The sequence below is a fragment of the Ursus arctos genome, unplaced genomic scaffold (genome assembly GCF_023065955.2).
Source record: "Ursus arctos isolate Adak ecotype North America unplaced genomic scaffold, UrsArc2.0 scaffold_10, whole genome shotgun sequence".
NCBI lineage: Eukaryota > Metazoa > Chordata > Mammalia > Carnivora > Ursidae > Ursus > Ursus arctos.
In genome coordinates, this window is record NW_026622764.1 from 53476209 (window position 1) to 53590584 (window position 114376).

At 40.9% G+C, this 114376-nt stretch overlaps 1 protein-coding gene across 1 annotated transcript; it reads left to right on the plus strand.

Annotated features, from left to right (window-relative positions):
- The first annotated feature begins 8788 nt into the window (after positions 1-8788).
- Positions 8789-81915, plus strand: COG3 (component of oligomeric golgi complex 3). Its single transcript, XM_026493298.4, has 23 exons — positions 8789-9239; positions 18258-18404; positions 20113-20174; positions 21184-21349; positions 22017-22091; positions 23320-23412; positions 24132-24257; positions 25762-25842; positions 35163-35206; positions 35674-35800; positions 36248-36339; positions 37434-37573; positions 38850-39010; positions 51125-51230; positions 55918-56042; positions 59545-59634; positions 62708-62828; positions 65456-65544; positions 65654-65788; positions 71418-71493; positions 75657-75784; positions 76813-76911; positions 79960-81915. The coding sequence occupies exons 1-23, from the start codon at positions 9066-9068 to the stop codon at positions 79987-79989; spliced, it is 2487 nt and encodes an 828-aa protein (XP_026349083.2). The 5' UTR covers positions 8789-9065; the 3' UTR covers positions 79990-81915.
- Positions 81916-114376: the final 32461 nt, after the last annotated feature.

Below are 114376 nucleotides of genomic sequence, written 5' to 3' on the forward strand. Positions count from 1 at the left end.
GGGATAGAGCACCATGTTGGGATCTCTCCTCAGCTTCACCCTCTCACTCTCCCTCTGTGCGCGCGCACGCTCTCTCTCTCTCAAATAAATAAAATCTTTAAAAAACTAAAAAAGAACAGGGATTGATTTCATATGCACATGGTAGGTATAAGCCAGTTAACAGCAACATATTAGGAATCTAGCCTGACTGAAGGCTTCTTGGTGATTCAAATGGCAGGGGAATGGAGCATGTTGCTGGTATGACGTAAGCACAGGGAACCCCAAAACAGCTGTGTGGCAGCGGTCGACACCGTCTTCATGTTGCCAGTGGCAACTTAGTTTCCCAGCAAGACAATAGCATCCATCTCATTAGTGTTGTTACTTGGACTGTTACTGGTTTTATACTTTTATTGATATGAAACTTGTAAGTCAGGGTGCCTGGGTGGCTCAGTCGTTAAGTGTCTGCCTTCAGCTCAGGTCATGATCCCAGGATCCTGGGATTGAGCCCCGCATCAGGCTCCCTGCTCAGAGGGGAGCCTGCTTCTCCCTCTCCCACTTCCCCTGCTGGTGTTCCCTCTCTCGCTGTGCCTCTCTCTGTCCAATAAATAAATGAAATCTTTTTTTTTTTTTAAAGAAACTTGTCTCTTTTGATGTAAACATACAGAGCTCATGTCATGTTTTCTTCTTCTACATACTTAAGAAACATCATACAAATATTTATGTCAACGTTAGGAATCTAATTTTTTTAAAGGGCTCTGCACATCGCTCACCTTGGAGAAGCTCTGAGGTAGAATGGAGAGCATCATCCACAGAAGTCAGGTTATCTAAGTTCTAGTTGGGCTTTGATGTTAATCACCTGGAGGACTTTGGGCTGCTCTTCTCTCCTCCGTACGCCTCAGTTTGCTCCTCTGTGGAATGGAGGGGTTTGATGATATGATCTTTAGACTCTCTTCCGGCTCTATATTCTATTCTTTAAGAGGTCAAACCCCTCATTCAGGAATGCGGCCAAGTACTGGCTGGTGCTATTTGTACTCTGAGAATGCAGGCTGAAGTCGCTGTGCATTTAGCCAGAAACTGTCAAGACCGCCAGGAGGCTGCTTCTGGCTGCCCCGACCCCCATGGAGGAAAGAAGAGGCCTCCGTGACTGTTGCTGACTCAGGTGCAAGGCACACACCTTGGATCACCCGTGTTTATGACGATGATTACTTGTGGGGAGGGGTGAGTAGTGGTCATCGAAATCAGGGCTTTTCAATCCGGTGAGCTTCCCTGTCTGGAGCCCCACCCCACTTGAGAACCAGGTTGAAAGAGACCCCTTCTTTTGCTGTTGGGACTGCATCAGACCTCTCTGGGGTGTGGCACAGAAAAACGGCTAGAAAGCAGCTGAGGAATTTATCCTTGGAATGTGCTCGGTGCATTTCTGGAAGATGCTCACAGGCAGTGGTAGAGCTGTGACCAAGTCCTGGAGGCTTTGGAAGGTCAGCCTGGGGAATTCCAGAGGGATTAAAATCTAAACAACTTGAAAGTTTCGTCTCCCTCCTCTCCTCCTCCCCACTTTCTTCTTCCTTCTCCTTCCTTCTTCCTTCACCTCTCCCCTCCCTTCTTCAAGAGCTAAACCTTACTGTGCACCTCCCATGTTTGATTCTAAGGCTCGTTTTATCCTCACCACACGCCCTATGCAGCAGGTACTTCTATTATTTTATTTAGTGCACATCTTCCTACCAGGACACTGAGGTGCAGAGTTTCAAGTTGCCCATGTTCATGTGTACAAGAGATCCGGCTACACCCGTTGGTGGCTGGGCTGCGGAGCGCGGGGTGGGCACAGGGGCAAGGACAGGCAAAAGCTGACCAACACCCTGGACCACAGATCCTGGGGTAGGCTGGCAGCTCTGGATGGTAGGGCTCCAGCTACAGCTGTGGAATAAAGAGCCCCTAGGCCTGCGTTCTCCGGCAGGGAGCTGAGCCGTGGCTGCCTGGAATCCGCCAGGAGAGGACAGACCTGTCCCCAAGCAGCCCATTTCTGATGTGCAAGGGCTGTCTCGGCGCTCCTCGCCCAGAGTTGGCGGGGTTGCCCTGGGCGGGAGTCGCATACCCGGTGCGGGGAGAGCGCGGCTCTTCTCGTCGGCTGCCGCGAGTGGAACCGCCCCCGGGCCGGGGCGCGCAAGCACGGGCGCCCGCGGACCAGCAGCCGCCACCTGGGGGCGCCCCTGAGCGCAGCGGCCACCGTCTCTGCCCGGACCACGAACCCCAAGAGCGCGGAATCAGGGCTTAGGAGCGGGCGGGGGAAGGGAAGCCAGGACCCAGCAGCGCAGAAACCGCCGCATCTCTGGCCCCGATGGCCACAGTTGTGCTTCAGCAAGCTCACATCCCAGTAAGGCGGTCAAAATAAATACGTAAAGAGTTTAAAAAATGTTTTTCTCCTCCTTTCCCTGCTTAGGGTTGTTGGTTGTATACAACAAATGCCCGCCACACGTAATGAGATTTGCAGACGAAAATGTAAAAATGCAGGATATAGATGAGGCTGGTTGAGTATCTGCATGTTATGTCATGCTGTAATCATGAAAGTTCTTGAATTCGAAAAAGACCACATATGTTTTTGCTTTTTTTGTTGTTTTGTTTTTATTCACACACAGAAAAGTTCACATATCAGGCTGTTAGTTTCTCACTCCAAACCCTGTCTCCACCCACAGGAATCCTTCACAGATCACTAAGACCTCCCCTCCCCACTACCCCCTGCAAGGAGGGAACCTGCTTTGGTGTGTGTTGGGGGAGGAGGGTGCCCATGTCAGACCTTGGACCCGGACTCATTTATCTTAGGTTTACCATGGGTGCACATTAACAACTTTTACAGATTTTGCACCTATAATAGCCGCTCGGCTCCCTGGCGGTGGAAATGCAAGCTGAGGGAGTACTGTGTACGGAATTAACAGGAGCAAGAGGCCTACTGGAGATGGGTTTCCAGCACTCGGTCAATCCCCTGAAGGCCTAACATGCCTGCAGTTCCTATCTTTCCCCTCCAGCTCCCCAGCTGTCCCTCGGTTCCCAGGCTGCTGTGATGTCTTTGCCAATGTCCTTCATGTCAGAGGGTAGTCGTAAATCTCTTTTCCTCCACCCTTTTCTGAAAGGCTCCTCAAACCACTAAAAAATACATTTTTTAATAGCCAGCAAGTGAACCCTTTCAGTTTCTTTATGATAGTTTTGCGATAATAGTGGCACACATTTTGTAGAACATTAGGGATGAAAACAATCCCCCGGAATGCAAATGAGGTAGCCGAAAAAGCGGCCGCAGCAGAGTAGGAAAACACACGTCGCCTAGCGTGCTTGCGTCAGGCTGGAGCAGCTCAAAGCTGGCCAGCTGCGGGTGACTGCTTGTGCTCTCTGGCCCAGAGCTGCCCTCCTCTCACCGGCTCGGTGACTGCAGGCATGAGGAGTAGTTGTGATTTGGGCCGGTGTGCATAGGAACTTGATGGACTATTGCTATAAACAAGTACGTGTTGTTCTAGGAAATTAAGATATGGCCTCAGAGCTAGTTAGCGGCAGAGCTCAGACTAGAATTCACTTCGTCTCATCCCAGCCTATGTTCATTCTGTAACAACTCTTTTTCAAAAAACAATCTTAAAGGGGCACCTGGGTGGCTAGGTTGGTTAAGCACCTGCCTTTGGCTCAGGTCATGATCTCAGAGTCCTGGGATCAAGCCCCGCACTGCGCTCTCTGCTCAGCGGTGAGTCTGCCTCTCTCTCTCCCTCTGCCTCTGTGATCTCTCTCTCAAATAAATAAAATCTTTAAAAAACAATCTTAAAATAATGAAGCCCTTGTTCTATACCCTTCTATCTGCTCTGCCAATCCAGCTCATAGGGGATGACTACTACTAAGAATTTGCTACATATCTTTTCAGACCTTTTGTGTGTGTGTGTGTGTGTGTGTGTGTGTGATTTTTTTAATTAAATGTGGGATTATATTTATATTGTTCATCTTCTTTCTTTCTTTCTTTCTTAGAGAGGGAGAGAGAGAGTGGGGGGGGAGGGGCAGAGGGAGAGAGAGAGAGAATCTTAAGCAGACTCCATGCCCAGGGTGGAGCCTAACATGGGGCTCCATCTCACAACCTTGAGATCATGGCCTGAGCTGAAATTCAGAGTCAGAAGCTTAATCGACTGAGCCACCCAGGTGTCCCAGCAGCTTGCTTTCTTAATTCAACAATATATGCTGAATCTTCTTCTGTGTCATTACTTACACATCTGCTCCATTCCCCCTTGCCCCAATTTTATTGACGCGTAATGAATACATTGCATGTGCATATGTATAGAATACATGTTTAAACGGTGCAGTTTGACCCATTCTGACATATGTATACAGTTGTGAGACCACGACCACAACAGAGATGAAACATTTAACAATAGATAACAAGATAATGTTTGGTTAAACCAGGACATTTTCATCACTTTCAGAAGCTTCCTCATGCGCCTAGGTAATCCATAGGTTGCATAGAAGCAGAATTGATAAAACATTTCATTCCTTTTAATGGTTACCAAATTTGGACCCGTGTGGTAGATTAAAAAATGCTGTCTGTTCTTTGCTACTCCTTCCATTGAGAAGCGGGAGTCCATTTGCCTCCTAAACTCTGGCCTGCCCATCGAGGCTCTCCTGACACAGTGTGCAGCAGAAGTGACCTGTGACTTCTAAGGTGAGGCCAGAAGTCTCTGGGAACTGTCTCTCTAAGCTTCAAGCTGCTGTAAGAAGTCCAAATACTCTTCATGCTGGAGAGGGCCTGTGGAGAGACACATGAGGATGTAGCGACATGGAGCCAGTCCCCAGCGGTCTAGCCTGTAGCCATTCGAGTCACCCCAGCTATGGCTCCAGACATGGTGAGCAGAGATAGGTCTTTTCTGATGTGCCCTGTAGACATTTCTGATGCATACACTTATGAAAGGTAACAAAATGTTGGGTTTTTTTAGGGCATGATTTTTTTAAAATTTAGTCTGCTAGGTAGCAATAGATAACAGGAACAAAACTACTCCTTTATTGAAAAATATTTAGGTTGTGTCCATTTTTTCTCCACTAGCAACTATCCTCTATATGTACTTTTTTTTTTCATATGTAAGAATTTCTCCAGGATGGATTCTCAGAGATAGAATTGCTAGATCAAAGAGCTATCTTGGGGCACCTGGGTGGCTCAGTCGGTTAAGGTCCAACTCTTGATTTCAGCTCAGGTCATGATCCCATGGGTTGTGGGGTTAGCCCTGCATGGGGCTCCACATTCAGTGGGGAGTCTGCTTGGAGGGTCTCTCCCTCTGCCCCTTCCCCCACTCACAGGCACCTATGCTCACCTGCATGCTCGCTCTCTCTCTCTCAAATAAATAAATAAATTTAAAAAAAAATAAGAGCTCTCTTCTCTCTCTCTCTTTCTATTTCTCCAGCCTCTGTTTTGATAGTGGTTGGCAAATCTCCCTCCAGAAAGAACATATAAAAGTGGCCTTTTCCCTTCACCCTCCCAAATGTCTTTGACAACTTTCTTCACCATCTTGTGTTTCTCTTGCTTATCTCTGAATGAAGGAGAATAACTCCTATGCTGCCTTATCCATAGGATTTCGATCAAGAGATCAAAAGTGAAATCTGAATAACACATAATGTCATCTGTGATATGGGATCTTGATCCTTTGGGTGTAAAACTCGTCTGACCTCATCTTTGTCCTTTTCCCAAGAAAGCCTATGTAATCCTGTCTTCTTCTTTTTTCTTGCACACACACACACACACACACACACACACACACACTATGAATACATATGTGTATCTTATAGGTACATAGGTACAGGTATATGCACTATGAGCATTCACTATATCAATTTGAATGATTTTACAGGAACAATTAGCAATTCTTGAATTAAATACATTGTAAGAATTGTAATAGAAAATTAAAACTGTGATTGTATTTGTCATGGCCTCTTGTGCTTCTGGGAATAAGCTAATCACCAGCTGAAAACAGGAAATGACTTGTAATACAGAGTATAAAAGTGGATTCATTTTAGGAAATTTATACTTTTTGGGGGTGGGGGACTAGACAATATTTGTCCATACAGAAAAGAACACTATCGCTTGAAGCAGAAGAATTCAGAATATTGTATACCACATTTCTAGTATAGTTTGAGTAACCACTGCATTGTTTACATGTGTATATTTCTATGCTAGTGCTCTGCAAAATTAAAACACCCTGTGCAAACTACTGTTACTCTGTTTCCTTGCTCTTGTCTCCCTCCCACCCTTGCAGGGCCAGCTGGTGACTGCTGGGTCTTCCAGTCACTGCTTCCTTAGCTCTCTCAGTTCTTTGATTCAGGAATACACCAGGCATTATTGTGTTGCAAATCTATTTTCCTCTCCCCTCATTTGATCTCACGGCAGCTGATTAAACATTCAGCCTTGCCCCAAATTTTTCCATGCATTACATCCCTTTATGTCGGTTTGAAGCCTAAGAAATTCCGCAGGTGAAATTAGAAACTGGCACCCACACCTGGAGGGTAATGAGAGCCCGAAGAGGGTGGCGGGCCACTCCGGGTCGGTAGGTGGCCGTCTCAATAAGCAAGGGAACTTACATATGAGGCTTGTCTTAGGCAGCTGTGACATGAGTAGATCTCTGCACCAGCCTGCCAGAATCTTAAAAGTTTATGTAGGGGCCTTCACTGGGTTCAGTCATGTATTCAGTCCAGATGGTCTCAAAAACATATTGCTCTCTCAAGGCTGCATCCTTGAAAACAGCCCCCACTGTGGGAGCGGTGGGCAAAAGTTATATTCCAAGGACAGGGAAAGAGGCGAGGAGCCTTTGATGGCCCAAGTCCAGCTCTCAGGTCAACTGGCGGTCATGTCTTCTTGATGACCTCCTCCAACACTTGAGCATCACGAATCACCAGTTACTAAACATATTTTAAGGAATTAAATATAATATTTAGAAGAAAGTAGACTGATCATGGATTTAGGAAAATCTGCAATAGAAACACATTTGGGAGAAAAAAATGCTTATATTTGGATGAATGAATATAAAAGGATGATGTTTGGTGAAGAATTGACATCACAAAACTCAACAGAATTAATTTTATTTCTGAGATTTTCGGAACTAGAGCTCAGTCTGGCAAGAAGAGAAGGTGTGTTTTAGGTACTTTGACAAGTAGATCCACGTGTGTCTATGTGTCCACAAGATGACTTCCTTTAGGAAATGGGGAGTGGTGTGATGGGGAAACAACGCTCTGAAGCTGGGTTGAATGATGAAAAGAAAAAAAAAAACCCACATAATTAGTAATCCCAACAACCTACGTTTATGTAGATAAATGTTTTCTACAACATAAGAGTTTTAACTCTTGACTTTGAGGTAATTTTAGACCTCAGAAAAGTTGCAGAAGTAATACAGATTTCAGGCGTGCCCTTCATACAGCTTCCCCCAATGTTATCCTCTTACAAAACTATGTACAATAGTCAAAGCTGCGAAATTAACATTGGTACAATCTTGTAATCTAAACTGCAGACCTTATTCAAATATCTGTATTTTATTCTAGAGTTTTCCCTTTTTCTGTCCCCGGATCTAATCCTGATTCCTAAACTACATCTAGCTATCGTGCCTCCCTCATCTCCTTATGTAACAATTCCATGGGTTTTCTCGTCCTTTATGATCTTAACACTTTTGAAGAATACCGGTCAGTTGCTTTACAGGGTGTCCCTCAATTTGAGTTTGTCTGATGTTTTCTCATAATTAGAATGTAGTTTTGCATTTTTGGCAGGAATTCCACAGAAGTGATACTGTGTCCTTCTCGAGTTACCATGTCAGGAGTTTCATGATGATGACGTGGACCTCTGTGGCTTGGTTAAGCTGCTACTTGTTAGGTTTCTCCACTGTAAAGTTAATATCCGCCCCCCTCCTTGTTATTAATATATACCTTGGGGGAGATCATTTGATACAATGCGAATTTGTTTCTCCTCAAACTTTCACTCACTAATTTTAGAATCCATTCTTAGATTTTGTCTATTACTGTTTTCCTCGTTCTATATTTATTGATTGGAATTCCTCTGTAGAATTATCCCTTCTCCCCCATTTACTTATTCAATCATTTATTTATATCAGTATGGACTCACAGATATTTATTCTATAAGTTATAGAATATAGAACTTTTATTCTACAAATTATCCAATACAATAATTGTTTTTAATTATTTGTCAAAACTACGACATGATTTAAAAGACAGAATAGTATTTTTTAAAAAAATATTTGAGTATTTGAGAGAGAGAGAGAGTGCATGAGAGCAAGGGGGAGGGGTAGAGGGAGAGGGAGCGAGAGAATCCCAAGCGGACTCCAGGATGTGTGTGCATGACCCCAGCCGAATTCAAGAGTCCGGGGCTTTCTGGGGTTTAACCGACTGAGCCACCTAGGCGCGCCTGACAGAATAGTATTTCAATTATATGTATGTGCCATGAATTAATCCAATTCTTCGATGTTGGACGTTTAGGTTCTTTCAGTTATTTGATACTATGAAGGATTTTTGATACACAGAAATCTTTGAATTTTTATGTATTTTCATAACTTGTTTTCTAACAGCAGAACTATTGGATGTTGGAAAAATTTATACTGGTGGTTGTGATCTCGGCAGTGGAAACTGTCAACATGTCTACACAGAAATCACATGGTCCACGCACTCCACCCAAACTAGTCAGCTGTGAGCTGAGGCAGGAGATCTGGAGCTCAGGGGGACCTCTGCCGGCAGGGTCAGGTAGCTCAATTGTCAATAACCTGAAGAACACGTAACAATAAAGTTGTTGAAGTTGAGAAAGAGACTTCCGGTAGGGGCATTTCTATTTCCTTCGGGGGCCTATATTCTTCGCCCGCTTCTTGTATATCCCAACCGGAAATATTTGTACCCCGTTTAGAGCCACGTCTATCCTGGCCTCGGTCCCGCCCACATACACTGCTGAAGCCTTTCCGGGGTCAGGTTATTCCGCTCCGCCCCGCCGCTGGTGCCTTGCTGGAAGCCCTGGCTCCCCCGGAAGTGGCCCGGGCCTCTCCGTCGGGTTCCCCACCACCCCGCTGCTGCCGAGGCCCACAGGGGCGGCGGCAATGGCAGAAGCTGCGCTCCTGCTGCCGCCTGAGGCGGCGGCAGAGCGGGACGCTCGGGAAAAGCTGGCTCTTTGGGATCGGAGACCCGACACGACGGCGCCGCTGACCGACAGGCAGATGGACTCGGTGCTGGAGCTGAAGGCGGCGGCAGAGAACCTGCCCGTTCCGGCCGAGGTGAGGTGACCTGCTGGAACCGGGCTGGGGCGGCAAGGAGGCGGGGCTGGGATGCTTCTCGGGCGCGCCCGCGGACCCCGGCCTTGCAGACTCCTGCCGGGGCGCTCTCCTCCCTCCTCCCCGGTCACGGTGGCGGCTCGGGTGGTAGAGGCTCCCTCACCTTCCCGGGCTGTCAGGCCTTGCACTGCCGGTGGCCGCCGACTCTACTCTCGCGGGGACGGCTCCGGGGGCGTCCAGTGGCTGGTGTTGGCTGGCACGCAGCCCTCCGCCTGCGGCGTGGGACGGTTGGCTGGGAGCCTTGCTCTGAGCGTCTTGCCCCGGGTGTCCCTGCTATCAGCTGAGGCTTATTCCTGCTGCCCACTATCTCCCAGGAGAGGGCACCGAACCCGAAGAGCTTTGCTTCAGGACAACCTTCTTCCTATTGGTATTCGTTTACCACCTTAATGAATAACCCAGGTTCCTTTTTCCATGGTGGCACTTGGAGAGACAAAACTTGATCCTGAGTGGCGGTTTCATTCATCGCACTTTGAGCAATCAGCTCTCTATCAAGTGCAGGTTATGGGAGATCGATTTATCTGACCTATAACAGAGCCATAAAAGTGAATTTTCTTTGAAAGCTGGGTCAGTACATAATTAGGTAACGCTGGTTTTCGGTGTTAGTGTCGACGTTTTTAATCTTTATTAAAATATTATGTATGTTACCGTTTGTGTGATTCAGTTCAAGCGTTACAATACCAAGAAGTACATCTTATGAATTGTCCTATGTTTGACAAACTTTTTTCTGATTTTGAGGGCCAGGTTTAGGGTTATTATTTTATTAATGATGGTTATTTTTTTATGCTGGAAGCACTCCTTGTACACGATTTGGAATTGTGTCCAAAGGCAGATTGTTTTTAGAGACTTAAAGTTCTTTTTTCTACCCTCAAATTTTAGAGGTTGAGAACTTTGATTTGAAAGTTCACTTTCACTGTTAGGTGCTCTGCCATAAAGTGCAGATGTTCTTTCTTGGGTTTCTCTGTTGACCTGTAGGATGCTACGCTGAAATAAAGAAGGAAACAGGTGGAAATTTCTTTGGCTTGGCTCTCAATGTCTTTTATGCTCTGGATAAATGAAGTTGTTTGCTCTGTAAATGTTCCAGTCTGTTTATAATTGATTTGGTGCCTGTTAGGGAAGCAGGATGCTTGGACATCGAAGCACCTGTGGGAAACAGTCCACAAGAAAAGTAACCCAATTTGTTCTTATTATCTTAGCTTATAAACTATTATTATTCTCAATAAACATGAAAGGGTTTGGAGGAAGTAAATGGAATCTTTCATTTTCACCCCATTTTTCTCCCATATTTATGCAGTATAATGCCCACATTAACCTTATGCAGTCATTTAGCATATATTATGTGCCTTCCCTGGGCTAGGAATTGAGGATAGAAGGATAAGAAAATTAAGATCCCTAGTCTCATGGAGCTGACATAATTGTGATTATGAACTTGTAAAAAAGAACAAGGTAAGTTCAGACAGTGATCCACGATATAAAGAAAATAAAACAAGATAGTGTGACACAAAGGAATGAGGTGTGCTCTGGACAAGGAAGGAAGCTTAAGAAAGTGACAGTCTGAGGTGAGAACTCATGGTGGAAAACAAAATGCCAGCCTTGCAAAGACTAGAGAAATAACCTTCCAGGTGGAGGAAAAAACAGTGGAAAGTCATGGGTGGGAAATGAGCTTGACAAGTTCAGGCGTTCAGTGAGGGTATTCTAGTATAGGCAGCCTAGGTATTGGATTCCTACAAGAATGAAATTACTTTTATTTACCTGTCTGGGATCTTTCAGAGGGATCGTTGTTTTTCAGCTGTCTATAGCCTTCCTTTCCCTTTACCGAAGTATTTATATGACTGGTGGGAACATTGGAAATGAATTCTTTGTTACCACTGTTACCATTGGTGCTGAAAAAGAACGCCTCAATTTTTATTTTGTCTAGTGTATCTGTAAAGGGTTTTCTGTAGTGTTTCACAATTTTCACAAGATTAATTACTTCCTGAACAACTGGAACCGAGCAGGTTAGTTGAATAGCAAAAGGCCAGCTAATGCTTCAGTAAATATTATAAAGCTGTTAACTTCTTTGGAAAATAGTTTTCTGTTTTATGAAGGGGAACTGGTCTTATCTTGAAAGAAGTTATATCTTTGTGTGTGTGTGTGTGTGTGTGTGTGTGTGTGAGATAAAAGAATTTGCAGTAGAATATTAGGTAGACTGGTTTCTTGTAGCCAGGGCAAATTTTTTAGTAGTGAGGGCCTTTTTCTTTCTGCTGAACTTAGTAGTTCTTGATAAATGCTACAATAATTGATCATGAAATTTACCTGAAATGTACTGTGACAGTTGTTTTCCTAAAGGCGGTGTGTTCTTTATATATTTAACTTCTTTGGGCCTGTTTTCTTCTTCATAATAGTACTTACCTGTTTGATGGGGAGTTGTGAAAAGTCAATGGAATCACGTATGTGAAGTGCACATGGCAAGCAGCCTGGTAGTAGTATATGGTTTTTCCCCCCAAATGACTAATAACGTGAGAATAGATTAGAATTTTGTGATCCTGAGCGGGTATAGGTGTCACTCAGACCAAAGGCTAGAAAAAGAAGAGGTTAAATACCTTGAGGAAGGTTCTGGGATTCCATTTATACCTCTTCAATAATTTGCTCCAAAGAGAGAAAGTAACATCAAGTTTCATTTTGGGAATGAATTGCTTAGATTATGAAAGTGATATTCTCTAACCCAGAACTGTGCAAGAAGTAAAGTTTGGGAAAGAAAGGTGTATTTGGTTTTTTTCCTGGACCTGCTTAGCTGGTCAGGTAAGGTTGATAGTTTATTGTAATTATTATTTAAGATGTTAATGTACCATTTGCATAAACTGTATAGTAGCTCTCTAGTCCTGCCAATTAGGAACCTAAATCTGTTCTCTTCTCTCTCTAGTGGTAAATATCTGCTCCATCTGGAACAGTGTGAGTGAGCCAGAGGACTCAGGCGTGAATGAGTGAATGAGAGCTGGTTTATGTATTTATTTTTTTTAAGTAATTTCTACACCCAGTGTGGAACTCGAACTCATGACTCCCAGATCAAGAGTTGCATGCTCTACCAACTGAGCCACCCAGGAGAGCCAGGAGTGAATGAGAGGTCAGAACAGGAAAGTTTGTGACACCACCACACCTCTTCTTGATTTTTCTTTCTATTCCAGGTGCTTTGAGAAAAGAAGATAGCTGAGCAAATGTACCTAATGGGGGCATTTTCTCATACTCTTTTAAAAAGCAACTTGTTTTGTTTCTCTAAAAAATTACTTCTTAAAAATGTTCAGTGTAGCTTCTCTCTTGTTTGGTTTGAGAGGAAATGGTTTTGTATTAGTGAGATCAAGGGAATAGGACAGGAAGACTCCTGCTTCTGATATTTAAAAGTCTTTATGCAGGGCACCTGGGTGGCTCAGTTGGCTAAGCGGCTGCCTTTGGCTCAGGTCATGATCTCAGGGTCCTGGGACCGAGCCCCACATGGGGCTCCCTGCTCAGCGGGGAGCCTGCTTCTCCCTCTCCCTCTCCCTGCCACTCACCCTGTTGTGCTCTCTCTCTCTGTCAAATAAATAAATAAAATCTTTAAAAATAAAATAAAAGTCCTTATGCTTGAAAAGTAGTATTTGTACATAAAGTAATCAAATAGAATGCTTTGTCATATATTCAAATTATCATGTTTACTCACAACATTTAGACTATAGACTATATCTGGAGTATCTACCTTCTCCAGTATCTAGAGTTTTCCTATAGTTTTGTTTTCTAAAGTAAATTAGACGATAGATATTTTTTGGTTCAAGATGACAGACTGAGCACATGTGTATGACACCCTTGGTCCTTTTGACACGATAGTGATATTTGTGTGGCACTCCGAAAAGACAGTATCAGTGAACCTGTAGTTTTGGTAAATTTATGGAAGTTAGGAAGTAAGTACTACCATTTTAAAAATCTTAAGACTTAATTATAGAACAAAGTATAAATATTACTAATTTTGAAGGTCTAAAAAAGAGATGGTTAAATGACAGGATTTGAGATTAAATGTAGAGGAAAATATTAGGGATACTCATTTCTTCATTTTACTTAGTGGGGACCTCAAATTGATGAATTGAGTGAAGACACTGCTATAAATCTGTGTTTTAGAGGGGCGCCTGGGTAGCGCAGTCGTTAAGCGTCTGCCTTCAGCTCAGGGCGTGATCCCAGCGTTCTGGGATCGAGACCCACATCAGGCTCCTCTGCTGGGAGCCTGCTTCTTCCTCTCCCACTCCCCCTGCTTGTGTTCCCTCTCTCGCTGGCTGTCTCCCTCTGTCAAATAAATAAATAAAATCTTTAAAAAAAAATTGGGAGCTTTAAAAAAAATCTGTGTTTTAGAGTTATGGGGTAACCATCAAAAATATCGAAAATGGTTAAATTGGCTAAAAGTGGAGATTGGGGGAAGGATTTTACTTTTCCGTTACAACTCTCTTTAGAATAAAATTATGTTCATGTGTTTTGAATAATTTCTATAAGGGAAGATTAATAAAAATTGCAAATTATCTCTTTCATTCCTTCTTAAGTTCTTCATTCTGCCCTCAAATTCCTTAGAAGAATTTCTCAATTATAAACACTGGTGTTGCCTTAGAGAAGAACAGTTGGAAGGATGGAGGAGGAGGAAGACTTGGTTTTTACTTAAATAATCATTCTGTACTCCTGGACTTCTAAAATAATGGGCCTGTTATAGTTTAATGACAGACAGTTACGAATTTAAAGTGAGAGAGTAAAATCCATACTCTGTTGAGAGACAATTGAAAATGATGCATATTAAATGTAAAAGGCAAAATGTGTATAGCATACTATTAGGTTAAAAAAGTACACTTCCCTTGTATATACATAGGCTATCGAAGGAAGGAGTCATGGGAAACTAGTAACTAATAGCTTCTGAGGGAGGAACTGGATGCTTGGAGAATGGTCCAGGGAAAGGGGGCTTTCACTGAATGTCCGTTAAATTTTGTAACATGTGAATTTATGATATTTTCAAGTAACTGTGTTTAAAAGGACTGCTGAGTATATTATAAATGATTCTGGAAGAAGAGGAATTTTACTTTTTTTTTTTTTTTTAAAGATTTTATTTATTTATTCGACAGAGATAGAGACAGGCAGCGAGAGAGGGAACACAAGCAGGGGGAGTGGGAGAGGAAGAAGCAGGCTCATAGCGGAGGAGCCTGACGTGGGGCCCGATCCCATAACACCGGGATCACGCCCTGAGCCAAAGGCAGACGCCCAACCGCTGTGCCACCCAGGCGCCCCAGGAATTTTACTTTTTATCTGTAATTTGTGATATATTGCCAAGTGGTATCAGAATTATGTGGTTTAAGACCTACCTCATAAATTCTGATAGGAGAGTATGATTATTATGTTTTCATTTTGCAAAACCATGTATGTGGTATCACAACCAGAGTTTTGACATTGATTTACATGACTTTTAAAGATACATTTAAGATCTTTTTTCTCAAGGGGATTGAATTAAGGATAGATATAGGTCTTGGTGGTATCGAAGGACTGAATTTTGCTAGGTCCTCTCTGCGTTTTCAATATTTCAAATGAATGCCGTAGTGTTTACAACATATTTCTTTAGTTAGTCACAGTCTACCTTTAAATATTAAATTACTTCATGTGTGAATAAGAACCTCACATAGTATGCTCCCAGTTCTTCCTTTCTCTTTTTTGTGCTATTGTTGTCATGTATTTTGTTTTTACATATGTTTTAAACCCATGATACATCGATACTGTGTTCGCTTTTGACCTTTATCTTTCTGAGTGATTAAAAAATTTTAAAAATTGTCATATGTACCTTTCTTTTAGCCATGTCTGGAGCTCTTTAGTTTTTTGCTTTGTTTTGTTTTGTTTTTAAGATCGAGGTTCCCATCTGGTATTTATGTTCTATCTGCTTTTGAAGAACTGCCTTTAACATTTCTTGTAGTACAAGTCTGCTAGAAATGCATTCTCTCAGCTTTGTTTGAACAGTTTATATTTCCCTTTCTTTTAAAAAAGCTTTCTAGATAAAGAACTCTGGATTGACAGTTTTTTCCTTTTATCCCTTAAAAGATTTGCAAACTTTCTGAAGAGAAGTCTGCTATAATTCTTATCTTTATTCTTCTGCATGTAAAATCTTTTCTCCTTTGTCTGACAAGATTTTCTTTTTAATTTTGTTTTTCGGAAGTTTGAATATCATGTGTCTAGATGTGCATTTGTGTGTGTGTGTGTGTGTGTGTGTGTGTGTGTGTGTGTGTGTGTATTCCGTTTGGGATTCTCTGAGCTTCTCAGAACTGTAGTTTGGTGACTTTTATTATTTTTGGAAAATTCTCAACTAAAATATTTTTTCTGCCCTATTCTCTCTCCTTTTGGGATCCATATTATACATATAATAGATGATTTGATACCATCCGACTGTTCTTGGAGAGTGTGTTCAGTTTGTATTTTCCCCACTCTGCTTCCCTGTGTGTGTTTGCTGTTGGGTGATTATATTGACTGTCTTCAATCACTGATTCTTTAGCTGTGTTGAGTGCACTGATGAATCCATTGCAGCAGCCCCCTCCCCGGCTTTCTTTTACCTTAGCCGAATATCCCTGTTCTTTCTGGTATATTCTTCAAATCTGAGCCTGATCCACATCTCCCTCCCCTTTTCCCTTTTAGGTATTGTGTAAACATTGATGATAGAATTTTATGTTTGAATTTTTTTTCAATATTTTATTTATTTATTTGTCAGAGGCAGAGCACAAGCAGGGGAGTGACAGGCAGAGCAGGCAGAGGGAGATGAGGCTCCCTACCGAGCAAGGAGCCTGATGTGGAACTCGATCCCAGGACCGTGGGATCAGGACACAAGCTGAAGGCAGACAGCCAACCCATTGAGCCACTCAGGTGTCCCATATGTTTGAATTTTGTCACAGTCTGTTCATAAAGAACTACGTATTATTCCTAATGAGATATAATTTTATAGAAGTAGCTTATGGACTGTTCTGTTCCCAAGAAGCATTCTAGATTCTGATTTATAGATTTACTTACTTTGTTGCTCATAAAAAGAAGTAGTAATAATATGGTAAATAGCAGTAGCTCAGATTTATTGTGTTTACTGTCTGGCAGGCATTATGCTAAGTGCACGTAGTATTGTCTCTGGTGGGTTATCTCCCCCTCTCCAAGGAGCCTGCTTGTTGTTGGTAATTGGGCAGCTTCCACAGAGCAGGAGCCGTGGGACTCTGCACAGCTTCTCTGCCTCCGGACTCAAAACTGGAATTGAAATGAAACAGGCCCTTTTACCTTCAGAACCCTTGGTGGCAGCACACAGTTGCTGGTGATACTTAAGACTCAAGGTAGATTCTCACCGGATTTGAGAAACTTCGTTCTTACTGTGTCCTTTTATACTGAGGTGTTATGTCACCACCATTCAGGAAGAATTTACATGCATAAGTGATGCCCTAATAAGATGTATTTACATATACCTACGACCTCGTGTCTCTTGAGTTAGACCCATCTGTGGCGAGAAGACAGATCAAGGACCTTCCTGAGCAGTTGTTTTGTTTTGTTTTGTTTGTTTTTTATTTTGGGTCTGCAGCTTCCTAGCAGTTTAAGAAGGCTGTTTTCCCACACCTGTGTCCCCCCCCCCACAATGGCTTCATGATACAGATACTGGAATTCTTTTTTTTTTTTTTTAAGATTTTATTTATGCGAGAGCGAGAGCGAGAGCGAGAGAGAGAGCATGAGCTCGCCAGCGCATGATGGGGGAGGGGGAGAGGGAGAAGGAGAAGCAGACTCATCACTGAGCAGGGAGCCCCATGTGGGGCTTGATCCCAGGATCCTGAGATCATGACCTGACCAACCCACGCACCCCAGATACTGTAATTCTTATTTTATAGAAAAGAAATTGAGGATTAGAAGTATTAAGTAATTTGCCCATGGTCACACTGCTTATACGTGAGCAGGAGCAGGGTTCAAAGCAGGCTGCGCTATAAGGTGCTTTACCATACCAGAAGGTATGAACTTGAACTCAGGTATAAAAACGCCTATTTTTAAAGGGTTGTATTTCTAAATTAGTGAGGGCGCATTGTGCATCTAGCTTTTTTTTTTTTTTTTTTTTTTTTAGTTTTGAAGATCAAATACTATCTTCAGATGAAAGTTTATTATCTAAGAAAACAGATGGGGGCAATTTCCTAAGGCCCTGGGTCAAGATTTTATATAGGTGGGCCTTAAATGTTATGTCCTAAGGACTAAAAACTGGAACTGAAATGAAACAGGCCCTTTTTAACTTACCCTACAGCCACACTCCGTTTATTGTAGGTCTAAAAATAGGATGTTTGTGTGACTATAGGTAAATTAACACATGGACTATCTTTAGTAGTAGAGAACTAGAAACTATTGTAGGTCTGATGGCGTCAAAGTGAGGCCTTGTAGGTGGGGCTCTTCTGAAACTGATGGGAAACTCTGAAATTCTTTCTACCCAGTTGTAATTTCAAAATTTGTCACCAAGAAGGTGTGCGTGAAGTGTGCCAGTGGTAGAAATGGCAGAAGGAGATAATTGATAGTTATTGATAATTGATAAGTGTTGATAGTTAATTCTTGGGTGTGATTTATTTTCTATTGGTGCACATTAATCAGGCCAGGCTTTTTTGTTAGATCCTGGGAAAGGCAAGCTACTTTCAACAGCATACAGGTTTTTGCCTGTGGTGCCAGTTCACAAGAAGTTCAAGTAAGAAAATGTGTGTTGATGAGCACAGATTCACAGCCAGTATTAGAAAGGTAACTCAAAAATAATACCAGTATGACATTCGTATTTTGAGACTAACATTTAGTAGAAAGAGCCTAGTTGTATTATTATATGGCATTTATTAACCTCAAATGATTTAATAGAAAACATTCCTTTCTCTTTCAGAACAGTGAGATGGAATAATAGTCTTGATTTTAGAGAATTTTCAAGTTATTTAAATATTTTTATGGCTTTTTTTTTTGAAGCTTCCACTTGAAGATTTGTGTAGTATAACATCCCAGTCGCTGCCCATTGCACAGACTTCAGTAGTACCCGAATCTACAGAAGACATTCTTTCGAAGGGTTTCACTTCCTTAGAAATGGAAGAAGAAAGAATTGAAACTGCACAGCAGGTGAATGGCAGTGTTGTTTCTAAGGATATTTGATTACTCTAAATATCTCAAGACAGGGTAATAAAAATGTCCTAATTAAAAGTTCTGAACATTTGAAACTCTAGTTAACATCAGATCTTTCTAGAACAACTTGATTTTGTGTTAGCTGTGGCTGTTTTGTAAGTGTTTTAAATTAACCTATTACCCAATTATACTTGAAATACAGATAAAGATATGATATTCCAAGTTGGATGTTGGTAGCTAGTCATTAGGGTTTTAATATTTCATGCACTTTTGACTTCCCCCAGTGTATGTTTATGTTAATGTGTCACCCACCCAGCATGCGTGTGTGTGTGTGCGCGCGCACATACTTGCGCACGCGCACACACACATCTCTGCTTGCTGCTATGTAATTTTTTTTAAGAACCTAAGTATTCTCTTCAGATGAATCCTTATAGTTATTTTTCAGTAATTTATATTTGTAATCTTCCCTTGATTTTTATTTATTCCTAATTACAAAACTAAATATATAGCAGCTTCTTCTGCCACTTCCCCCGTCTCTTCTTTCTACCCTGTAAAAATCAAAGCCTAGGCGTTTACCGAGTAAAACAAAAAGCAAGTATGCTGAATTGCATATGTAGTAAGTCAAGAGGCAGTGCTGCAAAGTGAAATAGAGCTCCACATTTTGAGTTAGGCCAGCCTGGATCTGAAAATCACCTCCATTACTTACCACCTTTGTGAGTTTAGGCAAATTACTTACTATCTTAGGCTTTTAGTTTTCTAATTTGTAAAACAAGCATGATTGTATACCCATCTCATGGGATTTTTCTGAAAATTACATAAGATAATGCATATAGTGTAAGGCAGGCACACAGTCAATGTTAGTAAATGATAGCTAAGGTACTTGGCAAGCCTTGTATCTTGGGAGAACGAAGCACACCCTTGACTTCAAATCCCACTTGAGAATTATAGAAGATAGTCTTGTGCTGTGTCAATGAACTTATTTGGACTATTTGAAAAAAAAAAAAGTCATCTCGGCTAAATTTGTATCTTTGTATCTCTCTTTAGGTTTTTTAAAAAACCGGTATATTGTAATATATGCACAATAAAATGTACTCATTTTAAGTATATCGCTTGATGAGTTTTAACAAGTGTAACTACCACCATGATGAAGATATAAAACATTTCCATCGTCCTTTATGCTTCTTTAAGGTCAATCTCCTCCATATCTTTTTAATAATAGAAATTTTTCATGACATTGGTGGCAGGGCCAGAACTCAAACCCAGGTTTAGCTGATACAAAAATCCATGTTCTTAAACTACTCTGTTATATTATTTCAGTTTATATTTTTTCATTCTTATTAGATAACATTAATACTAACGTTTACCCAAAAACCCTAAGTTACCTACTCAAATTGAACAAAGTAGCAAATACACATTAGCCTCTTATGAAGGAATATATGTTTTTTTACATATTGTATCTTTAATACTCCTTGTTTGACTCTGGATATAGCTAGTGTTTTTAATATTGTTTGCTTTTTCTAGCATGTAGATATTGACTGTGGAATTAAATTGTTATCTCCTGGTTAAAAGTAATTATTAATGTCTCTGCCCCAAACAATAAGACTTAGATAGTGTCTACCCTTTTGACTTGCTGTTTATCATGTAAGCACTTTTCATTTTTTCTGTTTTAGTTTTGTTGAGAATATAATACTCTTTATTTTTCCAGTTTTTCTCATGGTTTGCAAAGCTACAAATTCGGATGGATCAGGATGAAGAAACTAAATATAGGTATGTGGTTCTTGAGTTTGTTGGCTGTCCTGATTTTTAAATCACAGTCATCTGCAGCATTTCATAATCTGAACTAAATGAAGGTACAAAGAAAATTCCAATAGCAACATTTTCTTTAAAAAGAGCTAGAGAGTAATTGTGTGATTAAAAAAATAGTTATATCATAATTAATAGGTGAGGAGGTACAGACATTGGTTTTTAGATAACTCTAGAAATGTTTGGGGTCAAGTGGGAATTTTACAGGAACTGTTAAGAGGTATTTGTTGCTTTTCTTTAGAAGTAGAGACCCAAGAGATTTTAGGGATGCCCATCTGGACTGGGTGTAACTATGTTGTTCTGTTTGTGTATATTGATAGCATGGAAGAAATGATGGTGCATAGTTTCTAGCTGATTTGGGGACTGTGGTTTGAATAACTGCATTTATTTAACATTTATTAAGTGACTGCTATTGCTAGGCAATGTGTTAGGCTCTTTGATACATGGTTCCACTTAATCTTTATAGCAGCTATGTGAGGAAAGATACTATTTTTCCCATTTTACAAATGTGCAAACTGAGGCCTGAAAGTTTTAAGTAACTTGCCTAATGCCATAGAGACTTGGGCAGAGCTGGGGCTTGTACTCAGGTCTTCTAATTCCAAGTCCAAAATTCTTTCCATGACTTCACACCATCATGGGATTTTTGGTGTTAAGTGATCTGAGAGATTGACCTTGGCATGGCCCTAGTGTCCTAGTTTTTGAAAGCTGAGCCAGTGATTTGTTGCCTTACATGTGAAAAGCCAGCTTTTGGCTTCAGGGCTGTTTCCTTTTTTTGCTTATAGTTGCAGTGATTTCCCTCTAAATTATTGAAAAAGGTGTTAACATAGTGTTTGAATATGATAAGCTTTAGTGAATGGTCAGACTTCTTTCCTGAAATTCAAGCATTTGGGGAAAAATGAGACTTTGTTGTTTATTGACTCTGCTTATTGGGGGAAAATATTATTGCCAATCCCCTTTTGGTTCTGTTTTCTAGACAGATGAGGGATTACTTGTCTGGGTTTCAGGAGCAGTGTGATGCTATATTGAATGATGTAAACAGTGCTCTTCAGCATCTGGAATCATTGCAGAAACAGTATCTTTTTGTGTCCAATAAGACAGGAACCCTACATGAAGCCTGTGAACAGCTCCTAAAAGAACAGGTAATTTGCAGAATGGGAGAGGGTTAGTGATTATATTTAATATTTTATTTTTAAGTAGATGAATATAATTTAATTGTAATTTCTTTAATGTCTCCAAGTATATATTGAACTCTGCTCTGTATGAGGCCTTGTGCTAAGCATGCAAATTGTTACATTGTCAGGCTGTTTTTTATTTTAAATAAGCTTACATGAGTGAAGGGGCAAGGCAAGCTTTCCTAAGCTTTCCTACGTATTGAACTGTTACATCTCAGCACAATTTAAGAGTGAAGAGAATACATTGGTTTGCTCTGTGCACTCTTTACTATTGACACTTCTCAAACAAGCACAGTGATTGTAGTAATGGTGGGGTTTATGAAAAGGTGAACTGATCTAGATTGCAGTTAAATTTATGATTTAAAGATAGAACATTTAAGTTACTTTGAGTTTTCTCTGTGTATTTTGTGTGTTTTTTTAAAAAGGCAATAATTGTTTTATAAAAGATATGTAAGTTGCTATACTAATCATTGCTTATCAGTTCATAATTGCAGAAATCTTTGAACATTAGTCTGAAATTTTATGTCTCACATAAACCTGTCTGTCTGGTATAAATCTATTCAAAATAATTTTGAGACTGGAGTGTTGATTCTTATGTTCTTACACTGATTCTTTTTCTTTTAAAAAATGCAAGTCGGAACTTGTTGATCTGGCTGAAAACATTCAACAAAAGCTTTCCTATTTTAATGAATTGGAAACTATTAACACAGTAAGCATGGTTTTTTACTTTATGTAAAGTTAATGACCTTATTTAATATTTCTCTTTCTGAATATCTTTAAATTTATAAATTGGCCTGAGTGATATTTGAACTTAATAGTTTGCTTGCTGATAGATATTCCTATTAGTACCCAATGGAGATATCATTACCAGTTCAGATTTTTTCAAATATGATTTAAGTAGTAGTTCTTAAGTTATATTATTGTTATTAAAATCTGTCAGTTACCACTTACAATGGTTACCACTTACAGTGTCTTATTTGTAAGCTGTGAAGATTGAAAGAAGGAATTTTAAATTTTAAATCTTGCTGTGTTTGTGCTATTATTAGTAATCAAAACATTTTTTAAATTAATCTCATGTTTAGTTTGAAGTATAGTCCTTATAATGCATGCTTGTATCCCAAAGTAATAGTCTCAATTAGAACTGCTGTGTAAATTATATTCCTATGTTTTTCTGGCTCATAAATTAATCATAATTACTACATATAAATTATTAAAGTTATTAAATTAATCACAATTATTATGGGTTACTACAGAGATAGAAAACTAGGAGCTAGTTAACAATGGAATACAAGGAAATCGTTCATTGCCAAGTTGTCAAGATAAGAAATAATTGGCTGGTTATTTTTACATTTTAACATACATTACTTATATTCATTAAAGACGTATGTTATATAGTTTTATGTATTCTAATGTGTAATTTTATATATTAAGTACTAAATATTTGTTATATATTACTTGTATTTATACTTATTATTGTATACATTTTTATGTATGTTTACTTATATTTTACTTATATGTTTTACTTTTGTAATATGACTGCTAAACATGGTATGACTCCTAGTTAATCCTTTAACTTTGAGAAAATCAGCAGTGTTTGAAAGTAGGAAATTTGTCTATGTTATAAAGTACTAGAAAATGGGAAATCTAGGTAGTTAATATGTTATTTTAGTACAACATTGTATAATGGGGTAATATAAATATTTGTTAATTTATGAAGAGCCCATTAGGAATAAACCCAATTAAATCTGTATTTTTTTTGTCCTTTCTTTATTATTACACATGGGCTATATTTGAGGATATTTTGGTGATTTTTAAAATGTAAAGATATTAGTATGACTATGTTATAGCCTAATGGGAAATATGCTAATTCTAATACATAATTTTCAACTTTTGCCTGTATATTTTTTGTGAATTAAAATTTTTCTTTTTCCTTGAAGAAATTGAATTCTCCTACGTTGTCTGTTAATAGTGAAGGATTTATACCTATGCTGGCCAAGTTAGATGATTGTATAACATATATCTCATCACATGTAAGTCATGGTATTTCTGTATATTTTTAAGAAATCTTAACATCCCTATTGTATCATTTCTTATGCTATACAGTAATTATTTCTTCTGAAGGGAAAAATGTGTCTGTAATATACTTGAAGAAAGACTGTAGTAAATTCTTAGTTGTTGTCAGTAGTGATGTAAAAAAAAGTACTTTCAGTTGCTGAGACAACCCCTGGAATAGAAAGAGGTCTTCGTTGACACAGTTTTATCCCACCTAAAAGTATGTGTAATTTTTAGGCTGTTGACTTCCTGTTGTTTTAGATACTTCTTTGGAAACAAAAAGTGTTACTTGGGAAGAAATAAAGGAATAGGCCCTTTGATTTAATCACCCTCTTTCTATCCCCCAAGGATTTATAGCTGTACGGGTTTCCCCCACTACCTGAAAGTAGAATGTTCTATGAAACCTTTTGTAAGGCAATAATGGCATGAAGCGAAGAAGCTGTTACCATTTCAGAAAAGTGAAAATCCTTTTTGGATTTCTTTTGGTTAGTGAAAACAGGTACTATTGTAGGTCTTTTGTAAAAACCAAGTGGCATAAAGTGAACTTTTGGTTGGGCAGGTGCGAGGGAGTGACAGCCTGTATTTGTCTTTGCCAAGCTTATGATCTGTATAAGACCATTAAAGGACAGGTTTGTTTTCATAGTTTACTCTGCCTGTGTTTGTTTTCTCTTTGTAAATCTTTCCCTTTCCTTTATAGCCAAATTTTAAAGATTATCCTGTATATTTGCTGAAGTTTAAGCAATGTCTTTCTAAAGCTTTGCACCTTATGAAGACATACACTGTGAACACACTACAAAACCTCACAAATCAGTTATTAAAAAGGGTGAGTTAACTGGTGAAGTGTTTTTTCTTTTCTTTTTCTTTTTTTATTCATTTATCTTCCATAATCTAAGTGTGAGATTAGTAATTAGTAACTATAAAAACTTTTTTTTTACCTTTTGTTAAATAAGAATATGCATCAGCTTTACTTGTAATAGAAAAAAATGGCTGTATTATATCTGTCCATCAGAATCTTATTTTCAGAGAATATTTAATAGTGTGAGAAGTACTCAGTACTATATGGTAAATGATAAGATTTGAACTATTTGTCACTTAAAACATTTTCTTATCTAATTCATGAAAATATTGGAAGGAAATACACCAGAATGATAAAAGTGGTTCTGTTTTAGTGGTGGGATTACATATGATGGATACTTTGAATTTTTTGCTTTATGTATGACGGATAATTTTCTGTGTTTAGCAAATGTATTTTTATTGAGTGCCTTCTGAATGCTTGGCATTGTACTGGGAACCGTACAGTAGTGAGAAGGAGCCAGCAAATCCCCTGTGCTCTTGGAGCTTATATTCAGGAGAAGTAATCAGTGAAGAAGGAAACAAACAAATTGATCAATTACAGGTGGAGTGAGCAAGCTATGTGGAAATTGAGCACAGTGTTATGTTAGATATTAAGAGTAGAGCTAGCTAAGATGGTTATTGAACACATTTCTTTCATAAGAAAATAAAATCATAAAGATCATGCATTTTATTTTTTAAGCTCACTTTCTAAAGAACATGGAATGTCTTCCTGAACTTTCAGTTAAAAGCCACTGATTTTGGGGTTGCAGCTTACTGTTCACATTGCTCTTGGCTGATATGAAGTCCAGACTATAATTTTTCTGTTTTGTAAAATTTTTAATAAGTTTACAAACTTAATACCTAATCAGTACTAGCACCTACTGTGTACTAGTAGCTAGTGCTTTACTGTTGAGCTGCATAAAACCTTTATGAGTATATGTTTTTGGTTTTTTAAAAGATTTTATTTATTTATTTGAAAGAGAGAGCACAAGCAGGGGGAGCGGGAGAGGGAGAAGCGGGCTCCCCCTGAGCAGGGAGCCTGATGCAGGGCCATCCAGGACCCTAGGATTACGACCTGAGCCAAAGGCAGATGCTTAACCAGCTGAGCCACCCAGTCGCCCTTTATGAGTGTATGTTATCACCATTTAACAGATACACTGAATCTCAGAGAGGCCCAGTAATTTGGCCAATATCCTACTATTAGTAAGTGACTGAGTATGAATCTGAATTCAAGTCTGTTTAGTACCAAAGTTCATGTAACATAGTGTAAATTTTAATTATAAAGAGGAAGGAGATGACAGCTCCACGTAAATATTTCTCATTTGTAGCAATAATACTAATATGTAATCTCTCTTTGAGATTTTTCCCGCTAAGCTTTTTGTTGGTATATAGGACAAAGCAGTAGCTGTTTGAAATGGTTGGTGTCACATTTTCTGAATAATTATTTGTTTGCTAACTATCTTCCTATCCTCTCCTCCCCCATGTCTCTTTAGGATCCTTCATCTGTACCTAATGCAGACAATGCCTTCACATTATTTTATGTGAAATTTCGAGCTTCTGCTCCCAAAGTCAGAGTAAGTAGACTGACATAAATAGGATATTACTATGAACTTCATTTAGCCAGCCCTTTTGAAGCTCTACCGTATGTTAGGCCCTTTGCTTATACTAAATGAACACTAATGAAAGGTAGGCACTGTCCTTCCACATAACCTTCGTGATGTCTTGAGAGCACAGCGCAGAAAACACTTGGCTCTTCCTGTGATGCTCAGGGAAGGATTCTAGATGGAAGTGGTATTTGAGCTTAAAATGCTCAGTGGACTGGATGGAATTAATGAGGGTGTTTTATACAGAGAGAACAGGAGGTATAGGGATGGTTGTAGAGACACATATTTTGGGAGAACTTGTAACTTGTTATGATCAAAATACAGGACATTAATAGGGTGCAGTTGGGAAAAAAGACAGGAAAGATGGCAGGGATCCTTTCACAAGGGGTATCACGTGTCGTGCTAATTCAGGAAAAGTGGACAGCTAATGAAGTATTTTATTGTATATATTTATTTATTTTAAGGTTTAGTTAGAGCAAGCAAGTGAGGGGAGGGGTAGAGGGAGGCAGCATCTCTAGCAGATTCCCTGCTGAGTTCAGAGCTTGACATGGGGCTCGAATTAGTGAAGTATTTTAAACAGGAAAATGATTTGGTCACATCTACCAGTTCTTTCGATTAAGGATGCACTATGAAGAATGGATTATAGTGAAAAAGAGATTTGAGACAGGGAGGCCTGATTAACAAGGAAGATTTTGCAGTAGTCCATGGGAAATAGGGGTTGATAAGGTGTTGGTAGTATAGTCTTGAGGTGGGGAACATGTGCCTTCTTTATTCTCCTTAGCACAGTGCCTGGTACATAAAGGAATGCACTAAATATTTATCTTGATTAAGTGATTGGAAATGGAGGGTGCAGAAAGTAGATATAAGTGTTAATATTTGCACATTTAATATATCCAAGATAAAGTTGACTGGAGCTGGTACATGTATCTTTTTTCTACTCATTGTGAAGATACTAGAAAGAGTAGTCTACTTTTGCTGCCTCTGACTCTTGCTATTTCCCTCTTGAGAGTCAGTTGAAGGATTTTTTTTTTAATTTAAATTTTAGTTAACATACAGTGCAGTGTTGGTTTCTGGAGTAGAATTCAGTGATTCATCACTTACGTACAACACAGTGCTCATCACAACAAGTGCCGTCTTTAATACCCATCCCCCATCTAGCTTTTCCCCCATCCACCTCCCTCCATCAACCCTCAGTTTGTTCTTAATCATTGAGTCTCTAATGGTGTGTTTCCCTCTTTCTTTTTTTCTCTTTTTCTGCTTCCCATATGTTCATCTTGTTTTCTTTCTTAAATTCCACATATGAGTGAGATTATAGGTATTTGTTTTTCTGTGACTGACTTATTTCACTTAGCATTATTTCACTCTAGCTCCATCCACGTCATTGCAAATGGCAAGATTTCATTTCTTTTGATGGCTAAGTAGTATTCCATTGTGTGTGTGTGTGTGTGTGTGTGTGTGTGTGTGTGTGTATGTGTGTGTGTATTCATTCATCATTTGGTGGACATTTAGGCTCTCTCCATAGTTTGGCTGTTGTTGATAATGCTGCTACAAACATCACAAAGGTGTGTACCCCTTTGAATCTATATTTTTGTATCCTTTGGGTAAGTACCTAGTAGTGCAATTCCTGGATTGGAGGGTAGTTCTATTTTTAAATTTTTTTTTAAGATGTTATTTATTTATTTGGCAGAGAGAGAGACAGCCAGTGAAGAGGGGACACAAGCAGGGGGAGTGGGAGAGGAAGAAGCAGGCTCATAGCGGAGGAGCCTGATGTGGGGCTCGATCCCATAACGCCGGGATCACGCCCTGAGCCGAAGGCAGAAGCTTAACTACTGAGCTGCCCAGGCACCCCTATTTTTATTTTTTGAGGAACTCCACACTGTTCTCTAGAGTGGCTGCACCAGTTTGCATTCCCACGAACAGTGTAAGAGGGTTCCCCTTTCTCCACATCCTCACCAACACCTGTTGTTTCTTCTGTTGTTAATTTTAGCCATTCTCACAGGTGCGAGGTGGTATCTCATCATGGTTTTGGTTTGTATTTCCCTCATGATGAGCGATGTTGAGCATCTTCTCATGTGTCTATTAGCCATCTGGATGTCTTCTTTGGAAAAGTGTCTGTTCATGTCTTCTGTCCATATCTTAACTGGATTATTATTATTGTTACTATTATTTTGGTTGTTGAGTTGGGTAAGTTCTTTATTGATTTTGGGACTAACCCTTTATCAGATATGTGGTTTGCAAATATCTTCTCCCATTCTGTAGGCTGCATTTTAGTTTTGTTGATTGTTTCCTTTGCTGTACAGAAGCTTTTTATCTTGATGAAGTCCCATTAGTTTATTTTTGCTTTTGTTTCTCTTGCCTCCAGAGACGTTTCTAGTAGGAAGTTTCTATGGCTGAGGTCAGAGAGGTTGTTGCCTGTGTTCTCTAGGATTTTGATGGTTTCCTGTCTCACATTTATGTCTTTCATCCATTTTGAATTTATTTTTGTGTATGGTGTAAGAAAGTGGTCCAGTTTCATTCTTCTGCATGTTGCTCTCCAGTTTTCCCAACACCATTTGTTGGAGAGACGGTCTTCTTTCCATTGGATATTCTTTCCTGCTTTGTTGAAGAGTAGTTGACCATATAGTTACGGAAACCGTTCTGGGTTCTCTATATTCTGTTCCATTGATCTATGTGTCTGTTTTGTGCCAGTTCCATACTGTCTTGATGATTACAGCTTTGTAATGTAGCTGAAATCCGGAATCGTGATGCCTCCAGTTTTGTTTTTCAGAATTGCTTTGGCAATTTGGGGTCTTTTGTGGTTTCATACAAACTTTCAGATTGTTTGTTCTAGCTTTGTGCAAAATGCTGTTGGAATTTTGATAGGGATTGCATTAAATCTATAGATTCCTTTGGGTAGTAACGGCATTTTAACAATGTTTTTTTTTCTAATCCATGAGAATGGAATGCTTTTCCATTTCTTTGTGTCCTCTTCAATTTCTTTTGTGTTGTAGTTTTCAGAGTACAGATCTTTTAACTCTTTAGTTAGGGTTATTCCTAGGTATCTTACTGTTTTTGGTGCAGTTGCAAGTTGGAGTGATTTCTTGATTTCTTTTTCTGCTGTTTCATTATTGGTGTATAGAAATGCAACAGATTTCTGCACATTGATTTTATATCCTGCAACTTTGCTGAATTCATGTGTACCAGCAATTTTTTGGTGGAGTCTTTTGGGTTTTCTACACAGAGTATCATGTTTTCTGTAGATAGTGAAAGTTTGACTTCTTCCTTGCTGATTTGGATGCCTTTTATTTCTTTTTGTTGTCTGATTGCTGAGACTAAGACTTCCAGTACTATGTTAAATGGTAATGGTGAGAGTGGACATCCTTGTCTTGTTCCTTACCGTAGGGGAAAGGCTGTCAGTTTTTCCCCATTGAGGATGATATTAGCTGTGGGTCTTTCATATATGGCCTTTATGATGTGGAGGTATGTTCCATCTATCCCTGCTTTGTTGAAGTTTTTATCAGGAAAGGATGCTGTATTTTGTCAAATGCTTTTTCTGCTTCTGTTGACAGAATCATATGGTTCTTTTTTTTTTTTTTTTTTAAGATTTTATTTATTTATTCAACAGAGATAGAGACAGCCAGCGAGAGAGGGAACACAAGCAGGGGGAGTGGGAGAGGAAGAAGCAGGCTCATAGCGGAGGAGCCTGACGTGGGGCTCGATCCCATAACGCTGGGATCACGCCCTGAGCCGAAGGCAGACGCTTAACCGCTGTGCCACCCAGGCGCCCCAGAATCATATGGTTCTTATCCTTTGTTTCATTTACGTGGTGTATCACATTGGTTCATTTGTGAGTATTGAACCACCCCTGTAGCCCAGGAGTAAATCCCACTTAATTGTGGTGAGTAGTTCTTTTAATGCACTGTTGAATTCGATTTGCTGGTATTTTACCGGAATTTTTTGCATCCATGTTCATCAGGGATATTGGGATCATCAGGGATATTCTCTTTTTTAGTGGCGTGTCTGGTTTTAGAATCACACTAATGCTGGCTTTGTAGAGTAAGTTTGGAAGTTTTCCTTCCATTTCTATTTTTTGGAACAGTTTGAGAAGAATATGTATTAGCTCTTCTTTAATAAAGCCTGATAGAATTCCCTTGGGAAGTCATCTGGACCAGGACTTTTGTTCGTTGGGAGATTTTTGATTACATTCAATTTCTTTGCTGGTTATGGGTCTGTTCTAATTTTCTGTTTCTTCCTGTTTCAGTTTTGGCAAGTTGTAAGTTTCTAGGAATTTGTCCATTTCTTCAGGTTGCCCAGTTTGTTGGCATATAATTTTTCATGGTATTCTCTTAAAATTGTATTTCTGTGGTATTGGTTGTGATTGCTTTCATTCATGATTTTATCTATTTGGGTCCTTTCTCTCTCTCTCTCTGATAAGTCTGACTAGGGATTTATCAATTTTCTTAATTAAGAACCAGCTCTTAGTTTTGTTCATCCATTCTGCTGTTTTCATTTGTTTGTTTCTATGAAATTGTTTATATCTGCTCCAGTCTTATTATTACCCTTCTTCTGCTGGCTTTAGGCTTTATTTACTGCTCCTTTTCTAGCTCCCTTAGGTGTAAGGTTAGGTCGTGTATTTGAAACTTTTCTTGCTTCTTGAGATAGGCCTCTGTTGCAGTATACTTTCTGCTTAGGACTGCCTTTGCTGCATCCCAAAGGTTTTGGACTGTTGTGTTTTAATTTTCATTTGCCTCTGTGTACTTTTTTATTTCTTCTTTAATTTCCCAGGTCATGCATTCATTCTTTAGTAGGATGTTCTTTATCCTCCATGTATTTGAGGTCTTTCCAAATTTTTCCTTGTGGTTGACTTCACGTTTCATAGCGTTGTGGTCTGAAAATATGCATGGTATAATCTCGATCTTTTTGTACTTGTTCAGGGCTGATTTGTGACCCAGTATGTAATTTGTTCTGGAGAATGTTCCATGTGTCCTTGAAAAGAATGTGTGTTCTGCTGCTTTAGGATGAAATGTTCTGAAAATATCTGTTAAGTCCATCTAGTCCAGTATGTCATTTAAAGACCTTGTTGCCTTGTTGATTTTCTGCTTAGATGATCCATTCATTGCTGTAAGTGGGGTGTTAAAGTCCCCTACTATTATTGTATTATTATCAAAGAGTTTCTTTTTATTTATTATTAACTGATTTATATATTTGGGTGCTCCCAAGTTGGGGACATAAATATTTACAATTGTTAGATCTTCTTGATGGGTAGATCTCTTAATTATGATATAATGCCCTTTTTTTTTTTTTAAAGATTTATTTATTTATTTATTTGACAGAGAGAGAGACAGCCAGCGAGAGAGGGAACACAAGCAGGGGGAATGGGAGAGGAAGAAGTAGGCTTCCAGCAGAGGAGCCTGATGTGGGGCTCGATCCCAGAACACCGGGATCACGCCCTGAGCTGAAGGCAGACGCTTAATGACTGAGCCACGCAGGCGGATATAATGCCCTTCTTTATCTCTCGTTATAGTTTTTGTTTTAAAATCTAGTTTGTTGTAAGTATGGCTACTCTGGCTTTCTTTTGATGCCCATTAGAAGGGATAGATGGTTCTCCATCCGCCCACTTTCAAACTGCAGGTGTCGTTAGGTCTAAATGAGTCTCTTGGAGGCAGTAAATAGATAGGTCTTGTTTTTTTACCCATTCTGATACTCTGTGTCTTTTCATTAGAGCATTTAGTCCATTTACATTCAGAGTGATTATTTTTTATTTTTATTTTTAGTTTTGTCTTACTTATATCTGTATTGACTGAATCCCTGGCCGTGAGCCCTATTTCCTATTCTTTCTTTTGGGGTGAATTTCTCCATCTTGTTATTTTGTCCAGAAAAGAAGGGAAAAAAAACCCCCAAAATAAACAAAAAACCCAAAAAACCAAATAAACTAAATCCTGGGTGTATTTTGGTCTGCTTGTTAAAAGAATTTATGTCCCAAAATAAAAAAAAGAAAGAAAGAAAATGGAAAATAAACAAAAAATTAAAAAATTAATAATAAAAAATAAAGAATTGAAAAAATAAGAAAATAAATAAAAAAATAAGAATAAAAAATAAAGAATAAAATTAAAAAAGAAGCTAGATTCTTTTTCCCCAAGAGCTGAAGCTTTGCAGCCCTCTATGATTAGACTTGGTGCAAGTGAGTTGTTTGTGTTTGTCTTCTGGGGGAGGGGCCTGCTGCCCTGATTCTCAGGCCGACTTGTTTCAGTGGAAATGTGCCTCCGGGGTGCAGGAGTTTGGGGCTTGGTGTATGCTGCTCGGACCTCCACTAGGTGGTGCTGTTTTGCTCCCTGAAGGCTTTCATCACTGACCCCCCAGGATGGATATGGTGGTGCCCTGTTCTTAGCTGAAAGTTTGTGCCCCTCCTCTTCAGTGAGCCTTCACAGAAGAGCAATCAGTCACCACTCTTTGTTCTCAGTTCAATCTGAACCCGTTGTTCACTGTGCCTGTGTCTGAATTTTTTTATCTCAGGGGCACGACTGAGTTTCAAAACTCCAAAATTTTAGGAACTCCCCTGGTGCAGACCTGTGCTATTCCTCCCGGGGAGGGTCTTGCCCCAGTTTTGTCATTTGCTGACAGGTCCCAGGAGAGTGGTCACATGACTGCGCAATTTATGTCAAAACAGAGTAGAAAACTGATACCAGGACCTGCTGCTCTCAGCTGGTTTCTACGCTCCTATGCCTGGGAACAGTGGCACCACCCCTTCTTCTTGTGACCCAGGGGATCCTCAGACCAAGATGTCACTCCTGGGCTTCTGCCCACTTTGCCACCTGAGCACCCTGAAGCCAGGCACGTCCCCCATGGTAGAGGACTTCTGAAAGTTTAGATTTCGTGCTCTGCTGCTTCCAATACTCTACAGTAGGCTCGGTAAGCAGGCCTCCCTCCCTGCCTCCTTACCAATAGTTATATCTCCTCCAGGTCAACTCTCTGCACCTGCTACCTTCCAAAGGTTGGTTGCTTTTCTGTTTGTAGATTTGCAGTTTTTGTTCTCTCAGACTTCCAGTTGATTTCTTGGGCTTTCAGAATGACTTGATAACTATCTAGCTGTGTTTGAGGGTCAGGACAAGCATAGGGTCTCCCTACTCCTCTGCCAACCTAACTCCTCCCTCAGTTTTTTGTTTTTTTGAAATAAGAGAAACTTGGTCTTATTCGTAGAAGATATAGGAGAAGAGTGGTTCACTGATGGTATAAGGTTTAGATTGTGCCTGATTGGTTGCTTTTGCTTTGTAGTCAAATACCAGTGGTAAAAATTGGGTTAGAAAAGAAATGGTATAGTTACTTAAGTGTGATATAGCTCAGTGTGGTAGGTGAATATAAAATGATTATATAATTATCAGTGGCTTTCCTACATGCCATTTACCAATGGTAGCCAATTAATATATGTGATGGAGTCCTATTTATATTAGTGACAGATAGCATAAAATACTTAATTAGAAATAACTTTAATGGAAATACAAGGATGAAGAAAATGACAAAACTAGACAGAAAATTATAAGAGATTGAACAAATGATAAGTTTCTCTTGTTCCTGGTCAAGGAGACCTAATTTTTTATTTATTTATTTTTTAAAGGTTTTATTTATTTATTTGTCAGAGAGAGAGAGTGCACAGGCAGGGGGAGCAGCAGGCAGAGGGAGAAACAGGCTCTCTCCTGAGCAAGGAGCCTGATGCAGGGTTTGATCCCAGGACCCTTGGATCGTGACCTGAGCTGAAGGCAAATGCTTAACTGACTGAGCCCATCCAGGCATCCTGAGACTTAATTTTTTAAATGTCAGTTCCCCCTAATATAATTTATTGGTCAAATAGAATCTTAACAAAAATTCCAATGGAATTTCTTTTTTGGATGATGTTAAAATTTGTCTGGTATACTAAATAAGCAATACTGATTTGTACAAGTAAATTTGAAAAATACATTGATACTGATCCAATAATTCTTTGATGGATCATTGGAATGAGAAATTCTAGAACTTAATATGTAAAGAAATCAATCTTCTCAAATCAGAGAGGAAGGGTTAGAGTTTTCTACATAGTATTGGGAAGATTTGCTAAGTATTTGGGGAAATTAAAGTAAGCTCTTCACTTTATAACATTACCAAAATACATTCCAAGTGAACTAAAGAGTTAAATGTAAAAATAAGCAGGAAAAGAAAAAAACCACCTAGCAGAAATTATTGGGAAAAAATTACAGAGAAGATTCAGGATATAAAAATTACATTTTCTGAATTTTAAACAGCCAAAGAAAAGCAGAAAGTAGCATGTTGCAACAGATAAGTGAGAAGGTTAATATTTTTAATATACTTAGAGTGCTTCTAACTCAAGATAAATATCTGATAAATAAATGACCAGATTACGCGAAGCAAATGCAAATGGTTCATTAAATATGAGTGCATCTGTAGCCTCAGTGGAGAATACGTGCAGTTTAAGGTTAGATGGCATTTTTTTTGGCAAGACAATGGCCGATTAAGGTCTAGCAGTCCGTGCTTTTGAGAATTTGATGAGGCAGACCATACTGCTGATAGAGATGTAAATCAATTTTCTTTCTCAAAAAACATTTTAGGAGAATGGAGCAAAAGCCCCTTTAAGTATTTAAAGTGTTGGGGGTCCCCAGCTGGGAAGTAGGTACTGCTGTTATACCTGCTTTATGTGGTAGGAAGTGGAAACTCAGAGAAGTGAGCCTGATCTCCTGGGCTCACACAGCTTCTGGGGAACTGGCACCCAGACCCTCTAGTTTCACTCTAGCCTCAGAGCTCCTAACCTCTGGACTTTTCTCCTCAGGAAACAATCTAGATGTCTAACATAATATTTGACTTATGGTACATTTGCCCAAGGGGATAGTATGTGGCTGTTTAAAATAATGTTTTTAATAATAATAATAATAATAATAATAATAATAATAATAATAATTATTCATTGAGTGTTTACTAGGTGCCAGGTACTACGCTAAGGCTTTCCATAGGTTTTCTTCTGATGTTGAGTAGGATGATGTTTTGAAATGTAATTTTTTGAAAGCAGATTACATGTCGAATGTATAATATAATTCCAGGTTTTTAAAAAAAAAAATATGTAGTAACTATAGTGTGTATATACAAAAACCTGAAAGAATATTCTAAAATATTAGTTGTGGTTATCTTGTGGTATTATAGGTGATTTTTATATTTCAGCTTTTTTGTATTTACAGATTTTCTAACATTAGCATATATTAGTTAAAATCAGAAAGTAATTGAAAGTATAACTGAAACAGATGTATTTTTAATATATTTTTATCTTGCAGACTCTTATTGAGCAAATAGAACAGCGATCTGAAAAAATACCTGAGTGAGTACCTGGAAGTTCTTCAAATTACCATCTTCTTGACGTGCTATTTTTCCAAATCTGTTATGTTTTCTGATATTTTCTGAGCAATTACCTTCCATACTATGCAAGTGTTTCCTTGTAGCACATAACTTATTTTGGGCAAGGGTTGTAGACCTGACTTTGAGTTTGCAAGGCATCTCTTTTGCCCATAGCAGGATTTGCTTTTAATTTCAAAGATGTAAGATCTTTCTCTACTCTTGGGAGATAAATCTTTCTTTAAAAGAATAAAAATTATAACTTTTGAACTACAGTTCATTATGGTTTTTTTTTTCCCCATACATCAATATTTCTAGTATTTAATGTGGGCAAATGAGAGGTGACCTTATCGCTTTAGAGCTTTTGAAATCTCTTCTAGGATTTAAGATCAGGTTTAATTTACGTGTCTGAAATCAGAAGTTTGTACTCCAGTCTCATTTGCTTTTCATCAGATACCAGCAACTGCTAAATGACATCCATCAGTGTTACCTTGACCAGCGGGAGCTCCTTTTGGGCCCTAGCATCACTTGTACTGTAACAGAGTTAACCAGCCAGAATAATAGAGATCATTGTGCCTTGGTAAGCTTCTGCTAGTTTTGATTGATGTTAAACCTTCCTCTGAAATTTTTTGATGTTCTAGAAGCTATACTTGGGTAAATAAGTTTTGGATTCCATATCAACAAGCTTAAAGGATTTTTCTTCATTTATGAGAAATCTAATTTAGTAATTAGAGTTCAGCTTGTCAAAATATTCTCATTTTGATCTATTTTTGAAGAATGAAGTTTCACAAACAAGTATTACTCCTTGAAAGATGAAGTTTCAGTTTGTGGATTTATATTGACGATTTACTTTAGCTTTTGCTGAAGTGCTTTTTTTCTTTTTTTTTTTAGCAATTTTAATTCATGTGCATGATCTATTTTAATATATGTGCATAATCTCAGTGCAGATAATATATTTGCTTTAGTCATAAATGCTGGAATCATTGTGTGTCTTTAACTGTAGGTAATGTGTGTTTATTTCCTGCAGATTCGCAGTGGCTGTGCCTTTATGGTCCATGTATGCCAGGATGAGCACCAGCTTTACAATGAATTTTTCACAAAGCCAACGTCAAAATTAGAGTAGGTGGTATACAAACTCTGACTCTTGTTTTTAAGATTTAATTTGCTAATGACCATCATGGCTTATCATATAGTAAAGGACTATTTTAAAGTCAACTGCAGAGTGTTTTAACTATTGTGAGTATGTGAACAGAATATTCTTGGATGGGACAGTGGTTATTTTAAAATAAATGTGCAATTTAAAGGCCAACATGCTTTTATATTATTTATAATGTATCTATGGAGACAATATGGTATGATAGTAAGAAGCCTATATTGGGAACTAAGTCTTGGCAATCTGTATCCCTTTATCTCCACTGAGTATAATAATTCCTTATAGTTAAAAAATTCTGTGGTTCTGACTATTGAAAGACACTTAAAAATACAGACACTATTTAGTACCTTTTCCTTATTTTTCTCAAAGTGTCTTTCAGCTCCTGTGTTAGTCACTTTTGGTTTCTTCATATTGGTGATTTTGACTCTTACAAAGATTCCAGGATCATGACTTTTGTAATGAGGAAGAGACAAATGTATCTTATAGTTTTCATTAGGTTGATCACTTTTGATGAAATGCTATATATAGAAGAGTACTATTGACAGTATGAAGAATATAGACAACTTAAGTTTTTCCTTTCAAATGTTTAAAATTGTCAGAAATACTTGTATATCCAAGTACGTTGAGTTTTGTTTATCTAAATTCAAGTATTCAAGAATTTTTAATTCATCTGTCCTAGGGAAAATGTTACATTTGATTCATAAATGATGTAGAATATAAAAAGATAATTAAATCGACCGAAATATTTGTTATTGTGTTTAAAAGGACATATATAAAGTATTGCTGAAATAAATAAAGTTGTAGTAAATTGACATTTGGCCAGGGACAGCTACTTTGGAGTGACTGCTGAAGACTGTTTACGGATTTTGAGCTTTTAAAGCAAAGAAAAATCTACAGTATTATTTTCACCTTTTGACTTCTCTTTATATAATGTTCCCATGCACTATTTTCCAGTAGATTTTTATTTTTATTGGCTAGAAGAAATCAGTGATGCCTTTTAAACTATTAGAAAATCCCGAAAAGATTACTACTTACAACCATGTTTTATTCTTCATTTTAGTGAACTTTTGGAGAAACTCTGTGTGTCATTGTATGATGTCTTCAGGCCATTGATCATTCATGTTATTCACTTAGAGACCCTATCGGAACTTTGTGGGATTCTTAAAAATGAGGTGCTTGAAGATCATGTACAGAACAATGGTAAATGATAATTACAAATGATAATTTCAAAAGTCTTTTTAATTATATCTGTGGCTCAATGAATTTGAAAAGCCCCTGTTCTCTACCCTACACACCTATATAAATTTATTATTTTTATAGCCTGGGTTGATGCCTTGTCCCTTTTAAAATCAAGATACACCTTATTTTTTGACTAAAGGTACAAATAAAATGGGGAAAGAATTTTAAAATCTGGGCAAAATTAGTAATAAAATAATTATAGTTAACTTTTCATTTTGGCATCTGAAATCCAGAGAGAACTGTCTGTTTTGGGTTAGACATTTCTTAATACATTCTTACCAAAATACCTAAAGTCATTGACTATATTGCAAACTCTTGATTTAAAAACAGGCATTATTTTAGCGTACATATATAACAATGACTTATCTTTTTTGAATTATAATTCTCTGGAAAACTCTAACCATCTGATACAGTCTTTAATATTTGATTTGATTATCATAGAAAACATGACTTAAGTAACTTAAAAAAAAACCCTTCAAGTAATTATTTTACTGGCAGAAATTACTCTTCTAACTTTGACTTTCCTTAGGAGACGCTATAGGTTTGTTAATGCATCCAGATTTTCTTATTCTGCTGAATTTAGTTCATTCTAAGATTTGTATTTTCTTACATATTAATTAAATTAATTTGTCTGAATTAAATTAGTTTGAAGGTTTATGTTATTATGTAGTGTTTCCAACTCCCCAGCCCTTGAAAAGCTGTTACGGAAATAATGGTTTGCCTTAACACTGATGGCATCCTAGGAATGCAGAAATTCTTATAAACTCATATTTCATCTTAGGTTTTTACTCATTTTTCCTTATGGAAGCCTTAACAAGTCATTTAATATCTGTGGGGGTCAATTTATTTGTAAAACTGGAATGAGAACTCAACTAATAAGCTGCCCTAGCTGTCTCTCAGGATTGGTCTGAAGCTGAATGAGATAATTTTTAAGAAGCACAAAACACTTTAAAATTCAGACTTTATTATTCATGTTAAAATAGAAATAATATCACAGAGTCTCAGAAAGAAGGTATGAGGGCAAATTTATTTCCCAATTTTAAATTTGAGGAAATCGAAAGACATTTATTAAATTTTTCTGAGGTCATTGAATCATACTGAAATAGACTGCAACCACAGTCCCTGAGGCAAAAATACTTCCTACTACTACTACTGGAGACTTGAGTAATATTTTTGCTTGTTTAAAGAAAGTATTTTTCTAAATATAAAGGAATGGATGATTACACTTTTTTATCAGCTGAACAACTGGGAGCATTTGCAGCTGGAGTAAAGCAGATGTTAGAAGATGTACAAGAGCGCCTTGTCTATAGAACCCACATCTACATTCAGACAGACATCACGGGGTACAAACCTGCTCCCGGAGATCTGGCGTATCCTGATAAATTGGTGATGATGGAGGTAGGGTTCCCTTATGTGATCTTGGTCTCTTTCTCAGCCCCATATACCTTTTGGATGTTTGATACTAGTGAAAATAGGATGTTTCTTTTTAATTCTCATTCAAGATGTAAAATTGAGATAAACTTGCCATAAGGTCATAGGAAATAAAATTTTAAAAAATTGAACAAAATGATCTTTTAGGTTTTTCCTTCAAGTTATATTTTATAATTCATTTCCCTCCCCTTTTCTAGGAAATATGTGTTCTCAATTTTTTTTTTAAAGATTTATTTCCTTTAGAGAGAGAATGTGTGCTTGTGCATGAGCATGGGGAGGGGCAGAGGGAGAGGGAGAAATCTCAAGCAGACTCCCTCCTGAGCATGGAGCCTGACATGGGGCTCGATCCCACAACCCTGAGACCACAACCTGAGCTGGAATCCAGAGTCGGACACCTAACTGACTGAGCCACCCAGGTGCCCTGCGTTCTCAATTTTTAAATTGAATTTGTGCTTCCTGTGATTTCTCTTTTTTAAAATAAATGGCATAGAAGAAGGTTGATGACATAGGAGCCACCATAGTTGATTGTCACATAACCATGTGTCATGTTGTCTCATAAAAACCCTGCAGGCCATCTCCTCAAGATTCTACAGTACCGACGTCCAGGTTATGGTTTGAAGAGTTAGATTTACCTCACTGATCATTTATCTCACTGATTCAGTTACATACGAACCTTTCTTTTCTTTGAGTGCTGGATAGAGTTTAAATGATGCTGAGAATAGTAGTGCTAACCCAGAATTAGAACCTAGATCTTTTTTTTCTTTTTAAGTAGGCTCCATGCCCATTGTGGAGCTCAACATGGGGCTTGAATTCATAACCCTGAGATCAAGACCTGAGCTCACATCAAGAGTCAGACTCTTAGCTACCCAGGCACCCCGGAACCTAGAACTTTTTTAATGGAAGTTTCAAATATAAGCAAAAGGTAGAATAGCATAATGAACTCTTACATATCATTACCGCAGTTTCCACATGGCCAATGTTATTTCACTTAGAGCTCCATTACTCCCTTCCACACCATTAGTTATTTTGGAGCAAATTCTAAACATTTCATCAGTAAATACTTCAGTAGGTAGCTCTAAAAGGTAAGACACATTTTATTTTTTGCAGTGAAGTCTTTTTTTCCAGTTTTATTGAGAAGTGATTGACATATATCAGTATGTTTAAGGCATAGAGCATGATGATTTGATTTACATACATTGTAAAATGATTACCACAATAGGTTTAGTTAACATCCATCATCTCGTATAGATAACAATACAAAGAAAAGAAATTTCTTTTTGTGATGAACTCTTAGGATCTACCTCTGAACAACTTTCCTGTCTATATACAGTATTTATTGTTAACTATAGTCTTCATGTATATTACATCCCTAGTATATATCTTGTAACTGAAAGTTCATATTTTTGTGTTTTTTAAAAAATTTTTCTGGATTCACATATAAGTGAGATCATACAGTATTTGTCTTTCTCTGACTTATGTCACTTAGCATAATGTCTTCAGGGTCCATCCATGTTGTTGCAAATGGTAGAATTTCCTTGTTTTTTTTTATGGCCAAATAATATTCCACTGTCTGTATAGACCACAGCTTCTGTATCCATTCATTCATTGGTGGACACTTAGGTTGTTTCTGTGTCTTAGCTATTGTGAGTGATGCTGCAGTGAACGTGGGGGTGCAGATATCCTTTTGAGTTAGTGTTTTCATTACCTTTGGATATATTCCCAGAAGTGGAATTGCTGGATCAGATGGTAGTTCTATTTTTAATTTTTTGAAGATCCTCCATACTGTTTTCCAGGCTACATCAATTTACAGTCCTGCTAATAGAGCACAAAGGTTCCCTTTTCTCCACATCCTTGCCAACACTTATCTTTTTTGTTTTTAAAAGATTTTATTTATTTATTTGTCAGAGAGAGAGAGAGCGCGTGTGCTTGCGCATGAGTGGAGGAGGGGCAGAGGGAGAAGCAGGCTTCTTGCTGCGCAGGGAGGCCAATGTGGGACTCCATCCCAGGACCCTGGGATCATGACCTGAGCTGAAGGCAGACGCATAACTGAGCCACCCAGGCGTCCCAACACTTGTTATCTCTGTCTGTTTGATAATAGCCATTCTAACAGGCATGAGATGGTAGCTTATTGTGGTTTGAATTGGCATTTCCCTGATGATTATTGTTACTGAGCATCTTTTCGTTAACCTGTTGGCCATTTATATATCCTCTTCGGGAAAAAAGGTTGATTCAGGTCCTTCATCCGTTTTTAATTGGGTTATTTGGTTTTTATGCTATTGAGTTGTAATGAGTTCTTTATACATTTTGGTATTAACTCCTTATCAGATATATGGCTTACAAATATTTTTTCCCATTCTGTAAGTCATGTTTTCACTTTGTTGATGGTTTCTTTTGCTGTGCAGAAGCTTTTTAGTTTGATGGTAGTCCTACTTGTTTATTTTGGTGAGGGCACTTTTCATTTGAACACAACCGTGATATAGTTATCACACCTAAAAACATTATTATAGTTCCTTAATATCATCGAATATTCAGTTGAATCTGGAAGTTTTTCAGATTTACTATTGTTAGTGTTTTGTCCCACTTACTTTCTCTCTTTGTGTGTATGTTTTATTGCTGAACTTCTGAAAGTAAATTATAGATATTGTGGTACTTCACTTCTGAATACTTCAATTCTTACTCTCCTAAGAATAAAAACATTCTTCACAGAATCACATGCCATTTTTACATATATAAAAATTAACATTATTTCAACATATTATTTATATGCAGTACATATTCAGATTTCCTCAGTTGTCCTTCAACTATCTTTAAAACAGGAACCAAAAATTTAAAAAGTGGAATCCAGTCAAGTTTACTGTTTCTCCCTACCGGTTTTTTGTTTTTATGACACTGGCTTTTTTTTTTTTAAATTTTATTTTTTTAATAATGATTTTTTATTATATTATGTTAGTCACCATACAGTACATCCCCGGTTTTCGATGTAAGGCTCGATGATTCATTAGTTGTGTATAACACCCAGTGCACCATGCAATATGTGCCCTCCTTACTACCCATCACCGGTCTATCCCATTCCCCCACCCCCCTCCCCTCTGTAGCCCTCAGTTTGTTTCTCATAGTCCATAGTCTCTCATGTTTCATTCCCCCTTCTGATTACCCCCCCTTTCTTTATCCCTTTCTTCCCCTACTGATCATTCTAGTTCTTATGTTCCATAGATGAGAGAAATCATTTGATAGTTGTCTTTCTCTGCTTGACTTATTTCACTAAGCACTATCTCCTCCAGTGCCGTCCATGTTGTAGCAAATGTTGAGAACTCGTTCTTTCTGATAGCTGAGTAATATTCCATTGTATATATGGACCACAACTTCTTAATCCAGTCATCTGTTGCAGGGCATCTCGGCTCCTTCCACGATTTAGCTATTGTGGACATTGCTGCTATGAACATTGGGGTGCATATGGCCCTTCTCTTCACTACGTCTGTATCTTTGGGGTAAACACCCAGTAGTGCAATGGCTGGATCATAGGGTAGCTCAATTTTTAACTTTTTAAGGGACCTCCACACTGTTTTCCAGAGTGGCTGTACCAACTTGCATTCCCACCAACAATGTAGGAGGGATCCCCTTTCTCCACATCCTCTCCAACAATTGTTGTTTCTTGCCTTGTCTATTTTTGCCATTCTAACTGGCGTAGGTGGTATCTCAGTGTGGTTTTGATTTGAATTTCCTTGATGGCTAATGATTTTGAACATTTTTTCATGTGTCTGTTAGCCATTTGTATGTCTTCATTGGAAAAGTGTCTGTTCATATCTTCTGCCCATTTTTTGATTTGTTTATTTGTTTCTTGTGTATTGAGTTTGAGAAGTTCTTTGTAGATCTTGGATACCAGTCCTTTATCTGTAGTGTCATTTGCAAATATCTTCTCCCATTCTGTGGGCTGCCTCTTAGTTTTTCTGACTGTTTCCTTGGCTGTGCAGAAACTTTTAATCTTGATGAAGTCCCATAAATTCATTTTATCTTTTGTTTCTCTTGCCTTTGGGGATGTATCATGAAAAAGGTTGCTTTGGCCGATGTCGTAGAGGTTGCTGCCTATGTTCTCCTCTAGAATTTTGATGGATTCCTGTCTCACATCGAGGTCTTTCATCCATTTGGAGTTTATTTTTGACACTGGCTTTTTTGAAGAGACCAAGGCAGTTTTGTTGTAGAATGTACCACATTCTGGATTTGTCTGATTGTTTTCCTCATATTTAGATTCAGATTAAACTTTTTTTTTTTTTTTTTGGCAAGAGTACTACACAGCTGATGTGTACTTACCTCATCACATCAGAGGCACATAATGTCAGGATGTTCCACAATTGGTTAAGGTAGTAATTGCTAATTTTCTTCATTATAAAAGTACATTCCCCTCTTTGTAATTAGTGAGTAGTGATGAAATGATACTTTGGGATTATGTGAGTTCCCCAGCATCTTTTTACCCAGTGGTTATTGCAACCTTTAATGATCTGTGCCTGAACCAGTTATTATGTTGGGAGTAGCAAATTTCATATCTGCCATTTTCATATCTGCTATTTCTTCTGCATTTATTAGTTGGTGTTCTGCTGTAAAGGATTAATTTCTCTTTCTCCCTCCCTTTTTCCTACCCCCCCAACCCTTGTAGACTAATGGAATTTTTTAAAAAGTAATTATAATCTATTGCCATTATTCTTTTTAAAGCTCAGAATTGCCCCAGATTTGACTTGTGGAAGATAGCTTCTTTGTCCTTTAGATGGCTTCTGTGTCATTTTGACATGTCCCTATAATCTTTGAGGACTTCTTTCTTTTTTCTTAAACAGTTTTATTGAGTTATAGTTTATAAACCCCACAATTCACCCATTTAGAGTTTATAATTTAGTGGTTTTTAATATATTCATGGATAGGTGCAGCCATCACCACAGTCGGTTTTAGACCATTTTCAGTATCTCAGAAAGCAACCCTGTACGTTTAGCTATCACTCTCAGACCCCAGTCTGAGTCAGATATTAATTTCTGTCTATAGATTGCCCTGTTTTAAACATTTCATATGAATAGAATTAAATAGCATGGTCTTTTGTGATGTATTTCACTTAGCATGTTTTCACAGTTCATCCAAGTTATGGCATGTATTAGCACTTCATTCCTTTTTCTGGCTGGATAATATGCCATCGTATGGATATATCACATTTTGTTTATTCTTTTGTCTGATGATGGACTCTTGGGTTGCTTCCACCTGTTGGGTGTTATAAATAATACTGCTACAGACATTCATGTACACATTTTTGTGTAGACGTGTGTTTTCATTTCTCTGTATATGCCTAGGAGTGGAATTGCTGCATTGTATAATAACAGTGTCTTTAATCATTCGAGGAACAGCCAGATTGTTTCCAAAGTGGCTGTACCAGTTTACATTCTCACCAGCAGTGTATGAGGATTCTGATTTCTTCACCTACTTGCCAACTCTTGTTAGTATTTGACTTTTTGATTTCCGGCATCTAGTGAGTATGGAGTGGTATCTCATTGTGGTTTTGATTTGCATATTATCTTGCATCATTTATTATCCCAGCATTCTGTCCAGTTTTCCCAGCATCATTTGTCGAAAGGCTGTTCTTTCCTACTGGATAGTCTGGGCACCCGTGTTGAAGTCAGTTGCTCATAGATTTTTGGGTTTCTTTTTTTCTTTTCCCTCCCTCCCTCCCTCCCTTCCTTATTTTGATTTATTTATTTGTGAGAGAGAGAACATGAGTAGGGGAAGGAGCAGAGGAAGAGAGAACATCCTTAAGCAGACTCCCCACTGAGCACAGAACCTGACTTGGGGCTCAATCCCAGGACCCTGAGATCATGACCTGAGCCGAAATCAAGAGTCAGATGCTCAAGTGACTGAACCAGCCAGGCACCCCTGGGTTTATTTCTGAACTCTCAGTTTTATTACATTGATCTTTATGTCTATTTTTATGTCAATGTCAGACTGATTTGATTATTGTTTTGTAATAAATTTTATAATCAGGAAGTATGAATTCTTATCTTTTCTTCCTTTTTAAGATTGTTCTGACTGTTCTTGGTCCCTTGCAATTCCTATGAATTTTAGAATCAGCTTGTCAGTTTCTACACAGAAGTTATCTGGGATCTGTCAATCAATTTGGGGAGTATTGCCATCTTAACAATGTTAAGTCTTCCAATTCATGAACATGGGATATTTTGAAATTATTTAGATCTTTTTCAGTTTCTTTTAGTGATATTTTGTAGTTTTCAGAGAATAAATTTTATACTTCTTTTGTTAAATTTATTCATAAGTATTTTATTCTTTATGAAGCTAATGTAAATGGAACTATTTTCTTAATTCTTTTTTTTTTGATTGTTCATTGCAAGTGTATAGAAATATATTTGATTTTTATATATTGATCTTATATCATTGTAACCTTGTTGGACAAGCTTATTCTAATAGATTTTAGTGGATTCCTTAGGATTTTCTATATATGTAGGTGTAAATTATGTATGTATGTACATAAGATGATGTTGTCTGCAAATAGAGATAGTTTTACTTCTTGATTTCCAATCTTAATGCCTTTTATATATCTCTCTTGCCTAATTTCCCTAGCTAGAACCTCCAATACAATGTTGAATAGAAATGATGAGATCATATATCCTTGTTTTATTCCTGATATTAAAGGGAAAGCATCTGGCCTTTCCCTTTTAGTATGATGTTAGCTGTGAGTTATTCATATAATGCCCTTTATCAGGTTGAGGAAGTTCCCATCTATTCCTAGTTTGTTAAGTGCTTTTATCTTGAAACAGTGTTGGTTTTTGTTAGATGCTTTTTCTGCATCTATTGGGATGATCTAGTGATTTTATTCTATTGATACGTTACATTAATTTTTGAAATTAAACCAACGTTACATTCCTGAGACAAATCCCATTTGTTGTGGTATATCAATCTTTTTATATGTTTCTGGATTCAGTTTGCTAGTGTTTTGCTGAAGACTTATATCCGTATTCATAAGAGATACTGGTAGGTAGTTCTCTTCTGTCTTGATATCATCTGGTTTTGATATCAGGGTAATACTGGCTTTATGAAGTGAGTTGGGAATTATTCCCTCCTCTTCTGCATTTTGGGAGAGTTTGTGAAGAATAGTAATTAATTCTTTAAATGTTTGATGGAATTGAGTGGCAAAGCTATCAGGGTCATAACATTTCTTTGTGGGTGTTTTTTTTTTATTATTCAATCTTTTCACTTGTTATAGGCCTATTCATATTAGCTCTTTCTTCTTGAGTCAGTTTCATTAGTTTGTATTTTTCTAGGAATTTTTCCATTTCATCTAAGTTACTACCTTTTTGGTGTATTGTTCATTGTTGTTACATTTGTGTTTTATTTCTGTAAGGTTGGTATTACTGTTCCCTTTTTAAATGTGATTCTAGTAATTCGAGTCTTCTGTCTTTTTATCTTCGTCAAACTGGATTTCTTTGCTTTCTTGCACAAGATGATCCACGTACTCTTTGCCCTAGACGCGGAATCACTTGTTTCTCCAAGAAGTTTTGGTTCCCTTAACAGGGAGGAGAGTGGTATTTAGAAACCAACATCTGAGTGTTAGGTGTTTTCATTGCTAGCAGTGGATGTCGTTGCTTCTAACCCCTTTTACAGAGCAGAGGTAGAAAAAAATGTAATTTTAAATATTATGAATTTGTACTGAAACCTCTTACGTAGATCCATTTCTATAGGATTCTTCCTTATTTCCCCCATTCCAAATTTGTATCTTTCTTCTCTCACAAAAGAAACCCTGGCTTCCAGTACCTTCTGTTTATTTACTCATTTGCTCCAAGTTACAACATACTTAAAAATAGTTTCAAAATTAACACCATAACTAATAGCAAACTTACTAAATTCAAGAGTTTTTGTACTTTTTTTTGTTCTTAGATCATATCCTACTAAAATAAACAGTCAGATTATTGTCAAACTTAGACCTTTGATTCTAACTACAGATCTGAAGATTTTAAACTAAGAGCTAATCCCTTTAGACTGGGGATTTTGCCCATGTAAGGTTGACATTTGCATGGCATGGGGGAAGTGTAGAGTTAGAGAGACCTAGGTTCAAATCCTAGCTCTGTCAGTCAGTAGCTGTTACCTAGTTTCTATGAACATGTGTCATTATTTGTAAAGTAAGTGTAACACTACTTACTGGCCATTGGGGGTTGCTGTGAGAGTGGAGATAGTGGCTAGCAAGCGCTTGACTTTCTAGTCATATAGTAAACAGTGACTGTTATTGTTAAGCCCCTGAAATATTTAAAAACAATACTTGACTTTTTAAAACAGTCTTTGATTAATTTAAGTAATGAGTGAAATATATTACCAGTTAAAGATTGTTTTTTAAATTTTAGTTTTTTCCCATCTTTATTGAGATATAATTGACATATAACATTGTATAAGTTTAAGGTATACGATATAGTGATTCTGTATATGTATATATTGTGAAATGTTTATCACAATATATTCATTAACATCCATTATTTGACATAGTTACATTTGTGTGTGTGTGTATGTGTGTGGTAAGACCTTAAAAAATCTTTCTTAGCAACTTTCAAATATACAATACGATATTGTCGGTTTTTAAAATTTTTTTAAAATTTTCTTTTTAAAAAATTTTATTTATTTATTTTGAGAGAGTGTGTGTGCAAGCAGGGAAAGGGGCAGAGGGAGAGGGAGAGAGAGAATCCTCAAGTGGACTCCCTGCTGAGTGTGGAGCCCAGCGCCTGGCTCTATCCCCTGCCCCTGACCCTGAGATCGTGACCTGAGTCCAGCTCAAGAGTTGGATGCCTAACTGATTGAGCCACCCAGGCGCCCCATACAATACAGCGTTATTAACTATCACTACCATTACTGTATATTAGATCCCCAGGACTTGCTTGTCTTCTACTGGAAGCTTATACTCTTTGACCGCCTTCCTCCCTTCTCCCACAATCACCAATCTGTTTGCAGTTTCTATTTAATATTTTTTAAAAACAAGACATTTGACTTGTTGGTAAAGGTGAGTTTTGAGGTGTCTGCTCTTTTTTATTAAAATTTAATATGAAGGGTGTTGTCCTTTTACTTTCCCTTACCTATAATAAGAACGTGTCTATTTTTAACTTATTAAAACAAATTACTAATCTAGTTTGTTTGGAAAATATCTAAAATATGTAAAATAAAAGTACATTTTAAAAGCAGTTACCAGTAGCCTGATTATTTTATTTGAAAAGTTCCAAAGGGAATTTTGATACTAGTGAATTTGAAAATATCCCCTGAAATAATTTCGCTAAGTCATTACATGTTTCTAACATATTTTCAAAAATGTAGTCTAATTTTTGCAAGGTTTGCAAACTATCCTTGCTTGATTATCATTGGCTTCCAGCAGGAGTGCTGACTTAAATTTATTTGTCTGTGAAAAATAGGTTTAAAGTCCATTTTTTCATAAGTGTATCCTATCCTGATGAATATAGGATATTCATCAACATGCCTTTTGATACCAAGTGGGAATCTCTGTTAAGTTTTAAATGTGGCTCAGATATTATGCTGTTTCTGTTTAGACTGCTTCTCCTGGATGTCATACATCCTGATTTTCTTTTCTTCCTTTTTCTTTTTAAAAGATTTTATTGTTTAGAACAGTTTTAGATTTACAGAAAAATTGAGAAGGTCTTACAGAGAGTTCCCATGTACCCCATATCCAGTTTTCTCTGTTATTTAACATCTTATATTAGTGTGGTACACTTGCTGTGGTTGATGAGCCAGTAATGATACATTAGAATTAACTATAGGCCATAGTTTATTCACATTTCCTTAGTTTTTATAAAATGTCTTTTTCTACTCCAGCATCCCATTATCCATTTATAGTTCATTGCATTTGTTTTTCATATCTTCCTAGGCTCTTCTTAGCTCTGACAGTTTCTCAGACTTGCCTTGTTTTTGCCGATTTTAATTAAACATTTTTGAGGAGAATTGGTTAGGTATTTAGTAGGGTGCCTCCCTATTGGAATTTGTCTGAGGTTTTTCTCATGATGAGACTGGTGTTATGTGTTTTTGGAGGAAAACCCAAAGTACTATTTTTATCACATCATACCTAGGGTAGATACTATCAGTATTACTTGTCACTGTTGATGCTGACCTTGATCACCCAGCTGAGGTAGCATCGTCAGGTTTCTTTCAGGAAGTTGCTCTTTTTCCCCAAGCCATGCTGCTTCCTTGAGACAAAGTATTTATATACATGATATGGAATTTTTCTGCAAGGGAGATGTTTTTCCTTCTATATATGTACGTATGTATTTATGTATTCACTTATTGATACCAATATGAACTCTTGGATATTTATTTCATACTTAGGGCTATTGTCCACTGTTTTATGAGCACTTCCTTATTTCTTGGCTCTGTAAGATGCTCTAGGCTCATTTTGTCTATTTCCTGTCTTAGCCCTAGAATCAGCCATTTCTCCAAGGAGTCCTGGCTTCTTTTATTGGAGAATGGTATTAGAAAATAAGGTCTGGGTGCTAGATGTACTAATAGCTATAGAGTGTTCTTGCTTTTGGGCCCTCTCAGCTGACAGAGCAAAGAAATGTATGTATGTATACTAACCCATTTCTGTTGCCGCACATCCTCACCAGCATTTTAATTTAACCTAACTTATTTTAGTGCCTGGACTGATAAACATGTTGTAGTAAGTGTGTTTGTTTTAAAGCTAACAGGCTTAAATATACCAGGCTATTTAGTTTACTACCCTTACCCGTTTTAAGAATGTTCTCAACTTTCATCCCTTCTCCTGACTTCTATTTAAATTTATATTTTGGGTAGTTATATTAATTATTTGTATAGTACTTTTAAAAAATAATATGTAAAATCAACCTTGCAGGAATCAGATATATGGTAGGTACGGCATGTAGTTTTGGCGCTGTTTGTTTGCTACCCAACTTTCATTATACTGCAAGCTCATAGTAGCAGTATTGCTAATAATTCCAGGGAACGGATAGGTAATCCGTTTGCAGGAGTTACCTTGGCTTTGAAGGCCACAAAATGGATATGATGAAGACTAGGTCTGTGTCTCAGTCCAGGCTGGGGAATTGTGTTCTCCTTCCTTCTTCCCCTCTTTCTTTGTCTTCTTTATGAATATTAGTTTTATATTATAGATAGAATGCCTGTTTTTGAATAGTTCTGACAGGATGTTAGGTGACGAAGTTTACCAGAAGTCGCTCTCCCAGGGTGATATAGTGATAACGTTTAGTATGTTTATTTAGTCATCACATGGCCAGTGTCCTGATGTTTCCTTGTGTGGACCTTTTAGCTTAAGAGTGCCACTTTCAGTAAATATGCTTGCTTTGTTTTTCTTTTGTTGAGGGGCAGGAGCATCAGGCGATCCTGCTGTGACATCTGTGTGCCATTTAGGGGTTGGTTGTACTTTCTGGTTTCTGCCTGCAGAGTGAGAGGACTGGCCCGAGTGATATGGAGTCTGTCTCCCAAACAGTTTTCTGGCCATTCCTTTTGGCAGTAGCTACGTGTTTGTTAGTTCTTCATTTTTGTGTGTGTCCACCTTTATAAAACTGTAAATGTAAATTAGTGAGCTTTTCATTACTAACTTAGTAGTTAGTGACCTGTGTGTATTTGATGTTATTCTTTAGGAAGTGAAGAAGGGTTTCGAAAATAGCTTACTGTAGCTGTCACATAAAGAAGAAAACCAGTTGTTTAGATTGGTCAGTTACTTGATGAAAGCATTTCTGACATTCAGATCATATCCTAGCCAATCTTAAACTTTGTTTCTAAACATCAAGTTGAAAATTAGCTTCTTATACAAGCCTTGTGTATTTGACCCTTCAGCAGATACCCGGTAATGGTTCTGAAATTAGTGGTTCACAGACGTCTGCGTATGTGTTTTTGGGAGTAGGGACACTCTATACTAATTTAACTTTTTCATTTCCATGGGTTGTTTTGCTGTGGTTCTCTTAATTAGTCCATTCATTTATTAACTAGTCTTTTTTTTAACTTTACGGAAAGAACATGTTCATATTGCCGAACACAGCTGAAAAACTACACTTTAATCTTTCTTCTGATTTCTTTATATAGCAAATTGCACAGAGTTTAAAAGATGAACAAAAGAAGGTACCTTCAGAAGCTTCGTTTTCAGATGTTCGGTTAGAGGAAACGGAGTCTAATAATCTAAGAAAATCCGGTATGTTATGATGCTTAACTCCAACTTTTATTCATTCGTTTAAACTTTTATTGAGGACTTGTCACGTTCTGGGCATGAGAAACAGTTTATGCCTTTGAGGAGCCCACACTTGAATGGGGGGAGATTGATAAGCCACAGATATAATTGAGTGGTGACGTGCTAAAGGTATGTACAGTGCACTCTTGGACCATGGTAGAAGGGCATCAGAATTATGAAGGGAGGTGAGCTTTCAGTGGTGTCAGAAAGCTGTACTATTTATAAAGGCAAGAATGAGAGAGCCAGGTGAAGTAGGGCTGTTCAAGGTAGAATAGCATGGAGGAGGGCAGGCAGGAATGGAAGACCATGGTTGCTTTGGGGAAGTCAAGTGGTTTGGTAATGTTTGGGCATAGGTTATTTGTAGGGAAAAGCAGGTAAAACAGGCCAGATAGGTATCAGTGATAGTCTCATGGACTTTGACTTCTTGCTAATATAGTGTATTGGCATGATTGTACTTACCAGATTTGTATTTTATAAATACATTGAGTGCCTGAGACTGGGGTAAGATACTGATAAAAATGTATGGGATAGCTTGGATTAGGGTGCACGTTATGCAAGGAGCAAAATTGTCTAAGAAGCATGCTGGATATTTATGAATTACGTAGACAACAAGCTATATGGAAAGCAGGGTGTCCCTTCCCCTCTCCTCCTAGCTGTAAGGGAGACACTGAAGCTCAGTTCCTCATGGAGCTGGGACTAACTGGGAGTTGGGGTAATAAGAATGGGAGGCTTTAAAGAGCCCTAGTTGTCCCTAAATCTCCAGGTTTAGGGCATGATCAGGTATTGTGTGTTACTCTATGAACAGTTGATAACTCAAAGCCAGACTGCCAAGCAACCTGGGTATTCCCTGTCTGACAAAGACATTTTATCATGCTTGTCCCATAGGAAGAGAGACCCATAGGGGGTTAAAATTTCCTCCTTTGAAATAGAACCTGGGCCATGTCTTCGTATACCTCTTGTTTCTGGTGTACACCTTGGTCCTAATAAACCTCTTCAAGAGTTATTGGAGAGACTAGAGTACATTTCTGTCTTATTGACCCTGGGCTTACACACTTTCCCTTTCCCTAGTAAAGTCTATTCTTTCACCCATGCTTGGCCTTAATATAAATAAGGTATTTTTGGCAGAACTGTAGAGACTAGTTAGGAAACTGTTTTGTTTTCCATTTGAAAGATAAAGGTTTGAGCCAGGGCACTGACAGGGGGATGGAAAGAAGTGAAGAGACGAGGTATCTGGTTAAGAGTGTGAATCAGAATTTGATGACACACTAGATGTGGGGGCTGAGAAAAAGACTTAGCAGGGTCCATGTGGAACAACTGAGAGGGTCTGTGTATATCGACCTAGAGCTGTGCTGTTCAGTATGGTAGCCACCTGCCATTGAACATGTGAAATGTGGCTCATCTGAATATGCTGTTAGCATATAAAATACACACCAAATTTCAAAGACTTAATATGAAATAAAGAATAGAAAAAACCTTATTAGTAATTTCTGTCTTGATGACATGTTAAAATGATAATATTTTAGATATATTGGGTTAAATACATTAAAACTCATTCCACTTGTTTCTTCTTACTTTTTTTAATGTGGCATTTTAATGTGTTAACATTTATAGCTCACATTGTATATCTGTTGGACAGTACTGCTCTAGAACTATAAAGAGGACTGATTTGGAGATAAAGATTGTAGAGTAATTGACGCTTCGGGCTTGCGTAGGATCACCCCAGGACAGAGAGTACAGTGACAACAGCAGAAATCTGGGGAGAGAACCTCAGCAGATGCTGACATTAAAGAGCAAATGGAGGTAGAGGAGTGTCCTGGGCCAACAGCAAGAGAGGTCAGAAGCAAGCAAGGGGTTAGGGTGTGATTGAAGCCAGAGGAGGAGGGGTTGGCAGCGTAGTTTTGGGCAGAGGGTGAGAAATAGGAAATCACATAGCTGTCGTGGTCAGAAAATGGGATGCTAAGATTTAATAATTAAGAGGTGGAATAGTTTGGAGTAATAAGAAGGTCTGTAGAAAGTAATAAAGTAATTCTAAAAGAAGGTCATGAGAAAATCTGTGTGGTAGGGAGTGCAGGGGTGGGAGTGAAGGTCTTTGGAATTGACAACCATGTGATTGTATGGTTATTGATGCTACTTAGAATGGTGATAGAATTTGGGATGGAAAACAAGTCCGAGTCAAGTGGCAAGGGGAGCAAAGAAAGAGTACAATCACTTTTCTTGATTCTTGATTCCTTGGTTATGTTGGAAGTGAAAATGAGAAGCCTCCAAAGTGAGGACTTTAAACAACATGGTGTTCATGCAGTAGAACTAGGTGCCAGGGCGAGCTGGTAGAGGGACCATTGTGTGAAGAGGCCGATTATCAGTATCTTCAAAAGCAGAGGCCCTGTTCTCTCCTTAGAACAGGTAGGGGGAGGGTGGGGCTCACGGAGGGTGCAGGAGGGAGGAGCCCTGCTCTTCAAAAGAGGCAGCCAGTAGGCACTCGCCTTTTGATGGCTTGTCGTGTAAGTAGACTTTCCCTGTCAGTTGTTTTAACTGTTAACTATTTTTCACAGGAAAATGAAAATAAATGAATAAGCCAACTTCTGGCTTTAAAGTACTTAAATAGATTTGTTTCACTAAACTTTTATTTGGGGTACTTTTTGGCTCTTTATATTGAAGGAGGGATCCTGCAGATACCATAATCTTAGCACCATCATAGATACTTAATCTCCTAAATATTCTTTGATATAATTTGTCTAGTTTATTCTTTCTGAGGAACTTCATATAAAGGAGATATTTTAGTTTAAAATAAGGCCTTATAGAAGAGCTCTTAAAATTACACAAATATTACATGCTTTTGAAAAGCAAAAAATTCAGCTTACAGAATTATAAAGAGAAAGCACTAACCCACCACATTCTCCTCTTTCTTTTTCCCCAGAAATCTATACTACAACCTCCAGACCTTCTAAGCAGAGGCCGTTCTAGCTCTTTAAAAAAAAAAAAAAAAAAAAAAAAAAAAATATATATATATATATATATGTTTTGCTTGGCTATACTTTTAATTTTTTTATTATTGAAAATAGTTCAAATATACAGAAAAGTAGAAAGAACGATACAATCAACAGTGAACACCTCTACCAACCATCTGGATTCAAGACTTAACATTTTATCACATTATATATACATACATTCTTTTGCTAATCATTTTTTTTAAGTTTATTTATTTAAGTAATCTTTACACCCAGTGTGGGGCTCGATCACGATCATTGTGTAATCTTTACACCCAATGTGGGGCACCCAAGATCAAGAGCCGCATGCTCCTCTGGCTGAGCCAGCCAGGCGCCCCAATCTTTTGCTAATCATTTTGAAGTAAATTATTGACATCATTGTCAGTTTACTCTTGAGTATTTCATCATCTCTCCAAAAAATAAGGACATCTCTTATATAACCCTAAAACATTATTGCATTTCATAGAGTTTCCTAATGTCCTCTAATACCCAGTCCATTATTTCATTATCCTCTCTTGTTCCAGAGTATTATTTTAGCTCTGCTGTTGTAGCTCATTTGAACTTTGGTCCATTGAGCCGAAGTGAGTGTGCTTTCCTTACAAAATGTCTCTGCTTAACCAAGCTCCCCACCTGCTCCTCCTCACCCTCATCAGAGTGTCTGCCCTGTCTCGGAGAGAGGGGGGCAATTCTTCTTACTTGGGAATTGGATAGACTAGGTAGGCCTATAAGTAATACAGCTAAGAGCATGGAAGGCAGTCTGTCAAACCAGCTTTGATTAATTTTCCTGTTTAACATTGCTTTATTTTCTTGTCATTTCCTCACCTCCCTTGGCTCCCACTTGCTTCTACATGACTGCATACAGATCTACTTGCTTTTTTATAAGGTGTATATACTGTTCATTCATCCCATAAAGATTATTTTGTTTGTTTTAAAGATATTTATTTATTTATTTATGATTTTATTTATTTGAGAGAGGGAGAGAATGAGCAATGGGGAGGGGCAGAGGGAGAGAGCAGGAGAAGCAGACTCCCCTCTAAGCAGGAAGCCTGATGTGGGGCTCGATCCCAGGACCTGGAGATCATGACCTGAGCTGAAGGCAGATGCTTAACCAACTGAGCCACCCATGCACCAATTTATTTTTATTTATTTATGTATTTATGTATTTATGTATTTATTTATTTATTTATTTATTTATTTATTTAAGAGAGAGAGAGAGAGAGAGAGAGAGAGCATGAGGGGAGGCAGAAGGAGAGGTAGGAGTAGACTCTCCACTGAGCAGGGAGCCTGATGCAGGGCTTGATCCCAGGACCCTGTGACCATGACCTGAGCCGAAGGCAGACTTTTAACTGACTGAGCCACCCAGGTGCCCCTGTTCCATAAAAATTATTGATCACAGTTTTGAAATAGCTGTTTGAGTTAAGCATATATATATGAGGCCGGAATGTATATATGTATTTATATGTAGTCTCACTTACTGTGTTAAATATCAGCTGTCACGATTCCTATGGGTTCCTATGGCATTATTGATCGAAGGTGAAAAAAACTAGAAAAAAATGGATGCCTCCAGCTATAGATAACTAACGAGAACAAAAGTTTATGTTTACCATGCAAATACGACAAACTTCCATGTGTGTGAAATGTGTCTCTTTTTCCATTTGGGTTTTTAGGTTCAACAGAATCCCTCAATCCCAGACCACAGACCACAATTTCTCCAGCAGATCTTCATGGAATGTGGTATCCTACAGTTCGAAGAACTCTTGTGTGTCTCTCCAAATTGTACAGATGTATAGATGTACGTGTATCAGTTCTTCTATCTTTACTGTAAATGGCTTACTCTTTCAGGTGAAATTTTTTAATTTTAAGATCTTGATGTAGTATTTTGTTTGGTATTAAATTAGAATCATGATTTTTAGATACAGAGGTAAGTTTAAGATCAATCTAATTTAGGGATTCTCTTCTAAAAAAAAAAAGATTTTATTTATTTATTAGAGAGAGCACACATGCACGACCTGGGGGGAGGGGAAGAGGGAGAGGGAGAAGCAGATTCTCCACAGAGCAGGGAGCGCAATGCAGGGTTCCATTCCTACGACCCTGGGATCATGACCTGAGCTGAAGGCAGATGCTTAACCGACTGAACCACCCTGGCACCCCTAATATAGGGATTCTTAACCTGTGGATTCTGTAGACCCTTAGAATTCACTAGTGGCCTTTGGAGAGTCTATGAACACCTTGAAATTGTGAGTAAAATTGTGTTTGTATGTTTATATTTGTCTTTCTGAAAGGAGAAGGATTATAGCTTTTATTGCTTCTCACAGGGATCTATGACCACATAAAACTTTAAAACTACTGGTTAATTCATCTGTTTTTGTTTATATTAGTTTATATATAAAGAAAAAGACATGCTAAAAGGTTAAGTGATAATGTCCAGTGTTACATGGCTATAACACATTTAGTATTAAATTTATTATTAAATGCATCTACTTTGGTTTTTTCTTTTTAAAGATTATTTATTTTAGAGAGAGCGTGTGTGTGTGCGAGTGGGGGGGTGGAAGGAGAGGGAGAGGAAGAGAATCTCAAGCAGACTCCCTGCTGAGCCTGACATGGCGCTTGATCTCAGGACCCTGAGATCATGACCTAAGGTGAAACCAAGAGTCGAATGCTTAACCAGCTGAGCCACCTGGGCACCCCATTAATTTAGTTTTGTGCTGCATTTAAAATCAACGTTCTTTTTTTTTTTTTTAAGATCTATTTATTTGAGAGCAAAAGCATGGGGCAGGGAGGCAGCATGAGGGGCAGAGGGAGAGAGAGAATCTCAAGCAGACTCCCCGCTGAGCACAGAGCCCAGTGTGGGCCTCCATTTCATGACTCTGAAATCATGACCTAAGCTGAAATCGAGAGTCGGATGCTTAACTGACTGAACCACCCAGGTACCCCTAAGTCAGCATTCTTAATAAGTAGTATTAAGTTTACATGCGTTTCTTAGACTAATTTTAGTTATTTGCTGAAATTAACAGTACCTTTTTTTTTTTTTTTTTAAGCACTACCTTAAACATTATGCATTGATTTTAGGTCAGAGTTACTGTAAGCACTCCAGAATGTTTAATGATATGATTATCAATCTAGAGAAAGATTAGAGTTGTCTATACTTACTGTTAGGAGTTTGCTGCTGAAATAATTTATAAGATTCAGTTTTTTAATATTTTATTTATTTAAGTAATCTCTACACCCAACATGGGGCTTGAACTTACAACCCTGAGATCAAGAGTTACATGTTCCTCCAGCTGAGCCAGCCAGGCACCCCTAAAATTCAGTGGTTTTAATTTAAAATTTGATTGTTACAACTCAAATAGCATATAAAGAGAAAAGTGACTACAACAGCAATGTAATTAATTGTCCAGATGCTACTGTTTCTTAAGAATAGAGTTCAAAGGGGGTGTTTTTCTCCCCCACCCCCCCGTAGAGATGTTCCATATCTCAGAGGCCTAGGGGCCGAACAAGGTTGCACAGTTGTTTCATTGGTTCAGTAGAGTGCACAGTACTTAGTATCTGTTTTAAGCTACATAGTTACTGGAGTTTGTGCTTAGAGAAATTTTGAAATTCAACCAAAAAATACCTTTTGGCCTGTTCTGGGCCTTTTAGGATGAGGCCACAACACCTCTACAGTTAGATGTCTTAGCCCTTTTGCCCAGCTAATGAGCTGTCTTCCAGAGGGAGGTTTGGACATTGGCATCTCCTCTTCCCCAGGATCCCTAGTAGGTGTCCTGAATGATGGTATGAGGCTGGGATTCAGAAACTGCCTAGAGTAGATCCAGGATCCCAAGGGGACACATGGGGGCATATTCCATATAAAATCCGTTATCATCACAGGCCCTAGTGAAGCGTTTTAGCTGCTTAACAGGGATTTAAGCCAAACAGTAGGGTAGACCTGAGGACACAACTCTGCCTGTTTTTATTTTATGTTCTGGAGCTGCCCGTTTTTTGTTTTTGTTTTGTTTTTTTTAACCTAGCTTATGTCCAAATCGTATCCCTCTCTATTTTAATCATCTAAGGCGAGGAAAGCCAAGTCTAGTGAAAAACGCATTAAGACTGAGCAGGGGGAAGAGAGGGTCTTAGTCTAAACTGCCCATCTTCGGTCTTCCTCAGGCAGGGGCAGTGACCTGGCAAGAGGTATCCCTAATCTTTTCTTACTACAGAAGCCTCATAGAAAACAAATGAGAGGGAAGCAGTACAAAAAGAGAATAACATCAAGTAGAGATCAGGACCCAGGACTGTGGCCTCATAATAAATATTTTGCTCATATTCCTCCATATCAATTCCATCGCAGGTGGAATGGAGGCAGGGAGGGAAGCAAGGGACTGGCGGGCGACCCTGCCCAGGCCAACATGCCACACCTCTGGCAAGATGTAGAAATGGCAGAATTAAATTAAGAATCATATTTCACATGCTATTTGTAACGCGATTATTTTGTTTTTACCTAATTATATTTTATAAAAATTTTACCACGTCCTTCAGCATTCCTGTATTTCATGCACAGTATCCTATAATTTATATTTGCTAGTATTTTATTTGTTGACTCCCCCGTCATTGAACATTTATTTGCATTTTTTTGCTGTTTTAAATAATGTAGTAAGAGCCACATGCATGAATTTTATAATACAATACTGATTAATTGTTGGGGATACATTTTTAGAAATGGGTTTACTGGGACCCTGGGTGGCTCAATTGGCTCAGGTCATGATCCCGTGGTCCTGGGATCAAGTCCTGAAATCAAGTCCTGAATTGGGCTCCCTGTTCATGAGGGAGCCTGCTTCTCCTTCTCCCTCTGCTGCTGCTCTCCCTCTCTGTCAAATAAACAAATAAAATCTTAAAAAAAAAAAAAAAAGTGGGTTTACTGAGGCTTTGTCTTAAAGTTGGTTTTATTGATTTAAAAAACAGCCTACAGTATGAGGCTATATTGGAGTCACGGCTCCGTGGGGTCAGAACCACATCTGCCTTGTCCACCCACCCCTGTGCATCCAGCAGCATTTAGCACTGAGCCTAGCATGGAATAAGTGCTAAAGAAATTGTTGAAGGGTCACATGAGAGTTCTGAGAGATGCAAATTACAAAACCACGTGTTGGTCTAGACAGGTTGCACGGGAATAGGAAACTCCAGAGGAATATTGCCAGTAATATAAATTCATCCAGTGGATAAGGGCAAGCAAGCATTCATTGTTCCTTGTATTCTGTTTACAGTTTCTCTTTTTCCTGTGTTGTGAAACATTTCAGAGTAATGTTTTTCTTTTATTTCACCAGAGGGCAGTGTTCCAAGGATTATCACAGGAAGCCTTGTCTGCCTGCATTCAGTCGTTACTTGGAGCATCAGAGTCTATCAGCAAAAACAAGGTTTGATGAAGTGTTAGGTGAAATCTTGCTACCTATAATAATATTGTGGAATACAGCATTTATTTATAAGCACAGAAATTCAAAACCATTTTGGCAGTAGGATTTGTTTACTATGACTTAATTGAGGCCCTTTAAGAGAAGCTTGAAGAGTTGACCCTTGAACAACACAGGAATTAAGGGACTCAGCCCCCCTCCAAGTTCAAAATCCTTGTAGAACTTTTGATTCCTTGAACCCTTAACTATTAATAGCCTGCTGTTGACTGGAAGCCTTACTGATAATAGAAACAGTCAATTAACACCTATTTTGTCTGTTATATGTATTATGTACTATCTTCTTACAACAAAGTAAGCTAGAGAAAAGAAAATGTTATTAAGAAAAATAGGGAAGAGAAAATACATTTATAATACTGTATACTATAAAAAATTAATGTATAAATGGGCCAGTGCAGTTCAAACCATGTTGTTCAAGGCTCAGTTGTATTATATTGTACTGCTAAATAAAGACTACACAGTATAAAGGAGTGCCAGCTTTGCTAAAAATACTGAAAATGGTACTTTGGTTATAAATTCTATAGGGTAAAGGTTTCTTATTATAGCCTTAGCAGCTGGGAAGGTGGTAGACTCCTGTTTCCGTGAAAGACCAAAACGGTGTTTATAAGGGAACATAGCAATTTATAATCATCCCTTCAGTGATGGTTTTAAATAGTTGAATGGCCTCACTTGGAGGAAATCAGCCAAGTCAGTTTGGAAGACAGACAATTGTGGCCCATGGGTTCCGTGACCAGAAGTAGTTGCCATGACTTCGTGATTTAGTTTTTAATCAAGAAGGGATCTAGGACTGAAGGCTGCTCCCAAGGCCCCTGAGAATTTTTTATAAGCATGGTCAAAAGTGTTGCTTCATTTAACTCTCCATTAAAATACCTGTCTCCATTTAAATACTCCATTAAAGGGAGGAAGCTGTGGGGGCTGTTTCCAGGGAAACTTTTTTGCTGTGGTGTATTCAAACCTTGTGAATCTTTCTGGACTTCCAGATTTACAAACTTGATTTCTTACTTCAAGGCTTTAGATAAATTAGGTTAAAACAAAACAAAACAAAAAAAACAAATGACAAAAAAACTTCCTGCAAAAGAATTTGGGATTCTGTTGCTAGGAAAGCTGTACCTCTGATTGTGACCACTGCATTCTCCCATTCATGGAGTGGAAGGTTGAAATGAAATTTTCGTATGCTGGAAAGAGGATGGAAAGTTAATTGTAGACAGGCAGATTTCACTTTTAAAGTATTTCTAAGCTTGAGCTCTCACATTTCTTACAATACATGAAATCAGGAAACATGTCTAATGTTAGGCAGATGGTTAAGTAAATTGTGGCATATTCCATAGAGTAGACTGTTACACAGGCATTAATTTTTTTTAATGAAGCAATAACATTTAACTTAAATATGTTAAGGCAAAAAAACAAGATACTAGCCACATATACATTATGACTTTATGTAATGAAAACACGCAATAAAACAATAACATTGAAAGTTTTTGGGTGAATGTGGATGATTTTCCCTTCTTTTCTCTACACTCTTTATTTTCTAGATTTTCAAGAGTGAGCATGTATTTCTTAGACGATAAGGAGGAAAAAAATGATCTATTTTAAAAATAAATTTATATGCTTATGTCTTCTTGTACCACCTCCTTTTTTTAGAGGGAGGAGTGAAGGGCTTTTTGATTATTTAGTCCTTAGCCTGTGAGGCTATCCTATTTTTGTAACTGTGCTTCCTACATATTATAAGAGGTTTAAGTTTGTGTGAGGAAGCCCTCGATTTGGCAAGCATTAGCTATTTTCGTTGCTGAGTTTGTATACTTTGCGTTTCAAGAAAAAAGTGATTAATAAAAATGACCGCTTAATGTCTTAGCTTAAGGCGAGAAGTTGTTACCATACTTAATTGAGCACCTAATATATTAGTAAACTAACGTGATACTATTTGCTGGATTATAACAGCTTTAGTAAAGTAAATCTATATTATACTATTTTTGCCCCTTGGAGTTGTTAGTTTTTTAAAAAAATAGAGCAAGTATTCAAAATGTGTCATGCTTCCTACTTATTTAGTGCTCTGTGTTCCAGAGTGCAAAGTGAATTTCCATCAAATAAATCATACTTACATATTGATTATGTGTTTATTTAGAAGGAGGAAGGAGAGAGAGAGAGACACCAGAGAGGAGTCACTTTGTTTAATAATTAATAACCCCTTTAAAATTGTTGTCGTTTGCTGAAGGACAATTTTATTCTTTTCCTAATACAGTATAACGTCATTAGAAATATTTTCAAAGTGAGAGTCTGTCTTGATTAAGCAGCAAGAAAGAGCAAATGCAGCCTTGCCCTTGTTAATATACAGACTTTTTTTGGAAGTAAAAGTTATGATTATTCAGTGTTTTAGGATTGGGTCAGAGCTTTGAGAACTAAGCTTGAATCATAAGACTCTTCTAGATGGGTACTGCCAGGGTAACTCTCAGGGTATAGTCAGTGCTCTGTTGGTGGCAGGATAATCCAAAATGGTAACCCTAAATCACTTTTGCATTTGGAAGCTCCTTTTATGTAAATATGAATATTTCTGATATTCTGGATACTGAAACCACTTTGGCCACATAGTGAGAGCCATGTTACTTGAAGAGAAACTGGAAAGCCATGAGAGGTCACAGTTATGCTCATGCTTTGACTTTTTCTTTATTTCCTGCTCCGTGCTGAGATTAGGTCACTTTATCTCTTCTGTTTCTAAACCAAGTTAAAATAGATTTGATTTCTTTTTCTAAATGTGTTATTTATAACCTTTTGTCTGATTTACTTTCTTGGATTGACGAAGTAGAGTGGGTGACAATGTTACTAAGAGTTTGCAGCAAGATTTTTCCCGATGATCCTAACATGGGTAATATGGGGAGAGTAGATTGCATAACAAAGGAGTAGTGGTACATACAGTTAGGTTAAGGTCCATGAACCTAGGTAGATTAATGTTTATTAATAACACCATGTGTTTTACATGTTTTTATTTAATCTGTGATAATACCCATTTTTCTGTCTTACAATTTAGACTCAGATTGATGGACAACTTTTCTTAATTAAGCACCTTTTGATTCTTCGTGAACAAATTGCTCCATTTCATACTGAATTCACCATTAAGGAAATTTCCCTGGACCTCAAGAAAACTAGAGGTACTTCATTGTCCTGGCTGGCACAGTTGGGTGTGTTTGACCTGTCCAAATGTGCCAGCAAAGGTTATAGGTTTATTTTATGTTCATCTGCAATTTTTTTTGCATGCTGTGCTTGCTAAGCATGTTACTTGTTCATACTAAGCTGAGCTATCAACATCCTAATTACATCTAACTTGCTCTATTTTCCTTATGAAAGAAACTGTTTCTGAGCATTTCAATTTGTAATATAGCGTTACTTCTCTTAGACTCTGCCACATATTACCATAACCAGTTAAAAAATGAAAAATCAGTGTAACAGCTACTTACAGTGTCAGCCAATTGGGGGGATTTTAAACATCGAGTAGAGTTTGTCAGTTCATGAAAATTCAGGAAGCCAGCTGGGTAAAATGGTAAAATGGGAGTACTTATCCAAGAGTCTGAAAGATTTGGGTTCTGTTCCTCGCCCATCATTTCCTGGCTCTTGTGTGATCTTGGATGGGTGTTTTAGCTCTTCTGTCCCAGGTGAAATGAGCAGAATCAACTTGTCATGATAACTTCACCAGGTTACTGAAATCATTAAGCTTGAAAATGTATGTTAAAGTGCTTTGTAAGCGTTAGGTGCTTAAATAAGCCTAATTGATATTATTAAATCAGCTGGTTGTTAGTTAATCGTTTTGGGAAAGATGATTCATCTGTCCTAATGATTTGCTTCTGACTGAATTAATAAGAGATGATTTCTAAAAGATCAAAATAGTTATTTTCTAAGATGTTGATCTTAAGTAGTTAAGGATATACTATGAATATTCCTAGTTTCTGTTACTTACTTATAAGTTATCTAAACTTTATCTTTTCTTAACCATTTCCAAGAGAATTAAGCTGTAATGCCTTAAGCCATTGTTTATATAATGGAACTTTCTCTTAAGTATTGGGGGAATTGAGAAAATAGTCATTTAAATTATTTCCTGTACTCTGGTTCAGAGAAACTCCAAATACAGGATTTCTAGGGGTAGCCAGTTGTTAGTTCCCTAGTGACTGTGCTTATAAAATGGTGGGCTTGACTTAACTCACCTGAGAACCAAAGTGGTCTCATCATGAGTCATATTAGAACAGTTTACACTTTCTTTTTCCTAATGCTCTCTCCTTTCCACCATAGAGAATACCTTTTGATTCTGTTGGAATTTGAATAGTAAACCTGTGTGTTACTCATATATTTTGTGATTTATTTTTTATTTTGTTTTTTTTAAACGATTTTAGTTATTTATTTTAGAGGGCTGGGGAGGAGCAGAGGGGAAGGGAGGGGGACAAGCAGACTCCTTGCTGAGTGTGGAGCCCAAGAATGAGGGGCTCAGGCTTGATCTCAGGACCCAGAGATCACTACCTGAGCTGAAACCGAGTCAGACACTCTACGACTGTGGCACCCGGGCGCCCCTGTGATTTTTTTTTTTTTTTTTCCAAACAGCAGCCAGATTTCCTGGCTTTTGCCTTTATAGAATGCATAATTTTTTTTAGAGCTTATTCTCATAAGAGGCCTCTATCCCCCAACCAACCTAGTTGATATCCTTCTGTCCTTTCAGTATGAGATGTGGTGGTAGTGCTCTAACCTTGAAGAGTGTCAGGGGCTGATAGTCCTTAACTTTATTGAAGTGATGAGACAAAGTAAGGCTGATCTACTTTCTTTCACTTTTTTTTCTAATTTATAATTCGTTGCTGCTTAGTTCTCATATAGATCCACTGAAGTGTGAGAAAATGAATTACCCTAAAATTTTGACAAATAATGGTTTGAAGTCTGTTTTCCCTAAAACATTATAAAGCCTGTATAATCCTACCATATGCTTATTTGATGCTATTTATGGCAGACAGTCTTTTAGGTTATCTTGTAGAAAAGACAGCAGAAACAAAGCTTTACTCTCAATACTGAATCTAATAGGTCTTTTTCAGTAAGATCAGGGTCAAGGCAGTAAGTCCTGTTGTGGTGTATACTTGTAAAAACCAGGGTTGGAAGCATTTCGTGCTTTGCTTCTGCAGTGTGGCAAAGCAAAGAAATGGTCTTTTCTGACTATCACTGAAGAATACTTGCTCTCTTTACTTTTAAACCTCTAACCTCTCATGACTAACATTATATCTTAATTGCATTTGAACATCAATGAGACCTCAGTTAGTACTTTGCATGGATTCTAGTTAGTCTGGAGGTTAAGGGGTAAATATGTCCTTTTGGTGTTTTCTTTCTGGCTGACACATTAGTTTATTCATTCTGCTTCAAATGAATAATTTTCTGTGCCAGCCAGGATCTTAACAAATGAAGCTGGGTAAGTATATGAGTATTTTTTGGAAAAAATATTTAGCAGCATAAAAGTAAAGCAGTAAAATTTTAGGGTATCAGTTACCATTTATCTTTTTTTTTCTGTAAATGGATAATTGAGATTAATAGTCATTAAGTCTGATTTCTAGAAAATAACTGTGTGTGGGTACTACAGCCATGGTTGGCACTAATCTCACTCTCTTCCATTCACAGAGGTGAGTTGTTGGAAATGAAACTGCTCTTGCTTTGTGGTAACAGATAACTAGCGTATGTTAACACACTGAAACAGTAACTCGTCTTTTCTTTTAAAACTGTACCTGTTCACTGGATGAGTAATTTTGTTTCACAGATGCAGCATTTAAAATCCTGAACCCTATGACTGTTCCAAGATTTTTTAGGCTGAATAGCAACAATGCCTTGATAGAGTTCTTGTTGGAGGTGAGAAGGAGTCTGTTTCCTTGGTGGTGGGAGATAAACGGCCTTCTTTACATGTCTGGTAATTTCGAGGCACGTAAAAACAGGAGGAAATTGTCATCTTCTTTTTAAGGGGACTCCTGAGATAAGAGAACATTATCTTGACTCTAAAAAAGATGTAGACCGTCATCTGAAATCGGCCTGTGAGCAGTTTATTCAGCAGCAGACCAAGCTGTTTGTAGAGCAGCTGGAGGAGTTCATGACAAAGGTATAGACCTTGGTGCCTACTTGGTAAAGTAATTTTGAATTCTTCCTTAGATTTCTTTTTGAATTACCCTCTTGTGAAAACTCTGGCAGGAGATAGTAAATAGTAAGCCCACATCTTAATGATTCCATCTAGGAAATCACCGTGTTTCCTATTATGAAAGCTTTTTGGCTTGGACTTTTAGATATGCTTGCACAGTTTTCAGTTTTTAAGAGAAAAAGTGCAAATATTGTCTCTTCGCTAAAAATCTATCCACCTGGCTAATGCCAGCAATGAAAAAATCAGATCATGGCTATTTTGATTTTCCTATTTCAACCTAATTTTTTTTAAATACTTAAGTACCATTACTAAGGACTTTACTTCATAAAAATGTTTAAAAAGTCTTGAAATTTAAAAAAAAAAAAAGTCTTGAGGGGCACCTGGGTGGCTCAGTCGGTTAAGTATCTGCCTTCAGCTTAGGTCGTGATCTCGGGGTCCTGGGATTGAGCCCCACATTGGGCTCTCTGCTCAGCAGGGAGCCTGCTTCTCCCTCTTACTCCCTCTCTGTGCTCTCTCTCTCTCTCTGTCAAATAAATAAAATCTTTAAAAAAATAATAAAAATAAAATAAAAAACAGCCTTGAAATTAGCTTTCATTTATTAAGCCTCTACTGTCTGTCCAGACTTGTATTAGAGTATATTATAAAATTTACTTACCTAACTGGGGAGACAAGTTGTATCTCTGAAATGACCAGGAGACAGCTAAGCAAATTGTCTGTTAGTAATTTTTTGCTAGGGCCATCAACGCTGATATGCCTGACACCTGTGATAATTTGTTCAAAAGATAGAAGATGGTTGTTTTTAAAACTAGTAATAAATACCAAAAAAGCAAACACAGAAATGTTAAAGCAGTCAGGCCACTTTTGTTTATCATTGGCGTATAGTACTTGTTTTCTGGGTTTTAGTCCATTCAAAGAAGTATTTGGAGTGTGTATGGTTTGTTTTTTTTTTGTCCCCTGCCACGTAGATTTAAAAGGGGGGAGTGGTAGAAAGGTTTCCTACTGGAAACCCATACAAAAATGATTTAAAAGGGGGGAGTGGTAGAAAAGTTTCCTACTGGAAACCCATACAAAAATCTACTGGGTTTTGATTTTTAAAAAATTGTGCAAGTATTGATATTTTGTAATTTACAGATAAATACATTACAGTTTTTACTGGAATTGTCCTTATGGGAAACCAGTCTGTCGATAGTAGTGTGTATTTTTGGGAGAGCATCCACATTAGCGTTAATTTCCTCAGCATCCACATTAGCACTGGTAGATGAGTACTCTGCAATAGCAGAGCTGAGAATGAGTCTTCTGACATAAGCAAGTTGATTATAATGAAATCTAGGATTAAAGGGTTTTTCTGGAAAAGCACAGTCTTTGTAGAAGTCAAGAGAATGGAAATTCACTGATATAGTTGTCTAAATTGATGGTAGTGTAAGTTTGGTGATTCTGGTATAACTCTGTAATTGTGTGTTTTGGAAGGCTGTGGACACTATGAATTTTTTTTTTAAATTAGTGATACATGTAGAAAACATATATTCCAAATCCGAATTACATAGTGGTTCTCCATGGAATGCTACACACCTCCAGCGGGGACTCCTGTATAGCTGTTCACGCATTTCTCTTCATAAACTCCTCCCTGAGGGATCGGAGAGGGAAAGGCCCTGCCTCTTGACATCGAGAAGTCAGTCCTGTCCACCCTGCGTAGTATGTGTTGTCCTTGCTCAGATCATTCACCGTTGCCTTTTCTTTTTTCAACCTTGGTCCCTAAGTGCTCTTCAGAGTCCAGTCAAAATATTTAGTAGATAGTACAACTTAGAGGACTGAGCATCCCTTTTTACGTTATCTTATTCCAAATTCAGTCCCTTCCCCCATCCTGGTGGAGTGGAGTGAATCAGAGACAAAGACACACACACATGCACACACATGCACAGGGCATACAGTGTAAGCACTAGAGTTCACACAGATTTATGTGATCGTTTAGGACATTGCTTGTTAGAATTTGTGGACCAGACATGTTTCACTTTTTATCTGCTGGATGCTACTAGTATTTTGAATAGCAGAGACGGAAGAAATGATTTTGAAACTTTAAAATGATTAGATTTAAAGGTAAATCTGCAAGTGCAGAATCTTATGCCTCTTTTATTATAGTTGGCATCTTATAAGGCAGCCTGTGATTGTACCTTGATGAATGATTGCAAGAGAAGTAGCATCCATAGGTGCAGAAAGGGAATAGTATTTTATCTACGATTTGGATGTATGCTTATAGGTCTCAGTATTTTACCATTTGGATGTAAGCCTAATCAACAAATGTTCTCAATTGAGAACCATTTGGGCTGATTTTTTTTTTTTAAAGATTTTATTTATTTATTCGACAGAGATAGAGACAGCCAGCGAGAGAGGGAACACAAGCAGGGGGAGTGGGAGAGGAAGAAGCAGGCTCATAGCAGAAGAGCCTGATGTGGGGCTTGATCCCAGAACACCGGGATCACGCCCTGAGCCGAAGGCAGACGCTTAACCGCTGTGCCACCCAGGTGCCCCTGGGCTGATTTTTAAAATATATGTGGGTTTGCATAATGAAACTGTGTGAGTGTAGAGGACATTCTTAGGCTGTTTGAAGACTTGTTTTTGAGCCTAAAGACTTGGAGTGTGATTCTGGTCTCCTTTTACTTGCTGCAAATTGGCCTTTTTGGTTACGTAACTCCTTCCTTGACTCTCCTTGTTGAGATGCTTTGTTTTCATTAATTCTCATTACATCCCTGGCACTTAGAGTAAGTGAAACATCTTTATTTTACAGATTGAGAAACTAAAATTATATAGAGTGACCCAATATACGTAAGAATCATTTCTACAAACTTAATCTTACTGGTGTAAACATCTTCCCTCAATTTTTGGTGCAATTAATGAAGTTTCTTGAGAAAAATAAATTCTAGAAGAACATGTATGCCCTATTGTCCTATTTCCTACTCCTTGAAAAATAACTTTTCTCTAAGTATTTGAGTGACCCTAGGGAGTGTAATACTGTTCTAAGTGTTGGAGGTAGAAGTTCATACAAAAATAATTTGGGTCAAATATCTTCTGTTAAACTCAAAAGCTGTTGATACTTTCTTTTCTTTTCTTTTTTTAAGATTGTATTTATTTGATAGAGAGAGAGATAACACAAGCAGGGGGAGTGGGAGAGGGAGATGCAGACTCCCTGCCTAGCAGGGAGCCCAATGTGGGGCTCAATCCCAGGACTCTGGGATCATGACCTGAGCCAAAGGCAGATGTTTAACTGCCTGAGCCACCCAGGTGTCCGAAAAACTGTTGATACTTTCTGTTGTTTAGGAATTTCATTATACTGAACGTTGCTTGAAACAAACCCTTAAGTTAGGGGGTTGGACTGGTCATGGATGTGGCAGAGCATAGAAGTTTGACTCAGGAAAGCTGAGCTCTCACCCTCCCCCCCCTTCTGCCACCTCCTGAGGAAAATGGTAGCAAGGTAGATTCTCCAAGCCTTGCTTTTCTAATCTGTACAGCAGAGATAGCTACTGCATCCCTCTTCCCAGCTTAAGGTTATTATGAGGACCAGAAGAAGATTGTATATGTAACAGTACTTGAAATGCTGCAAGAGTGTTACAGGAAAATGTGACAAGTTTGAAGTGCAGGTTTTGCCTTAGCAAAAAATCTGAACGAAAGCATTTTAAAGGAAGTACATTTCAAGTTTATAACTAAGCTAAAATTGTTTCCCCCTGGTGGGACCAGTTTATGCTGAAAAACTCAAGACTTGTATTTAGCAATATTCATTTTTTCCCAAGCAATTTACTAAAGTGTTGTGAGTTTAGGAGGGGGGGGTGGAGGGAGAAGGAGAGAGAATCTTAAGCAGGCTTAGGGCTCGATCTCACAACCCTGACATGACCTGAGAGGAAAATCAAGAGTTGGACGCTTAACCAACTGAGCCACCCAGGTGCCCTACAAGTTTATTCTTAATATTCCCTCTGAAGTGTTATTAATTTCCTCAGCAACACTTAAATTTAAATTCTTTCTTGATTGTAGTGCATGTAATAGAATTTGACCTATAAATTTAATTTTTGGTTCTCAAGGACTTAAAACCAAATGGGAAATCAGGATAGAAAATATGTAAACATGATGAAGTGTATAGCAATGTCGTCATGAGACAGTGGGTCTATGTTTGTGTCATAGGGTTTTTGAAAAAGATAGGGCTAATTAGGGAAAACTTTGGAAGAACGTGCTCTTGCAGTTTGACTTAAAGGTAAATATGTTACCTAGATAGTAAATGGAGATGGATATGTAAGTTTGTCTTGGTTTTTAATATAAAAATAATTAATACAGCCTAAACCTACATCATATATATCATTATGAAATTGTTTAAATTCTGGAACAATCAGTGGAATAATCAGCAACCATTACTAATAAAACATAACTGTTGGACAGAGAAAAATGTCCAGAATTTAGAGTTGGGTGGGGAAAAAAGACATCAGAGCACTATGTTCCTATATTTGTAAATGTAGACACATTAGTATGTTTATATATTTATGTTGAAATAGATTTTGGGTAATATATATTGAACGAACATATGTTTTTCTTTTAGCATTGTCTAATCTATAATCATGTATATGATTTGTTTTTAAAAGCTGCATCTTTCAATAAAAAGTAAAGATATGAAGAAGGATAGACAGTAGGAAAGGGGTGACTTTATACACATGGCAGCTTGAGAAAAAGCCTAGAGGAGCCCAGGATTGTGAGCTTGGATCTGACTTAACATTGTACTCGGTCTGTGCCCATCTTCTGCCTAAATATTTTCGTGGCCTTCTTTAATTGAAAGTGTTGGTTCTCAGATTTTTCTCATGAGTCTCTCTAGTGAGGCCAGGGTCACAGCCTGGACCTTTGGCACCTAACAGTCCATTAAAAAAAAAAAAATGTTTTATGCAGTTTCTGTCCTTCACCTTCCCCAACTACACCTTAGCCCCACCATGATTTGCTGTCTTGAGAACATCTTAAGAACAGACTTGTCCAAGCAATCAACATGTACTGTTTTTCATTTGCTTCTCTGTACTGATGGCTGAGGGATGAAAGGGAGATGAATAAAATGTGGGCATCCAAGTCTGCCTGTAGCGCTGGTTGGCCAAGTGTGCCTTTTGATGCTATCTGAAAATCTTGTTTGTTTTCCTAACATTCTCTCTGCCTGAGATACAATAAAGAAAAGGAATCTCTAGGTGTGTAAAGGAGATTTTGTTCTGCTGGGGTGACATTTTTCTAACAGCATACAATAATAATTTAATGTTGACATAACAGTTCACGTAAAAAGGCAACTGTTTCGTGTCCGTATTTTCCTAGGTCCTCAGTTTTGTCTACCTTCTCTAAAATGTTTCAAGCAGAATACCTCAGGACAATGGTGGTGTTTTTTGCAAGACAGCATATGCCTTGAAATCACAGAAGAAGTTTTGCTAAAATATGTTATTATTTGAAAGGATTATGAGTTATGATGCAGTTTTTTAGGATTGCACATTTGACTATCATTATGTTTTAATAGGTTCAGGTGGTGTTGTGTGTCCTTGGAGAGACATGAAGTGAAAAGAAACGTTTTTCTTTTTGTCTTGTCCAACAGGTTTCAGCATTAAAGACGATGGCCAGTCAGGGAGGACCCAAGTATACTCTTTCACAGCAGCCTTGGGCACAGCCAGGTATTCACATTTTACTATTTAGGATTTCTTTTTTTAGGATGTTGATTAATTTGCATTTATATAGTCTCTGACAGCTTGGAGTTGGTTTCCTACTTCTGCTGTGGTTTGTGTTGATGCAAGGTGCAGTTTGGAGATGACAGGTCTTAATGGGCCAACACTACTTGCATTTCAAAAAGCATTCCAAGGAAAGGAGAATTAAAAAGAAAAATACACACAGAGTAAACAAATAAAACGTGGCTTAGATGGAAACACTTTGATTCTGTATACTGCTTTTCATTGTATTAGAGCTTTGATGAAAATACTGGATTTGGTAGTCTGAAATTAGGGAGGGATTGCTACTGTTCTCAAGTATTAAATGAAGGAGTGTGTTGGGTCATTATTTTGTTTCACGTTTTATCTAAGTTACATCCTCTTTAACATTTTTAGAGTGTTCAAAAAAATTACAAAAACTGTGGTGTCATTGGGGAGTTGGCAGACAGTATCATTGTCTGATGGGCCAATGTGCTTGAGATGTTCCCAGGTTTACTCTTTCCTAAATGTAAATTTTTTTTGCTGGAGGGTTTTTTTCTTGTCTTTTTTTATCTTTAGCATTAGACCTCGGCCATTTAGAATCACAACTTTGTGGGTCACTTTTGGTTCATTTTGTGGCATTTTAAGTTGCCATTAAATAGCCAGAATAAATCATTTTGGGGGATTAATATTTCTGGCTGGTCCCTGGCCCACGTCAGGATAGAGATCTTTTGAAACCAAAAAGAGCAAAATGATAGAAGAATCGTGTTTTAATTTGGATAAGCTGTATCCAAGTTGGTAGGGCAGCGTTTTGCTGAAAGTGAGAGAGATCCAAATACAGGTTTAGCATCCATAAAAAATTGACTGTCTACAGGCACTTTAAATCTAATGTTAGGTTTTTAATATGATTGGTTTTCCATATTGAAAGAATGATATGTTTGTCAGGTATTTATTTCTTTTGGGGAAAAGAATTGAGGCCGTTCTAAAAATTTTTGGTAATTCTTAATAATGGCGCAGGTTAATTTGAAGTTGAACTAGAACTGAGAAGCTAAAAGAGTAGCTGTGCCTATTGGAGGAGGATCTGTAAATGTGCAAGAATGATCAGTTGTATTTGAATGGAAGACAGGATTTTATTTCAAAAAATTGTCCTAGGAACTTTGATGATGTCAGTATAGGTTTGCATTGATTTGCTTTATTGCAAATAAACTTTGTGACTGCTTTAGGTCCTTTGTTTACCGTTGATAGAGACAGTAACTGTTTTACTGTCTTCATTATTTTAAACCTTTGTATCATGTGAGATTGAAATCTTCATCATTTTACCAAAGGACAGAGATCATTCTTGATGCAGTAGTACGTTCCGTCAGAAGACAGAAAATCAGTTTCTTTTATTGATAACACTGGAAATTCTTTTTAAGATGTATTTTATTTGTTTATTTTTAGAGAGCACGAAAGCGTGGGGATGGGGCGGGGCAGGGGGAGAGGGAGAGAGAGAATCTTGAGCAGGCTCCACACGGAGCCCAAGCCCGACACAGGGCTTGTCTTGATCTCATGGCCCTGAGCCACCCAGGTGCCCCAACACTGGAAATTCTAATCGTGGTGGGCGGTGGTAGTAGCCACCTGTCCTGACCACTCACAGTCAGGAGCAGACTTGTCACTCCATAACTCAGCACAATTCTAGAAGGAATTCTGACCACCTTTGGATTAATTGGGACTTTGGCTCAAGGTTTCAGTCTTTTATAGGGCTTATTTAGAAATAGGAGCTGATTTTATTTTGAATGTTTATATAAATGAAACTCTTGGGTGCAATAAATCTTTCTTAAAATAGGTAGAAACCAACAAACAGGCATAGGCGTATTTAATACAGCTAAGCCCAGGGGCTTGATGCATAATTAATGTATTTTTCTTTCTTCTTTGGAAAGGTCCTCTTTCACTCAGAACAGGGGCTGTCATTTTCTCAAGTGGAATCCGAGTGGAGCTCCCGGTGTTAGGCGTATTGTGCTCCGCAGCACTCCTAGCACAGTCATCAGTAAAGCAGGCATGGATGAAAGGAAGCTGACCACAGGACAGATTGCAGTGGGGCTTGCTCTTCCGTCATTAACCCATTCCCTGTCTTGCTAAGGGAGGAGGTTTTGGCCAACAGAGCAGTGGCACTCCAGTTCAGTTAGCTGCTGTATCTTCTGTCCCGTAGCCACGCGGAGCTGTGGAGTTGCTTTTTCTTCATCTGTAGTACAGGAAGCCCACACTGCAGTGTCAGGGATGTTTGGGCCTTTGGGGTGGGAGCATCAAGAACAACCTCGGGACTTGTCTAGGGCCCTAGAAACCCATCTTAATCAGGTTCCTGGGGATCATTTCATGATAAACTCAGAGGAGGTTGAGTTGTAAATTAGGGTGCCAATTTGTTAATCTACTCTGAGAAATATACCTTTTTAAGAGCCCTCAGAGGGCTCTGTTCACTAGGCTTTACACCCATTTGGTTATCAAGGGCTCTGAAAACTGACTTAGGGATTCTTAAAGTGTGTTAGTGAGGATAGAAGCAGAGCCCATGGAATTAAGTGCCCTAAAGGAGCTTTCATCTATTTTATGGAAATAAGCAATTCTTGGATTGTTTGTTCTTTCTTCTTGAGAGCGTTGATACTTTCTTACCCTGCTCTACTACAACCCTTCTCAATTAAAAAAAAATGTTTTTAATATAAGGTATAAAATTTGAGCTGTGAGAAAGTATAAAATGAGAAGTAATTCTATTTTCCATTCCTAACCCGTCCTTTCAAAGGTAGCCACTATTAATAGTCTCTTTTCCCCAGTTGTTGTATATGTACTTGCATCTATGGATCTTAAAAATACTGTACAAATAAGATTGTACCGTATTCCTTGCCTTTTTTTTTTTTTTTTTTTAACTTATTCTGTGTCTTGGAGCCCTTTCTGTGCTGGCATATCCAGCTCTATGCATTCTCTTTAATGATGCGTGGAATGTATCACTCATAATTTCTTCAATAATTCCGTTAATAAAGTATTTTTAGTTTTTTTCCCATCCATTCTTTAATAAACGTCCCTGTATACACATATCTGGGTATTTGGTAAGTATGTCCATAAGGTAAATTTCTAGCAGTGGCAGTGTTAAGAGATAGAATATATGTTTTGCTACATATTGCCCAGTTTATACTCCAAGCAGCAGTGGATGAGAAGGCCTGTTTCTGCACACCCTTACCAAATGTGGATATACTCCAATCTGAAACTATCTCAGTTGTTTTAATATACATTTCTTTAATTATGAGTGAAGTTGAATGTCTTTGAAATTATTAATCAGTCTTTTTCTTCATAGCTTTCTAGGTAGTTTCCTCTTTTAAATGACCTCATAAAGATTACTACTGTTCCATTTGTACACCTTTTCGGACATTACATTTAGGCTACATAATTATTTCAGTTACAGTTTTCTGTAATTCTGTACTCTTTCTGATAATGCAGTATAGGACTGTAACAGATGGGGGCACCTGGGTGGCTCAGTCAGTTGAGTGTCTGATCTTGGTTTCGGCTCAGGTCATGATCTCGAGGTCCTGGGATAGAGGCCTGTGTTGGGCCCCACACTCAGGCGCAGAGTCCGCTTGTCCTTCTCCCTCTCCCTCTCCCTCTCCCCTTACTCATGCGGGTATTCTCTCTCTCTCTCTCAAATAAATAAATAAAATCTTGAAAAAAAAAAGAATGTAAGAGATGGATTTTTAGTTACCGTTAAATATGTGTGGATGTTTTCGGAATGATCTCAAAAGACGAGAACATCTCTTGCTGTGAGTCAGTTCTGTAAATGAGTAAGCTCATTCATAATGAAGTATTCTTACTAGTCTGCAAATAATTTTTTATTTTATCTTAACTATCTCTGAATTCCAAAGGTACCATAGTATAGCCCCTGTGAATGTCCTGAAGGGTGTTGGAGGAGTTCTTTTACGGCCTTACCCTTCGGGAGTAGAATTTTGTATGTAGTAGATAATGAATGTTTATAGGGCTGTGATTAAACTTGGTAAACAGGAAAAGTGAAAGAAAATTTGGGGGGAAATAGAGTCCTTTCTTCTGCCATTTTTCTCTCCCTTTATTCCCCTCTGAATGAAAATGGAGGTGTTTCTTCTCTTTTTCTTTGTAACACTAATGAGGTTAATTCTTTCCAGCAAAGGTCAGTGACCTCATAGCAAGTGCCTACAAGACAATAAAAGCGAAGCTGCCTCTGACGTTGAGAAGTATGTCATTGTATCTATCCAATAAAGACACAGAGTTCATCTTGTTTAAACCTGTTAGGGTGAGTATTGTGATATTTTATTCAAATGTTGTCCAGTCTCTTGAAGTTTTCTTGCCTTGTTTACCATTTTCCTCTTCCTGTAGACATTTCAAAGTATTGGTATACTATTCTAGTAAAGTTGATTTATAATCACTGTAATTCCTGAGAGGCTTACGAAGCCAGCACTGGCCTGATTATATCCACCCCTGCCTTTGTCTTAAGTTCTTTATGTTACGTTTGGCAACAAGGTAATTTTGACCTTAAAGTACAAATTAGTAAATAAATAAGTCATCAGACCCTAACATTGAATGTGGCCCAATACTTGAGAAAGCAGCATTTCAGAATTATGCTTCATTTTACTGGTGAGTAGTGGAAATAAATGGCTTGCAGTGGCCACCAAGGGATTAAATGTCAGAGCAAATTTAGTGCTCATAACTTCCAGCTCTGTGTTGAGCTCACATCTTTACCGAAGGCATTGGTTGAGTTTTAAAGTATGTGTTATGTGTCTGGGAACTTTATTATCTTTTGTGTAAGAAATTGCTGCTGAAGGCTCTTATTATTCTCTGGGGGGACAGGGCTTACTAGAGTTTAGCTTTTCCAGGAAGTATTATCTGATAAGGCTTAGTTGGGTTGTGCTAGCATGTGAATTATTAAGTGCAAATTATGTCTTCAGTAATCCAATGAAAGATACATTTCCTCTACTTCTTTGGCAAATATCATCAAGATTTAACATTCTTAGAGAGGCAAACCAAGAAACAGACCCTTAAGTGTAAAGAATAAACCGATGGTTACCAGAGGGGCAGTGGGTGGTGGGTTGGCTGAAATAGGTGACGGGAATTAAGGAGTGCACTTGTTGTGATGAGCACAGGGTGATGTACGGAAGTGCTGAGTTACTGTATTGTACACCTGAAACTAATATTACACTGTATGTTTACTAACTGGAATTTAATTGAAAACTTAAAAGATTTAACAATCTTCATGCTTCATGTTTAAGATGACCGCATATGTCTCTAGTGACTCATTTAATGGGCTTGCCTCTTCTTTCTAAGAATAATATTCAGCAAGTCTTCCAGAAGTTCCATGTTTTGTTAAAGGAAGAGTTTAGCCCTGAAGATGTCCAGATCATTGCTTGTCCTACTATGGAACAGGTAATCCATGATCTGAAGGTCCTTGTTACTTTTATTCCCTCTTGGTTATTTTACTTGAGTAGGTAATGCCTTTGAGTAACCATGTTTTTAATTTTAATTTTAAAATTTGTACATTATTTTATTCTGATGAGCAAGAATTTAAGCTTTGAATTGCTCCCTCAAATTTTTAGTGATGACTTTATAATTTTTAATTGCTTTTTTTAATCCTTTCTGATACTAAAAATTTCTGTGTTTAACATGAACTATTTGTGAAAAGTTCAAATAATGGTGTTTAGGATGCTGAATAATTTTATTTACAGTATGCATGATAAGAGGCCCACATTTCACATGAAAAAAAGTTACTTTAGGGATTTGATGTTAGAAGTGTTTATTTTCTCTTTTCTTCCTAAATTTGAAAAACTGAATACAGAGCTTAGTCTGTATTTATCATTCATGTAATCAGTTCAGCCAGCAAGTTTTTATTGAGCACGTATTATGTATTAGGAGTAGGCTGGTGCTATGGAGGGTATTTTATTTCTGGTTTTAAGTTTGGTATAGCTTAGGAGGTTCATATATGTAAGGACTAGAGGGTGTGGGAGAGAATAGTAAGGTATGGGAGCCTGATCAGAGTGGGTGGAGAGTTGGGGAAGGGAAGGGAGGCAGTGAGTGTGGGTGAATCTTTTGGGAGTGTTACCACATTGGGAGAGAAAAGATGTAGCTGGAAGGGAAATGGGGTCTTTTTTAAATTGAGATAGAGCTCATATGCCATAAAATTCGCCCTTTTAAAGTGGACCATTCATTGGTTTTTAGTATATTCACTAGGTTGTGCAACATCCCCACTATCTAATTCCAGAACATTTTCATGCCCCCGCCCAAAAGAAACCCCATACCATTAGCAGATTCCCCATTCCTCCATCTTCTGTGATTTACTTTTTGTCTGTATGGATTTGTCCATTCTGGACATTTCATTAAATGGAATCACACAATCATGGCCTTTTATGACTGGCTTCTTTCTCTTATCAGAATGTTTTCAAGGCTCTTCCATGTTGTAGCATGTATCAGAACTTTATTCTGGGGCGCCTGGGTGGCTCAGTCGTTGGGCGTCTGCCTTCGGCTCAGGGCGTGGTCCTGGCGTTCTGGGATCGAGCCCCACGTCAGGCTCTTCCGCTGGGAGCCTGCTTCTTCCTCTCCCACTCCCCCTGCTTGTGTTCCCTCTCTCGCTGGCTGTCTCTCTCTCTGTCGAATAAATAAATAAAATCTTAAAAAAAAAAAAAGAACTTTATTCTTTTTTATGGCTTTATATATTCCTTTGTATGGATAGATGGGTCATATTTTAAAAAGATGTGTCTGTGGTTCCAGGATTGTAGTTAAAATATTTTATAAGTCATTTGAAGTAATCATAATATACCACTAACTTGATATATAGTTAGGTTTGTTTCAGTGTTTAGAGAATTTTCCCCCCCACATTTTGATATAATTTTGTTTTTTTATTATAAAAAAAACCATGGTTCCCAAGTCAGAAGTCTAGAACAAGGTAGAGTTGGAGGTGTCTTACTTCCCTTTCAATCCCCTCCAGCCTTTTCCTTCCTTTGTTATTGGGCTATCTTTCCTTTTTTTTTTTTTTCTTTTAAAGATAGGGGAAAATGCATGTTTTTGTAGTCATGAATTGGAGCCAAAGAGAGGGAAAAATTGATGCTGGAAAAGTGTCTTTGAGTAGCAAAGAGGGGATGGAATCTCAGGAACAGTCCGAGGGAGGAGGCTTTGTTAGGTGTATAGGGGAGGGGGTTGTTCAGTCGCAAAAGGAAAGAAAGCCCAGTGTTGGGGCACACGTGGGGAGGCGGTGGACACGCTAGGATGATGGAAGCTCTCATCTGATTGCTTCATGTTTGTGAGTGATACAGGAAGAGGGTCATCACTAAAATGGAGGGATACTGAAGATCTGGGGAGCAAGGCTCAGTTGAGTTCAGTGGTTATGAATCCAAGAGAGACCAATCAGCACAGTTGTCTGTTTTTTCTCCAGTTATATGTAGTCAGTTGCAAGAGTGTAGATGTGGAGTAGCCAGGCGGGGCTTGCCAAGAACATGCAGGATTCCTGGCTCCTGCTGGACTCCTGCCAGCAAGATACATGTTTTAGTGTGTGTGTGTATGTTTGTAACTTAAAAGTTTGATGGTAATCACTCACATTATGTGCAACTCAAATTGCTTTGCTCTGCCTCTCTTTCCTGTTCATTCGATGAACCACTACATTGTTCTCATGACGTACCACTGGGTTGCAACCTATAGTTTGAAAAACAGTGATAGAGACCATCATTCTGTGCAACTTGGTGTTGTCTTTTTCATCATGATTAGATTGAGGTTTTGTATTTTTGGCAGGAAAAATACAGAGGTGATGGTGTGTCCCTCTCACTGAGGGTACACTTTTATAGAAGAGATTGGGTGGCGATTATTTTGATTACCAAGACAGTTCATACTGTATAGAAAGGTTCACTGCCAGGTTCATTTAACGGCACGTCTTCTAGGGCTTGGGTGCCAGACTGGCCCTGTGCAGACTGCAGTTCCCCTACCCTGTCCCATGGTGGGTTTCTCTGCTTCTCCTGGGGGCTGGCTCCATGTCCACCCCCTTTACAGCATGGGCAGGGTGTTGTAGGGCTCCGTCAGAGTTAGTGAGCTGAGATTCACTCCTTATGCCTGTTCTTACGAATTTAAAATGGTCATTCGAGGAATTCAGCTTACACATAATTCTTCCCACAACGCGCTCTGCACAGAAAAAGGTGAAATTGATAATTGAGATCTATTTCTATCCCTTGTCAGGGTTGGTATGTAGTTTTTTTTCCTCCTGTCATTTTCATTGCATTCTGAAATAAGTTGAGGGCCTCGACTCGGTGATAGAGTGTGATCCCCCTCCCAGACCCACCCAGCAGCCCAGTGGCTGCTTCACAAATCTGACTAGCCTTGCAGTCCAGCTGTGTTCATTTGGCTTCTTAAAAACCTTAGACTTTTCTGTCATTCTGTTTTAGAGGATTGGTATTCCATGGCAGAACTAACATAGCCTTTCACTTTGCTTTTCAGCTGAACCTCCTACTGTCCGTTTCTAAATAACCAGGCTGGCCGGGCTGCACGTCGGTGTCTGTGCAGTCGGGGCGGGCTGGAAGTCTGGCAGCCTGCAGGACGCCGAGGAACCGTATGTGGAAGTGTCCCTGAGAACCACACAGGCGTGCTGCTCAGTGCTGACTGCAGAATGAAATATAAGCAAAGTGTTTGGAAGATTGGCGTTTCCCTTTTAAAAGCATCAAAATGCCAAAGATTAATCTAGGAGTGTGAGAACTGCCTTCTTGAAAAGGTCACGAGAAATGTGAGTTTTTTTAGAGGTAGCTATGGTGGGTACACAGGGAAATGGTTCTTCGCAAAAGATGTGCAATGAAACTAGGTTACAATAAGTAGTGCAGAGAAGAACTTTACAGAAGTACCGTTAATTAGAAAGCTTCTATGAGGAAGGTTTGTTAAAGCGTGAAACACTGCAACACTTTGAGCCACAGAGATTCCACGGCGGCTATTTTTTACTTCCAGAAATCTTATTTCTACACTCTATTTAATGTAATGTTTCTCCTATCACTTTGAAGTTTCGTTTGGAGTAGATTGGGTGCATCTGAGAACACATTCTGCTTTCCTGGGAATTCGGGATGTTATCTTCTGTGTGTTTGATGTGAGGTAGTTTCAAGATGCGAGGACCCCGTGAATTGCTGAGGTGCAGAACGTTCAAACGCAGGGGCTGGAGCCTCCTCATAGTAGATGGCTGCAGCATCTTTAATGAGAATCTTCATGCTATAATAGTCCGTGTTTGTGAGTGGGAAGCACCAATTAAGGTGTCTTAAATCTGGCATGTAAGGGAGGGGAGGCAACCTGCTGAATAGCATCTCACGCATGAAGGTTAGGGTTACCAGCTTTCTATACACTGCCTTTGGTTCTAGTAGTTCTTTGAACAGTGACCACTTTCGTGTCCCGTATATTCGTGCATTGGCTGTGCTGTGTACCATCGTCGAGGGGCTCTAGCCCTGTCACAGCAGGATACGTTTTACTAACAAAGACAAGGAGGATGAAGATGGCCCACCCCTTTATATCTCCGGTATCATATCAGGGATCATCAGATAAATTATGCACATCTGTGAGTTTTCCTACAAAAAACTATTTCCTGAGTGGATTGGTTTTGCCTCTGATCTTGTAGTAAACATAAGCTGCTTTTCGGTTCAGAAGGAATTTCGAGTTATTCAAACACTATCCAGAGATGGAACACTGAAGAACGTTCTGGAGTGTAGCCAACACACCTCATTCTACAGGACTCGTCCCCTTGCAGCTGACTCTTGCAGTGTGTAGATAGGTTACATATCCTGATGTCCGTCATTTTAAACAGGTCACTTGTTTTTCAGCTCCATTTAAATTGGTGATCAATGGTGGTGATGAACCCACCATTGAATTGGTGGGTTGAGAGACCTTAATAGTCTATTCTGGGAAGGTAGAAGGGAAGGAGGGTCCATATTCATTCCTTGACATGAAATGAATGAATCAGGAAGATTTTATTTACTTCCACTTACTATTTTAAATACATCTTTAATGAAATAAACTGTAAAATATCCTGTTTTCTGTATTATATGTACATTTGATTTTTTTAATAGCCTTTCCAAAGAAATGAGGGCATGATTATTGTACAATACTGTGACTGATTTAATTTGATGTACAGAGCAGGCTGCATTCTTAAGGATAAAAATATTTGATGGCACTCGTTCTTGTGTTTTGAATCTTTTCTTTCTGAAACACTCAAACATCTTACAAAGTGCTGAGTAGACGATAGGGATCCAACTTGTTGGATAAATGAGTATTTGTTTAAATCTGTACAGTTTCAAGTGTTTACTTATACAAAACGTGTACATACTTTCAAATAATTAATTTAAAATGCTTTATATTATTTGGCTAGAAATTGCTGTTTTTAATAAATGTAATTTTTTAAAAAAATAAAGATTTTGCTTCCTACTTTGTCCTCACATGTCTGTTGTGTATATGGATTCTTTTTAAAAATAATTTTTAATTGAAATTTTTATTGAGCTAGCTTGTGATTCACATGTGGTTGTAAGAAGTAATACAGGAAGACGCTGTGTACCTTTCCCCCGATTTCTCCCAGTGGTAACATCTTGCGAAAGTAGAACACATCATCACAAGCAGGATATGGACATTGGTACCCTCTGCCAATCTGTTCACATTTCCCCAGTTTTACTTGTACTGTGTGGATTTTTTTGGTAAGATAATTATTGTGGAAAGACATTTTTGAAGCCTCTTAATGCTTCATTAGTTGAAAGATAATTTAATTTTTTCTTTGCGAAACTGCCAGTTTCCTGAGTACTGTCAGCACACACAGTCGTGTTGCAATTTAATGTTACGGAAGTAGTAATAAAAACGAGTTTGTATTTCCCCCCTGATTTAACAATCCCATATCTTTAAATTCTCTTCTGCTATTTATTACTTTTCAAGAAAGAACAGTCAACCTTCATTTTTAAAAAGGGGCCATTCGTTAGAGAAACCAGGGTGCGTTGGTGAGAGAATGTTACTTCTCAGAAAGCAGGAACTCTATTGCTTCCTTTCTGGAGCACTTGTCTCCCAGTAGTGGCTCGGCCCCCAGCTTGTCTGTCTGCTGATGGCATGTGGGGGCCCTGTGTGTCTGTGTGTCTGGTCTCGGCTGCTCCTCTGCTCCTCCAGGTCATGAGTGCACGCGCCAGAAGACCTCAGTGTCTCACTTGGGCAGGAAAGGGCTTTGTCAGAAGGAAAGGGAGGACTGGGCGGCAGCAGACCAGAGGCTAGAGAAGCAGAGGGATAAGAGCAGGAAATACCACCGATGTAGAGACTTCTTCGGAGCAGAAGGAGTTGGTGCGGGCTCCACTGCTGTGGCAGGTCCTGGACTGAGCATTCATCTCTGGCAGGCTCAGAACAGTCTCTGTACCAGTTACTGGTTTAGGGCCTCTCAGCGACAAATCCACCTTTTTTGGCCCTGCTTTGAGACTCTGGGCCTGGATCCCGAGAACATTTCTACTTTGCCCGCGGGTGCAAAGTTAGGCTTTGTAGGGTGCTGGAGGTACACTGCAAGGCACAGGGGAAAGGGGTCTCCCGTTGCTGGTGCCTCTCTTTTTCCTTCTACATGGCTGCTGTGGCAGTTGGGGCGCTTTGGGGGTACTCGCTCTGTAGTGCGTTCTGATATCCAAATAGGAAGCTGGCAGACCCCTAGCACTCCAGTGAAATTCCCCCCAGCCAGCGGGCTGCGGTGCCATCCTTAGCCTTGGTGCTGTTGGGGGCTCTTCGGGGTTCTTCGTTCCCTCCTGGGTACTCCCAGCATGCACCCTCACCCCCACTCTTCATTGCATGACCCCTTCCCTCTCACCCAGGGGACTCTGCTGTGCTGTGCTCCTCCACGAAGCCACAGTTGCATTGGTTTGCTATCGTTTGCCTTTCTGACTCCCAGTCTGTAATCCCCCTGGGGGCAGACAACCTGTTCTTTTCTTTCTGGCCCTTGAGCACACGGTGGAAGCTCAGTGTGTATTTGCTGCATGGCCTAATTAGCTACTGAATTCATTAGTAATTTTGTGGGCACTGGACGAGGCTCCATTCGCCTTGGGGTGTTCACTCATGGTTACTCATCAGGGAACCCTTGTGTGTAACTGAACAGGTGGGTGCTCATGAACAGCCCAACTGCCTTCATTTTCATTTCCAGGAGAAGCAGGTTTTCTGCCAAGTCACTGAAGATAAAATGATGGTAAGTCAGAATTTGTCCCGTCAGGAGGGTGAGGGCCTGGGAAGGGCCTGGGGTGTGAGGCAGAGAGTGTTACAGGTTGAATTCTGTCCCTCCACCCCCCACATTCCTGGGGTGGCGTTCTAACCCCCAGTACCTGGAAATGCGGTCTTATTTGGAAATAGGTTGTTGCAGATGTTCCTAATCAAGATGAGGCCATACTGGAGTAGATCAGGCCCCCTCCAATGTGACTGGCGTCCATATAAAAAGGGGGACTGTGCCTCAGAAACACACACACGGGGAGAGAAGGTCAGGGGAGGCCTGGAGCGCGTTGGCTCCAGCCCAGGACCCACCAGAAGCCGGGTGGGGCCGGAACACACGCTGCCCTCGCGCCGTCTGAGGGAAGCCCTGGATCTCGGGCCTCCGCGGACGGTCAGTTTGTGGGGGAGGGCGGCGCCCAGGGCGGGGCCTCCAGCAAACGGACGGGGCGGGGCAACTAGATCTGTGCAGCTCCCGGCCGGCTGGTTGGCGGCTGTATTTCCTTCCCAGGCTGTGAGGGGGTTCGCTTTCCCCTGTGAGCACGCTCCCTGATTCCTGTGCGATCTTGTCCAGTCTCCGGCCACCCCGGCCCAGAGCTGCTGGAACCCCACGACTCTGTGTGAAATCTCTGGTCTTCGAAATGTCGGCAACAGAAGATTTTCAAAAGGGGCTGACCAAACAGAACAGCTCTGCGAAGCCGCCTGTTGACGAGCTCCGCCTGAGTGGAAGAGTGATTTCAGGTTCGCGAAAGGACGACGATCGGCAGGGGAGTCGGCGCGAGAACGCACTCGGCGTGCGCACCGAGCGTAGTGCTTTGTCGATGCTCCCTTAAGCCCTGGCGTTAACTCTGTGAGGTGAGCGCCATGACTGCGCTCCTGTCCCACGTGAGGAAACCGGCTCACCGCTTCGCCCGCGTTCGCACGGCTGCACGCGGCGGCACCGAGACCCCGGGCCAGGCCGGGCTGGTCCTTCGGCACCGCGGCAGCCCGCCCCCAGTCCTGAAGGAGACACGGGCGCTGGCTCGGAGCCAGCCACAAGCTTGGCCGGAACTTGCGTGTTGCTGAGACCGACCTAGAAGCTTCTGCCTCTCGTGGCGGCTAAGCAAAAGGGCTTCCATGCACTCTGAGCATGAGGGAGGAACGAGCAGGGCACACGAACTCTGACGTGGGCGTGTGAAGGTGGGCTGCTACGGTGGCCGTCTGTGTCATTTATGGCTCGCTGCCTTGCGCCACGGTGACTTGTGCTGGCTGAGGATACTCTGGGCCAACAAGTTGTGGCGAATAGTGGGAGTGACCACGGTGCCCCCCACTGCCCTCCTTCACCTTCAGTGCTGCCTCAGGGGCTGGAATGTCGTCCTTCGGGGTCATGAGGACTTCGGTGAAGGTTGGTGGCAGGCAGTGTGAGATCCGCAAGGGGGCAGGGCCACGAAGGTGGGGCTTCGGTGTCATTGATACGGCAGGGAATGGCCAGTTGCCAGGCTGGCTGGGAGGAAGGGGTTTCCTACCCCGTCTTGGTGTCGGCTGCAGTGGGAGGTCATCCCGGGAACTTGTGGTGTCCTGGGATGTATAAAAGTCACACTGTAGGGGGCTGCCCAGCTCCTGAATCCCCCTTTTCTAGAAACTCCTGCCCCTCCCTGTGCGCAGGCCTCAAGACATAACGCCACCCTTCCTTACCAAGTGGGGCTGCACCAAGAGTGGCTTCCTGATCAAGCCAGGCCAATCAGAGACTGCTGGGGTCTTTTGAGAGAGATCTGGGGGCAAAGCCACATGAAGTGGAGCACATAGACAACATATCTTCAGGACAAGAAGAATGTCACAGAGATGAGAATAAAAGTCCTCTGGCTTCTGGGGCCTTCCATGCTCTGATCCCTTTCTGAGACTCATTGCACCTTCCATGCAGATGACTCGTTTCCCATTTTGCTTTACCTACTTGAATTAGTGACTGTTACCAGTGAGCACAAGTGTCCCAGCTAGTGGAGGGGGTTTGAGTGTGTGTCCTTTCGGGCTCCCGACCAGCTCCTGGGTTAGGGGACCTGCTGCAGTCTGGCGTTGGTTTGCTGTCAGGGTCTCCCTCTGCCTTGGCAGGTGTGGGAGAGGGGTGTTTGTGATGACATTAGGGTTAGTGAGAACCTCTGGGGATATCTAGACCCATTTTTCTGACAAGGAAACTGAGGCATAAAGCTACTTGCCCAAGGTCACATAGTCAGTGATGGGCAGAGGACACAGACCGTCTGTGTCTCAAAAGGCTGCAGAAGGACTGCATTCAAGTAACCAGTGGGGGTGCGTGGGACAGGAGTTGATGGGTATTGCCTATCGAAATAACTTGCTCCTTGTGCTGTCAGGTGAGGGTTTTTCTGCACCCAGCCAGATTCTTTTTTCAAACCAAGAAGTTGTAATAAGTCCCAAATGACAACTCTCAAGAGACGTACATAGGGCTCTGGGGTTTCCCTTGACGCTCCTGATAGCTGTCCCAGGACAGTCTGTGGTGGCTGGAAACCCTGGCACAATGTGGTGACTGCCCTACTCTGGGAGGTGAGAGTTCTCCTTCAGTTCTAGTTTGTTGATTGGCAAAATCCTGGCAGCATCTGTGAAGTTTTCCAAATCAGGGATGGTCAGGAAATTCAGGATCCTACTCATTTTCCCCAGGAGGACCTGCATCTTCCGAGCCGTTGAACCAAATTCTACCTCCAGGATGGCCTTCTCCTTCATTTCACTCAGAGCCTCTGGGGTTATGAACTGTGGGAATTCACAGAAGGATAGGTGAGGATAAATGCTGCTCAGACATCGTGCTTTCCACCCTTGACCAGGACCAAGCCTTCCCTGCAAACTTCACTCCAGGGCAGATCTGTGCTCCCAGCCTTGCCACTGGCAACACTTCCCTCATTTGGCCCTGGCCTGTGTCCACACAGCTACAGAGACGGGCTGAGGCCACACTCAAGCCTGACCCCAAACCAGTGGGTTACCAGCTCCTGGGCCCTTGTGTGGCCTGTGTTGCAAAGGCTGTGTCTTCCTGGGGGTGTCTGGCTCCTCCCCAGGGATTCCCACCATGGGAGTGGGGTGGGGGAGACAAGCTCTGCCACAGCTGGGAAACTGTCCACGGTGTCTGCCTGTCAGTCCCACTTCCAGTTCAGGCTCTCCGGGAGTGTGTCTGGGTTTTGCTGGTATGAGGCACTGCCCCAGGGAAGTCAGCTCTAGGCCAACTTCTCCCTTGGTTTGTAGCCTACAGAGGCTGAGCAAAGGGTCTTCCGGAGGGGGAAATAATAAGGATCATACTAGGATGTTCTGTTTCTGTGAGGTGTCCAGCTTATGAAATGCTTTCACACAAGTATCTTATTTAAGCCTTACAACAGTATGGTGTCCATTTTAGAGATAATTATGGGCACAGAAAGTGCATGAGGCCTGCCTGGTGTCTCACGGGAAGTGGAGGGGCTAGTATGTTCTTCCAAGGGTGCCCTGGCTGCCCGGCCTCGGTGGACTGGCTCACTAGTCATACGTGTGCTGATTTGCTTCATTTGCCGCCCCCCCCCCCCCCATCCTGCATTGGCCCAGCTCCTGGGGCTGCCAGGCCTCCTGGGTTTTCTGCCTGCACCAGCCCTCATCTGCCCTTCCTGGGCACTGGCTTCCTTTCCTGGCCCCCTCCATCAGTGGGACCCCAATGTCATCCAAAGGCCAGGAGGCCCAGGTCCTCATACCCTCTCTACCCCAGCTCCTCCCGTAGCTTGTCACTGCTGCGTAGGGGGTGGCCAGTGGATGACTGGGGATGGTACCGTGTACGTATGTGGCTCCTCTCTACCGGGTTGGCTGCTCTGGGAAATCCAGGGTAGGTAAGGAAGTTGGGATGTGATTATTTGGGATTTAAAATGGCAGGCCTTGCCGGGCCTGGGGACCAGCTGTCCAGATCTGCTTGGAACTTTCCCAATTTGAGCACTCAGAGTCCTATGTCCTAGAAAACACCTCAGTCCTGGCAAGGTAAACCTACCACATTCCCTACTCTCTTTCCCAGTTATTTCATATGGTGTAATTTTGCCAGAGTCTGCTGTTTCATTGCTACCTCCATCAACCTACTCTCTGTCTGCTCACCTCCCAGGAAACATGTCTGTCTGTCTGTCTGTCTGTCTCCCTAGGCAGGCAGTCCAAATTTCAGAGACCTCTAATGCCTCTCTGGTGGGTCTGTAAACAGAGTCTTCGGTGAATGGGGAAGGGAAGCCAGAGCAGGAGCAGGGTCTTGTGTGGCTCTCAGCGGCGACCAAGGACACCCTGTCCCTCTCCTGAACTCTGGGCCTAGGGGAGGGTCTCAGGAGCCCACCTTCTTGCCTGCTCACAGTGAGAACTCCCGGGTACAGACTCTCCATTTGTAGGGGGTTGAACTGTGGCCTCTAAAAAATATGTCTGACTCCTAACCCCCAGGACTTGTGAAGGTTACTGTGTTTGGAAAAAGGGTATTTGCAGATGTAATGAAGTAAAGGATCTCAGGATGAGGTCATCCTGGACTTTGGGTGGGCCCTACATCCACTGTCTGGTGTCCTTATCAGAGAAAGGAGAGGGAGATTGGACACATAGAGAGACACAGAGGAGAAGGCTGCGTGAAGGTAGAAGGTCAGAGGGATGCCGCCACAAGCCAGCGGATGCCCAGGGTCACCAGAAGCTGGGAGAGGCAAGGAAGGATTCTCCCTGGAGCTCTTTGGAGGGAGTATGTCCCTGCTGACGCCTGGAGTTCAGACTTCTAGCCTCCAGAGCTGTGAGAGCATTTGTCAGGGCAGCCCTAGGACGTGAACACACCTTTGCTACTTTCTTGCCCAGCCCAAGCAGAGCCCCCTGAACTCCCAGGTGCTCCTTTGTTTAGGAGATGAGTGTGTTGGGGGAAGAGAGAAGAGGACACCAACGGCAGGCCTGGGGACATAGATTTCCCCCTGGTTTCTGTCCCTGCCAACTGACAGGGTTGATGTGAGTGTCAGGTGAGAAAATGTATGTTGACATCTTTGTTTTTTTGTTTGGCTTGCGGCTGGACTCTTTGAGGCTGTTTCCTCAGCTCCAAATCTCGAGGTGCTCAGAATCTTGAGGTGCTCAGAAGGTAAGTGAACACCTCTGTCAAGCCTCAGGTCAACGAAGGTGGCCATGTTTTTCTCTGGGTGGCAGTGATGGAGAACCTGGCCCAGAGAGAGGCCTGTGGCGTGGCCCAGGGGGCAGCTACCTGGCAGAGGGAGTGGAGACCTTACCTTGTACTTGGTGCCCAGGTTTAAGCAGATGTGCTTCTTTTGGTGGCTGAAGCAGAAGGCAATCTTATCCTGGCTCCTGATTTGTACCTTAATGTACTGGTTGATTTTCAAGGAGATGGACTGGAAAGGGGGTGCGTGGACATGGAGGCTCAGATCCCACCAGTTCCAGGCCTTCTGGTGTTTGCCTTTGGGGAAGAAGTAGCCCAGGTTTTGGCTCAGGCTCAACCTAGACCGAGAAGGGATCAGGCAACCATGGCGAGTGGCCCGTGTGCAAGGAGCAGGGCCTCTTGTGTGGTGAATGCAGGCCTGTCCCCCTGCCCCCGCCTCCCTGCCTCCTTCCCTTTCTCTTTCTTCCCGGCCTGGGCTCCCACACCCGCTGACCAGCACAATCACCTGGGAAGCTTTTAAAGAATGCAGATCTCCCCTCCGAAAGAAGGGGAATCTGCAAGGTGAGGTCAGCCCTTCCCCAGTCGAAGCATCATTCTTCCCCTTGCGTTTTGATGGGCTGAGGTTCAGGGATAAGATGGGGTATCTCTTATATGCCTTATTTGAGAATTTTTTTTCTAAGTGCTTTAGTTTAGGCTAAGTCCAATGTCAAAAAACTTTTTGCCCATAATTTTTTTTAAAAGATTTATTTATTTATTTATTTATTTATTTATTTGAGAGACAGCACAAGCAGGGTGAAGGGCAGAGGCAGAGAGGGAAGCAGACTCCCTGCTGAGCAGGGAGCCCCATGCCGGACTCCATCCCAGAACCCTGGGATCATGACCTGAGCTGAAGGCAGACGCTTAACCGACTGGGCCACCCAGCGTCCTTTTGCCCATAATTTTATGTATGACTCTGGGTAAGTCACTTGTATCCTCTGAGTCTAAGTTTCCTCATCAAGAAAATAAAAGTAGTTCCTAGAGTTCCCTAAGGTCTCTTCTGGCCCTAAAAGTAAGTGTCATTATGGAGAAGAGGCCCTGCAGAATGTAACCAGATACTATTTGAGGTCATTGGCTGAGTATCTTGCCACTGCTCACCACCTGATGCTTCTCCTACCTTTCAGACATGTTGCTGTACAAAAGGCCCTCAGGGCAGGGCAGATACCTCTGAGAACAAAGGGGTCAACAAGGAAATAGTGTTTTAAACTCAAGGGAAAGAAGAAAAAAAGAAAAAAGAAAGAAAAATTAAAGAAAAAATAAAAAACCAAAAAAACACACCAATAAACCTCAAAGAACATTTGAGAAAATATTCTTAAGGGGTGCCTGGTTGGCTCAGTTGGTTAAGTGTCTGACTCTTGGTCTCAGGGTTGTGGGATCAAGCCCCAAGGCTTAAGACTCTCTCTTCCTCTGTCCCATTCAGTCCCTCCACCCCCGCCTCAAATAAGTAAATCTTGAAAGAAAGAAAGAAAGAAAGAAAGAAAGAAAGAAAGAAAAGAAAGAAAGAAAAGAAAGAAAGAAAGAAAGAAAAAAAATATTCTTTAAAACCAAGGCTGGCAAAGTAAAAATATTTTTTTGGAATTAAAAGCAAAAATCTGGTTTTAACTATCAAGAAGAAAGGAAGTATAAAGTTGATGCAAGATGGCAGGCATTTCCCAATCCATGACCACTTAGTAGGGAAGGGAAGAGGGAAATACTGAAAAAAACCCTAAAACGAGCACTTACCCCAAAAAGATGGAGAAAGATTTTGAAGTTTGATTTGTTAAGATGAAGTTTCCCACCATGGCCAGAAATGGGAACTTTAGAACTAAGTCAGTGATCATGAAATACTTAGAAGTTTGTGTTTTGTGCACGATACATGTGTCTCCAAAGCCCTCACCACACCCTCCTCTCCGAGGCACCTGGGACAGCGGGGCACTCTGTCTTTCTAAGGTAATTCTCACCAGGCTTGACTCTCAGGAAGTGTAGAGGACATGAAGCCAATAGAAGTGGTCACCCTCAGTTTCTGATCGCTATTTCACCCTTGGGGAAGCAACGGTGACAAGGAGAGTGCCTTCCCTGAGGTCAGGGACCTGGCTTGCTACCACCATGATACCCATCTCTCCATCTGCAACATGTGCGGGTTGAAGAAACAAATTCACAAGCTAATGAGGGAGAGAGAGAGAGACCTAACCCAGTGAGGGAGGATGGCAGTAGGGACTGGGAATCAAACCTTAACCACACTGCCTCTCCGTGGGGAGGGGTGTTTGGGACTCTCAACCCAAACTTACCAGATTTCTCTGTTTTCATCATAGAAGGTGGCATGGCCAGAGTTGTTGATAAGGGCCTGGACACACCTTTCTTCACTGTCTTCCAGGATGATGTATGTGAACTCTCTCTGTTGTGTACTGAGGATGAGCATAGCCAGGCGTCCTGATGGGTAGCTGGAAGACAGTTAAGGCACACGCAGCCCCTTGGGGTCCCTGGGAAAGGCAGAGCCCTGCAGAAGATGTGGGCCTCAGGAAAACCCACACCCCAGCCCTGAACCACCCACTTTTGAGGCACCATATGTGTCAATATGAGTGTCCCTGGGCTTCAGCGGATACTGTATCTGGCCTGATCCGTCAGGAAAGAGGATTTGGAAGACAGTCTCATTGGGGTAGAGAATTAATTTTACATCATGCTGATGCACCTGGGAAGAAAAGATGAGCTTATTATAAAAAGTGCACAGGGGCTGATTGTCCCAATTCAGAGTATGGTGTTGTCACTAGAGTGCTTGGGATCAGTTTACTCTATGAACACCCACATTACCACTCCACCCATCACTACCCCAGCCATCACTTGCTGAGGATTCTGGATAGGAAAGCTCTCAGGGCCTCCTCAGTCTACTTGTCCATGTGACCAGGAGGCTGAGATGGATCACTGTGTGTACGTGTGTGTGTGCGTGAGTGTACGTGTGCATGCAGATTTTAAGCTATCATTTCAATCCTCTAATGGTTATTGGCTGTTAAAAGATTTTATTTATCAGAGAGAGAGAGAACATGAATTGGGGGAAGGGGCAGAAGGACAAATAGACTCCCTGCTGACGGGGACGCGGTACTCGATCCCAGGACCCTGAGATCATACCTGAGCCAAAGTCAGACGCTTAACCAACTGACACCCCCAGGGGCCCTGGTTATTGGTTGTTTTAGTTTTCTAGGGCTGCTGTAACAAAGTAACACCAATGGGGCACTTTAAAACTACAGAAATTTGGGGCACTGGGGTAGCTTAGTTGGTTAGGCATCTGCCTTCTTGGGTCATGGTGCCGGGGTCCTGGGATCGGGCCCCGCGTCAGGCTCCTTGCTTGGCGAGGAGCCTGCTTCTCCCTCTCCCTCTGCCGCTACCCCTGCTTGTTCTCCCTCTCTGTCAAATAAATAAATAAAATCTTTAAAAAAAAAAACAAAAAACACAAATTTATTTTCTCGCAGAGGTGGAGGCCCGAAGTCTGAAATCAAGGTGTCCTCAGGGTTAGTCCTTTCTGGAGGCTCCGAGGAAGAATTTCTTCCATGCTGCTCTCCTGGGTTTTGGTGATGACCTGTGATCCTTGTTGTTCCTTGGCCTGTACATATGCATGACTGCAATGTCTACCCCCATCTTCATGTGCCGTCCTCCCTGGGTCTCTGTGTGCTCATGGCCATCTTCTTTTTTTTTTTTTTTATTATATTATTTTAGTCACCATACAGTACATCCCTGGGTTTTGATGTAAAGTTCGATGATTCATTAGTTGCGTATAACACCCAGTGCACCATGCAATACGTGCCCTCCTTACTACCCATCACCAGTCTATCCCATTCCCCCACCCCCCTCCCCTCTGAAGCCCTCAGTTTGTTTCTCAGAGTCCATAGTCTCTCATGCTTCATTCCCCTTTCTGATTACCGCCCCCTTTCTTTATCCCTTTCTTCTCCTACCGTTCTTCCTAGTTCTTATGTTCCATAGATGAGAGAAACCATATGATAATTGTCTTTCTCTGCTTGACATATTTCACTTAGCATTATCTCCTCCAGTGCCGTCCATGTTGCAGCAAATGTTGAGAAATCGTTCTTTTTGATAGCTGAATAATATTCCATTGTATATATGGACCACAACTTCTTAATCCAGTCATCTGTTGAAGGGCATCTCGGCTCCTTCCACAATTTAGCTATTATGGACAAAGCTGCTATGAACATTGGGGTGCATATGGCCCTTCTCTTCACTACGTCTGTATCTTTGGGGTAAATACCCAGTAGTGCAATGGCTGGGTCATAGGGTAGCTCAATTTTTAACTTTTTAAGGGACTTCCACACTGTTTTCCAGAGTGGCTGTACCAACCTGCATTTCCACCAACAATGTAGGAGGGATCCCCTTTCTCCACATCCTCTCCAACAATTGTTGTTTCTTGTCATGGCCATCTTCTTGAAAGAACACCTGTCACACAGGATTAGGGGTCCACCCTGCTTTAGCATGACGTCCTCTTAACTATACCCTTAAAGACCAATTTTCCAAAGAAGGTTCTGTTCTGAGGCACCAGGGCTTAGGACTTATAACTTTGTAGGAGGATACAATTCAACCCATAACATTGGCATTATTCAGGGTTTTTAAAATCTCTTCTTGAGTCAGTTTAAGTGAATTATATTTTTCTAGGATATTGTTCATTTTAGGTAAATTTTCAAATTTATTGTCCTAAAACTATTGTCATATGGTGTTTAAAAAAAAAGAAACCCTCTACTACCTCTGTAGTTATGACCTTGTCTTCATTCTTCCTACTATGACTATCTTCTCTCCCCACCCCACCCCGCCCTTTTTTTTTTCCTGGATAAACCCCGCCTGAAGATTTGCCTATTTTACTAGTCTTTTCAGAGAGCCAGCTTTTGGTTTGTTTATTCTACTTGTTTCCCATTGTATCAATTTTTAGTCTTATTATCATTTACATACTTCTACCTTCTGTAGGTTTTCTATATTACTCTATTTTATTTTTCTAATTCCTTGAATTGAATATCGAACTCATTGGTTTTCATCTTTCTTCTTGATCCTCCTCCTCTTTCTTAATATAAGCATTTAAAGCTATAGCATTGCTCTCAGAATACCATTTTAGGGGTTTCCCACACATAGAAATGTTTACCTTTCATTCCATTCTAAATATTTTTGAATTTCCAATATGATCTCTTCTTTGACACACAAGTTATTTGCAAGTGTGTTTTTAAATTTGCAAATGCACAAGTTGCTTTGGGTGTTGTTATTATGACTAATTAAAATTCACTGGGATAAGAGCATAGTCTATTGAGGGCTTCAGAGGGGAGGGGGGTGGCGGATTGGGATAGGCTGGTGATGGGTAGTAAGGAGGGCACGTATTGCATGGTGCACTGGGTGTTATACGCAACTAATGAATCATCGAACTTTACATCAAAAAATAAATTAAAAAAAAGAGCATAGTCTATGTGATATCAGCTGTTGAATGTTTGCTGAGACTTGTTTTGTGGCCCAGTGTGTCATCAATTATTGGAGCTGTTTCACGTGTGGCTCTTTCCTTGTGAAGGACACATGTCTTGTGTTGCCATCTGGGCATGAACACCCAAGCGTCTGGATTGTCAGGATGAGCTGGTCTCCCGCTTCTCGCCCTCCGCTCCCCAGCACACCGCCCCACCTCACCCATCCCCTGCTCACAGGCTCGCTCTTCGGCTGTTTCGTTTCCTCTCTCTTTCTAGTGTTGATTATGTCCTGTACTTTCTTACACACCCTACTCTGCATTTCTGACACTTTTTATGTGTCATCTACATTTCCCGGATGTTTGCAGTAGGAAGGCTTTTCAGGTCATCTAGTGTCCCACATAACACTAAATGGGTCAGCGGTTCTCCAGCTATTATTTTTAACCATTGAAAACCCCTTTGTTCAAGAAAGCTTTCAGCAGAAGGCCCAAATCTAAGACGATCAAAGACGAAGATGCAGCCGTCTGAGGAGCTGGGACCATGGGCTCCTTAGGGCATCCTTGCAATGCCCGGGAGCCTGGGCATCTGGGTGAAAACCACTCAAGGTGACACAGGTCCGAACACTGACTCCATCCCCACACCCAGCACTGCACCGAACACTTTCTTCCACACAAGGACCCTACAAGGTAGGCATGGTCATTGGCTCCCCTGAAGATGAGGCTAAATGGCGTGCACAAAGTTGTCCAGTGAGAGGAGAGCCAGCGTCCAGCGATCTGCTGCTCGCCCACAGGCTTGTCCGGGGAACATGCTGCCTCCAACTGTTAAGCTCTCGGCTACTTCCCACGTTCAGGCTACACATCACTGCTTTTTTCTTTTTTAACCTAAAAAAGTGCTTTGTAAAGACATCAGGGGCTGGTTTGCTCCCGATGGCCTGGGAGGAGCTTCTAGTTATTGCCCGTGGGAGAGGATATTTGTATTTTAGGTCTTATTTTCTCTCATTGCCTGAAAGCCAGACTTTCTCAAGATGCTGTCTGCCTGTCAAATTCAAGGTTCATAGAATGACATTTTCCTAGTGAGGAGGACCTCACGGGCAAAGCAAAATCTCTGACCTGGAGGTGGAGCTGTCACATTTTCTCTCCCTGGGAATTATATAATAAGTGGCTTATCTAAAAGCCAACATCTCATCACCATTGGTATGGGGACAGAGCCTGAGACAAGGAGCTAACAGGTAAGAGAGGAGGCACCACGTCTCTGGCCCTTCCTTCAGTTCTGCTGCAGAGGAAGCTTTGCCTGTCAGGCAGGGCCCTGTGCTGTGGGAGACGGCTGTCCTGCAGAACTGCTGGCTGCTGGGCAGGCCAGGCTGGACTCTGCCTAAAGGCCAGCACGCACTTACAAACAGGGCTGCCTGGAATTGAATGCCCATTTGTAAAAACCAAAAACAACCCAGTGTCCCACTCCTCATGGGCCTCTTGGGCAGCCCGATGTGTGTGGTGGGTTAAGAAGGAACCCCGGCTTAGAGGTCTTGGTGAGAACCTTCCCCTTGGCTGCAGGGAGGACATTTAATATTGGTTTGGGGACAGACGTGCCACAGGAGCAAAAGTGCTGAGGCAGGACAGGCCAAGGATTATGGGAAACCTGGAGTTCACCTGCCCAGCTGGAGTAAGAAACCAAGTAAGGTTTCACTGATATATTGGAGATGGGGAAGCTGAAGGCCTCTGAGGGCTTCCAGCACCCTCACCATTGCATGTCTGGTACAGCCTAGAGAGTCCCTTGGCTCTCCCTTGATTTCTCATTCTGTGGGAGTTCTGGCTGGTCCACTGACTTCCCTTCTTCATGCAGGCCCAAGAGATGAAGGGATACTGAACTTTCCTTTCCTTCTCTGGAGGCTGAAAGAGTCATACCTTGGTTGACAGTGTTGGTTTCTGGTTCTTTCCTGCTTTTGCCTCAAGGTGAGGCCAGCCTCATCAGTTTAAGATGTTTGGTTGCTTTTCTGTTTAGTGCAAACTGTTTTCATTTTCCCCTGCGACACACAGCAGAAATCCATTTCCCAACTCTTTTGCATCTACGGGGTGTCATGTGACTTCTTTTGGTTGATAGAACTTAAGCCTAGACCATGACTTCACTTCCTGTCCCTACAATGGGACACAAAGGACTCCAAGATGGCAGAGACCCATAATGAAAGAGCCCAGATCCCCAGGAGCCAGCCTCGAGGAGAGCTACTCAAGAGAGCCAGGAGACTCAAACCAGATGTGACATGAGCAAGAAACATATATCTGGTTATTAAGCCTCTTAGCTTTGGGAACTGTTTCAAGAGGAGGCTCTATGTCCGTGTGGCAGCCATTTAAGATTTTTTGGGTCTCACTCTCTTCAACTGTAAAGTAAAGATAGCAATACCATACTTACCCCATGAAATTGTTGGGAAGAGCTCAGCTTAAATTACATGTAGAAGTGCTTTATTACTTGCACAGTGTTACATAAATGTGAGGTTCCATTAGGCTCTTGTGGTCTCCAATTTAGTAAATAGTAATGTAGCATTTACTCAGCCGCTCAGGCCAAAATTCTTAGATTCATCCTTTCATCTTCTCTTTCTCTCACATGTATTCAGTTAAACAGAAGCCTTTTTGATTCTTCCTTCAAAAAATATCCCAAATCAGACTGCTTTCTACCACCTCTACTGCCACCGCCCTAGTTGAGATGCCCATCACCTTTCACCTGAATTGATGCCCTGGCTCTCAGCTGAACTTCCTGCCTCTATTCTTGCCCCTTAAAATCTATTCTCCGTACATAGCCAGCAAGGTTCTTCTAGAGCATAAATCAAAATGATGTTCCTCCCCTGCTCCAGATCCTTGTGACTCATATCATCCTTAGGATAAAATCTAAAGTCTTACTGTGACCCACGACGCTCTACCTGACCAGGGCAACTGAGCTCATTCCCTAGCCTTCTCTCACTTGCTCACAGCTGTCCTTGAGCTCTTTGCTCTGCCCCTCATTTCATATGTGCCTGGACTCAAAGGGTACTTCCCCACCTGCCCTAAGGGTATGAGAGCATTCTCCTCTTGGACCAATGATTTATGAGCCCCTGATGCTGCTTTATCCATGACTCCTAACAATACCTGATGTAGCACTCAACAGTTTGTTATACGTTGACTGTCTCCTCAACTGGAACGTAAGTTCCATGGGCACAGGGGCTTTTTTTGTTCACCCTTGTATCTTCACGTAGAAGAGGCCCTGGGGCATAGTTGGTTCTTACTTTATGTATTCAGAAAGCATAAAGCCTATCACATCTTCCTCATTTCCACTTCAGTGACTCTTTTTTGAGCTTCAGACCTGGTTGTTAGCTCACTCTGAATGACTCCAATATTTTGAGATGTTTTCACTTATGTATAGTATCCAAATATTATAATACACATTTTTATAAATGTACCATGTGTTTTTTTTAACAGGCCTTATTTTTTAGAGCAGATCTCAGCAAAATTGAGCAGAGAGTACAGAGATTCTGATATGTCTTTTGTCCCTACACCCATGCGCAGCCCCCGCCCCCCCACCCCAGCCACATTTTACACCCGGCACCACAGTGTCCATTAGAGTCAATGAACCTACACTGGCACATCATTATCGCCCAGAGTCCATAGGTTACATTAGGGTCCCCTCTTGGTGTTACATATTCTATGGGTTTGGAAAATGTTATAATGGCATGTGGGTCCACCATTACTGTATCATACAGAGTATTTTTACTGCCCTAAGAATCCTCCACGCTCTGCCTATTCATCCCTCCTTTATATTGTTTCTATAGTTTTGTCTTATGGTTGGAATGACTCTAGGACTTGTGTCATATAGTTGGAATCCTACAGTATGTAGACTTTTCAGATTAGCCTCCTTGACTTAGTAATATGAATTTAAGTTTCCTCCATGTCTTTCTGTGGCTTGATAGGTCATTTCCGTTTAGTGCTGAGTTGAGTATTATTCCATTGTATGGATGTACCACAGTTTATTTATCCATTCACTATGTGATTGATTTTTGATATAGATTTTTAATTTGTTAGGGGATGGAACTATATAGTATATATTTCCCTTCTTCTCCTCCCAGTCCCATCCAGTTGCCTAAGTCAGGCCCTGTAGGGAGAGGAGTCTCAATGAACCCTAGGAAAAGCCCCTGTTAATCTGCCCATAACCCACACACTCAAGTGTGCCTCTCTACGTTGAGCACATTGTTCTTGATTTTATTCACGTTGTATATTAGTTCTGACAGCTCCCCGATGGTGTGTGTGTGTGTCTCATCTGAGCAAAAACCCCACACCAAGTAAAAACACCAATGCACTGCCCTACCTACCTCAGTCTTGCTCTGTACCCAGTCTGTATCTATTTCTATTTTCTTCTTATGACGAACAACACGACGGGTTTTTTTGACTTCTGTCACAGACTCCTTGACCTGTGGTGGTTGCTTCCATAACTGAAATGTGAAAGTAGACGTAGCTGCTGCTGCTGCTGTGGTTCTGGGGTTGAGTAAGTCTGGTAGAGAAGGGAAAGAGAGTTTAGACCTGTCTTAGGGCACCAAAGAGAGTGCGAGGGTTTGAGCTGTTGGCCATATTCCCCCAAGTAATGAAGGCTGCCCGGGAAGTAGAAAGAGCAAACCTTTGGAGAGAAATGTAGGCGTTGAATTTCCAGCTTTTTCATTTTCTGCATTCATTCATTCAACATATATTTATCAAGAGCCTACAATGTGCCAGCCCGGTGCTAGATGCCAGACACCATGGTGAAGACCACCCAGACCAGACGTGGGGATGCTGGCGGTGATATACCAGCCACATGCCAGTAACCAGTGTGGCTGCTAATTCTGTTCATTTAAAAAATAGGCAAAAGTGGGGAGTCATTAGAAAAAAACTTTAAACATGTTATTTTAACTTAAAACATAAATGTGCATCAGCATGCCATTTTAAAACATAGGGCAAGGTCTTTCTTTTGCCGGTGGCTCTGATGACGGGCTCCGTGATAGTGATAATTTTTGCTCAAAAGCACGTTCATAATTTATTATCTATAATTTTCAGTTTTGGTGGTTTCTAAATAGTCTGGATGCAGAATCATGGACTTAAAAAAGTTCTATCTGTTCCCCGATCTTTAATGTATGTTTTGTCCACTTCTAATTTAAATCAGTTTTTTAAAAAGCAATTTTCGTATTGATTTTTTTTTTTTTTTAAGCATTCAACTTAGTTTTCACAGCAACAAGTTTCTTTTTATCAGCATTTCTGTCCATTTTGGTAACAGTTGAATTTTGGAACTCAATGAGTAGGACCGCTGGGGAGCAATCCCTGGTTCCCAGTGACGGTCCACGGGCATCAGACAGGCAGTGGGAGCAGAGGGGTCAGGGCAGCCCAGTTCCCTTGGCAACTACCTGGGTCCAAGGGGAAGTCAGTTAAGAGAACTTACTTGTCCCCCCACTGGGGTCAACTCTGCTGGAGGAGGTCAACGGGGCACGTGATCACGGGTTGACCTCTGACCTAGAGCCAGGCTATCAGAGGCTCCTCACCTATTCCCCAGCCTTGGAATGCAACTTCTGCCTGCCGGCCTTCCCACAGCCAGAGCTGTTTTCAAGGACACTGCCTTGAGAGAGCCGCATGTAGCCGAGACCATCTGGACAAACATATTGGGCCTGAACCCAGCACAGGCCTCTAGGTAAACTTGCAAGATCCTGGCAGGCGGGTGTGGACATCTTGTTTCTCAGCTGCCCAAGATGAGCCTCAGAAGTAAGTTCTCTGACTTATGGAAACAGCCACCTACCAGTCTGGAAAGACCTTTCTTGAGTCTCTCCTTGCCCTCCAGTTTCTAATTTCACCTGGAGCACTCCCAAGGTGTCCTGTAGGGGCCGGGAGAGCTCACAGGAGGGGACCTGAGCAGGCCTGGAGGCTGAGGAGCCGTCTGGGGAGGGTAGGCTTCCAATAGGTGAGGGGAATTCCCAGCATAAGCACGGCGCTGTTGAAGGCCACAGGGGGACCGGGTTAGAGGTGACTGGTGACTCCAGGGAGGCAGGCAGGGCATTCCCGTGCTCACTCATTTAGTAAAGGTCTGTGTACCTGGGGGCCCAGAACTGTCCTCGGTATCAGGAATTGCTGTAGTCCCTGCTTTCCAGTCCATGCTAAACAACAAGGTGAATGGATACAGCTGAACATGCCAAATGGCTAGGAGTGCTTTGAAGAAAAGTTAAGCAGGGTGGGAAGGGTGGAAAATGATGTGTGTGTGCACTGGCTTATAAAGGGTAGCCAAGGAAACTGTTTCTGAGAAGGTGACAGTTAAGCAGAAACCTGAATAAAGTGAAGGAGTGAGCAATAAGGGATATTGGAGCAAAGAGTGCTCTAGGCAGAGGAACAGCAAGTACAAAGGGCCTGTGGCAGGGGATGCCTGGCTCATTCCATGCAGAAAAAAAAAGCCAGTGTGTCCAGAGAGGAAAAAGTGAGGGCCTTCTAAGCCACATGAGGTAGGTGGGCATTTTCCTGAGGCAGTGGAGGGCCGATGAGGAGTTTTAAAAAGATTATCCTGGAAACAATGCAAAGGAAGGACTGAGAGAGGAGAAGAAGGGAGTCAGGGAGACTAGGGAGAGCTTCTTCCAGGGGAGAGGTGAGGTGCCTGAGGTAGAGTCCGTGAGAATGGGGAGAGGGGGTGGAAGATGGGAAAAGGAAGATGTAGCACCATGGTACGTCTGAGGAACTAAAGAGGCCACCAAGTAACTCAGAGAGGAAGCATTTCCTCAGGAAAATGAGGAGACAGAGGTGGCAGGGCAGGGTCATTTGGAGACCTGTGTAGGAAGTTTGGAAGCGGTCTCAGTCTCCCTGTGAGGACCACCTTCCTGCTCTGACAAATGATAATGATTTGTCAGAGGGCAAATGCTGACGTGAGCCCAGGCACTGTTCCCGAGTGTCCATTAGAAATTAATAGAAAGCATTTCTGAAAAGGTAAAGCTAAAAGAGGACATTTCTATGCTCATTTTGTTTCCCTGTCAGAATGCTAAAATCATGGACACTCCGGTCTGTGCTGTATATCCAGCTCTACCATTATGAGGGTGAGGCTTTAGGCCACCTTTCTGAGCCTCGGTTTCCTTAAAATGGGATGATGCTGTCTACACAGACCTATGGAGTTACTGAGAATAATGCCTGCATGGTGCTGGCCGCCCGGGAGAGGGTCCATATATCTGTGGCCTTCATGCAGGGAGTTTTGAATTTTGACGGCTCATGGTTCAGGCTGTGTAGTGTCCTCCCACCTCTTTTTCCAGACGAGATGGTTCTGAACAGGAAAGACTACATGATTTGAGAGGCCCCATGCAAAAGGAAAATGCAGGGGTCCTTGTTCTAAAATTATTAAGAATTTCAAGACAGTGACAGCAGCAGGGCATTAAACCAAGCACAGGGCCTCTCTAAGTATGGAGCCCCGTGTGACTGATCCTAGGTCCCACACACATACATCCAGCCTGGGCTCAGAAACTGGAGTGTGCAGAGACATGGGTCTGTGTGCCTAGAATGGGGAATGGTCTGCATACTGGAAGTAAATGAGTTTGTATCTCAGAAGGGGCTGGGAGAGTTCTCTGGGACTGGTTACAACCAGAACATGGAAGGGTTGCCTTTTATCGATTTAAAGTGTTGCTTTTTTTGTATAAAAAGCTCAAATCTTCTAGGCTTCTGTTGTCCAGAGGAGCAGGGAGTGGGCAGGGGTCGTGGTGAGGCACTATGGAAATCCGGCCATATCAAATCTCATTTTCCAATTGGAAGTCCTACCCTGTCCATGTGACAGCAGAGTATCCTGGTAGGCCTTAATTTCCCAAAAATCATGCATGCCTACATCCATCAAACAAAACAAAACAAAACAAAACAAAACACTTAATGAGTGCCTACTGTGTGCTTTGCTGGAGGTGCCAAGGGATGAGAGACACAGGTGTCTACAGACCAGAGGAATCAGAACTGTGAGCAGTAGACAAGTATAACATCATAAGTGGAATAGAGGTTTGTTGTGTTTTGGCAGCTGAGCATCTGAACCCCCCTTTTTGGGGGGCACCCCACTGTGTGAGTCTTGGTGGAGGGCAGGTCCTTCCCACTATGGAAACTGAAGGTAGCCATTCCTTCTTCTCCTTGCCTCCTAACTCCTGTAAGGACACGGTCCCTAGTCTTAGAAGGACCCTACTTTTTCTCCTCCAGACACTGGCCTTTTGTAGTTCACTGAACATGCCAAGGGAATGAGCCGCAGGTTTGGCCTGAGAGGTCTTGGGCAGAATGTGGCTTGTGCCCACACAATGGCTGGATGATCTCAGGTAAGTCTCCTTGCCTCCCTGAGCCTTAGGGAGCCTTTATCCTGCTTCATGTGGTTCGGAAGATTTGTTTGAATCAGATAGAGTATGTGAGAGTACCTAGTCCACAGCAGTTACTCCCAAAGAGTTAGGGGCATAAATCGGGGAACTGGAACGCGGTCTTGGGAAGGAGTCTGGGGCTCAGAGAGAAAAAGCCCCGGGACTGGTTAGCTCTGTCACTATGTCTGCCATGGCTATTCTAGCCATTTCTATCGTAGTTGGATCTAGTCTTCTGAAAGATATGTGGTGGCTTTGAGTTTCTGAATGAATAGTCTCATGGCTTAGGCTCTTGGCCCAAGTTTTCCACAATTAGACATAAAAACACTGGCAACCTCCATGATTGGCAAACCTTAACAGCTGGACCTCAGATGCTTTCAGTATCTGGTAAAGGGGCTAATTCTTCCCCAAACTTTGTGTTAATCTAGGTAGCCCCTCAAATCTAGGTTAGATCCCTTCCTATGGGGCTCTATAGCCTCCTCTTCCCACCATAGCACTTAACACTTGCATGTGCGAATACCCCTGCTTTCTTATCTTTCCTCATCCATGCCTCCCAAAAAAGATAAGGCTGCCCCAGACTGTGTCCATCTTGCTTGATGTTTTATCCCTGGCAGCTAGGACCTTGCTAACCCAGCAGGTGCGCAAGCTAGGGAAGGAGCATTTCTGCCTCCTTTAGGGTACATGGCAGAAGGTGAGAGGCAGCCAGATGCCCACAGGAGAGCTGATCACAGGATGGAAAATGGGAGAATGGTTCTTACGTTCACGTTTCTTCATAATCCAGAGGATTGTTGCCTTGTATTTTTCAAAATTTTTCTTCAACCTAAAAGGAATGTGAATTACCTTTAAAAGCTGGGGCTAAATTCATGTGTACATGTCATGCTACACAGTGTAGACAGTGCTGGAGCCTGCTGGGTGTTTCTCGTAGTTGAAAAATCAGGTCCATGGCCCTGCTTTCAGAGGACTCTGTTTTCTTCCAGTCAGTACTCAGGAATAAAGGGACAGCACATGGTTTTGACTCAGTGCTTGCCTCCTGGACTCTAAGCTGACCCAAACCCTTTAAAATGAATTCAACAAGAGTCATCTCAGAAGCTAGGACAGGGCTGGGAGGTCCAAATGCAAGGCTGGCTCTATGAGTTAAGCTCGCACACCTTGATCTTTCAATGGCTTGTGCATATCCCAGTGAAGGTTACATTTGAGAATAGCTGGGAGGAACAGCACTGGACAGTCACTCGAGACCACTTTGCATGTAGTGGAAACATTTCAAATAATCTTATTCAAAAGGACTTATCATGAAAGCCACACTAAGGTACAGCTCTTCAAAATGATCAAGCCCTTACCCCCCTTGCATGTCAATATACAGAGCAAGTCATCTTGGGACTTCAATGGCTTGGGCTGTTTTACTTCCAAATAAGGGTGGTCTCCACGGTTCTTCCTGGTTCTCAGATCACAGCTCCTTTGAAAGGGAATGTGCTGGAAAAGAGTGAGCTTCCCAGGCTTAATTGGATCTGAGAAGAAGGCCTTTGAGAGGACACATTTTAAGTTCTTAGTTCGGATTCCTTGAGGAGAGCGGAATAAGTTAACCCAAGTGACCCCAGGAAGCAAATACCTTTTGCTGGGAAGGGCTGAGCTGTTTTCCCTGGCAGGGAGCAGGTTTACTGTTTGTACTTTAGAAGCAATGGTGAAACTTGAGAACAAGCTCTTCATGGCCCATTTGTATCAAATGTTCTTTGTTTTATGCATGAGCACTTTGAATGGAATTAAAGCAGTTACCTAGCCTGCCATCATCTTTGAACAAATAAGGACCGAATTGGCAGTGGGTCTCTGGCTCCCGAACTCTACTGAGCCCACAAGAGAAGTCTTCTTGGTTTTAGTGAAAGCTTCAACTCATTAAGGAGGTTGTGCGGGGCGCCCTGTGCCCCCACAGCTTGTTCCTTGGTGCCACTGCCAGAGTCTACAATAGACATATAGGAAGCCCGAATGTGCACCTTGCTTGCTAAGGTTTCTGGTAGTTGGATACATGAAAATCCAGGTTTCTACATGCTACAGACTGGATGTACGAACAGAGTTCGGGAGCATTCTGTGACCTGGGACTGCAACAACTAGAAAGACATGGTGCCAGCGAGTCTGCAATAACCTTATTGTTCTCCACTCCAAATGGGGATTCTGGCCATGACTCCCAGGTCAGTGCCGCTCATGGCTTTTCCCACTCCAGGGAGCATGGAAGAGCATTAGCTAACCTATGATGAAGCTAGGGAATTTCTTGGCAGATGCCCAGGAGCTTCATCTCCAATTGTCCCCTCTCTTACAAGTCCAGGGCTCTGAGCCTTGCTCCCCAGACTTCTGTATAAGTTCGTGGTCCCTCCAAGACTTTTCCTGGCCTAGATTTCCAACCCCTGTCACTGTCAGCCTTTGATACTGTCCGGAACCTCCCATGCTTGTAGATTTCCTTGCTTTTGACTTTTGGCAGCCAGATCGTTCTCTTCATCTGCCCGCTGCGCTTGCCCTTGCTCTTGCACCTGCTCTTTGACTCAGGGGACCCGCCTGCCCTGGCCTTGCTCTTTTCTCTGTGGTGGCCCAATTTAGACTTTCCCTGCTGCTACTCCTGGCCTGCCTGAACCCACTGACCAACAGCTTTTGATCTCTCCAGTCACTTACAGAATTCCTAGTTTCCTTCTGGTTTCGCTCTCCAGAATTCCGGTCACGGGGACGTCAATATCTTCTTCCTGTTCCTTGCGAGCAGCCATTTCACTGAGCATGGTCCTAAACACTGTCTGATAGGAGCTGCTGAGAAGCTGCAAAAGGAACAGAATGAAACACCCGGAAAAGAGGAATTAACGGCTTACCAACAAAGCATTTTTCCGACTCCCATAGGTGCCAGGTGAGATTTCAGCATGCTATTAGAAAAACACCAACAGTGGGAACAGTAGGGTGGCTAGCAAGATTTATTTTAAAGAATATTTCCATCATCCTCATACTCCTCACTCCCCAATTCGCTCAAGGTTTGCTTGTTGGGTTTTTTTTAACAGCAGCATGCCAAGGAATCTTTTCAGAGCATAAAACTACCCTTTTTCCAAATGTGGAGATGGCTATAGAGCATAAAAACGCTTCCATGATTTAGGAATGTAACAGGCTTTCTGAGTTGCAGGAAAGGCCTGGCAGAAACGGTTGCTTATTTACTGGTTGCATCCTGGTGAAGGATGGCAGTCTTCAGGAAGGCGGGGTAGCACCTAGCATGTTATAGAAGTGGACAATTCTGTGTTTAGAGATTCTTCCAAAGGAATGACGTTGCAAGCTGCCTTTTGATTTTGTAAATTGGAGCATTCTATCCCAACTCTGTGATGCTAATAACCACGACTGGCTCATAGGTGGGTCCTCACAGGAGTTTCTTTTCTGGATCCCTTTTGACAGAAGGTAAAATTTGGCTTGCTGTCGAAGAAAACCATGGCACTTTCCTGTTGCCCTGCTCACCTACAGGTTGAGGCTGTGATTGTGGTGGTTCAACACCTGATCATGTATAGCGTGCCATTACCTTATTAGCCTCCTGTAGTAAGTGGAAGGCCGACATACCCAAAGTGGCGTGTGGACTGGGACAAATATAAGAATGTAGCATGTGGTTGGCCAGGTTTTCTAGGTTGGGGGACAAGCTGGGGTGTGTCTGGTCTGGCTTGCCCAGTTCCGGGCCTCTGCATGCTCCTCTCCCATGGCAGGTGTTAATTAAAGGAGCAGGCTATTACATGGAGGTGGCTCTAATATGGCGGGGCCTAGGTGAGCAAACCGAAATCTAAGCCCATAGGTGGCTCAGCGTTATGAATCAAAACCTAAGGACAACCAATCACAAGCAGCCAATTAGGTGTTAAGCGATGGCCAGTCAAAAATGTCTCCTCTGCTTCTGCCTCTTCTTTATAAAAGCCTCTCCCTAGCTCCTGCCAGTGGAGTGCTCCTAACCACTTCTGGTTTGGTGCTGCACAATTCCAATCAATATATGCTCAGATAAACTCTTAAACGTTTTATACGCCTCAGTTTATCTTTAAATACTGGAGTCAGTGCTTCTGAGAAGGATGAGGTTAAGGCCTGTGGTGCTTCTTAATTCCTTATCATTGACAATTCTTCTCTTGGGATGGAGAGACTTCCTATTTGCCTAGGCCAGTGATCTCTCACCATCCCCTTTGGATTCTAAGTTTTGTTCACCAGAAAACATGGTGCCCACTGTGGTCCACCAGACAACAGACCCATTGGATGGGCCTCGTTGACGTTCTCATCCCATCTAGGCTGTGCCACCCATTCGATTTAGCCAGCATATGTGATGTCTTAGAGGTTTGCCCTATCTGCTTTCCCCGCCTGTAGAGTAGAACTATCCTTCTCACCATGGTAGGTGTATCGAGTACCCCAGTGATGAGTTCTCCATGCCCAGAGACTTCTGGGTGAATCTCTCATTCTTAAAATCAAAAGCATTTGCACAGCAAGGTTTGTGATGCATGGGCATGTCACAGAAATAAAACAAGCATATATAGTGAACTAAAAAGAGCGAAGGAATTGAATTGTCAGAATAGACAAAGTATAGGTTGATAACACCTAATCCAAATAGAAGGACTTCAGCTCCTTCTCTTTAGTTTGTATCTTGGTCGTTTCCGGGATTCCTCCAAAAGGGACCTCAAAAGTCCACATAAACAAGTCTTTCAGCTGCAGGTACCACGCAGCACTTACTCTGTTCTTTCTGTCCTTCTCTGGCCCCACTTGTCCACATCTGCCACCTACGATGTTGCCCACAGTACTGCTTTCCAAGCTGAACAGCTGCCTGTCATGAGAATGCCAGCATCTGGGCAGGGGGCAGTGTGGCCCACCTGTCACACGGAGCCCTCCTGGTGTGCTGCGCATAAGCACATGGGTGATGTCTCCCCTCTGCCTGTGACAGCAGCTCTGGCCGCCCGGCACAGCGAACCTTGGCTGACAGACATGCTGGAGAGTTCTGAATAATTTAAGTTTCTAATTAAAACAATTCCTTGGGATTTCAGCTCTTGCTGAAAAATCTTTCTAAAATGCCTGAGCTTACTTTCCTGTCTTAGTAAATCCAATGAGGTGAATTTGAGTTCCAGAAATTGTTTTTTCTCCCTTTAATGTGGTTTTTCAGTATTTGAAAAGCAATTCTTATTAATATAATGTATACAGAACCAAGTGTGGACAGCAAGAAATGTAGGGCTAAATACGAACTGAGACCAGAAAATTTCCCAATTAAATACTACTACTACTACTACTACTACTACTACTACTACTACTACTACTACTACAACCAAATGCCTGTCTTTTTTTTTTTTTTAACTTTCTCTATTGTAAATTTAGAAAAATATATCTGTTTCATTTTGAGTTCCAGGGACACAAGATTTCACTCTCGTGCTTGTAGTTAGTACCTAGGATCCTGAGAAAGTTTCTTAGCTGTAATGGAAAAGATGCATACTAATGTTTCCAACCGGAATCAACATGCATTGTAAGTCTTAGAAGTAAGTTGACACAGAAAGTTAGAGCTACCAGGCTGTACCAGTAGGTAAAATATTCATGCAGGAAAGACAGCATAGCATACTATGGATGTAAGGCTTATTCAACTATTATGACTTCCCATCTCCTCTCTGGTTATGGGCTCCAGCCGGGGAAAGGATGTCCTTTGACGCTCGGGGCTGGTTCTGCCCTCCTCTGCGGGTGGTGGCAACAGGACCACAGATCAGGGGAGGGTCAGCTGCTGCTAGTCACCGTGGTGTCTGCTTGCGTGGCAGAGGCTGCTGTCTACAGTGTCTGTCTTGCCAGGCTGCCCCATTCCTGGCTTTTTGGTTAGAGATAGCAGGCGTTTCTTGGGGCTTTTGTCATCTGTGCTTCTTGGGGTTTCTGAGTTGCTGTCTTTCAGGACTTCATCACCAGGGATAGATGAAGCAAAACAAAAACTCAGGGAACTCACTCCCACGTCATTCCTTGGGTCCTGAGGTTACTAGCCAGTCTGACTTCTGCCCACATTTCAGGAGCTTCTGTTTGTTTTATAGATAATGTCTAGGGTTTTAAGCTGTGCTAAGTGGGAAAAGTACCGCCACTCTATCTTTCTGGAATTGAACTTCATTTTTATTGAGGGTTTCTACAAAGACTGATTTGCTTTGACATCTAGATAAATTAAATGTTTTGTTTTGTGCTTTGCCGCCTTCAAACGTGATCTGGAGGGTGTTTATATTACCAGTAGGGCTCTGAAAGTAGGGCTGTGGAATGCTACATCTCGTTTTCTTCTGACCCACTTTGATGTAATATGTGTCATTTAAACTTACTTCTGTTTTAAGAAAAGCTCCCTTGGGCTGTACTAACACTGGAGCGAAGCTAGGAATCCCTGCGCTCTAGAGGTGGTTCCCGGCTGGCCTTGGGCCGACCCTACTCCAACATTTGGAGGAAGGTGGTCTTGAGTTTTTTACTTACCTTGTCATCTATGCCCTCAGCTTCCAATGAGTCAGTGGGCTCATTTATTAAATCGTTCCAAAAACTCTCTTTTGTAACAAAATCCAAGACTTTTGATTTTGGAAGTCACAGCAGAAGGAAAGGCATTTGGAAAAAGAACCACAACAAGAAACAGAAAAACAAAACCAAAAGGAAACAGAGTTATGGCATTTATCCTTGCCTGTTTAAATAAAAATGCATGCATCATTGTTAAGACTTGAAGTAAATTCACCAAATTACCCAAAATTCAACTTGGGGATATTAATAAAATAGGAATAAAAGGGTCAGTTTCAGTGGCTGACTTTAGAAAGTGTGTGTTCCTGATGGATGGCAAAGGTTCACCTGACAAAGTGACATTTGAGTGAGCCCCGAATGAAACAAAGCAGTGAGCAAGCAGGCAGATAGCTGGGAAAGAACATTCCTGGCAGGAGGCTAGGAGGTGCAAAGGCCCAGCAGTGACAGTGGGTGGGAGTGTGGTTGACATAACTGACAAACTGTAAGAGGCACAGTATGCCTGGAGAGGAGTGAGTGTGGAGGGTAGCAGGAGTGGAAATGGGGTGGGGTACAGGGCCAGCTCACAGAGGACCTTGTAGGCTGTGGGAAGGATTTTCGATTTATTATGGGAAAGATCTATTCTGAGTGTGATTTTCTCTTGGAAATGTTGAGAAATATTCCTATCTCTTTGCCAGTTTTGTAAAAAATTGCCAATTTCTACACTTGCATATGGTTCATAATTGCGAATTAAAGCCTATGAGATGTATTCTCAAGCCAGTGAGCTCATGAAAAGTCCTCCAGAGAGCAAATGCTTTTGTTCTCAAGGTCAGCTACAGCCTAGTGACTCTGGGCCAGGAGAGGGGCTTAGAGCCTCCAGTGTTGACGGGGTGCAAATTGAATCAAGGAATTGATAATTACAACTTGGGCCCCATCTCCTGCTCCCCGGAAGGTGTGGCTCTTGAGGCTGGAGCTCAAAGGACTGGCTCTCATATGGTAATTGGGGCCCTGGGGAAATTTGAGCTTCAGGATGACAGCAACCCCTTCCAGCTGGCCCATCCAGGGAGCCCTGAAAATCCACCATGTTGGTGTAGGACTGACTTATTCTGTCTGATTTTGTGTCTCTATGACACCTATGGAGATAGAGAAGAGACATTCTTTGTGATCTCTGTACACATTAACTTTGTACTTCTTCCCCATTTTGGCTCAGTAATAAAAACTCTGGTGGGATAGAGAACACCACTCAGCCGGATCTGCCTTTACCGACACGGGGCTCAGGGGCCTTTCTGCCTGCTGACCCCCTATGCCAGCTTCGGTTCGTTTCTGACAGAAACCTGACACATCTGTGATAGACCCTGTGCTGGGAGAACCCTCTCAGCAATTCGTTCTGTTAGCTCTCCCGTGCACACTGGGGTACTCAGAACTGGCAAGGCACTGGGGCCCTTTCAGCTCGATTCCAAATACACTGTGTGTCCCTTGACGGCTGGCCATGGAAACAGCTGAGAAAAGTTTGAAAAGATGTTTAGGAAAACCTGACAAGAATCCATGGGAGTTCTAACACGCTCTGAGGAGGGAGCTCCTTTTGGCTGTCACTGGGGAAGGGAGGTGAAAGAACTGGGAAAACGGGTCCAGGCAGACGGAGGGGCAGCACCCCCCATGTGAGATTCTTTGAGTAAGTGCCTCCCCTAGATTGAGAACAAGAGTCTGGCTCTGGCCCTAATAGCTCAGCAAATCCCCATCATTTGTGACTGCCCTGTTTTAATAGGCTTTATGGAATAATACATAGTTAATTGGAGGGAACCCAAACTAGGTGTTTATCGAGGGAAGAAGGTGACCCGGCAGTCCTGAATATTGAATAGCACTGTTCAGAAGTGTTCGATTCAACGTAATAATTAACCTTATTAACATCAATGGGCACTGTCTACTTGTCAAGACAAGCATAGTAAACATGCAGTAACAGCCATAGCTGGGACGGAAAGAGAAGGAAAAGCTTTCTGCCTAATTAACTTTTCCTTTGGGGACTTCCTTCACCCTCTACCTTTGTTCTTGTGAGATCATTATCTTCCCCTGAAGTGGCTAAGCTCAAAGGTTGGTGCGGATGGGGGAGTGGCAGGCCCTTGAGTGGTGTCACCCAGCTCCTTGGCACTCTGGGCCCCCCATCTGCGTAATGGGAACAGTAAGACTCGTCTTCGGGGTGGCGCACCAGAATGCCACCTTAGGTAAGTGCCAGGCATACAGGACTCCCTCAGGTAGGGTGTGTCTTCTCTGGATCTGATCAAGAACAAATCTTAATTTTTCTCCATCCAATCAGTGCCTCTCTTCTCTTCTAATGGTTTTTCCTAACAGAACCATAGTTCCCGAATTTGGGAGAGATGTTTGAGCTGTGTGTCTCTGCCCTGCAGGACAGATCCCCCACATTGTAGATGAGGAAAGGGAGGGGAGAAGCAGTGAAAGCCTAGCCCCGGGACAAGCTCTGAAGAATGGGGAAGCCAGCTCCGTTAACAAATAGACACACAGAGGAGACCTTCACGTTTTCACCTCCTCGACCTTTCCTGTAGTAAATTCCTTTTTAGCCTCCACAGGTGGGTGGAGGGATTGGCTGGTCTGGTGATTTTTATGGGCACAAATCTATAAGCTGTCCTCAGACCTTGCTGCTGGAACTGTGGTTCGTGGATCACCAGGAGTAGGCGCTGCTGGGAGCTTGTGAGAAATGCAGACCTACTGAATCAGAATCTGCATTTTAACAAGATCCCCAGGTGATCATTCTTTTTTTTTTTTTTTTTTTAAGATTTTAATTATTTGACACAGAGAGAGCGAGAGCAAGCAGAGGGAGCTGCAGGCAGAGGGAGAGGCAGGCGGGGACCAATGTGGGACTCGATCTTAGGACACTGGGATCATGACCTGAGCTGAAGGCAGACACTTAACCGACTGAGCCACCCAGGCATCCCCCCAGGTGATCATTCTGTACATTAAAGTTTAAGCAGCATGGTTCTAAACTCTCCCGGGGAATGGAATAAAATGAAGAAAATTCTATTGATCAGTACCCTTCTGGAGGTGGTGGGGCGGTGGGCGGGACGCATTGTCTAGAACTTGTGAGTTCATTGATAAGCCACCTGTGTAAGACTTGATCCTCCCCTCAGTCCCCACCATGCTGAAAGACAAGAGATTGTAGTCCCTAAATTGTTTTTTAATAGGATGGGCCTGGTTAACTGTGGGGCTTTTGTTTTATGGAATGATAGGTGTCAGCTGGGATTTTGCCACCATAAGGATTCTCTCCTGTCCTTTCTCTTCATAGGATTCAACTAACCCCTCCTTAATAAAGAATTAAAAGTCTTTAAAGTACCATTTATAGGAGCTCCAATTTATTCCCTACCAAGGTGCTGTTGGATAAGTCTATTTGGAGTGGCCCATGCATCCCAGTCAAGCCCTGCTGCCTAGACCTCAGGTAGCCCAGCAACTGACTGGACCCTCTTTAAATGTGGGGGGTCCCAGAACAGAGCTCTTGAGTATAGAGATGGACTTCTGTCCCATGTCATTCTGTCTTGCTCCAGGGACCCTCTCCCTATTTCTTATTCTATCCCTCTTCTTCAGGAAAGGACATCGAAGCCCATCCAAAGTCGGGGGCTATGTGCCCAGGATGTCCCTAATTCCGCCCTAGGACTTGGTGCAAGCTGGACCAGCAAGGGGCTCACCCTCCTGGGGCACTATCCCCAGCCCAGGACACTCTGCAGGGAACAGGGATCTTTGGGTATATTATTTTGGGTGCTTACCATTTTCTTCCCTGTAAGACACATCAGGGATAACATATACCGAAAGAGAATTAAGAACAATATTCAATAGGATGTGGTATGGTGAACTTATGTGGATCTTTTTTTTTTTTTTTTAAGATTTTGTTATTTATTTATTTGTCAAAGAGAAAGAGCATAAGCAGGGGGAGCAGCAGGCAGCAGGAAAAGCAGGCTCCCCGCTGAGCAGGGAGCCCAATGTGGGACTCAATCCCAGGATCCTGGGATCATAACCTGAGCCGAAGGCAGACGCTTAACTGACTGAGCCACCTAGGCGTCACTTATCTGGACCTTTTGGTCCCTGAGGGAATAAATTTATTTATTTATTTATTTATTTTTTAATTTTTTAATTTTTATTTTTTTAATGATTTTTTATTATATTATGTTAGTCACCATACAGTACCCCGAGGGAATCAATTTAAAAAGCACCTCCTAAATAGCTGGGGGAGACAGGGTGGAGATCATGTGTTTTGGGATAAGTAGCTTCCATAATCTTCAGCAGTTTGAGGCCTTTTGCTTATACTCGACAAATAATGATTTCCCTCCCTTTGCTCATATTTCATCTTGCACATATTTCATCAGAATTTAAGTTCTGAGTACAACATAGTGATTCAACAACTCTGTATGTTCTGCTCTGCTCACCACAAGCATGGCTACCATCTGTCAGAGGGTGTGATGGTTTTGTCCATCTTCTATCCTGCCCAGTATGCAGTAGGTGTACAATAAATGTCGGCAGGTATACAGTAAGTGTCATGGAATAAACTGAGTATGGGTAACCTATTATCTTTCCTTCTAATACCAGTGGTAAATACTGTTTCCTCCCTCTTCAAAATTAAATTTTAATTCAAATTTGAAAGCACTTGTACCCTTTGGCTCAGTTTCTTCCCTGAGCCCTAAGCCTTGCATTAAGCCCTGGAAATAACACCTTAGCCACAGGCCTTAATTAAGATTGCTTTAGTCTAAAATGGCCAAAAGAGGTCTCTCTTTGGCTGGGGGCAGGCTAATTCTGTTTTTCTTACCTTCTAGTGGATGGATCTGTAACTTCCACAAGTCATTTAAAATCATCATAAAATTATAAAATTTAAATACCTTCTGAATCCGACTTTAAAGAGGATAGCGTGGTCATTGACGTTTCTTGTCCTGTTTTCATTTTTGGTTTTGCAGGTGCTGTTAGAAGACAGAAGAAGGTGGCCATTTAGCAATTTTAACCTCACACTTTCCGAGGGGTTCATATCAGACATTTAGGTCCTGAGGTTCTTCCTTGGTGCCCAAGGCTGATCCATAGAGGAGAGGAGCAGCTTGGAGGGCACTGCTGACATATATTGGGTATGCCCCTTCCTCTCCTCCTCTTTAGTTTTGCTAACTTAATCCAGGATGGCAGTAGAGCAATGGTTGGGAGATGTAGTCCCTCTGTGGCCTTCTCCTCTAGTCACCATGGGCCAGTTGGGCTCCTCAAGATAGACAGAATGGCTGGGTTTGGGGGGGAGATTTTAGAGCTCCAAGTGGCTCCAAGGCCATGTGGAGATGTTAATGGGGTGTGCCCACCACTACAGGAAGCGGG

What these genes read in the sequence shown, in the direction of transcription:
- COG3 (XM_026493298.4), top strand. Translation starts at nt 9,066, where the DNA reads ATGGCAGAAGCTGCGCTCCTGCTGCCGCCTGAGGCGGCGGCAGAGCGG. An exon ending in GAATTGAAACTGCACAGCAG is followed by an intron (nt 18,405 to 20,112) that starts GTGAATGGCAGT and finishes TTATTTTTCCAG; the next exon opens with TTTTTCTCATGGTTTGCAAA. An exon ending in CGATCTGAAAAAATACCTGA is followed by an intron (nt 35,207 to 35,673) that starts GTGAGTACCTGG and finishes GCTTTTCATCAG; the next exon opens with ATACCAGCAACTGCTAAATG.